Below are 133,719 nucleotides of genomic sequence, written 5' to 3' on the forward strand. Positions count from 1 at the left end.
GTGGCCTCCAAGACTCTTCCTAGAGCTGGCCGCCCGGTCAAACTGAGAAACCGGGGGAGAAGGTCCTTGGTCAGGAAGGTGACCAAGAACCCGATGGTTACTTTGACAGAGCTCCAGAGTTTCTCTGTTTCTCTGTGGAGATGGGAGAAAGGAAAGGAAAACCATCTCTGCAGCACTCCAACAATCAGGCCTTTATGGTAGAGTGGCCAGATGGAAGCCACTCCTCAGTAAAAGGCATGACAGCCCACTTGGAGTTTGCCAAAAGGCACCTAAAGACTCTCAGACTATGAGAAACAAGATTCTCTGGTCTCATGAAACCAAGATTGAACTCTTTGGACTGAATGCCAAGTGTCACGTCTGGAGGAAACTTGCCACCTTTCCTACGGTGAAGCATGGTGGTGGCAGCATCATGCTGTGGGGATGTTGTTCAATGGCAGGGACTGGTAGACTGGTAAGGTTCGAGGGAAAGATGAACGGAGCAAAATACAGGGAAATCCTTGATGAAAACCTGCTCTAGAGCGCCCAGGACCTGACCTGTCTCTGAATGTCCGTGAGTGGCCCAGCCAGAGCCTGGACTTGAACATGAAAATAGTTGTGCAGCGAGACTCCCTATCCAACCTGACAGAGCTTGAGAGGATCTGCAGAGAAGAATGGGAGAAACTCCCCAAATACAGGTGTGCCAAGCTTGTACCCAATACCCAATAAGACTCGAGGCTGTAATCGCATGCAAAGGTGCTTCAACAAAGTACTGAGTAAAGGGTCTGAATACTTATGTAAATGTGATATTTCAGTTTTCTATTTTTAATAAATATGCCAACATTTCTAAAAACGTGTTTTTGCTTCGTCATCATAGGGTATCATGTGTAGATTGATGAGGAAAATAATGCTCTAACGTAATAAAATGTGGAAAAAGTGAAGGGGTCTGAATACTTTCTGAATGCACTGTAATATCTCACATAAAAGGATGTGTCACACACAGTTGCACGATCCAGCCATCCACACCATTCCACACACACACACACACACACACACACACACACACACACACACACACACACACACACACACACACACACCTTCACCTTCACCTTCACATCCACATAGACAGACAAACACAGACAGAGACATGCCACGCACATGCTGACATCCACAGACACACAGACAGGCTTGTGTCGAGAGATCGCAGAGGAGAAGAGCAGAGGAGTGAGAGACGGCTGTGTAGAGCCAGCGAGTGTATGCTTCCAAACCCAGCTCCATATAGACCCATAGCTCAAACAGGCATAACGCCCTTCACTCCTCCACCTGAAACATCCTGCTCTCTCACAAGAAAGCACACACACACACACACACACACACCACACGCAACGCAGTAGGACCCCAATCCTTATCACGCACTACATGTGGAACAGAGCAAAGTGGAAGGAGACGTGACATTCACTGTCAAGACATTCCTCAAAACACACAGTCACCTTGCGCCCCTCTAACAAAGCCACAGACCCCCACTATCAATACATAGCAGTAGCTCCATCTCAGAGCCTTATTAGTTAACCTTGTCCACGCACAGTCCAGGGTCCACCCTCCCAGCCCCAAGCTCTTCCCTCCCTCCGTGGCTCAGTTGGTAGAGCATGGCGCTTGCAACACCATGGATTGTGGGCTCATTCCCCACCCATACAAAAATGTTAGTTGCATTGGATCAAAGCATTTGCTAAATCGCATATATTATTTATTTTAGGATTTATCCTTCCCCATCTCCCCTGTCAGTCCTCCTTACCAGGTGTGAGCGACGGTGAAGCGCCGACGGTGGCGGATTCCCCCCTTGTTGACCATGAGCCTGCGGAAGAGGCGCGGGGAGCTGCGGGGGGATAGTTTGGGCGAGGTGGCGCCCCGCTTCCCCACCTGGCCAGTGTTCAGCTTGGGGGGCTCCAGCTCCAGGTGCATGTGTTCTTTAAAGGTCCTGATGCATCCGGAATCAGCGTCCGGAGCACTCAGCTCGTTGGATGACATGCTGATGGACAGACGAGGAAAACAGTGGAATCTTTCGGATGGACACCGGCGCTCAATTCCGATTTTTTTCTGTCCTTTCTTTCGTTTGCTCTCTGGCAGAGGCTATGGCATGCACAGGCAGGCAGAGCCGAGGGCTGGAGGGAAGCAAAGGGATTGAGGCTAATACACTAACACATGCACACAAATGCCTGCTTTCACACAGTGTGTGTGGCTTTGCCTCCACTCTCTCGCTCTTTCTCTCTCTGTGTTCACTCCTTCTTCTCAGCTTCAGGGATTAGCAACCAGAGTCCTCTCTCGCTCTCTCTGTATCTTCTCTCTCTTTTGCGAGTCTTCCTCAAAGCTCAGAGGGCAATGATTTCAGTCTTTTCTTCTTCTCTTCTCTCCTCTTCAACAGGTGCTAGTAGAGTCTTAGTCCTCCTTCCAAGGAAGAAGAAGAGAACTGCTCCCGTGTTCTCTTCTTTCTTCCCCACCTCTCAGTCTTCCTCTCTTTCTCTCTCTCTCTCTCTCTGTCACTCTCTCTCTCTCTCCTGCTGGGTCTGCCTGTCGTTGTGTGTCTGTAACGTGCACACCCGGCAGCGTTCCCTCCCTCCACTCTCTCAGTCCATTCAGTGTAGAGAATCTCCCTAATGAAAAATTCACCAGCAGGCCTGCAAGCTGCTCTGCTCTTTGCCCCTTATCAACGGCTACCCTCCTCAGGCAGACACACCTAGAGAGGCAGACTCCCTCCTCTCCTCTTTGACAGCTACTGTTGTCCAGGGTTAGGTCCCCCTCTACATAAAAACACACACACACACACACACACACACACACACACACACACACACACACACACACACACACACACACACACAGCAGGACAGTGGATTGAGAGGCTAGCTGAGCGATTGGGATGCGGAGAGTCACATGCTCCACTGTTCATTCAGAATAAACATGAGGGGCTCAGTGCTAGCACGCAGCTTCACCCCCCCCCCCCCCCCCCCCCCCCCCCCCCCCACCCCCGGCTCTGATTGGCTGCTGGTTGTTTTGACGACAGGCAGGCAGGGACAGGTTGCCATGTTTCTTGGTGATGTGGCTGAATCTGAATTGTAATGATAATAATATGACATTTTGCCGAACGCAAATAGACACACATACATGAGCGCACGCACAAACGCAGACACACACACCTGTTCCAAGAGAGTGCATAGTAACCCAATGCATTGTCAAACACTGCAAATACAGATAGGATTGCACAACCGAATTCAGCAACCCTTCATAGTAACAAATTGCCCAGCATAGTCTGCATAGTGACACACTGACAAAGTGCATGAAGGACACACACACACTCAGAGAACATTCCATCACAATCTATGTATGTCATTCACAATCAGACAGCCATGTAATTAAACCTCTTGTGCTGTGAAGGAGGAGGCTCATCTAACCGTGAGATTACCCCCCACAGAGACCAGGCAGACTACTGAAAAAGAAAGACGTATCTGCCAGTTTACTGTAAAAAAAATTATGTATTGTTAATTTCACTTTTGTTTAGAATCTATTTAACTTGCTTTAGCAATGTAAACATATGTTTCCCATGCCAAAAAAGCCCTGAAATTGAAATTGAATTGAAAGAGAGAACAATAGAGAGAGAGAGAGAGTGAGAGAGAGAGAGAGAGAGGGTGGAAATAAGATATTTTGGTATCACTTCATTGGAATCGATAGAATGATTGACAAAACAAGTGTTGCATTTCTCTTTCTGTGTTGGTGACCCCCGTATCATATCGATGAGGGTTTATTGGCACTTGACACAACAACAGGGTTTTTGGTGTGTGCAGTTTATAAGGTGCTTTATACGGAAAAAAATAAAGAATGACTATTGTTGCATATGTACAGTATGTGTAGATAGTACATTTTATGTTCATGTTTTCAATATATCTCAAAATACCTCTGCATATTGGTTACTGATTTGGACACTTTAAAACGGCGTTTGGACATTGGGCTATTTATGTACCAATACATCTTGTCAACAGGAAGCAATGACAGCATCATTTTCAACTTAAGTTTTAGGAACAGAAATTGAACATTCAACATACAACGGTGGTCTACTTAATCAGGTAAGAACTGCTGAATGAGTGCAGAAACATGCTGTTGTGACCGGTGTAGATTGCCTCTGAGCTGTGTTTTGATCGGCTTACATATGACCAAAGGATCAGGGTTGTTGTTGATCTTTATTCTGATAAAGAAACAAACAACATCCATAAATGGAATGTTCTGGTGCCCTTATGCACCAACTCCTCTCTTCCACAAGAGTACAGTAGCGAGGGCGAAAATAACAATGGTCTTGTTTGACAACGATACAATATATTGCAATGTACAGTATAAAATATACTGTAGCTAATGTACAGTATAGCCTATGGGCGTGGGCTAGCCAACATTCATAAAAAACAGCCAGGTGTTTTATACAGTTGGTACATTATGTGCACTTGCAAACTAACAGTAAAATATCATCAACATATCATAAAACAAAAACACCTGATAAAATAAATAAACAACGTCCATAAATGAAGTGCTTGATGCACCAACTCCTCTGTAAAGTACAAATTAACAAAAGGGGACATGAATAGCCATGCTAGCCCAACGACGACATGTACAGAGAAAAGTACAGTAACTAGATAGCGTGTACAGCATTCACAAATCAATAAATAAAAAGTTCCTGAAATACATACATATCACAATATATTGGTGGGAGACCATTATAGTACAATGTCAGTGAACATAAAAACTCATTATATGTGTTTTAACACATAGGACCTCTTCCACATGGGTATAGTAGACAGGGGATGTTCATGAGGGGGAGTACAGAAGGAGAAGGAAGCGTGCAACATTAAAAAGGGCACTTACAACCACAAAAGGAATGTACACTAATATCAGGCATGTGAACTATTCAGATTTTGTGTAATTATACAACATGGAATTCAACACTTGTTATACTGTAACTGATTTATGTTGATGATATACCAGAAATCAGGGTCAACACCAATTGTGGGCACGTTCGAGGTCGTAGTTTTTTCGAGTGCAGATGGGAAGACCTTGACGTGGTACCTTAATTCCTGGGATAAATAAATAAGTGCAGCAACGCATCCCATCCAAACGTGAGAATGTTCTTCAACTGTGAAACCCTTGCAAGGTTATACGATGGAGTAAGAGGTTGTCTTATGACCATTTTTGGTGCATGTATAAGCCATTGATCAACCAGGCTTAATAGCAGTTGTGTCAATGAGGTGGCTTGTTTTCATTTGGCTAACAATTATAATGTGGTGTCATGACGCTGGCCTGGGGGGTAGGTTTATGACAGTCATAAATACTTCTCCCCCCCCCCCCCCCTTTTTCCTCTCTCTACCCTACTGATGTTACATTTGCAAACCCCTTGGTTAACATAGAGATTCTGGGAACATCAGAAGGTGGGGGGAAACTCTATCCTGGTAATCCGACCAATTGAACATATGCAGTGGTACTTAATGAATATGATGTCAGTTCGGTTGTCATCTGAGATATTCTCATCAATGATAAGATGACAAACTCTACAGTGTAAAGTCTACACATCAGAGTTATCGTATTCACATGGAATTGTTGTTCACATTAAATGTTTGAATATGAAATTATGTGAGAATCGGGTTTTCATGAGTGGATTAGGCCCGACTAAGTGGCCCGCCCACGTGAAGAGACATTGGTTGTAAACTATGAAACACACCCATTTTCTTCCTTCCTATATAAAGCCTTGATGACAATATCCTGTTCCGAGGATGTGAGGACGACGGTCCGATGTCAGAATGGTTCAGATAATAACTACAGAACGAAGCCAACGTCAGCGTGAGCTTTGGTTGCGAATGGTATGAACTTTGAACTCTTATTCACTACAGAAGTGATATCTCCTAGCCGTTGAGTTAGCAACAGCTGCTGCAAACGAGGGTTAGGAAGGAACAGACAGAGTATCCCATCTATCACACAATGACGTTACTACAACGTATCCAATTTACTACCAGAGACATTCTTCAAAGGACAAGGGACTCGGTTTGGCAACACGGCCTTCCATCTACCACTAACCTACTGATGCGCAGCTGAGAGTAAATATTTATTGCATTTTCCTTTTCCAAATGGGCTCCTCAGTCTTCCCGCTCCTTCACTAAAACCCAGCTCCTTTTCTTTTGTGTAACAAGCAGTCATATCTGTTCCGCCGCTAGGGGCGTTTTCCTTTATGATATAATTTGTAATCAAGTTATGATTAATTATGTGTATGTGTAATTCTGTGTGATTAGTTAGGTATTTAGTAAATAAATAATTAAACCCAATTTTGAATTGCTGATTCAACTTGTTAGCCAGGGTTCGTGAAAATAACCAAGAATTTACAACTTTCAGATGAGATTGAATTAAGGTGACGATTAACATTGACTGCTATTGATGTAAAATATTACTAGGTCTTTAAGAGTTTATTCGGAAGATAACAGCTCTATAAATATTATTTTGTGGTTCCCCGACTCTCTAGTTAATTACATTTACATGATTAGCTCAATCAGGTAATATTAATTACGGAGAAATTATTTTATAGAATAGCATGTCATATCACTTAATGACGCACTGGGCTGTGAAGGCGCACTGGAGACACAGTGCGTAGAACCGGCGCAGGATATCCTGGTCCGAGGAGGCGCACTGGAGACCAGGAGAGCTGAGCCGGCACAACCCGTCCTGGCTGGATGCTCATTTTTGCACGGCAAGTGCGGAGACCTGCCACCGAGCGCACCGAGCTGTGAATGTGTACTTGAGACACAGTGCGCATCATTGCATAACATGGTGCCTGAACGGTCACAAGCTTCTCAAAGCGAGTGCGGGGAGTTGGCTCTGGTCTGAAACCTGGCTCCGCCATCCACCCCGTGTGCCCCCACCAAAAACATTTTTGGGGCTGCCTCTCGTGCTTGCGTCGTGGTTGCGAACCCCGGAGTCGTCGTTGATGCTCCCTTGTTGCTTCCGTCTGCTTCCATGGAAGGCGATCCTTTCCGGCCATGATTTCTTCCCACGTCCAGGATCCTTTACCGTCCAAAATATCCTCCCATGTCCATGATGTCTGCTCCTCCTGGCCACGGTGCTTGGTCCATTTGTGGTGGGATATTCTGTCATGATCGTCGTAATGAGTGGACCAAGGTGCAGCGTGGTAGGCGTACATTTTACTTTATTAAATGAACACCGAACAAACACAACAAAATAACAAACGAAACGTGAAGCTAATAATAGTGCTAACATGCAACTATCCATAGACAAGATCCCACAAACTAAAAGTGGAAAAAAGGCTGCTTAACTATGATCCCGAATCAGAGACAACGATAAACAGCTGACTCTGATTGGGAACCATACCCGGCCAACAAAGAAATAGAAAAACTAGAATGCACATAGAAATAATTAAACTAGAACACCCCCCAGTCATGCCCTGACCTACTCCACCATAGAAAATGAAGTCTTTCTATGGTCAGGACGTGACAATAACTCACAATGTAAATGGCTCTAAGATAATAATAATAACAAATAATATTACTACAGAGATCATACAAGTAACGTTAGGTAGTGAGCCAGCCAGCTAATGTTAGCTAGCTAGCTAACAGTTCGTTTTAACTTTAAATGAAAATTAGAAATGTACAATATCTGAAGATGTAGCTATCTAGACTCTCTTACCTGCATACATAATGACTGCTTCTCTCTCTCTGTCACGGATGCCATTGTAGCCCTTAGTTTGAAGATGTAATCCAGAGACAAGTGTTTTATACAATACAACAGCCTTCTGTGTTCTCTTTTCGACTCCTTCCGCATTTACAGTGCCTTGCGAAAGTATTCGGGGGGCCGAATACTTTCGCAAGGCACTGTACAATCAAACGCCTGAATTTTCTCTATCTCCTTAGCTATCATACTCTGCTTTCACCGGGCATTCCACAGATTTCAAAACTCAGTCTCCTTAGCAACACATTTGCAGTTCTTAGTGATATCTTTCAAAAATGCTGCATTAGATATTAACACACTGCTGGGTATTATTCTAATTACTGATAATTTTGTAGTTAAGCAGGCTACTTACAAACAAGGGCAAATTTGATCAAAATACAAATAGTTTGAGGATGGAGCTCATTAGAACAATACCCAACAGTGTGCCTTGCACTTTAACATTTTGGTCATTAGGCTACAGACGCTCTTGTCCAGAGCGACTTACAGTCACTGCATTTATTTAAAGCTGATTAAAAAAACACATATCACAGTCATAGCAAGTAAAACAATTCTGTAACCATTACTGAGAATGTTGCTGCAGTTAAGGTTACATTGGTCTTCAAAATATCCTGTATTTGTAACGAGATACCTTTTCCATGTATCTTTGTCCTTCTCTGGCTAGTGCAACGTCGGTTACTGTAATATTCACAGTAACTTGCCACCAGCTTCCTGTAAACTACTGTAAAATGAAGAGGAATGACATAGTACAGTACTGTAATTAGCCTACTATACTGTATCGAAGTAAATGCTACTGTAATAATGTTGGTATCTTACATTAATTACATGGGATTAGCGCAAGCAGGTTGGCTGATAGGTATTTATACATTACAGCACATTTATTAAAATGTTCCGTTTTATTTCACTTGGACTTCATTTCAAGTGGTCTATCAAAGGCTTCCAAACTGGCCATGATTACAAGGCAAACCAGCTCAAAAGGACACGGTTTAATATTCAATCATTAGAGGTTAAAGAACCGCTGTCACTCTGATCTCTCCCTTATAAACATTAAAATGTTAGGGCACTACTTCCACATATCAGTTCAATTAGTACAGCGTTCTCACTAACAGTTGCAGCAAATAAAGCCAGTTTCAAGGGACGCCTCAAAATATGTTAATGAGCCAGCGATTCTTTGCCCTCCCACAAACTTTTTCCACAATGCACCACCTATTACAGAATGCCGCAGTAAATATACAACAAAATGGTAATACAGTAAATTATTGTTGAATTGTATTGCAATAAAATTACAGCAATTTCGAACAGTGAAAATGTAATTATACATCACAGCATTCCAAATCGCAGTTGCAAATAAGGACTTGTTCTCAACTAGCCTACCTGGTTAAATAAAGGTGAAATAAAAATCACTTGCACCTGTAGAGGGTTTAACAAAGGCTTCTAAACTAGCAGTGACAACAGGGCAAAACTGATGAATAGGACATGGCTAAACACTCAACCATTAATGAGCCTCTGAACACACCGATCGGCATGTGTTTTTTTGTTGCTCATAAGAAAAACAACATTTCAATCTTGGAGGTGTGTTTCCTGACCGATTCCGCATTTGGTTAATGGTTGTGTCTTATGTAAACGGTTGAAGCTGCTGGGCAAGTCTGTCTCACTGTCTATGCTTTTGGATAGAGAGCAATCTGTTCACCCCATGTAAGGAAGCAAATGCTCATCGTCAATTCATTTACCCGGTATGACGCACAGATGTTCCAAACTCTGTTTAAGACGAGACCAACTTTATGACAACATTTTTCCAATTTACACTTGTTAGTCAATTTTGACACGAGAATAACTGTTTCTGACTCATATCGCCACATAGGCTGTTTTAAAAGCGATTTGTTGATTTTTAAAAGAAGTTGCTATTTAAAGGTTTGAGAATTGCTGCCACCCTGATCTGTTCCCTGTATACATTTAATTGTTAAAGAACTACTACCCCTTACACATTCGGGAAGCATTCAGACCCTTTTCAGACTCTTTCCACATTTTGTTACGTTATAGCCTTATTCTAATACGGATGTAATCATTTTTCCCTCATCAATCTACACACAGTACCCCATAATGACAAAGCAAAAACAGGTTTTTAGTTTAAAAAAATGAAATATAAAATTTACATTACTATTCAGACCCTTTACTCAGTACTTTGTTGAAGCACCTTTGGCAGCGATTAGCCTCAAGTCTTCTTGGGTATGATGCTACAAGCTTGGCACACCTGTATTTGGGGAGTTTCCCCTCTTTTTCTCTGCAGATCCTCTCAAGCTCTGTCAGGTTGGATGGGGAGCCTTGCTGCACAGCTATTTTCAGGTCTCTCCAGAGATGTTCGATCGGGTTCAAGTCCGGACTCTGGCTGTACCACACAAGGACAGTCAGAGACTTTTCCTGAAGCCACTCCTGCATTGTCTTGGCTGTGTGCTTAGGGTCGTTGTCCTGTTGGAAGGTGAACCTTTGCCCCAGTCTGAGGTCCTGTGTGCTCTGGAGCAGGTTTTCATCAATGATCTCTCTGTACTTTGCTCCATTCATCTTTCCCTCGATCCTGATTACTCTCCCAGTCGCTGCCGCTGAAAAACATCCCACATTATGATACTGCCACCACCATGCCTCACCGTAGGGATGGTGCCAGGTTACCTCCAGACGTAACGCTTGGCATTCAGGGCAAAGAGTTGGCATTCAGACCAGAGAATCTCGGCCAGGCAGCCAGCTCTAGGAAGAGTCATGGTGGTTCTAAACTTCTTCCATTTAAGAATGATGGAGGCCACTGTGTTCTTGGGGACCTTCAATGCTGCAGACATTTTTTGGTGCCCTTCCCCAGATCTGTGCCTCGTCAAAATCCTGTCTCGGAGCTCTAATGACAATTCCTTCGACCTCATGGCTTCATTTTTGCTCTGACATGGACTGTCAACTGTGGGACCTTATATCGACAGGTGTGTGCCTTTCCAAATCATGCCCAGTCAATTGAATTTACCACAGTTGGGCTTCAATCAAGTTATAGAAACATCTCAAGGATGATCAATGCAATCAGAATGCAATGAGTCTCATAGCAATGGGTCTGAATACTTATGTAAATAAGGAATTTATGGTTTTTATTTTTTAATAATTTTATAAAAAGTTCTAAAAACCTGTTTTCGCTTTGTCATTATGGGGTCTTATATGTAGATTGACGAGGACATTTTAGAATTCTAAAATCTATTTTAGGATAAGACTGTAACATAACAAAATGTGGAAAAAGGGAAGGGGTCTGAATACTTTCTGAATGCCTACAGGGAGGAGGTGAGGGCCCTCGGATTGTGGTGTCAGGAGAATAACCTCACGCTCAACGTCAACAAAACAAAGGAGATGATCGTGGACTTCAGGAAACAGCAGAGGGAGCACCCCCCTATCCACATCGACGGGACAGTGGTGGAGAGGGTAGTAAGTTTTAAGTTCCTCGGCGCAGCAGCCCCTCTTCAACCTCAGGAGGCTGAAGAAATTTGGCTTGTGACCAAAAGCACTCACAAACTTTTACAGATGCACAATCGAGCGCATCCTGTCGGGCTGTATCACCGCCTGGTACGGCAACTGCTCCGCCCACAACTGTAAGGCTCTCCAGAGGGTAGTGAGGTCTGCACAACACATCACTGGGGGCAAACTATCTGCCCTCAAGGACATCTATACCACCCGATGTCACAGAAAGGCCATAAAGATCATCAAGGACAACAACCACCTGAGCCACTGCCTGTTCACCCCGCTATCATCCAGAAGGTGAGGTCAGTATAGGTGCATCAAAGTAGGGACAGAGAGACTGAAAAACAGCTTCTATCTCAAGGCCATCAGACTGTTAAACAGCCTCCACTAACATTGAGTGACTGCTGCCAACATACTGACTCAACTACAGCTACTTTAATAATGTAAAAATGTATGTAAAAAATGTATCACTAGCCACTTTAAACAATGCCACTTCATATAATGTTCACATACCCTACATTACTTATCTCATATGTATATACTGTACTCTATACCATCTACTGCATCTTGCCATCTTGATGTAATACATTGTCATGACGTTGGCCAGGGGGTAGGTTTATGACAGTCATAAATACCTCTTCCCCCCTTTTTCCTCTCTCTACCCTACGGATGTAAAATGTGAAAACCCCTTGGTTAACATAGAGGTTCTGGGAACATCAGAAGGTGGGGGGAAATGAACTATATTCTGGTAATCCGACCAATTGAACATATGTGGTGGTACTTAATGAATATGATGTCAGTTCGGTTGTCATCTGAGACATTCTCATCAATGATAAGATGACATAAACTCTACAGTGGAAAGTCTGCATATTGCAGTTATCGGATTCACATGGAATTGTTGTTAAATTTAAATGTTTGAATATAAAACTATTGGTGAAGCGATGAAATTTAATTTTAGCCTCTAAATGAGAGATTTGGGTTTTCATAAGGCTAGGGCTCTGCTCAATCAGTGGCCCGCACCTGTGAAGGAACATGGGTTATAAAATCTTTCAAACCCGCCCTCCTCTCCCTTCCTATATAAAGCCTTGATGAAAATGTAACCTCCTGTTCCAAGTACGTGAGGTCTGCAGCCTCTGCGTTAAAAGGACTAACATGTCAACTACAGAACTAAGCCAACCTCAGCGTGAGATTTGGTTGTGAATGGTATGAACTTTGAACTCTTATTCACTACAGAAGTAATACCTCCTAGCCGTTGAGTTAGCCACAGCATTTGCAAATGCGGGATAGGAAAGAACAGAGTATCCCGTCTATCACACAACGACGTTACTACAACGTATCAAATTGACCCCCAGAGTCCTTCTTCAAAGGACAAGGGACTCGGTTTGGCAACACGGCCTTCCATCTACCACCAACCTACCGAAGCACAGCTGAGAGTAAATAATTTTGTCATTTTCCTTTTCCAAATGGGCGGTAATTTAGAATGCATAAGATACTGTATTTACGATAGCACAGCGTCTCCCTTTGTCCCTCAGTCTTCCCGCTCTTTCACTCAAACCCAGCCCCCTTTCTTTTGTGTATCTGTTCCACCCACTAGGGACGTTTTCCTTTATGACGTAATTTGTAATCAAGGTATGATTCATTCTTTGTATATGTAATTCTGTGTGATTAGTTAGGTATTTAGTAAATAAATAATTAAACCCAATTTTTTATTGCTGATTCAACATGTTAGCCAGGGAAGATGACCAAGAATGAGACTGAATTAAGGTGACGATTAGTATTGACTGCTATTGATGTAAAATATTACTAGGTCTTTAAGAGTTTATTCGGAAGATAAAAGCTCTATAAATATTATTTCGTGTTGCCCCGACTCTCTAGTTAATTACATTTACATGATTAGCTAAATCAGGTAATATTAATTACGGAGAAATTATTTTATATAATAGCATGTCATATCACTTAATCCGGCATAGACAAAGACATGACAACATGTATCACTAGCCACTTTAAACAATGCCACTTTTATATGTTTACATACCCTACATTACTCATCTCATATGTATATAATGTACTCGATACCATCTACTGCATCTTGCCTATGCCGTTCTGTACCATCACTCATTCATATATTTTTATGTACATATTCTTTCATTCCTTTACACTGTGTGTATAAGGTAGTTGTTGTGGAATTGTTAGTTTTAGATTGCTCGTTGGATATTACTGCATTGTCGGAACTAGAAGCACAAGCATTTCGCTACACTCGCATTAACATCTGCTAACCATGTGTATGTGACAAATAACATTTTATTTGATTTAATCAGAGGTGTGAACGGTAGTGCTAGTTTGTTCACAGATTCATAGTATGGAACCACCAGAAAGATATATACAGTTGTTGTATCTGTCCACAGAAAGAGAGATGGATTGCGGGACTTTATCTTCAATGTTAAAATCAGTCTCAAACACCTATAGCTGTGTCCTTCCCCTAATGAGTGAAAGCCATTGGAGACCATAAACCCTACTGTTCCTGTACATTGTTCATTTACATCTATCTCACTTTACTGCACTGCAGCCTCATCCTGTTGTTTGAAAGCTATGGGAGACCAAACACCATAACCCCTAGTGTTGCTGTACCTCTGTGTTTGTTAATCCACAGCTATGTCACCACCTGCAGTGTGAGAAACCCTATGTGACAGCATACCTGGCAAGCGTTAGTTAGTTCATGCTTCCTTGGCCTTTATGCTGTAGAGTGAACCGCCGGGTGTCAGTGAGTGTACTGAGGAGGGTTACCAGGCAGAGTGTTTGGGGAGGCAGGGGGCTGATGAGCTGAAGTACGGGAGGCTCAGTGAGAGGTCTGGAGAGTAGGGATGTAGTGGGAAGGAGGCAAGAGAGGCATTCATAAGAGGCTGGTGGCCTGAGGGCTAGTGAGGCAGGGGAATGAAGAAAGCTCAGTGAGAGGTAGTGGGCGAGATGCAAGGGGTTAGGGGTTCTGGGAGCGAGACCTAGAGATGAGGTCTTATGTAACTCAGGGTCTTACATAAATTGTCCCTCGCAGATGAGTGAACACAGTGATCGAAGACACCCTGCTCCCCGGTACAGATACAGCTCTCTCTGCAGAGACGCCTGGCTGTCTGTCCACTCATAGAGGAGAGAGAGACAGAAAGAAAGAAAGAAAGAAAGAAAGAAAGAAAGAACGAAAGAAAGAAAGAAAGAAAGAAAGAAAGAAAGAGAAAGCCCTGTACTTCAGTGTGTTGCTGAGGGTTGGAGAGTGATATGGAAATAAATGGAGAGGGAAGAGGGAGAGGGGAGATAACGATGGATGGGGAGAGAGAGAGCAAATCCTGGGGCTTTTCAAGTTTTCTCTGCACACTTTCCAGCACATTTTGTAGATTTATATTTGGAATGTGTGAGAGTGAGAGAGAGAGAGTGAGAGAGAGAGAGAGAGAGAGAGAGAGAGAGAGAGAGAGAGAGAGAAAAGGGAGAGCGGAGTGGAGCCCAGGCTCAGAATAATCCCTCTCTCTCTCTGACATTTTCAGGGAGCTCAGAGATTTCTCACTGGGTGCTTAGGAAAGCAGACAGTAATTCCATTAAAATAACAATTCTGTAGTCTCAACTTTAAAGCTTTAAACTGCACCAGACAGATGCTCACTTAGCTTCATAAACTATCTTTATTAGACTCCTAGGCACACAGTAACACACCCTACAGAATAACCTGTCACTCAACAAAATGGCTGCTGTAAGTGAACGAGATCTCACAGGAAGGTAGAGTAACATCTCTGTAAGTACAGTGTGATACAGTACAATTACAATACTGGCACTGTTAAAGGTACAATCAGCAAGACCACGTCATCATACACAACAGGGCCACTTCCTGTGCTCAAACAGTTCAAGTCAAGAATTGGCTCTTCACATCACATTTTGTGTCCTGCCTTGTGGCACACTTACATTGGGAAGCGCCACTAAACCACTGTTGTCCGAATGTTGAAAGTCACCTTGTCGTGTGTGATGTCATCTTGTCATCTTAGTGTCATCAAAGTGTTCGTCTAAGGCAGTGTTTCCACAGGCATCTCAATTCTGATATTTTTTTCAGGAATTGGTCTCTTTGAAAAAAATCTGATATGAAAAGATTGAAAAAAAAAATCTGATTTGAAAAGTGATTGCTCAAAAGACCAATTAGTGGAAAAAAATATCATAATTGGGCTGCCTATGTTAACAGAGCATATGTGTCATCAAAGTGTAATTTTAGTGTAATCTTGATTAGAGCTTCATCGGCATCATTTGCATTACCACCATCCTCTTTCTCCTCATCCTCGCCATTATTATCATCTCAGTGACACTCCATCCTGTCTCTAACATGCCTAACAGGCATCCTCCTGAGAGGAAGTCTGTCTGACTTCCATAGCTCTCCTCCTCCTTTCCATCACCCTCCTCTCCTATCTAAGCACTTCCAGGTTAGAGGTCAGGTGGAAGGAGTCTGTCAACAGCTTTATTAAACATCAGATCAGAGAGGACACTCGCGCACGCACGCACACACACACACACACACACACACACACACACACACATACACAGGCAGGCTGACACGCACACAGGAAATTAAGAGGAGAAACAATCTTAGAAACAACCTCAGATGACGTTGCTAGATGACTAAACAGACAGACACAAACACGCACAGGGTCGCACACACACACACACATTCAAAAGGAGGGCAAAGTCCAATTTTCTTTGCCATGGATTACAGGCACCCACCTAGACCAAAGCGGATTAAATGGTATTGGAATGGGCAGTGGTATGTGACATTATACTGCTGCAGCACAAACAAAGGTAATCCAGTACAGACATATATTCATGTCATTGGTGTCACATTGGTGCCAAAACCCAATCAAATGGTGAATGGCATCAGGGGAGGCAGTACTTACAAGGAGACAAAACACAAAGAAAACTGCTCCTCAGAGGGATTGCACTGGAGTTGGACTGACACGCACGAACATGCACACGCACACACACACAGTACTCCTTAGTGAGCCACAAACACACCAGTCATCCACTAACAGTTGACCTATTAAGGCCTGCTTGAATCCAACCTGAGAATACACTCTCCCCTACACACACACACACACACACACACACACACACACACACACACACTCTCTCTCTCTTTCTCTCGATCGAGCACTCGCGTCCTCTAACAGTCCAAAAATCAATGCTAGATGGACCCTGTTCTCCAATGCAATTGTGTCACGACAGCAAGAAAAATAATTGTTTCCCAAAATAACTGCCTCCCAGCCTTTCTCCTCCCTCCCCGCCTCTCCCCTCACCTACCAGCCTCTCTCCCCCCTCCCCGCCTCTCCCCTCACCTACCAGCCTCTCTCCCCCCTCCCCGCCTCTCCCCTCACCTACCAGCCTCTCTCCTCCTGGGAAAAAAAGTGATAAAAGGTGCAATACAAGAACAACACCATGAGAGGGTAGAACGGGGAGGGGCTGGGGAATATTCATGTAAGAATGACGTCACACCCAACCCCATCACCCCATATTGAACAATTAATGGCGGTCCTGGGTCGGGGGGGGGGGGTGCGTAAAAGCAGAAAAGAGGACACAGGTGTTAAATGCCATGGTTCAGAATGTCACCGCGGTAAGGGATCCCAGTACAGAGCACTTTCAAACACACACAGCAGTGGGTCTCTCCACAAGAACACTTACTCACACACAATTAGACACACAACATGCACACACAGCATCTTAGTAGAGAAAACACACCCCCCCCCCCCCCCCCCCAACGCCCTTGCACACATTGGGTATATGGGTAGAGGCTACAGTAACACGGCATCTCTTAGTTAAACCAGGTCAACAGAATCTAGGCACAGCATCTTTCTAAGATAACAGCCTTCAGCAAAGTACTAGTCCTACTCGCAGTCAACCACTCACAGGCTCACAAACACACCAGCTATACTGGTTAAAGATTTTCCAGAGGAAGCTTTGAAACCAATAGCAGTAGGTTCAGACATATTGGCAGATAACAAACATATTGTGGGATTACCTAATGAGCACACCCAATCCAAATGGGGCAGAAATGTCAGCGTGCCGTCTAGTTAATATTAAACAGATTTGCCCTTTGAATGTTTTTAATATGTTGCTTTGGTTTGAACAAACTACGCAAGTCAATGATGTAAGAAGCCCTCATGAGCAACGGTATTGCACAGGAAGGTGCTTTCTTACCCGTTTGACTTTGTTCAATAGAAATTAACAGCATATTTGAACGCAGGAGACAATGGAGAGAAAAATTGAATGTGACATCGCCCTCTTCTGTCAGAACATGGAAACACAAGCTTTCGCCAATTCACCCTTTCAACATGTATGTTGATTGGCTAGATGTCCTTCCCGGCGGTGACAGGCTGATGATGCTGACAGTTCCTGCTTCGATCCAGTCTCTCACCCCCTGGTGGGCCTGTGTTTCTCCCACACACACAGACACACAGCGTTCACAGGAAGGTTGTTATGGTAAAGAGAGTCTGAGCTGACAGTCAGTCCTCCCAGGCAGTGATAACCCTGTGACTCTGCGGGCTCTCTACGTCAGACAGCCACTCCAGTGGTCCGTTAGGCCAAAGGTCAACAACACTACCCCCGTTCTATGCACCCAAGGGGCTGTCACATACACACTGTCTATACAGACATAGCACACAACGCAGAGGAAACCTATAGATTATAATAAAGCACATCCATTTAACACAAGTAGACCGTATTGATCCTCCCTCTTTCTTGCAGGCAAACACACAGGCATGCACAAACACACAGACTCAGACACAGATACACAGGCATACAGGCATAACAGACACACACTTAATTTGAGCCAGATCCGGCCAGCACAGGTTCTGGCACCTCTCAGTTTTGGACTGTTTCGTTCTGGAACCCATTTGCCAGGATCCGGGTACCTCTCGTGTCATGATAAATCATTTTTTACTGTTTGCAATGTCTGAATTCTAATAAAAGCAATCAGAGTTAATTCAAGTTGAATCCTCTGTAATTCTCCTGGCTTCCCCACTTTGAAAAAAAGTTGTGTGAAAACGTGCCTGATATTCTAAGAATATATTTGTGTTGGGGCGGCCCGGGTTTATGGTTTCCGCAACATTACAGCCTATATAGACCAACGCTTGGACATTGCTGTGGTGAGAGAGAGAAGAGCGTCTGTATCTCTCTGAGATACACTTTCTATGATCTTTCTCTCGCTCTGCTCTGATAGACATGAGCCTGCAACTCCAGCGATGCACTTCAACACTTATTTCATTATAGAATCATAGCCACCGGAAGGGCGCTGGAGGTGCTGCAGCACCTCTGATGAATTGAAATACATTTGTCAAAGTTATAGAATCACTGCTGTCTGTTCAGAATGAAACGAAATATACTGAACAAAAATATAAGCATGGCAATTGCACGCTCCCTTGAAACTTGAGACATCTGTGGCATCGTGTTGTGTGACAAAACTGCACATTTTAGAGTGGCCTTTCCTTGTCCCCAGCACAAGGTGCACCTGTGTAATGATCATGCTGTGTAATCAGCTTCTTGATATGTCACACCTGTCAGGTGGACTATCTTGGCAAAGGAGAAAAGCTCACTAACAGGAATGTAAACAAATTTGTGCCCAGAATTCGAGCGAAATAAGCTTTTTGTGCGTATGGGACCAGGACCTCACATCTTTATATTTTTGTTCAGTACAATTCCGAATACTACACCAGGAGAAGGCCTATAATATGGAGGATCAATAGCTTATAACAAAAATAGCATATAGTTATGAACGTGCTGCAAATCTGTCAGCAAACAGCATGTAGCCAAAACAGGCCTTTTGCTATATTTCAAATACAATCACGAGAAAACACAGGTTGGAAAACAAATAAACCCTGCTGACAATAGAAGACCAATCTGCCTATAGGCTAACAAGTGAATTAACTTCCAAATAGGCCTATTGACCGAACAGCATTGTTTTACAAGAGAGAGATAAGCTTTTGACACGAGCGCATCGGCCATCGCCAGTGAGTGAGTTGCTCGTCCTTGTCGGAGTCAGCGAAACTCATATTGTACAAAATGTGTGTCTCCACACACCTAGGCCTAAGCTATTGACCGATTCAACACCAGGCCATTTTTGTTGATCTCAAGATTCTCAGTTTGTCAAAGTAGCCTATCATTTCCATCATTTATGAAATATCAAAACAACGACTCTGCTGAAGTCTCCAGTCATTTAAAATGATGTATAATTGTATGAAATGGGTTTATAAAGGCCACATTCTTCCCAGAAGATAGACTACAAAAATAATTATCCCTCGTGTGTAACGTCAGCAAGTGCCTCTACTCTACTGCTCTACGCCAGAATGCAAAAGCGCCGATAATGCACACAATGCTTTATTATAAAGTTCCGGTATCTCAAGAGCCCCTCAGGTCACCCCTCTATCGGGCTCACTTCTTGTTCCGGCACCTCCCATTTACAAATTAAGCACTGCACACACGCACACACACCGACCAACTTCCATTAGCACAGCCTGTGCAGCTATTTGAAGTCTAAAGAGCCTCTCCTAGGGACTACAGTGGGAACAAATCTCAGCAGGATCCCATAGAGAATAGTCCATCCAGCCTTCACTTCCGTGGTCTCAATGGGGTTCACACTTCAATAGCTTTCACAGCAGATAGCCCACAGTTATGGTAATTCTCTAAGGGCTGGAGACTGGCAGCAAAAGTACAGTAATCCTCAGAGGCTCCATCCACTTATTATATAAGTAGATACGTAACGTAATTGGGCCAGAAGGAGCCATAATAGGTATATCAGTGGGCAATTCCAGTGTAAGAAATGGTGATGATGGGAGTTATTATATGAAATGGTACAGTCAGTCTTTTTGGGGTTCTAATCGATCTATATTATCAGCAGAGGAGTTAAGTCTGGAATATAATGGAGAAAAGTTGAGTGTGTATGTGCCTGCATATGTGTGTGTGTACTCACCACTCCGGGTCAACCGGCGTAATGTCGATGCGGGGTGGGATGCAGAAGGGGAGGGAGGTGGGCCGGACCACCCAGTCATTGTCAGGGGTTCGCGACCTCTCGGCCTGTCGCCACGACAACGGGGGCAGCTGCAGGTTCCCGGAGAAACGCCTGCATCCCCGGCGTAGGTCGACGCCCAGCGTGCAGGAATACTCACTGAAAACACAGTCTGTGGGCTTTTTATTGTCCTACAGAGAGAGAGAGGGGGGTAGAGGAGTGGAGAGAGAGAGAGATATGAGAGAAAGATGAAGAAGAGAGAGAAATAAATAAATAGCTGGATTATAAGAAAAACAAATACTTTTGATAAATACAAGATGAGCATGGAATGACATCATATTGATGATACTGTCTGTCCTGCACACTCAGAGCATCTTTCAACCTGACTACTTTGGCCACTAAGTGGCACCAAAGTCGTTGTTTTCAATGGCAGCTGATTTCAGCTTGAACAACAGAGAGATGCAGCCTGATGTTATTGGACAGAATTACTCTCTTCTTTTTGAGTTCATGATGGATCAGACCACAGCAGCACCCCCCCCCCCCCCCCCCCCTCATCACTTCACTTGCTCCAAAACTTGCTCCGTCTGGCATGTACCACTGAGTGTGTCTAATGTAGAGATTCCACTGAGTCCCTTAGTTCCTCCAAGCGAATGGCCTCACAGTTTTTCTCAATTGGCTTGGCAAAATATGGGAAACAACGTTCCATACTCTCAAAACCATTAACACATCTGATAAGATACATAGCTCAAATCAACATTTATATAGTGTTAGGTACTGAAAATATGAATTATACTTATTCATGTCACTGAGGGAGAGAGGGGAATGTATAACGTGTACATTCTGTCCGGATATGTTATTGTTAGCCATCAGGGATCCTGTGGGAGGGAAAAAGACACAGTCTGGTACGAGTCAACATGACAGCCGTGAGTTGGGGAGGAGTGAGCACTGGGGCAGAGGTCAGGTCAGATGAAGTGAGGAAGAACTTGGTTGGAGCTTTCATAGTGTCCGTCAATTTCTTACTCTGATATTTAGAACCTAACGCCGGCACCAGAAACAAGTTAAGCACAGTTCTTACACATGTTATCACTCATTCTGACATCTTGGGTAGATGAGTCGTAGGCTGAACCAATAATAGGATACAGACCTAGAAAGCCTGAGCTTATTCAGTAGTCCCATTGTGTTACGACCGGTCATAGCTTTAAAGAGGGAGTCCCGAGCAGTATAGTTCCTGTGGAGGGTAGGTCTTGGAGGTAAAGGGTAAGTCCCGAGCAGTATAGTTCCTGTGGAGGGTAGGTCTTGGAGGTAAAGGGTAAGTCCCAAGCAGGATAGTTCCAGATGGAGGGTAAATCTCTTAGAGAGAGGGTAAATCCTGAACAGGGTGGTCCTGTGGAGGGTAAATCCATGGCGTACTGGTTTATCAGCCAGACCTGTAAGGGGGGTGAAAGTCTCAGCTGCAGTGGCCATGAGGCAGCATAGTGTGTGTGTGTGGATGGATAAAGTGTCATGCTTGTGCACTAGGATAAATGGTCGCCTGTAAATTCTGAAGGAGAGCCATATTCAGGGTTAAAAGAAAATCAATAAGATATTCGAAACACTGTTTGATTTGGGCGTAATAGCAGTAGCAATAAAGAGAGGTTGGTTTTATACCCTGTTGGGGCGGGGAACCATGACAGATTATGTGGAAATAGGAAAACAAGTGTGAATCATTTTGGTAATGTGTGTTATCAACAACTGTGATATTCGAAGCATAACACTGGAATAAGACATTAGGTCCGTATTCTCCAGTAATACATTTGCAGACGCTATAATATTGGTTCTAAAACAAGGTATTAAGTGCCGTGACCAATTTAATAGGCACAAATACCACAAAACTATTCTCCGGGGAAGTGTGTAGCGCTCCCTTTGGGAAATAGTTAATAAAAGCTGTGTATTAAGAGTCGGGAGTAAAGAAGATCTAAACACCCTGGACACTGTCGGGAGAGGTTTCAGAATAATAACTATTGAAATGGCGACAGAAGGCCCAGATTCTTCCTGTAAAGCGGGGCTAGAGGAAGAGAAGATTAATAAAGCTATGGAGGCGCTGAAAGAGGCGCACAAGCGTTCTACCAATTCACCTCGGATATGGGAAAAATTGAGCAAACTGGATCAAATAGGGCAGCATTTCCCTGCTGATGGATAATTCCAATCAAATAAAAACTCAGAGATGCTGTTGTGGTCTGGCACCATGACATCAATGAGAAATGGCAAGCTCAACATACACGCGTTTTGGTGTCGGCAGTTTATCAACAGAAGAGTATAACCGACAAAAAAACTAAATGCAGATGTAGATGTACTCAGCTGCAAAAAGACTGGGTATGTGAGCACATTGATAGAATGTGTTAATACGGTTAACACGGCCACAGTGAAAGTCACTAACAGTGGTTTCAATGGCCAAGGTAAGACAAAGAAATGTAGTGGGAAAAAACGTCAAAGAGTAGGGCGATCTCTGTTTAAGATGTGGGGCCGTTGGTCATTGGAAGAATGAGTGTGGGGTGGGAATGGAGCCTGCTGCATTCGGAGGAAATGCTGCCATACAAGCGATTGCAAGTTTTTCAGAAGAGCAGCAACAAAATCCTCTTGAATGCAGCGGGACAGGAAAATGTTACATAGCAGTGTATGGCCTTGGTCCGATCGATAGTGGTTCATAGAGATTACAGTGTTTATGTGAAGTGAGACGTAGGAGCACACGTCTCAAGCAACTTTTTAATACAGTAGATGACAGGGATCAAATATCGCAGGTTCCTTATGATGAGAAAGTGGCTGAATTTGCCACAGGAAAATGTATTTTGGATTGAAGAATCCAAGCGAAATGCCAGGGGGTTGGGTTCTAAAGAGGTAAGAAATTAAAAATGATATGGCCATACATTCTTGGCAAACTCAGAAAACCTTGGGGGGTTTTAATCTCGTGAGACATTTGATGTCGTGTTATTATGATATAGATTTATAGAATGGACAAAAGGGAGGAGGGGTCACGAGAAATTAGCATTGGGGTTACCAAACTTAAAATTAACTTTCCATATTTTTTTTCATGAACATAAAAATAATTGTGGTGTGGTGGTTATGGAGAATCATGGGGAAAAGAGACCAGTGAATCGTTAGACTCGGTGGCGAGATAATGTTGCCGTGTCTAAGGGTAGTACATGCCAAATAAAGGACACCTACACGATGGTGTGGATTAAAACAAACGGTTAATGATTGGAGTGAGGACAGTGGATTTACCATTATCATGTTTGGTTTATAATTACATATTTTGGATGGCTGATTAAGATGTAGCATAGTTCATGCTAACGAAATGTATACTTTCTTTTCCAGAAGAGGAAGGGTTTCATTAACTCCCTTTGGAATGTTTCCCAAGACTGTGGTTTTGGGGAGAGCAGTTAGTGATAGGGTTGCAAAGGGTTGGAAACTTTCTGGGAAATTTCCTGAATTTTTCCCAAAAGTTTCCATTGGATGTTAAGCCCGGGAATTTGGGGATTTTTACTTAAATTCATCAAAAACGTTAGCTTATAACAGTGAACCTTTTTTTGTGGGATACACATAAGGCAATTCTAGGTCTTGTGGCATATTTTGGCTAAACTATCCCCAATTCAATGTAATTGCAACCCTCTGCATGCACAGTGCATTCTTCCATCACATGTACAGCTGATTCTCAAGATCTTGCACACTAATGCAATGTTATTGAGCCCACACTACAACACGGTCTGAGCCAAGGACTACAAGCTTTCTGGTAAGTTTTGATTACAATACGGAGTGGGGTGAATACATTCTATATGACATACATTATTTTGTTGTTAACTAGTAAATAGTAGCCTAAAGCAAAGTGTGTTTAAATCATTTCTAACTTATTAAACATTTCTACTAGTTAGTTTTTGCTACCATGTGGGTTATAGCTTGCTTGACCCTGCTAACTGAGGAGTGTTAATTCACCTGTTTCCATACATGTTTAATTTTAAAACATGTATCTTACAAAGGAGTTGTTAAATCTAACTGCTTAACTATTCATCTGAACATGGAATTGTATTTGTTGCTTTATTTACAATTTTTTTCCTAATCTTTACAGGAAAATGCCACAGGCCCTATCTGATGTGTGGAGACATTTCACTGCAGCTAATGTAGAAGGAAAAGCAGTGTACATTTGCAAATACTGTACCAAATCATATGTGAAGAATGCAACAAAGATGCAGAATTATCTGGCCAAGTGCATAAAGTTCCCTCAGCGCTAACAACAAGCAACCTCAAAAAACAAAAATCCCTCTACTTATATTCGAGGTGAAATTATGAATAAGACACCTTATCAATTGCAACAGCTCATGGTCCTCCTGGAATAAGATTTTCTTTGACTCAGAGGAGGAATGTAGTCAGAGAAATACTGATGAATGTCTTGCTTGAGCTGTGTATGCAACTTGTTCACCTCCGATGCTCACAGGCAATATGTATTGGAAGAGATTTCTGAATGTTCTTCTCCCAGCATACACCCCTCCAACCAGACACGCTTTATCTACTCATTTGCTGGATGCAGAGTTAAACAGAGTTCAAGTGAAGTTCAAGCAAATCATAGAGAAAGCAGACTATTGCAATAATCTCTGATGTGTGGTCGAATGTTTGTGGAAAAGGAATAATTAACTACATAATCTCCACCCCTCAACCAGTAGTCTACAACAGCACAGCCACACCGGTCTCTACATTGCAGATGAACTGAAGGCAGTCATCAATGACCTTGGACCACAGAAGGTATTTGCACTGGTGACATACAAAAATGAAGGCTGCTTGGTCTAAAGTGGAGGAGTCATGCATTGAATCTACTCCTCAAGGACATCATGGCACTGATGTCCTTGGATACAATCTACAAGAGAGCCAAGGAAATGGTTAGGTATGTGAAGGGTCATCAAGTTATAGCAGCAATCTTCCTCACCAAGAAAAGTGAGAAGAATAAGAGCACCACATTGCAGCTGCCCAGCAACACCCGTTGGGGTAGTGTTGTCATCATGTTTGACAGTCTCCTGGAGGGGAAGGAGTCTCTCCAAGAAATGGCCATATCACGGTCTGACGATATGGGCAGCCCCATCAACAGGATCCTCCCAGATTATGTATTTTGGGAGAGAGCGGTAAAGCAGCCTGAAACCTATAGCAATAGCCATTGCACGGATTGAGGGAGACAATGTCATTATGTCTGATGTTCAGAGGTAAGAGAAGAAATCCGTACTGCCCTGCCCACTTCACTGTTGCTCCAAGCAGAAGAATCTGCAGTTCTGAAATACATCAAAAAGCGTGAAGACTTCTGCCAGAAACTCATACACGTCGCAGTATACATGTTGGACCCCAAGTATGCTGGCAAGAGCATCTTGTATGGTGTAGAGATCAACAAGGCCTATGGTGTCATCACTACCGTGTCTCGCCACCTTGGCCTGGATGAGGGCAAGGTTCTTGTCAGTCTGGCAAAGTACACTTCCAAGCAAGGGCTTTGGGATGTAGATGCAATATAGCAGTCGTGCCAATATATCTCATCAGCCACCTGGTGGAAGGTACTTGGTGGATCTGAGGATCTTTCCCCTCTTGCCTCCATCATCCGCCAAATCCCACCAACATCAGCCGCCTCAGAGCGCAACTGGTCCTTGTTTGGGAACACACACACTAAAGCACGCAACAGCCAGACCAATACAAGGGTTGAACAATTGGTGGTCATCATGGCAAATTTGAGGCTTTTTTAGCATGACAACTAGCCATACTCAGCAAGGTTGGAAAGTGACAGTGAAGATGAGGCCTCAGAGTCTGATGTTCAAGAGGTGGACATTGAGGAAGTCAAGGGAGAAGACATGAGAGGAAGACAACCAAAGCTTTAGTTTCTAGAATCATTTTGTTGTATGTTGAAAACATTTTTGGGAGATGCGATGGATCATTGGGGATCATTCAATATTCCCTTTCTTTTGTGGTTCAGTGTAATCATCCCATGTGGAGAGTCTTAAAACTTCTTCAGGATAGGGTCTATTTTTCTCCATTTCCGCCTGCCCAAAGTAAACTGCCTGTTGCTCAGGCGCTGATTATGGATATGCATATAATTGGTACCATTGGAAAGAAAACACCCTGAAGTTTGTAGAACTGTTAAAGTAATGTAGGAGACTATAACACCATAGATATGGTACGAGGAAATCCAAAGAAAACCAACCGGAATTGTTTTTTTGAAAGAGCCCATGCTCTTACAATGGAATGTATAGGTAAAAAAAATAATCTAGCTCCCAGTATGCAATTCCTATGGCTTCCACTGGATGTCAGTAGTCTTTGTTCAAGGTTTCAGGCTTGTTTCTTCCCAAACGAGGAAGAATAATGAGTTTTGATACAGGGACACAGACTTAGAAATCAGTGTAAGTGCGCGATGAAGAGGACACGCACCTGCTATTATCGTTTTCCTATTGAACATACTTCTTTCCGTATGTAATATTATAGTTTAATTTCATTTTAGGGTATCTGAGGATGGAATAAAAACATATTTTGGCTTGTTTTAACAAAGTTTAGCGGTAGCTTTTTGGAATCCTTTCTTTGCATGTTGAACGAGTGGATTACTCAAATCGATGGCGCTAACTAAACTGACTTTTGGGGATATAAAGAATGATTTTATCTAACAAAACATGTTGTAGCTGGGACCCTTTGGATGACAAATCAGAGGTAGATTTTTAAAAGTAAGTCAATACTTTGGGACATTATCAAGGGCTATCAAATGTGACAGGCAAGAGTTACATATGTGTCGTTGGGAAGATGAACTGTAACGCTATCTGAAGAAGAACCAATGAAGGCACGCTAGAAGGATAAGTGCCAGGATCAGGGGGGGTGGGGGGTGGGGTCAACAGTGCCCGTAATTGTTTATTTGGGTTGTCAGGTTTATTGACGAGGTTTGCACACTGAGAAATGTATAGTAATTAGACTAAGAATGCATTGGGATACCGATCTGTCACTACCATGCCACTCGCGACAGGAAAACAGGGACAAATGGGGGTTGTAATGATGAAGAGTTATTACCGGTAATACCTGGTACCGTTTATAAATGTACATTCTAACCGCGAGGGGCTTGAATTGGACTGATAGACTCAAAGTAAAGCACTAAGAACCGTCCTTCTAAATTTGGGTAAGATCATTTAAAAAATGTTTTAATTATGAGAGCGCTACTCTCAAACTGTGAGGGTGGGTGCACTGTTCCAATTTATTGGGTCTAGGGAGAGTTTTTCTCCCATGAAACCTTATCTTGAAGTGTCCTCCGAGAGGGAGGTTATTAGAGAACTCACTAGATGATAGCTTGAGTCAACCATGAAGGTTTTTTTTGTGTTACCATGTCATCAGGATTTTTATGTTAAATCGCATCACTACATATAGATTGCTGGATTATACGGTACACTTAATTGCATTCAAGGCTCATAGTCTGTGACTTGCGTTAACACCCAAGGATGAAAATTAAGGAGACGGGCATGGAGAATAGCATCACATGGGCATAGAACGGAACGGATGGACTGTTCTTCCCCCAGTCTTAGTCGCATCAAGGGTGGTGTGAAATTATTAAACATGTTTTTTTTCTCTTCCCTGTTCAAGTCAATCTGTTTTTAGGTGTAGTGGAACATAAGGGTAATCATTGTTCCAGAGGAGAGATTGATGTATATTGACTAATTGATTTGAATATGTTTTAGTATGTTTATAACTGTAGAAGTGCATTAGGAGCACTGACTATTGTGTTATGGGTTAGATGGAATGAAATATGTGTAAATGTATTTGTAGCAGGAGGCGAGGCACACACGAGGCCTGTGTTTGAGACAGAATGTTTACATAAGGGTGTAAGCAGAAGGCAATGTGAATTGGGGGAGATCTGTGGGGCTCATAAATTAAGGTCGGGGTGATAGTCTCTGGGGATTATACCACTCTATGTATATTGTTACAGGAGATAGCTCATAGGAGAGGGAGGCCATCTAACTGTGCACAATATAGAGACTATTATGAAGTTAAATAGAACGTTACAAATACCCAGATCGTGGTGAGAGTAGCAGAGACAGTGTTAGCATTTCAGACACTATTGTCAAATTTCAAGGAACCCTTAACTCAGAGTTTTGTTAGGTTGGATATTTTTCCAACACCATTAATCTCTTCCCCATTTCTAACAGCCAGCAAACACTTGAATGATTCCATGCAGTAGTTATTCTCACAGCAGTTGCTGTAGGGACAGTAACTGGAGGCTATAGAAACAGCATGGAATTGGACTACGGTGCAAATGGGGGATTTTGAGGTATGCGTCATGGGCAGTGTCAATAGTAGCAGGGGTTACTTTAGGACAGTGTTTCCCAAACTTTTTATTGTCCCGTAACCCTTCAAACATGGTCATGTTTCGTTTTTTAAAATGTCTGCGCAAGAGTGAAAGTTTCTGCGAGAGAGTAACGGTTAATGTGATTGGATGTTAATTATTTGACTAGGCTACCTGTATTTGACATTGTGTTGTTATTTCGCTGAACACTAGATGGTTTAATTTGATTTTTGGCAGTGAAATGAGGCTACTCAGGTGAGAGAGAAAAATCTCACCCAAATGTATAGCCCCGTTGGAAAATATAAATGGACTGTTTTAAAATGTGAAGAATATTTATTTAATTTTTTAAAATGTGAATCACATTTTTATTTGGCGTACCCCCAACGGCATTGCGCATATGTACCCCAGTTTGGGAATACCTGCTTTAGTAGCATTGTTGGGATATCATTTTATGAGGACTCATACCCCATGAAGTGGTAAGACTGATGGGAGTATCGGGTGCTGTTATTCACAGGTCACAAATTAGTGATCTGGCCATAATGGGAGAGTCTATGTTGTCCTGTTGTCAGGAAAGGACCCATGCGTTGCAGTGTGTATATTCCCAGGTGAAATGAGCAGAAGATAACCAAAAGCACAGGGTGAATTCTGGAGATTGAGTGTACATCAAGATACACCAGGCTCGGGTGTTGGGACAGAATGGTCTGGTCCACACACAGTACTCCTTGCAGCACCTGCAGTGGTAAAGATCGTCATGTCTTTCCTCGGTAGGTTCACAATTCTCACGTGAAGTGAGATCCAGCTGCATAATGGGTGAGCTTGAAGACGCCATGACAGAGGAAGTGGAGCTAAAGAGAGAGAGAAAGACTAGATTCCACTGTAGACATGCAGATGGGTTGGGTCTGGGAGCTACTTTGGACGTCATAGTTGGATTGGGTTAGTTCCTTTATTGGTTAATGCATCATATAAAAGGATAGATGTTGGGGTAATTGCACTGTAGACTGGACAACATTCTGAAGGCATTGATGTGAAACGTGCATACAGTGCTGAGTTACCTCGAAGAGGATGTAGCGTTGATTAGGGCTACGCACTTGCCTATCAGGTGACGTGCCTATCAGGTGACGTGCCTACCAGGTGGCAATGGAAGAAGAAGGAGACGGGGAACAAAGTGAAAAGACAATGTAAACGGTTACTAAACATTTTTTTGGTATTGATTTTTTGTGTAAACTAGGTCTTCTTAAGTGATATATGTAAATCAACAGAAAAAACAAGATTCACGAACTTTACATATGTAAATGGACTTACTATACGCATAACATCAGCTATGATGTAGCATTAAGATTTCCTTTCACTGGAACTAAGGGGCCTAGCCCGAACCATTAAAAATAGCCCCAGACCATTATTCTTCCTACACCAAACTTTACAGTTGGCACTATGCACTGGTGCACCCAAATTAATCTGTTGGACTGACAGATGGTAAAGTGTGATTCATGGCAGCCTTCTTCAGTGTGAAGGAATGGATTTGGTGGAGGAGGAATAATGGTACGGGGCTGTCGGGTGAGACGCATAAAGTTCAGACTATTTTAGTAAATATCTTCTTGGAAAAGATGGTGGTGGAACAATATTTTCAGCACCTGCTGACTTCTCTCTCCTGTCCAAACTGTCCCGTTGTGTGTTTCACCACCTCTGAACCCGCTTACCCAAATAGATTTGCCCCTGATAATTGATCTAGGATTGTCCCCAATCCCAATTTTAACTCCATCAAACCTGGTTGAGTATTTGCCATGTCCTTGGTCTTTTTTTGCCCCAGTAGTCACTTCAAGTTTGGAAGCCTTTGAAGTGCAAGTGATATTAAAGACCAATGGTGTAAAGTACTTAAGTAAAAATACTTTAAAGTACTACTTAAGTAGTGTTTGGGGGGTATTTGTACTTTACTATTTATATTTTTGACAACTTTTACTTTTACTCCACTGCATTCCTAAAATAAATATGTACTTTTTACTTCCATACATTTTCCCTGATACTCAAAAGTTACATTTCAAATTACACGTTGAATGCTCAGACAGGACAACAATAGGGTCCAATTCACGCACATATCAATATAACGTGTTGTCATCCCTACTGCCTCTGATCTGGCGGACTAACTGAACAAAAATACTGCATTTTTAAATGATTGCTGAGCGTGCCCCTGGCTGTTGATAAAAAAATATATAATAAATGTTTTGCTTAATGTAAAGAATTGAATGTATAGCATTTACTTTTACTTTTTACATTAAAATGGAGCTCTTTGCCCATGCTAGGGTTGAATCTGAGTTTCCCGCCCAAATGGAACAATTACATTACATACAATGTCTAAATCTGTCTTCTATAGGTCTTCTCAATGCTATCTGATCAATCATCAACGACAAACAGCATGCATTGTGAATTGGGGTGCAGTTCACAATGCATCATGGTAACTTTTTTCTTTTGACAGGTAGGCCTACACTTGCAGATGAAACTGACACTAATGAGGACCTCCACAGGAAAGGAAGACCCAGAGTTACCTCTGCTGCAGATGATCAGTTCATTAGAATGAACTGCACCTCAGATTGCTGCCCAAATAAATGCTTCACAGAGTACAAGTAACGGACACATCATTCCATCATCAACTGTTCAGAATGGACTGCGCGAATCAGGCCTTCATAGTCGAATTGCTGCAAAGAAATCACTACTAAAGGACACCAATAATAAGAAGAGACTTGCTTGGGCCAAGAAACACGAACAATGGATATTAGACCGGTGGAAATCTGTCCTTTGGTCTGATTAGTGCAAATTTGAGATTATTGGTTCCAACCGCCATGTCTTTGTAAGATGCAGAGTAGGTGAACGGATGATCTCCGCATGTGTGGTTCCCACCGTGAAGCATGGAGGAAGAGGTGTGATGGTGTGGGGTTGCTTTGCTGGTGACACAGTCTGTGATTTATTTAGAATTCAAGGCACACTTAACCAGCATGGCTACCAAAGCATTCTGCAGCGATGCGCCATCCCATCTGATTTGTGCTTAATGGGACTATTATTTGTTTTTCAACAGGACAATGACCCAAAACAAACCTACAGGCTATTTGATCAAGGAGAGTGATGGAGTGCTGCATCAGATGACCTGGCCTCCATAATCACCCAATTGAGATGGTTTGGGATGAGTTGAACCGTGAAGGAAAAGCAGCCAATAAGTGCTCAGCATACGTGGGAACTCCTTCAAGACTGTTGGAAAAGCATTCCTCGTGAAGCTTGTTGAGAGAATACCAAGAGTGTGCAAAGCTGTCATCAAGGCAAAGGGTGGCTGCTTGGAAGAATCAAAAATCAAAACAAATATTTTGATTTGTTTAACACTTATTTGGCTCCTACATGATTCCATATGTGTTATTTCATAGTTTGATGTCTTCACTATTATTATACAATGTATAAAATAGTCAAAATAAAGAAAAACCCTTGAATGAGTAGGTGTATCCAAATTTTTGACTGGTACTGTATATGATATGCTGTCATATGAAAATATGACCTTGCAGCCAACCTGCTTGCACGAATCCCATGCAATTTCAAACTCCGCCTCCCGTCCCTCAATTAATTTAATTATTTCATTCATTACAATTACTCTAAAAATATAACAATAGGAGTATTGGTACTGTAAACATGTTATGGTAACATGCTCTACTGTACATTTACACCATTATACACTGGCAGCAGAGTTGCCAACAAATTACTGTAATTATATAATACAGCTGTGCTAATGTAATGAATACAGTAGGTTCATTTACAGTATAATTCTTCTTACTGTAAAACATTTTACAGCAACCCTGCTGCAAAGAAAAATTACAGTATTTAGTTGGCAACTCTGCTGCCAATATAATACTGTAAATGTACAGGAAAAAAGTTTTACAGTGCAGCTCTAGGAAACAGAGTGGAGAAGCATCTCTGACCTTGCTACAGGCTTGCAAATAAATTAGATTATTCCCCAGTCTGTGGAAACTGGAAAGGAATTAGAGAGAGAGAGAGAGAGAGAGAGAGAGAAAGAACAGATTGCCTCTAGTTTTATCTCAGTAGATGTGAGGCTTATGCAGTGGCAGCAGGTAGGAGGGAGGGAACGAAGCCACAGTACTGTATGTGGGCAGCTGTGCTAGTTCACCCACTCTGCCCATCACTCTGTCTACAGCAACCACAGGAAGCTGCTGAGGGGAGAACGGCTCATAATAATGGCCGGAACATAGAAAATGGAATTTCATCAAACACATACAAACCATGTGTTTGATGTATTTGATACCATTCCACCTATTCCGCTCCAGTAAAAAACAAACACATCCCAGCTAGCACATTTGGTTTCCTGGAAGTTGTGGGAATGGGAAAGTACGTTTTTGGTTTCCTGGAAGTTGTGGGAATGGGAAAGTACGTTTTTGGTTTCCAATTGGTTCTGGGAACGAAGCCATAAGTTTCCTGACTGGTAAACCGAAAGGTTTTTAAAAACTTCTGAGAACCGAAGTGCATATTACGCCTGTTCTGGGAACGTTCATTTTTAGGTTGCAGGGAGATTCTGAGAACAGTTTACTATGGTTCCCTGAAAGTTTTCTTGGGAGGTTTTATTAACCTTCCGAGAACAGAAATGAACTTGCTTAGGCATTAATCATGCAAGCACATTCCTTATCTATTGTGGAAGGGCATCTGTGAGATTCAAACCTATGATCTTCTGTTCTCTATCCATGGAACTAATCCACCAGGATGGAGCTAGCGTGCCATGTATTTTTAACTCATACAAAGCAGTTCATTTTTGTCTATTTACAGATCCCAATCCAAAGGAAACAAGCACTCATTAAGATCAGCTGCACACACCTGCACACACTTAACAAGATAGAGGATGAGAGAGGCTGCATTCCAAACACTTAAAAGATGCACTCCCTCCCCTTTGCTGTCAAAGTAAGTGGACAGTTCAAATGACGTATCATGATGTCTGACGAGTTGACACTTGCAGGGCAAGGGAAGAATGAATACATTTGAAATGGACCGCTCATGTCTGGAAATTTGTCACGCGTTCATCCCACAATTGTGTTTTCACTCATCATGGAACTGTTGTGTGTGAGCCTTATATGCGCTACAGTCAATTATGATTGCATTTCATATCTTGGCTAGAACGCATCTGCAGACATCGAATGTTAGCCATCCTAATATATCAGGTAAATCAAAAATTACAATGTATAAGGGAAACGTTTCCAAAAGCTAACCAAACAAAAACATCATTACTTTTATGATAAGTGTTTAAGCCGTCATGTGCATTAGTAGCACAATTTCTAACTTATTTACTTTTTTTTTCTTACACTTGTATGTTGATCTCCATATTAATGTTGGTTTTGGCTGACTTTTCTTAGAGGATGTACAATCATTGTGATTTGAATTCTGCAGCGTTTCAAGCCTGGAGTGAACATAATTGTACGCTCGCAAACTCAATCAAATACGAGGGCTTACGTTGCCAACTTCCCTTGCTTGGATAATCATTTGGACCCATGACAAAGATGGCCGCGCGGATTCCCCCAAGGGCATAAGGCAAGGATAAGTGGAGGCAGATTTGTTTTATGAGTCTGAAACACAGACAGTTGTATTTATGCTGAGAGTATGTTTTTAAATAACTTTCTTAGAACGTTCTCTGAACCTTACTAAAATATTCTTGTGTTTTTTTACGGAATGTTTTAACGTTCTCTGAACTGTAATATTTGTGTTGTGGAGAAATGACCAGGCAGGAGACGGGAGCACAGTTAGTTTAGTCCAAACCTCTCGTGCTCTACAGCCCCCGGCACAATAGTGCGCATGTGCATTTCCTATTAGGTGTAGTAACGTAACACTGCCGCAATACATTACTGCTTAGTAACAGTGAGCAGTGGCCTACATGCTGTTGAATGTCATGATCAGGTCCAGGCCACCACAGAACTGCGGGCGAGTTCTTTCATTCGAGTGATCCCTGGATGTCCCTCATGCAGGTCAGATAGCAGTCTCCTCTGGAATTTGTGAGGTACCACCACCCTTGATCCCGACAGAACACATCCTTGATCAGTGGACAACTGGTCTTTCTTGTCGATGAATGGACGAAGGTTATCATCATTTACGAAGGTTGAAAAACCGCCTAATGTTAAGTCCAAGACTTTGGAAAGCACTGGGTCTTTCCTCGTTTCCTCTGCTATGTCTGAAGCAGATATGGGCTGTTTGTCGATGAGCGAGATCTGGAAGTCTACTCTCTCTCAATCATCACTGTCGGAGTCACCATTGCATGGTAGTCTTGATAATGCATCTGCATTTGCGTGATTGTCTGTATTCGATCTTGTAGTCGCAGGCTAGCAATATCAGAGCCCAACGTTGCATTCGAACTGCAACAAGGGTTAGTGGCATGGCTGATTTTGGTCCAAGGATGGCCAACAGAGGCTTGTGATCTGTCAGCAGTTGGAACTTCCTTTCGTAGAGGTATTTGTGAAACTTCTTCACTCATATTATGCTCAGGGCTTCCTTCTCAATTTGAGCATAATTTTTCTCACTTGTTGACAGTCCATGATGCAAATGCAATAGGGTGTTTTCACCTGACGGTAGAACATGTGAGATCACGGCTCCTACTCCGTATGGAGATGCATCACACGCTAGTATCAGCTTAATCTCTGTCGTAGTGGGCAAGCCACTTGCGCTTTAGCAGACGCTGTTTGCAAGTCTTGAATGCTTCTTCGCATTGTGGGGACCAATTACACTTTGTATCGGCCTGCAGTAGTTGGTGAAGTGGATGCAACAATGTGGACAAGTTTGCCACAAACCTTCCGTAATAGTTCAGGAGCAAGGTGCTCTCCAATGGTTGGTGCTGACACGAGGATGTCGTCCATGAAGCATACAACATTGTCTATACCGTCCAAGATCTGATCCATTGTGTGTTGGAATATTGCTGGAGCTGTCGAGATTCCTTAGGCCAAGCGATTGAATCTGAATAGCCCCTTGTGCATATTGATGGTCAGATACTGTTCTGACTCTGGATCCAGCTTCAGTTGCTGATAAGCGAATGCCAGGTCCAGCTCACTAAACCTTCCCACCAGCTAGAGTGGCAAACCGATCTTCAGCGTTTGGTAGTGGATATGCCTCTGGTAGTATGCAGCGATTTACTGTGACCTTGTAGTCTCCGCACATTCTGACGGTCTTGTCTGTCTTTAGCACTATAATGATCGGAGTGCCCCAGTCGCTCCTCGCTACTTTCGTGATGTTATTCTTCTGTAGGCGGTCCAGTTCCTTCTCTACTGCTTCCTTAAGAGCATAGGGAACTGGATGTGGTTTGTGAAAGATAGGCTTCTTGCACTCTGACTTTTGCTGTGAAGGCTACGGCGAAATACAAGACATCTTAGAAAAGTTATTTGTGCTTCTTCAGCATGTTAGTGTAGCCTGACAGTTCCAATACTGTTTCAGTGTGCACTCTTGCCGAGCGTTTTGGAGCTTTATGCACTCTCTGTAGATGTCCAAACGTTCCACAATTGTGGCACTTTTCATTTTCAAATTGATATTCACTGTGCTGATTATCTCCCCCACATTTGTAGCAACTTGGCTTAGACCTTTGATGTGAGCTGCTATATTCTTGTGTAACCTTGAGGACGGGACTGAGAAAAGTGTGACTTTTGAGCATTTTTCACCACGTGCATCACTGACCTTGTGATCACCTTTCTGACGTTCTGCATGTCCCGATAGCTCATTAGTATCTCTGTGGGCTCGAGTCCAAGTGCGATATCACAGGCTTTCATAAAGGTCAGGTCTTTCAATGACAGAAGCCTTCTGTTATCTGCTTCACCTGTGAGACTACATACAAACTTGTCTCGAAGAGCATCATCACGAAATCGCGCAAACTCACATGTACATGCCAGCCCTTTCAAAGCAAGGATGTAGTCGGCTACAGTTTCCCCTTGACTCTGGTGATGTTGGTAAAATCTGAAACGTTCAGCTGTGAGTTGGCTTGGGCTTGAAATGCCTTGAAAGAGTTTCAGTTTCTGCATAGGTTAACTCCACTGCTTTTATTGGTTCAATGAGACCTTTCAGCAATCTATACTCAGTTGGACCCAAAACACTGAGAAATACTGTCTGCTTTCTTTTCATCTTTGATTTCATTTGCAGTCAGCCAATGCTCTAAATAGGACTCAATCTTCTGTTGTAGCCTCAAACTCTGGTACTCGACCAATGGTTGCCATTTTCACATTTTCAGTTTCCTCATTCCTTGTTTTCCTTAATCTTCTGAATTTACATCTAATTCTTCGCTTCATTTCAGAGGTTTCTGCACTTACTTCATTCACTGCACTCATTGGTAATAATGTGCACACTTACGTTTCTTTTCTTTTTTTTAAAACAATATTTCTCCATTGAGATCACCTATTTTCAATTCGTTTTTTTATTTAAACACCAGAGGGCAGTGTCACAATTCTGGACTCCAATAGACTTGCTACTTGGCAGCTCCTGAACACTGTACCTGCTAGCCATGCTTAGCCTTTTCTACTGGCAAAAAAAAAAGAACTGACAATTTACATAACTATTTTGAGTTTCATTACTCACGCAACATTCTTCCCTTCAAGCAATGTCCGTTTAAGAAGCTTATTCACCTCGTCACCACTAATATTTGTGTGGAGAAATGACCAGGCAGGAGACTGGAGTACAGTTAGTTTCGTTTAGTTCAAACCTCTCGTGCTCTACAGCCCCCGGCACAATAGTGCGCATGTGCATTTCCTATTAGGTATAGTGCCGTAATACATTACTGCTTAGTAACAGCATGGTAACTAATATAAACAGATGTAGATCACAGATACTACATGAACAATTTCCGAACATGACTAAATAGAACCATAAGGAAACCTGTCGGTAACGTTATGCTGAAGTACTAAAACTCCCACAGAAGAACGTTGTTTCTTAAAGTTCTCGGAACAATGTGAGAACATTCCTAATGTCAAAGCAGTTGGAGTTCCTAGAAATGTGCCTTTTGAATGTGGGTATGTTAGTAGGTTCCAGGTGCACCCGTATGAGTGTGGCAAGAACTGCAATGCTGCTGCGCCATGCCCCAACAAATTGAGGCTGTTCTGAATGCGAAAGGGGGTGCACCTCAATATTAGGAAGGTGTTCCTAATGTTTGATACAGTCAGTGTATAACAAAGGACTGGACAGGCACATGAGAATAACCCTAAAGGCAATATGACCTACCCTTATGTATGTCAGACACACTGCACTCAAGGAAATTGACTTCCAGTTCATTTATATTTTTTACATATAATGTGTAATTGTAGACGGCCATATCAGTACATCCAATTGGCAAAAACCACTGGTTCACTGCAGCTCAAGGGCTCAATTCTTTACAAGGTCTGTCTAGGGACTGTGATTCTTAGTAAGGCTCTACTAAACTTGTCTAGAACAGGAGCAAGGGCAAACTAGCCTGTGAATCAACATTAAATTATCTCTTATTATTAATTAAATAATGACAGTTTGGCGTGAAAGGCAAAGTCCACCAAGCTGTGGGCCTTTATCTCCGCTTGAAAAAGGTAAATTAATCAGACTGAAGACTCAAGTCATTGCAAAGTAGCTCAAAGTTGATGACTCATCAGGAAATGGAGTTCATTAGGTTCATTTTTTGGGGTTTAATATAAACATTCAGCATTAATATATAGTTTTAAGGTTATCCCAAATCTAGGAAGGTCTTGCACCTGACTTCTAAGATGACACTAGTTTTAGTAATATAACCTTTTAAAGTAACTGTCTGTTTCCAAATTTCTATGAAATATAACTTTAATTACAATATGAGTGAAATAGTTTTCCTTCCCAAAAATTGAAATGAAGTATGTTTAAAAAACAGCTTTGTGTTGAATGGTGTGGGCATATAGTCAACAACATTTGGGTATGAGTTAACAGAATATTAACTTCGAAAGTGATTTCCCCCCACCCCCACTGGACAGTTATTTTAACCTTAAATTACTTTTTCTCTCTTGGGGGAGGAGAGCCATGTCAATGCATGTCCTCTCTCCCTTCTCTCCTCCCTCCCGTCTCTGGCCTTAGATGACCAGAGGTCTCCACAGCACAGTAGAGTCAATTAGTCTTTGTCCTCCAGAGAAAGGGAGCTTTGACAATGTAAACATATGTCTCCCATGCAAATAAAGAATTGAAATTGAGAGAGCGAGAGAGGAATGGTAGTGAGACAGAGGGAAGAGCAGACCTACTGAGACACTCATTAGTCACACACACTGTCAGTCTGCACACAGCTGCTCTACCCTGCCAACACTCATCTGTCTTGGTAATTAACACACCAGTGGAGGCTGCTGAGGGGAGGACGGCTCAGAATAATGGCTTGAATAGAGCAAATTAAATGGCATCAAACGCATGGAAACCATGTATTTGACACCATTCCTCCAATCCAGCACTTACAAATATCACAAAAACAAGCAACACCCAAACATGACAGAGTAAACAAGGAGAACCAATCTCCGAAAAGAAAGCGTGACTCCTCGACGGACACAGACGACTTAAGCTTTTCACCACCGGGAATGGTATGAGTGGAAACCGAGCTGTTAAAATAGATGAATGACACACTGAGCATACTTGAATTAGTCCGTAAAGATTATAAAGGAGCTCAAGGCGAGTGATGGAAAAAGCTGCAACCAATAGAGAAACAAGCTAAAAGGGACAGTCAATAAGATTGAAACGGCCGTTAATGAACTTAAAAAGGAGAACATCTTTCTGAGAGAAGCCTTGACATTCAGACTAGATCTATGAGAGTACTGGTACTTACTGGTTTCCAAGAAAGAAAGTTCCTGAGGGTTCCTCCTTACAGCGCGAAGCTGTCACCCAAATCCTACTCGAACGTGTACACATCGTTTCCAGCAGAGATGAGCACCCAATCGTTGCCAAATTTGCTTTCTTTAAAGATAAAATAATGGTTAAAAGCCTGGGTAAAAGACTACTCCATGGCTATTCTAAATATTAGTTACCATAGAGGAGACGAGTAATGGAACACTCAATACTAGCCATGGTAGGGATTGTAGTTTATTTCTTTAACAATTGTATTTTATTGCTTTTCTATATCTTTTTTTACTACACTATACCATTCTAGATTGGGAAAATCTGTTGGAAAATAATTAGTATTAGACTTTCCATGTATAGTATTAGAAGAGAGGATAATTGGCTAAATAATACATCAAATTTAAGGAACTGGAACACAAGTACTCAATCAACATGGTAGAGATAAAACACAGAACATAGAAAGCACAGTATGTGCAGATATATTGTGATGGCAGGTGGGGTATGTTTACATGTGTTTGGAAAAGTGTGGATTTAAGTGAGTGAAAAAGGATAATGTGGCTAATCCCAGAGCCCATGTGTGTTTGTGAGCAGGGGTTTTGAGAGCTTTCAATTTTGTGCAGATATTTGATATCATTTAAAGTAAATTATTTATTTATTGTCCAATCATGATGGAATGGTCCCTAAACCCTAGACACCAAACTGAGCGACCCATACAGTAAGGAGAAGTCCATATCTGTTTTATGGGTCTACTGTGAGTAGCCTATATGCAGCCAAATCAGAAAGATGAATGTGGTCAGAGACCTATTAAAGCAGCACTGTCCCCTCAAGATTCAAAGCCTGCCCGGCAGGGTTGGTCCTACACAGATAAAGCCCCCTGACAGAGGATAATAAACAAGGAAATTCTCAAAGCTGCTAATGAGGACTTTGACGACCTTGTACCTAGCTGATGGGGATGCCGGTGGGGTGCCCCCACCCAGGTAGTGGCAGTGCTGGCAACACTAGCTGCAGTAACCCATGGTGAGGGTCACACACCGACATTCAGCGAGGGGGCCTATTATTGTGACCCTGGTGGCTCAAAATAATCAAAGGTGACACTGCACTGAGATGCTTGGGAAAAATGGTAACAACGGGACGTGTGTGTATTTCAGGGGAAGGGGGTATATCTGATCTCCATCGCCTAGGACTTGACAATGGTTAATCAAAGCTCCATATTTTTGACCATTTTTGTGGAGGAAAGGGGTTGAGTTTGTGTATGCATCCCACAACTGTTGCCAGGAAGCAAAGATATTAGGGACAATATAGGCTGAATAACAATTGTTAGCTAAAATAATTGCTTGCCAAAAATGTAATTTTGTAATGGTAATCCTAGTTAGAGGTATCAATCCTTTGCATGATCTGCCTACATCATTATGAATATTGTTTGTTAATTATGGAAATTAAGATAAGCAGGATTTTTTTTAAATATATTTTTAATAGCTATATATACAGTATATAAATGCAAATCGGGGTGAGGGCTTTGAAAATGCTTTTGGCGGTTGATCTGCTTCTGTTCTGCGGGTGGCACAGTGCTCTTTTCGAAGGACGAGTCCCGGGCCATGGGAGGAATGGGGGTGGTCTGCCAGTCACTGGGATGACAACCCAACTTGGGATGGGGAGGGGTTTTAGGAGGTGGAATAGTGGGGAACAAATGGCAATTGCAAATATCATGGTACAGCTATATGGACACTCAATCACTATATTACTTCTCGACTGTATGTAATGAAACCTAAGATGACCTGGGGTACCAATGTAAGAAATAACACGTAAATTTTTTTTTTTTTAAATGCATAGTTTCCTAGGAACGCGAAGCGAGGCGGCAATCTCTGTCGGCGCCATCTCTCACCAAAAGAGAGCATCCTGTCGGGCTGTATCACCGCCTGGTAGGGCAACTGCTCCGCCCACAACCGTAAGGCTCTCCAGAGGGTAGTGAGGTCTGCACAACACATCACCGGGGGCAAACTACCTGCCCTCCAGGACACCTACACCACCCGATGTCACAGGAAGGCCATAAAGATCATCAAGGACAACAACCACCCGAGCCACTGCCTGTTCACCCCGCTATCATCCAGAAGGCGAGGTCAGTACAGGTGCATCAAAGCAGGGACCGAGATACTGAAAAACAGCTTCTATCTCAAGGCCATCAGACTGTTAAAAAGCCACCACTAACATTGAGTGGCTGCTGCCAACACACTGACTCACCTCCAGCCACTTTAATAATGGGAATTGATGGGAATTGATGTAAAATATATCACTAGCCACCTTAAACAATGATACTTAATATAATGTTTACATACCCTACATTATTCATCTCATATGTATACGTATATACTGCACTCTATATCATCTACTGCATCTTTATGTAATACATGTATCATTAGCCACTTTAAACTATGCTACTTTGTTTACATACCCTACATTACTCATCTCATATGTATATACTGTACTCGATACCATCTACTGCATCTTGCCTATGCCGCTCTGTACCATCACTCATTCATATATCTTTATGTACATATTCTTTATCCCTTTACACTTGTGTGTATAAGGTAGTAGTTTTGGTATTGTTAGATTACTCGTTGGTTATTACTGCATTGTCGGAACTAGAAGCACAAGCATTTCGCTACACTCGCATTAACATCTGCTAACCATGTGTATGTGACAAATAAAATTTGATTTGATTACTTTTAAATGGTGAGTTTACAAACAAATATTAAGACAAATAGATTTGAAACTTGTATCTCATTATGGTGAAATAAGTATAGCCAGTTATATTTAACGGCTTAGCAGAAAATAAGACAATCATATTACTCTTTTTAAAGAATTTCCATGTGCGCAAGGATATTGGAAATGTAATCAAAGACTATTGGATGATAACTTGTTTTTAACTAGGACAGAAGCATTTAGAATTTTTATTTTGTATTTTTTACATAACATGGGTAGAGCAGATGCCCGTTATTGTATAGGACAGTTTTAAATGTGCCTTTTAGAGGCCATGCAATTCAGCACCCATCTCTAAAACAAAAGCAATTTAGGTCAAAAGAGTTCATATGGAAGGACTAACAGTACAGACAGCAATAACTGTGCCATAGAGGCTCAGAATAAGTCAGAGAAAAAATAAATGGAGGAACTGATTTAATGGAAGATCAAGTGTAATATGCAGTTGAAGTCGGAAGTTTACATACTTTAGCCAAATACATTTTCACTCAGTTTTTCACAATTCCTGACATTTAATCCTAGTAAAAATGCCCTGTCTTAGGTCAGTTAGGATCACCACTTTATTTTAAGAATGTGAAATATCAGAATAATAGTAGTAGATTTATTTCAGCTTTTATTTCTTTCATCACATTCCCAGGGGGTTAGTTTACAAACTCAATTAGTATTTGGTAGCATAGCCTTTAAAATGTTTAACTTGGGTCAAACATTTCGGGTAGCCTTCCACAAGCTTCCCACAAGTTGGGTGTATTTTGGCCCATTCCTCCTGACAGAGCTGGTGTAACTGAGTCAGGTTTGTAGGCCTCCTTGCTTGCACACACTTTTTCAGTTCTGCCCACACAATTTCTATAGGTTTGAGGTCAAGGCTTTGTGATGGCCACTCCAATACCTTGACTTTGTTGTCCTTAAGCCATTTTGACACAAGTTTGGAGGTATGCTTGGGGTCATTGTCCATTTGGAAGACCCATTTGCCACCAAGCTTCAACTTCAACTGATGTCTTGAGATGTTGCTTCAATATATCTACATACTTTTCCTCCATGATGCCATCTATTTTGTGAAGTGCACCAGTCCCTCCTGCAGCAAAGCACCCCCACCACATGGTCCTGTCACCCCCGTGCTTTACGGTTGGGATGGTGATCTTCGGCTTGCAAGCCTCCCCCTTTTTCCTCCAAACATAACGATGGTCATTATGGCCAAACTAGTTCTATTTTTGTTTCATCAGACCAGAGGACATTTCTCCAAAAAGTACAATTTGTCCTTATGTGCAGTTGCAAACCGTAGCCTGGTTTTTTTATGGTGGTCTTGGAGCAGTGTCTTCATTCTTGCTGAGCGGCCTTTCAGATTGTCGAAATAGGGTAGAGGAAGGACAGGACTAAAAACAAAACATATTTAAAGTCTGAATATATTTAAATATTCAGACCACTTGACTTTTTCCACATTTTTGTTACTTTAATGCCTTATTCTAAAATGGTTTAAATAGTTTTATATATATATATATATATAAAAAGAATGACATATCACATTTACATAAGCCTTTAGACCTTTAACTCAGTACTGTGTTAACATCTTTGGCAGCGATAACAGCCTAGAGTCTTCGGTATAACAGCCTAAAGCTTGTTTTTGAAGAGATTCTCCCATTGTTACCTGCAGATCCTCTCAAGCTCTGTCATGTTGAATGGGGAGCGTCGCTGGACAGCTATTTTCAGGTCTATCCAGAGATATTTGATAGGGTTAAAATCCGGGCTCTGGCTGGGCCACTCAAGGACATTGAGACTTGTCCCGAAGCCACTCCTGAGTTGTCTTGGCTTGTGTGCTTAGGGTCATTGTCCTGTTGGAAGGTGAACCTTTGCCCAAGTATGAGGTCCAAAGCGCTCTTCATCAAAGATCTCTCTGTACTTTTCTACGTTCATCTTTCCCTCGATCTTGACATGTCTCCCAGTCTCTGCCGCTGAAAAACATCCCCACAGCATGATGCTGCCACCCCATACTTTACCTTAGGGATGGTGCCAGGTTTCCTCCAGATGTGACGCTTGGCTTTCAGGCGACGAGTTCAATCTTGGTTTCATCAGACCAGAGAATCTTGTATGTCATAGTTCTGAGTTTTTATGTGCCTTTTGGCAATCTCCAAGCAGGCTGCCATGTGCCTTTTTAACTGAGGACTGACTTCCTTCTGCCCACTCTACCATAAAGGCCTGATTGGTGGAGTGCTGCAGAGATGGTTGTCCTTCTGGACGTTTCTCCCATCTCCACAGAGGAACTCTGGAGCTCTGTCAGAGTGAGCAGTGGGTTCTTGGTCACCTCCCTGACCAAGGCCCTTCTCCCCAGATTGCTCAGTTTGGCCGGTCGGCCAGCTCTAAGAAGAGTCTTGTTGGTTCCAAACTTCTTCCATTTAAGAATGATGGAGGCCGCTGTGTTCTTGGGGACCTTCAATGCTGCTGAAATGTTTTGGTACCCTTCCCCAGATCTGTGCCTCGATACAATCCTGTCTCAGAGCTCTACTGGCAATTCCATTGACCTCATGGTTTGGTTTTTGCTCTGACAATACACTGTGGAACCTTACATGGACAGGTGGACAGTCAAAAGTTTGGATACACCTTCTCATTCCAGGGTTTCTTTATTTTTACTATTTTCTATATTATAGAATAATAGTGATGACAACACTATGAAATAACAACACATGGAATCATGTATTAACCAAAAAAAAGTGTTAAACAAATCATTGTATTTTAGATTCTTCAAAGTAGCCACATTTGCCTCGACAGATTTGCACACTCCGGCCATTCTCTCAGACAGGTTCACCTGAAATGGTTTTCCAACAGTCTTGAAGGAGTTCCCACATATGCTGAGCACTTTTTGGCTGCTTTTTCTTCACTCTGCGGTCCAACTCATCCCAAACCATCTCAATTGGGTTGAGGTCGGGTTATTGTGGAGGCCAGGTCATCTGATGCAGCACTCCATCACTTTCCATCTTGGTCAAATAGCCCTTACACAGCCTGGAGGTGTGTTGGATCATTGTCCTGTTGAAAAACAAATGATACTTCACGCAGTCTCCTCTGAACAGTTGCTGTTAAGATGTGTCTGCTACTTATCCTCTGCAGCAGAGGTAACTCTAGGTCTTTCTTTCCTCTGGTGGTCCTCATGAGAGCCAGTTTCTTCAGCAGTGCTTGATAGTTCTTAATGTTCCGGATTGACTGACTGTCTTAAAGTAATGATGGACTTCTCTTTTGCTTTTTTGAGCTGTACTTGCCATAATATGGACTTGGTCTTTTACCAAATAGGGCTATCTTCTGTTTACCAGCCATACCTTGTCACAACACAACTGATTAGCTCAAACGCATTAAGAAGGAAATACATTCCACAAATTAACTTTTTAACAAAGCACACCTGTTAATTGAAATGTATTCCAGGTGACTACCTCATGAAGCTGGTTGAGAATGCCAAGAGTGTGCAAAGCTGTGATCAGGGCAAAGGGTGGCTACTTTGAAGAATCTCAAATATAAAATATTTTTACTACAAGCCCACTCAAGTTTAAAAACACCACACAGAGGCCTCCAATTATTTTCAATACAGCTTTATTTGGCTGTTGCTGTTTCTTTTTGTAAACAAATGTTATTTTGTACACTACCATTCAGAGGTTTGGGGTCACTTAGAAATATCCTTGTTTTTGAAAGAAAAGCAAAAAAAAAGTGTAAATTTAAAATAACACAATTGATCAGAAATACAGTGTAGATATTGTTAATGTTGTAAATTACTTTTTTTTCATAAATCAGCCGTTTCAATCTACAATAGTCATTTACAACATTAACAATGTCTACACTGTATTTCTGATCAATTTGATGTTATTTTAAATTGACACTGGTTTGCTTTTCTTTCAAAAACAAGGACATTTCTAAGTGACCCTAAACTTTTGAACAGTAATGTATGTCCAAAAATAAAAAACATAACAAAAAATGCATTATCATGGACACTGTACAATTTACTATAGCCTATTCACATCCCTGCTTTAATAGGCTACATTATTGTAAATACAGCTTTATTCGCCTGTTGCTGTGTCTTTTGGCAAACACATCCACAAAATCAAGATTTATGGCCCTAGCCCTCTACTCGACACTTAACACCCACAAATTGCTCAATCGCTCAATGTATTTCTCAAGACAGTCTTAACTTTAGCACAGAAACTGTGCTCACATGCTGCAGTGCTCACAGGTAATGCAAAGTGCAATTTTGCAAAGTTTAAACATCTCGTGGAACACCTCCCTATAAGGAAGGTGGAAGACTGAGCTATATTTCCAAGCCACTAGTTTGTTTCCTATCAAGAATTCGCTTCAGCTGATGGCTCTCATACTCTAGATCCTCAGTGCTGCAGTTGTATTGTGAGGCAAGATGGAAACACTACATTTTTCTCACAAACTGTGGGACTGCATGGTTTCAAGGCTTGTATCCCTTGCATTATGCCACACTTTTCTTTTAGAAAATGTTCTCTTCACCTCAGAAGCACATCAACAATTGGAATGAATGAATAAACCTACCTGAAATGACTCCTTAGCTGTGTTGACCTGTCTTTGACCTATTGCGAGTGGAAATGTAATACCCTTCAAAGCCTAGAGCTTGGTGTGACCTGACGGGTGTGACCAAGCTTGGTGTGACCTGACGGGTGTGACCAAGCTTGGTGTGACCTGACGGGTGTGACCAAGCTTGGTGTGACCTGACGGGTGTGACCTGACGGGTGTGACCAAGCTTGGTGTGACCAACACCGATGTTGCATTGCTCAGCAAGGGTCACAGTATTGTCCCAAATCTTATTAAAGAGAGCCCTCTCTAACTGTTGAATACATCAACGGTAACAGCCATGCCCAAATTGAGTTGTGGGGACTGTAAAATATCTGACCGAGGCCAACGAACTTTAGATCTATTTGGGCTAATAGACCTCTTGCCTCTACAGCTCTGTCACCATTTCTCTCTTCAGATATTTCTTTCAGTAGACATAGGATTTCCTGGCAGTCTGTCCCTCACTGTCTTGCAAGCATTGCACCTACATGCCCACCGTGTCTGTCATCCTTTGTAACTCTCTCTGGGGCCCCTGAAACATCTCCCTCTGTACCTCTAGCCACCTTTGGTGCACATATGACCCTGACACAAAGACGTACAGTTTCTGCAAAAGAGAAAAGAAACAATGGGCTTCAGGGATGCATTTCATACTGTCAACTAATACTAAATGTAAGCAATGTGCATTGCAGTGAACATAAAACGCTAATGGGGCCTCTGATATAATGCATGCTTGCACACCTGTGTTCTTTCCACTCATGAAAGAGGCACCATTTCTTGCCCTACTAGGTGGTTTCTGTAGTCAAGGCCATACTTTGGCAGTATTTGTACACTTGTCTGTGAAAGTGCTGCAGCATCCAGCCATATTGACCCATTGTAATAGTATCAAAGTACAAAGGACATCTGTTCCTTCTCGCTAAAGTCTTTTGTCTCGTAGACCATAAATGCTGGAAGCCTCACTTTGTGCAACTTCACTAATTATTGAGGTGCGGACCATTTCAGCCAGGCAATCAATCATTTTGGTTTGTGTACTATGCCCATGCCTTTCTTTGACTTGTCATTTTTCTTTTGACTGTGTGATCATGCTTGGCTAGCAGTTCCATAATAGAGAATTTCCTTTTATTCTGACCTTCCGTTTCTTTGTGTGATCTCTGTGCAACGTTTTGCGTAGTTGTGAGGAGCAGGGTTTCTCCAACAGTTTTAATGTACTCTCTATTTCCTCTCTCAAATATTTATATTCTGCATTTTAAGGAGGCTGAGAGGGAGCATTTCCGTGGAGAAGTGACAGTGGAGAACAAGGATTTGACATGGAAAATGTATGACTTTTCCACCTTCAAGGAAAGTCACTTTTCCATATGTCATAAGATAATATTTATCTTCTGCAATGTCTATAGCTCATTTCATTATGTTGTGGTTGGACTTTTTAAATGATCACATTACCCAAGTAAATCTTGTGGCCTGGCAGTTAAATCCCAAAATGTAGCTAATTGTTATTACCAACACTCATTATCACACTGAAATATGTTGGTAATGACGATTTCCAGGTTATTACCATCAAAGTAGTGACCGTTGTATAACTTTTGCATAAAAGTAGCAAACCCTGCTTAATACTGCTTATCAAATGATATTTTAATGTTTTTATAGCAATCAATGATATTGTATTTATCCCATTCTACCCACTTATTTTTAACATCCAATGCAATTTACCATAAACCTGTCATCACCACCAAACTGTCATTACCACCACAATGTACATATATTTATTAAACATTTTTTACACATTAAATATCACACTTCGTCTTCAAGTGTAAAAGACCTGTGTCCAACCACTAATTTCAACAAGAAATTTCATTGTTGACGGTAGGCTCCATGCAGGTATACAAGGACAGCCAGTGTAGGCTCATATTTATTGAATTAAGGAATTCAAATAAAGATTGTTAAATGTGGTAGTACCAATCCTATAGACGGAGAAACCAAATAATCCAAAACCACATTTTGTTTGTCATTCAGCTTTTTTTTTTTAAGTTGAATGTTTAATATGATGGTGATGACTTTGGCAGAAGGTGTTTTAGGAAAACTGGTATTGACTGTGACCAATATACTGTACGGTCAGTCAATACCAGTTTACTCAGTTTTCCTAAAACACCTTCTGCCAATGTCATCACCAGTTTATGGTTCACCAGTTTATGGTTCCTGACTAAATTAGACTTTCTGTTACATTTTTGTTGTTGTAAAAAAATATACTTATAAAGAAAATAAGAAACACCCATTAGGTAAACTTTTGTGATCAAATACTCAGAACAATGCTTTTATATTTATTATACTGTATATTGCTCTTCACTCCACCACCATTCAAAGCAGGCTATGAGGGAATATAATACAGTTAAGGTAGATGTAATGGCTGGTTTAGGTGTAAAGTTTCTACTGTAGACATTCTGGAGTGGATAGCAGAATTTCATTACCTTCAGGCTGGGATCCATTCAATTACGCTTCACATTTGTGATTGAATTCCATTTTACCTTCCTGAAAGCGTTCTGAGCTCGCAATTTGTATAAATGGGAGATGAGGTTGGCACTGAGGTGCGAGAACTAGATGTGAGAGCTAGATGTGTTTGTCTGTCTTTTATGCCTGTCTGCTAGCAGAACTAGATCTACATGTCTGTCACTGTTAGCCCAGCCACAATTGATTATGGAGTGTCTTGATTTTTCACCATGCATGAATGTTTTCGAGAGCCAATGGGAGGAGACTGGCAGCAAAATATACTATGAAGTCACACTTGAGACTGATGACATGATACAGTCACCAAGGTCTAAAACAAGACTTGATATCACAGATTGGAATATTTATTTGAAGACGTTACACACTCACTCACAGGATGCAGGTGGTCAGAGGGGAAATCAGGCTTCTCCAAATGTAGAAGAAAATCATTTGATATCAGATTTAATGTGATCAAAGGAGAACTACTCCTGTAGCATATCCTGTTTTAAAGATCACTACACTGTTATCCCATAACACCTCTGATGAATGCTAAGGATGAGAGGAGCCAGTCTGTAGTGCTACAGCAGGGCCTGAAGAGCTGGTATGTAATACTACAGCAGAGCCTAAAGAGCTGGGGCCGAATTCACAAAACCTTAAGACCGATCCTGTAGAGATTAAGAAGAGATTTCTTAACTGCCATTTTTTTCCCTTAACTATTGACTTTTGAAGAAAGTTAAGCAAAGTTGCTATTCCTCAAAGTTATTGGAAATGTTCTTAATTTAATGATGTTCTTAATTTCCCTATGTTCCTTCCAAAGAAAAAAGGTAAGAAATGGGATTCTTGAAAATGATGTTAAGTACATTTCCAAGAAGAAATCCTAACTTTAGGACAGCTAAACCCTTGTCTTGAGACGAACGAATACTGTTGTAACCATGAACGTTTTCTTGCGCCCCAGACACAGTTGGCTACCGAATATTTAAATGCAGGAAGAAAACAAATTAAACATGCATTATCTAGCTAGCTAGTATTTAACAATATTATAGAAGTGTTAAATAGCTAGTGATATCTCGTTACGTTACGTACGTTTGCTATAATGTCGTTACGCGTTAGCTAGCTAACGTAGCTACCTAACTTACCGGCCGTGCAGTCCCTCTACCACCGTCTCTCCTATCCTTCAGCTGGTCCACATGAATGGTCTCTCAGCTCCCTTAGCAGCCAATTTATTTTTTACAGTGTCACTGTCCATTGTCATACCCCCGACGGCAGAGACAGACTTGGCCATTCTCACCCATCCTCTCTTTTTGGTCTGCAGTGACCCTGCAGTAATCAAGTCTCCTCAATATTAACCTTTTCCTGGCTGCTATTTCCTCTATCACTTCAAGCTGTTCGCTGAAGTTTTTATTGCGCTTTCCTTGGTTATCCATGTTTGGTTTTGATATAGCTAGTCTGATGGCTATAATGTGTGAAAAATAACAAAATCCTATCATCCCTGTTACAGGCTTACTTATTGGTTTCAAGCACGTCACTAATGTCAAGATTTACGAAGTTCTTAAAGAAGTTCTTAAAGATATTTATGAAGTTACTAAGAACATTTTGAGGAATTGTGAACTATCTTATGAACTTCTATTTGTTTTTCCTTAAGCAGTTTAAGTTTATTCGTAAGTAATGTTTTGTAAATCCGGCCCCTGGTCTGTAATACTACAGCAGAGCCTGAAGAGCTGGCCTGTAATACTACAGCAGTGTCTGACAAGAGGAGAGGTGTTGTCAGGGAACAGTCATAATCCCCCTGTAATGGAACCCAAAGATGGAGCTGTTGGCGTTGATGCCAAGTCAAATGAAAAAGAGCAGAGCTGTATCAGGGAATACAATTTAATAATGTCAAATGGCAGTCTCAAAAGCATGCAGTATGTGTTTCCATCATACCTCCAGACCAGGAACATTGCTGTCCAATATGATGGATATAGTTTCAAGGTAACAGCAAGGAGTGAACCGCTACATATCAGGTCAATTGAATACAGGACACCTGTTGCAATACCCTACAAAATGTATCCCATCCCCTATGTGATAAATGTCATGCTGCGCAGGGTACCTTACTCCACTGCTTTGCCCTATGCTCTAACTTGTATGGTTATTGGTGTGTAATTTGTGTGACGTGACATCGTCCCTCCTTCTGCTTACTTGTTCTGTGTGTCTTAATTTGTATTATTTACTTTCTACCTAGAACTCTGGGTATTTTTGTTTCTGCCTGTTTTATGTTTAGATACGAATTGCATACTTGTCTTTTCTACAAAATACCTATACACCATTCTTGTGTGTGTGTATTCAATAAATGTATTTGAACAGAAAGAAAAGAAAAACCTATCCCAACATTGATCAGCACAGCACAACTGTTGGGGTTGCTATAGCAACGGACATCAGATCACATCCTCTGACCCTTTTACAGTGCAATCGAAAAGTATTCAGACCCCTTGACTTTTTTTTACAGCTAGGGCTGTGGTGGTCACAATTTTGTCAGCTGGTGGTTGTCAAGCAAATAACTGTCTCACGGTACTTAACACATTTAGCATCTCTTGGCTTCCACACAGCCTACAAGCCACTGATGCAGACCTTTGGAACATCTACATTGTAAGGCTGCATGATGCGTCTCCAATGACTTGAAAAAAAATAGCTTGAAAGGCAAGAGCTCTGCTTTGTTTTTTTTGCGCAGGCAGTACACACTTCATCAGTCTCGCATTCACAATTTGACAAGCACTTGATAATGCCTCGAATTTCACGGAGGCATCCCCTTCGTGGGATCCTAATGCACCCTAAAAAATCCAGGAATTTTGTGGCCATTGTGCCCTTGAATAAGGTTGTAACGTAACGCCCTGTGATGGCTGGCTGGTCTGGCACTGGGGAGTTTCTCTCTCGGCTTCCAAATCTGCTAATTGGAGACTGAACATCTGTGTTTGACCTGCTGCTCTAACAGACTACAGTTATATGGGTTATACAGCTGGGTGATGGGAGGGTGGGGGGACCTACAGAGACTTAAAACAGAAGCAGTAGCACACTTACAGCAAACTATCCCCAGATAGCACCGGATAGGATAATAGGACATCTTTACTTCTCAAAAAGGCTAGGGAGTCATTCAAGGACAGCGAGAGGCAGTGTATCTGGCTACAGAGAGCGAGATATTGCAACAACTGCGTATGCCTGGTAGGAATAGATGAGGTAGGTTAGTAGCTTGAAGAAGGCTGTGTGCAGTGAGCTACCTCACTGTTTTCCATCCTGACTATTAGATTGAAATTGATAGTGTTCCTTCCCAGTGACGCCTCCGACACACACGGAGCAATCTAAGCCCACTTCCACAACCATCGCCAGGCACACTCATGCCAACACACCCACACACATTACGCATGCAATCACTATATACTCATTTACATTGAAACACAGACACACTACTAAGCTCACTGGCTGATGGGTCATCAGTGGGCCTGGCTGTAACAGTTTGTTATTTAATCAGGCTATCTCTCGCTAGCCTGCAGCTGTGGTTCTGCACCTCCACTCAATTTAATTCAAAGAGGCTTTATTTGGCATGGGAAACATATCTACAGTGCCAAAGCAAGTGAAATAAACAAACAAAAATGAGAAGACACAAAACATCAACAAAAACCTATTCGAATTTAAGAGTGAATATTGCACTCAGAGGACTCGTCTCTAGGTTAATCTCTAAGTGAGGGCTTCGTGGTGGAATGTGTGGGCATCGCTTCCTTTCAGGTTATAGAATTGAACATCTCTTTTCTGGATTTTGATAACTAGCAGGTATATTCCTAATTCTGCTCTGCATGCATTGTTTGAAAAGTATATTTTTGCAGAATTCTGCAATTGGGTTTAGTCTGAGGTAGGTATAGCTCTTTGTGTGCTCTAGGGCAGGTATTCCCAAACTGGGGTACGCCAAATAAAGTAAGCAATGCCGTCGGAGGTACGCCAAATATAAATGTGATTCGCATTAAAAATAAGTTACAAAATTCATCACGTTTTCAAACAGTACATTTTCTACTTTCCAACAGGTGAGGGTTTTTTTCTCGCTTAAGTAGCCTCGTTGCACTGCCAAAAATAACATTTAAACCATCTAGTGTTCAGCGAAATAACAGCACAATGTCAAATACAGGTAGCCTAGTCAAATAATTAACATCCAATCACATTAACCATTACTCTCTCATGGGAAAACTTCTCTCTTGCGCAGACATTTAGAAACAAAACATGACAATTTGAAAAATGCGTTTTTTGAGCGAGAATAAAGATTACTTTCGAGTAGTAAGACATGTATAAAAGCAACAGATACCATTTAATAAGAAGGGGTTAGAAGTGTCTTAGGACAGGCAAGCCCCAATTACTTAAATCATACAATGTGATTTTCTAGATTTTTGTTTTAGATTCCGTCTCTTACAGTTGAAGTGTACCTATGATAAAAAATTACAGACCTCTACATGCATTGTAAGCAGGAAAACCTGCAAAATTGTCAGTGTATCAAATACTTGTTCTCCCCACTGTATATATTTAACATTATTAGGTCAGAATTTTTGGGTGTTATTACATACAGCCGGAAATAACTTTGGGATATCAGGGCAGGGGCTACTCACCATTCACAAATTGGTTCCTTTGTTCGTACCCCCCAGGGAATTGAACTTATTCCAGAGGCTGCGGCTAAACACAGCCGGTGGAGAACAGGAAATTCGGAGAGGACTTCTAATCCAACATGAGGCGTGCACACCATCCACTGCTTCTGAGTATATTACTCGCTAATGTTCAGTCTCTAGACAATAAAGTAGATGAGTTCAGGGCGAGGATCTCCTTCCAGAGAGACGTACTCTGTTTCACGGAAACATGACTCTCTCGGGATATACTGTCCCCGTTCATACAGCCGGTTGGGTTCTCAGTACATCGCGCAGACAGGAATAAAGAACTCTCTGGGAAGAAGAAAGGTAGGGGTGTATGTTTCATGATTAACTACTCATGGTGTGATTATGATAACATGCAGAAACTCGTCCTTTTGTTCACCTGACCTAGAATACCTCACAATCAAATGCTGACAGTATTACCTCCCAATAGAATTCTATTCGGTTATAGTCACAGCCGTGTATATTCCCCCTCAAGTCGATACCACGACAGCCCTCGAACTACACTGGACTTTATGCAAACTGTAAACCACATATCCTGAGTCCACATTCATTGTAGATGGGACATTTTAACAAAGCAAATTTGAGGAAAACGGGAAACGCTAGTGAAGTTCTACCAACACATCGACTATAGTACCCGCTCTGGAAAAACATTGGACCACTGTTACTCAACTTTTCAAAATGCATACAATGTCCTCCCTCTGGCAAATCTGATCACGACTCAATTTTGGTCCTCCTTTCCTATAGGCAGAATCTCAACCAGGAAGTACCCGTGCTGAGGTCTATTCAACGCTGGACTGACCAATCAGAAAGGTTGTTTTGATCACGTGGACTGGGATATGTTCCGGGTAGCCTCTGAGAATAACATCGATGAATACACAGATACGGTGACTGAGTTCATCAGGAAGTGTATAGGAGATGTTCTACCCAATGTGACATAAAACCTACCCAAACCAGAAACCGTGGATAAATGGCAGCATTTGTGCAAAACTGAAAGAGCGAACCACCACATTAAATCATGGCAAGGTTGGGGTGGCAGGTAGCCTAGTTCTCAGAGCACGCGCAGACCAGCTGTCTGGGGTGTTTATGGACATGTTCAATCTCTCTCTATCCCAGTCTGTTGTCTCCACTTGCTTCAAGATGTCCACCGTTGTTCCTGTACCCAAGAAGGCAAAGGTAACTGAACTAATGACTATCGCCCCATAGCACCCACTTCTGTCATGAAGTGCTTTGAGAAGCTAGTTAAGGATCATAACACCCTTACCTGACACCCTAAACCGATTTAATTTAGCTTACCTCCCCAATAGATCCACAGACGATGCAATCATTATCACACTGCCCACTGCCCTATCCCATCTAGACAAGAGGAATACCAACGTCAGAATGCAGTTCATTGACTATAGCTCAGCATTCAACAACATAGTACCCTTGAAGCTCATCATTAAGCTCGGGCCCTGGGTCAAAACCCCACCCTCTGCAAATAAGTCCTGGACTTCCTTACGGGTCGCCCCAAGCTAGTGAAGGTAGGAAACAACACCTCCACTTCGCTGATCCTCAACACGGGCCCCACAAGTGTGCATACTCAGCCCCCTCCTGTACTCCCTGTTCACCCATGACTGCGTGGTCATGCATGCCTCCAACTCAATCATCAAGTTTGCAGATGACACAACAGTAGTAGGCTTGATTACTAACAATCACGAGAGAGCCTACAGGGAGGCGGTGAGGGCCCTGGGAGAGCGGTGCCAGGAAAATAACCTCTCATTCAACATCAACAAAGGTGCTGATCGTGGACATCACCTGGTACGGCAACTGCACCGCCTGCAACCGCAGGGCTCCAGAGGGTGGTGCGGTCTGCACAACGCATCACCGAGGGCAAACTACCTGCCCTCCAGGACACCTACAGCCCTTGATGTCACAGGAAGGCCAAAAAGATAAACAAGGACAACAACCACCTGAGCCACTGCCTGTTCACCACACTATCATCCAGAAGGCGAGGTCAGTACAGGTGCATCAAAGCTGGGACCGAGAGACTGAAACCGAGAGACTGAAACAGCTATCTCAAGGCCATCAGACTTAAATAGCCATCACTAGCCGGCTTCCACCCTGTTACACAACCCTGCACCTTAGAGGATGCTGCTCTATATACATAGACTTGGAATCACTAGCCACGTTTAATAATGTAACACTAGTCACTTTAATAATGTTTACATAATTTTTTGTTCATCTAATATGTATATACTGTATTCTATTATACTGTAGTCAATGCCACTCCGACACTGTTTGATCTAATATGTATATATTTCTCAATGCTATTCTTTTACTTTAGATTTGTGTGTACTATTGTGAATTGTTAGATACTACTGCTCTGTTGGAGCCAGGAACCAACATTTCACTACACCCGTAATGACATCTGCTAAATATGTGTATGTGACCAATACAATTTGATTTGGGATTTGATACTGCAGATGATTTTACTGAGCTTGCTGTTGATGCAGATTCCACAGTAATTATTGGGGTCAAATTTGTCTCCACTTTTGTGGATTGGGGGGGGGGATCAGTCCTTGGTTCCAAATATTGAGTAAGATGTTTTTAAGTTAAGTATAGCCAATCGGAATTTGTGGTCTGTACGTTTGATTATTTCATTCAGGATACCATCAACACCACAGGCCTTTTTGAGCTGGAATCCAATAACAAGCCACACACCCAAACATTGTTATTTCCACCCCACTGTGTGTGTGTGTGTGTGTGTGTTTAAGTAATCTGACAGTGGAGAGGATCTATCCCTGCCAGTAAGCCTGAGTGGCCTAACATAACAGTCCTGATAAAGGCGTCAGCATGCTTCAGTTCGGCTGGTGCCTAGCGTGCGTGCCTGCATACTCCCCTAAAAGACATTTGCTTGAAAACAAAGAAAATAAAGCAGCAATAGTACTTTTTGTCCACATTTAGACACCATAGCCAGTATACACTTCCTCAAAATAGAAAGAATTAACCTAACAACTCAAATCTGTCATTAAGTTTGACGTTGTCACCTCTACTCCTGCACCATCCCTCCGGCGTTCGTCGGCGCCGGTTTGCTAACCACCGCACCTGGCATTCATCATTACGTGCACCTGCGCTTCATCATTAAACACACCTGGACTCCATGACCTCACTCATTACCTCCCCTTTATCTGGCACTCCCTTGGGTTCTTTCCCCAGGCACTATTGTTTCTGTTGTTCATGTCTAGACGCTACTCATACGGTGTATTGTTCCATGTTACTTGTTATATTAAACTTACCACCTGCTTCCTGACTCCCAGCATCTACTTTACAGATGTTTTTTTGACGCAGAGATCTTAGTGCAATTTTACATCTAAGATGTTTGGTGCAGTATATTTCAATGAAAGAATTTGTATGAAAACAAGTTGTCTCTCGTTGAATGACGAGACTTTATTGAATCCCTACTGTTGACCAATCACTGACAAGTGTGTAGAACAAAAACATAAAAAATATATGCACAAACTCCACCGAACGGTTTAGACTGGGAAGCATGTGGATGCCTTAACCCATAGAAATTGCCTTTACCCCCTATCAAGCCTCATGGTGACAGCTTATGTTTTAAGAAGTTTACACGTATTTCATATTACTGGTTAATATAAGCTAGCTAGCTAACTTGTTCCAGTAAGTTTTCTCATCAGGAATGAAGCCGGTAAAGTACCTACCTTGCAAAATCGACCATTTTCATGAAGAATTTATGCATTGACAGTTTGGAGTGGATCACAGACCAACACTACCACCACGTTGGGTCTGGAATGCGAGGGACTGCCGCTGACGACCCAATCTGCACTCACCGCATCTATCATCCATAACAAACAGGGCTGGCAAGCTATGTGCAACTTTCTTTTTCTGTTAAATAAAATACATTTTTTGCAAAGACTGGCCTACATTTGTATCTTTACAGAAAACATGTGCTTTGACTGGAGCTCTGGATTTGCTAGGCTGCACTAAAACATTTTTTTTTAGCAGAGATGTGTTTTGTAAATAGCATCCTTAGTGATGTGGACACCAAGGAACTTGAAGCTCTTGACCCGCTTCACTGAGCTATTTGTAGGTTTGATCAGAGGCCTGATTTTTACCACTCACTCACTGGGGACTACTGAAGTGGTATTATTCTTCTCTAAAACATTCCTTTCCCTTTCTCCCCCCACTGTCTCCTCTGTGCTTTAGATTTTTGAATTATGTGAGGAACTTATCCTTAGCTAATCTGGGAAGGGGGGGGGGGGGGGGGTCTTGGAACACTACTTCAACGCTGTATAAACGTTACTTACATCATTGGGAGACACTGTCAGCACACTTCTGCTTTTCCTCATCTTCCGTGGTGTATTCCTTACTCAGTTCCACAGCAGCCAGCTTCACATGCACACCTGGAACAACACACACACACACACACACACACACGTGTTACTGTTGTAGATTGCAAAGAGGAACACGAGCATACATGCGACACGTAGGTGTTTAGTGTCCGATATAAAATATACAGTCAAATGAAAGACAAGACGGTTTCCATTATTGAGATGTTTTATTTAACATTTTATTTTGACAGGAAGTCATACTGAGAACAAGGTCTCTGTCTCAGATGAGATCTGCATACACATCAATAACACACCAATATACACATCCATAACACACATCCATACATTTTAAAAACAAAACCCAATCATAGAAAACAAACATTCACATTCTTCCGTAAAAAGGGTACCCAATCAGCCTTTTGAATTGCACTAGAGGTGCCAATTCATTCAATTTTAGAGGCTTGGAAATGTATTCCACAAGTAAGGTGCAAAAAAAATAAAAAATAAAAGCGGATTTGACTAACTCTGTGGAGATCAAAGGGCTCTCGAGAGTTCGCCATTCTTGAGACCGGGTATTGGTACGTCTCTAAGTTAACAATGAAGTAAAGTACTGCGGAAGTTAATGCAGGAGGGCTTTATAAACAGAGTGCAATGCATCAATCAATGGAATTGCAAAGGGGGCCAGCCTACTTTCTGATATAGAATGCAGTGACGTGCGCTGATCTTGTCGCCCATAATAAAGCCCAGTGTGCTATGATGAACTGCGTCTATTGGCTTCAATACAAAGACAACTGCATTCATATCTGTCACGTATACTCCCTCTCCGGCGCTCGAAGTCACCAGGCTGCTCCTGATTACGCACACGTCACCATCCATTACGTGCCTCATCAGACTCACCTGGACTCCATCACCTGCCTGATTACATTCCCTATATATGTCACTCCCTTTGGTTCTTTCCCTAGGCCTTATTGTTTTCTGTTTCATGTCTGTACGCTACCAGTGTTTCTTGTTTTGTTCCCTGTATTATTATTAGTCACTCCCTGTACTTGCTTCGCGTCTAATGATTTTGTTTTCTGCTGTTTTAATGAATACAATTAGCCCAATTTAAATTCTTAGCCCGTGTGTGGTGTTCATGTTTTTGTTATTCATCCAATGTTCACAGGTCTGATGGACCCACAACAACATTATTGGGTTTTTTAAAACAAAGCCATAACAATTTACATAAAGATACTTAGATGTTGACTAATATCAATTACAAGCCATATAGACATACTGTATATATAGACATACATGGTTAATATTTGCCATTTACCTCTGCTGGATCACATTTATCAATAAAACCTCTTTGTTTTTTAAATAAAATGTATAAACATGATTTATTCCACCCATGTCTTGATTATCTTAAACAAATAAATATAAAAGGTTCACTATTGATGTTTATTGCTTTGAAATGAACAAATTGGAAGGATAAATTTGACACACTATTTTATGGAAATGATAAATGAGCCTCATTGAACACAAATTAAGGCCGGTCAATACACCACATGAGGGACAGAGTTTTACTGTGTGTGGTTGAAAATGCATTTCTTGCACTTGATGCATGTGTACTGTGTCTTCCTGTCCTTCTTGGGTCCACATACATCGCAGCGCTTATTCTTGTTGCAACCGGCTGCAGTCTAGAATGATAAACACTTAGTTGAGGAATTTTACTAACATCTCACTCACTCACATATATAGTTACAGCAGGCCAAGGTACTAGAGTCTCTCACTCACACACGCAACATCACTCGCACTTACTTCTGGTATTGGAGTTGTTAGTTCTATGGGTCGGGCGGATGGGGCACCAGCATCCTCCTCACAATGGCTGCAGCAGCTGGGGTCCTTGGGATATGTTGTGTCCTCTGGATTTGAGGTTTTACCAATGACTTGCCCAGCTCCTCGAGAAAGAGCCGGCTCCTCTGGAGCTTCCCTCTGTTCCAATCTGGGTTCAACGCCATCTAAATGACAAAGGCGTTGTACGCCGAGATGTCCATGATGTTGAAGAATATCACAAGTGGCCAGCGTATGGTTCTTCTTTTGCATCTCTACCCAGTTACAGGCTTCTCTAAATTGTCCCTCCTTTTGTGGCATTGTAATCCATTATGATTTCTGTTTTTTGACATGAGTACCACATGTTTGCCTTTCTCTGCTGATGAGCTGGTTGCTGACTGTCTGGTCCTGGGGTTGGCTGCTGACGGGCTGGTCCTGGGGCTGGTTGAGTCTCAATCTCACCCTCCTTTCAAATCACTGTCAGGCTCTGAATTGACAGTGGCATGATCCTCATATTTGGAAAATTCTTTATCTTCCAAAGTGGAAGATGCTCCTTCCATATTAGCTTCTCTCTCTGCAAAGATTATTTCTAAGGCCCTCTGAGCAGAGATTATTTTTGCCATACTGATTGATTGTGGTAAGAAGCCACACATGCAAAGCTATTTGTGTCCCTCCCCCAATTTTCACCTGGCTGGGGTAGAGTGTGGGAAAATACAGATTTTTTTACAATGTATCGAAATAATGTATTGTAATAACATTGTGCAGGTTCTCGTAAGAAATTGTGTAGTTTCACACACTACAAAGGGTAAAGAGTGTGAGAAAAGCGGGAGAAAGGCAGATGGACAGTGGACCCGAACACCACATATAGTGTGCACTCAATGAAAAATGTGTTATTTTAGAAAATAATTGTGTCATTTTTCTTTTAGCAAATATTGAAAATGGGTCCCACAGACCCGAACACCACACAAGGGTTAACTAACTCATCAACATGCTTTTTGAAAGATAGCTTTTTGCAAATCCTGATGCCCAGATATTTATAAGCGGGGACATCATCAATGAGGGCACCTTCCAAAGCACATATGCATAAATCATCAGATACATTTTTGCGTGATTTGGAGAATAACACATACTTGGTTTTTACCTGCATTTAAGTACCATTTCAGTTCAACAAAGGCCTTCTGTAAAGCAATGAAGGTTGATTGAAGCTCAGAAAGAGCCTGGTCAACTGTGGGGGCAATAGCATACACAACAGTGTCTTCTGCATATAGGTGTATGTAAAAAATGCCACTAGATCAACATTTTCTTTTATAGACAGACAAAAGTACATCACCTAAAAGCAATCACTATGGGACACCTTTCGTAATATCAAGGAAACCTGACATAGCACCATCCCAAAAGCACGTGTCCTGTCAGTCAAGTAATTTTCAAACCAATTACATGACGCCTGATCCATACCGATGGCAGACAATCTTTGAATCAATACATGGTGGTCAACAGCATCGAAAGCCTTCAAAACTAAAACAGGTCAGCACAGTGCTTCTTCCTATCCATACCCTTAATCACATAATTGAACACCAAGGGTGCTGCAGATGACCAGAGTGGTGAACACTTAGAATACAGCTCATAGCTAGAAAGGATCTTAAGCATACAGTTGATTAATGATTCTAAAATGTTTGCTTGGCAAAGATACATTTGAGATATGGCAATAATTATTTAGTTATACCGCCTTGGTGGAGAAGGTAGCACATGGGCTGCCTTTCCAGCCCTGGGGATAGCAACCGAGATGATAATCAGATAAAAAATGGGTCAATGACTCCGTAACCAGCAGAGCAGAAAGCTGCAGGAAGAAAGGGTCAAGCAAATCAGCCCCAGTGGATATATATATATTTTTTTACATAAATCTTAAGGCATCTAGCATATCACAAGAACAACATTGTAGAAATTTTTAAAAATTCACTAGAAGTTGACTGATCTTCTAATGAGCTAACTGGAGTCTGTGAGACGGAAGAGCAGTTGACTGACTGACCAGGGTCAATTAAACCACAATTTCTTTCAAATAAAAAGCCACCCAAGATAAAAGCATCACTTATCACATTTTTCCTCAGTAATGATGCCAGAGTGCCTTAATTGCCTTAACAAAGTAACGTGCAAAGACGTTAACAAAGAGTGGACCATCAGTTATATGAAAGATAAAACACTAGACAGCATACTGTAGTGATGCGCGGGTTGACTTATAACCCGCAGTCTCCGCGGTTATATCCTCGGGGCAGATGGGTTTCGGGTCATTAAATATTGTGTAGCTGAAGGGCGGGCGGGTTGAATAAAGATACAAAAATACTTTAAAAACCCATATGTGGAATTATTGTGAAATTTATATAGGCTTAATTGAGGTTCTTTATTTTAGGCTGAATTAACTGAACATCGCTAAATGCATAAGTAAAAGAAAATTGCACCTATTTGATGCAACCCTTGCTGTTAATAACTTCTTATGTCTGCATGGGCAGTATTGAGTAGCTTGGATGAAAAGGTGCCCAGAGTAAACTGCCTGCTCCTCAGTCCCAGTTGCTAATATATGCATATTATTAGTATATTTGGATAGAAAACACTCGGAAGTTTCTAAAACTGTTTGAATGATGTCTGTGAGTATAACAGAACTCACATGGCAGGCAAAAACCTGAAAGAATCTCCAAACAGGAAGTGGGAAATCTGAGGTTGGTCGATTTTCAACTCAGCTTCTATTGAAGTTACAGTGGGATATTGGTCATCTTGCACTTTCTACGGCTTCCACTAGATGTCAACCGTCTTTAGTAACTTGTTTGAGGCTTCTACTGTGAAGTGGGGCCGAATGACAGAGGATTGAGTCAGAGGTCTGGCAGCAGTCACGCGCTGGTCATGCGCATTTCACATGAGAGGTATCTCCCATTCCTTTGCTTTTCTGAAGACAAAGGAATTCTCCGGTTGGAATATTATTGAAGATTTATGTTAAAAACATCCTAAAGAAGTTTCAGTAAACCAAGTTTCTACGGTCTGTAACGGAACTTTTTGACATTTCGTTGGCAACTAGTGACCGAACACGCCTCGTAAGATTTGATTTGTTTACCAAAATCATCAAAGGTAAGTGAATATTTATAATGTTATTTCTGACTTTTGACTCCAACATGGTGATATATGTATTTGTTCTCTGAGCACTGTTCTCAGATTATAGCATGGTTTGCTTTTTCCATAAAGCTTTTTTGAAATCTGACACAGCGGTTGCATTAAGGAGAAGTATATCTTTAATTCCATGTATAACACTTGTATTTTCATCAACATTTATGATGAGTATTTCTGTAAATTGATGTGGCTCTCTGCAAATGTTTTTGGGACTACTGAACATAACGCGCCCAATGTATACTGAGATTTTTTAAATATAAATATGAATTTTCCCGAACAAAACATACATGTATTATGTAACATGAAGTCGTATGAGTGTCATCTATGAAGATCATCAAAGGTTAGTGATTAATGTATCTCTATTTGTGCTTTTTGTGACTCCTCTCTTTGGCTGGAAAAATGGCTGTGTTTTTCTGTGGCTTGGCTCTGACCTAACATAATCGTTTGTGGTGCATTCGCTGTAAAGCCTATTTGAAATCGGACACTGGTGGGATTAACAACAAGATTACCTTTCAAATGGTATAAGATACTTGTATGCTTGAGGAATTTTAATTATGAGATTTCTGTTGTTTTGAATTTGGCGCCCTGCACTTTCACTGGCTGTTGTCATATCAATCCCGTTAACGGGATTTCAGCCCTAAGAATTTTTATAGATCGCAAAGCGGTATACAACTGAGCTAAACGTTTGGAACAAGTTCACTTTCTCATCCATAGCCTAAAAACGCACAAGTTAGCTGTTTAGCTCACATCTGAAGGCTAGGGGCATTTAGGACGTCTTCTACTGCAGATCACTAAGTTATCCTAATGATTATGATCGCACTTCCTCAATTCAAATATTATGGCGACACTATACCAAAGTTAGTTTCATTTGGTTTACAAATTTGGGAACCAAGCTCAAGTTATATCAGTGTAGCCTTAAAAAAAACTCCAGGCTTCAGTCATATCTGTCAATTTATAGAACAAAAAATAAAGAATTACAGGGGGCAGTTTTGAGAATTTATCCCGTCCAAATCGTCCTCTGGAATAAAGGACATTCTGGGGTAATACATAACCAACGTTCTCTAGTAATATTTGTCCAGTAGCCTTAATAATAACTCCTGCAGAATTAAGCATTTCTTGCAGTAAAAGTATACACCAAATGTCGCCAAAATTTGGACTTAGGAACAGGTGTGGAGAAATGTCTTTCTTTCATCTTGAGAGAATGCAATGCTCAGTTACATACCATCTATAAAGGTGTTGTCTTCATCATAATAGCATCATAAAAACTGATAGTATTTCAACCACATAAAATATTCATCGAAGCCAAACTAAAATCTTATCAGAAACACGTTGGGTCATTTCCGCAACTCTATTTTCCTTACAACCGATTTAAAGTGGTGTCATTTGGACACTGCACATAAAATCTTTCCTGTTTAGTTTTTTTGTCATCTTTGATGACAGAACTTTACCAATGTCAACTAGATTTGAAGCATTCATTCTATCGATTTATTACATTGTTCTGTTGAGCAAGGGTTTATTCAGTCTTCTAGGGCAAAATATAATGACAAAAGAGAAGTATATGTATTTAATTTATAGACAAGTTGACTAACAAATAGCCTACCAAAGAGATGTAAATTATAAGCAGAAACATATCTAAATCTTTGACTCAGCCTATAGTACATTTTCTATATTTGCGGGTTAGGGTTGGGTGCGAGCCTTATATTTTCACTTTATCAAATATAATCGGGTTGCTGCGGATGGGCTATTAGCAATTGCGGGTAGGGGTGAACAAACAGCTGGCTTGCATTTAGCCACACATCCCTTGTTCCAGTGATAACTTCAGCAGATTTTCAGTTCCATAGTCATTAAAACGTGCAGGCTGGCATTTAAGAATATCCTCTCTGGGCTAGGGGGCAGTATTCTGAATTTTGGCAATCTGACGTTCCCCTAAGTAAACTGCATGTTACTCAGGCCCAGAAGCTAGGATATGCATATAATTGGTAGAATTGGATAGAAAACACTCAGAAATTTCTAAAATTCTTAAAATAATGTCTGTGAGTATAACAGAACTGATATGGTAGGCGAAGACACGAGGAAAATCCATCCAGATTATGTATATTTTTTCCCTATGTTGGCCTATTGAATTTACAACTAGAAATCGACCAGATTGCAGTACCTATGGCTTCCGCTGGATGTCAAGTCTTTAGAAAAGGTTTCAGGCTTGTTTTTTGAAAAATGAACAAGTAGTTGTACTTTTTCCTCATTAGGACTCTAGTTTTGTGGCAAGCGTGAATGAGGGTGCACACTTCGTTATTTATCTCCGGTATTGAACATACTACATTCCGTCTTAAAGTTTAGCATTTATTTACATATTAGGGTACCTGAGGATTGATTAGAAATGTTGTTTGACTTGTTTGGACGAAGTTCACCGGTAACTATTGTGATTCCTTTGTCTGCATGTTGAACGAGTTGAACGAGTGTATTACTGAATCAAACGCGCCAACTAAACTTACTTTTTTGGGATATAAAGAAGGACTTTACCGAATGAAACGTCCATTTGTTGTGTAGCTGGGACCCTTTGTAATGCCTAACGCTTACCGTACATTTTTATTTTCATAAATTTTACCGATATAGCTAATTTTGACTGCTTTGACTGCAGCTGGTCCATCTGGCGGAAATCGCTCAGTTCTGCCTCTAGGACAAGATTCATGACAATAAATGTCAACCTACTAAAAAAGCATCACAAAAACACTGCTGCCACCAATGCAATGCTCCGTTTGGAGGATTCGAAGCTTGGACCATCAGCTATGTGAAAGAAGAGACTTGGACATGAGACAGCATATGGCGCTCAACAGGACAGGACTTTTTTTAAGGACATGTGACCACCGTCTCAATTAGTTCACGTGACACAGGTTCATTTATAGACACAAGTCAGGCATCAGTTCTCAATGATGAACATCCAATTCTCATCCTTACAACTGTTTTCCAAAATTGTGACGGATCACCAGCAGAGTCTGATATAGATCTTAGAAAGTAGCTTGATTTAGCTTTCTTAAATTAAGGAAGTACTGTACATCTATTGTACAGTATTCAGTAGGGGTTGTGTCTAGATTAGTAGTATGCAAATTGTGTTACACACAACCTCAGGGTGAACCCTGCCATGTAACATTGATAAGAATCTACAGGATGTAGAGGAAATGAATAACACTTACTTATGTGGTTATTGAATTGAGCAAACAGTGATGTGAGATGCTAGAGACGAAAACAATTATTTTCACTGTACAACGTCAATGCCATTCACATAGTGGTCTATTAAAAACTACTGCAGTGTCTGGGACAGAGCGCTCTTTGACTGGGCTAGATCTGACCTGGGCTAGAGGGGGAAAAAGGGAAAGAAGTAGAGAGGGTGTGTTCAAACCCAGGACTTCTCTCTCCCATGACACTCCTTTCCAACACTACATCAGATGGTGTGTGAATGAATAGAGTCAGGGTCAGAAAAAGCAAGCACGCAACAATAAGTAGACCCACAGTGAGTTAGACTGAATGATCTAATCAACCTGGGAAAACCAGGTATTTGCACTGTGTTTTGGTGTGGAGTAAATCTGTTCTCCTCAATGGCTGTGTTCGCTCTCTGTCTCCTTTCAGGCCTCATTGTACAAACGCAATATTAGACTGTTGACTCACCTTCCAACCCCCATATCAGTTCCATAGTGCACAGCTACTCAAAGGAGGGATGTTTTCTGTCAAACCTGAGGTAACTGATCAGATTTGAGAGTTCCACAAAAAACATGGCGTCCACTTTCAAAAACAGTATGTACTAAAGCTGCAATATGTAACTTATTGTATTTATTTTAATGCTCAAAAGCTCCAACAGATCGCTCGCTAGTGGTCATCCAATGTGATTCAACAGGAACAATATTGCGCCTCTAGCCTGCCTGAGAACCGTTGTATTCATAGGTTGTTGTTTTCCATCGGGTGGGATTCCCCTTCCAGATTTTGTGGGGCTCATAATGAGTAACGTGTTTTCCGTCAGTGAGGAGGCGGTGTCATACTGTAGCTAGCTAGCTAGCTAGCTGAGCCTATGGCTAACACTTGGCTAATGGCTAGCGTCGATAACTAGCTTACAGACATGGGAGACGTGAGGCGCTGACGACCTGAACCAGCAGCAACTACTCCTCCATCTAAATTTGGAGAGCAGACAGGCAAAAAGGGAAAGCGATAGAACCCAGATGAGAGTAAACCTCAGATTTGCGTTCACACGGTGGAGAGAACTGGGGGAGTTGAAGGGTTTCAAAACCGACCCTGTACATAGCTAAGCTGGCTTGCTGACATTTCTGACAAGTCAAAAACTGTACCCTGTTTCTGGTGCATGTATTTCACAACACTCGTTTGCTACAACAAGTGGAAACTTTGTTTAAAAATGTAATCACAGAATTGTAAAGCTACACCGTTAGCGAGGAAATGTTCTCAACTGCACATCTCGTGTTCTTGATCTGAATGCCCCATCTTTAGTCAGCTGTTGTACAACACAACGTTCAAAAACTAGCTTGTTTTGATATCTGATCTAGGTCAGGGACGGTTATCTCCATTCCTCTGGGGCTTGATTGGTGACACACTTTTTCCACAGATAACACAAGACTCCAATAAACTGAGGTCAAACAGTTTTAGTTATTTTGATTGGTTTTCAGATTAGAATGGAATTAGTTTAAAGTGTGATAATCAGGCATGATAGTTAATTCTACAGACAAAATAATCACCAAATATTAATCTATTTTTCAGCTAAAGAAGACTGTAATAACAAGTCTCAAAGGTGAAGTGCCTACACATTGAAAACTGCAAAGGACTACACCGACGTCCCAGATCTTCAGAGAGCAGGGTTGTGAAGACTGAGCTCTCAACTGGGGCTACAAAGGAGAATGATCCTGAGACTCTCTGAAGTGCCACCACCAACAGCGTCTGAGCTGCTACAACTTTGAGGAGACATCGCCGCGCAACACAGGGTGCAGTCAGCACACCTCAGGTCAAACAGCTTTATTAGAGCGATAAACAAGAACGCAAGGTAATTTCCTCAAATTAACCAAAGCACAGTGTAACGGGATACATTCTGATAAAGTACTGAACTGATCACTCAGACCAAAAAGATTTACAAAGATATCTCAAAATTGAGTATTTTTCCTAATAGTGATCCAAATGAAGAATAAAGTATAATGTAGTCGTGGAAAGTGTAACCTCTTATGTAAATATAGTTGGTAATAAATACATGAAATATTGAAGTGGTGAAATGGCAGCAGTTGTGTGTTGTAAGGTGCAGGAGTCTCCCTGCATTTGATCCATGTGCAACCGTGACGTTGTCCGGAGGTACTCCATAATGTCAAAAATCATGGATGGTCTGCGTGTCTTCAAAAATGTAATCCTACAGAACAAAATGTACACAACACTTATTAGGATTGTATTGTAATGTTCACCACATGGTATTTTATGTATAACCAAATCAGGATGTTCATGCAGAAGAGTTGAGTATAGAGGTCGACCGATTTAATCGGATTGGCCGATTAATTAGGGCAGATTTCAAGTTTTCATTACAATCGGAAATCGGTATTTTTGGGCGCCGATTTGCCCCAAAAAATGTACACCTTTATTTAACTAGGCAAGTCAGTTAAGAACACAATGACGGCCTAGGAACGGTGGGTTAACTGCCTCATTCAGGGACAGAAAGACAGATTTTCACATTGTCAGCTCGGGGGATCCAATCCTGCAACTTTACATTTAACTAGCCCAACGCAATAACGACCTGCCTTCTCTCTCGTTGCACTCCACATGGAGACTGACTGCCTGTTACGCAAATGCAGTAAGCCAAGGTAAATTGCTAGCTAGCATTAAACTTATCTAATAAAAAAACATCAATCATAATCACTAGTTAACTACAGATGGTTGATGATATTACTATATATTATCTAGCGTGTCCTGTGTTGCATATAATCTGACTGAGCATACAAGTATCTGACTGAGCGGTGGTAAGCAGAAGCAGGCGCGTAAACATTCATTCAAACAGCACTTTCGTGCGTTTTGCCAGCAGCTCTTCGTTGTGCATCAAGCTGGCTGGTGTGACCGAAGTGAAATGGCTGGCTAGTTAGCGCGCGCTAATAGCGTTTCAGACTTCACTCGCTCTGAGCCTTGGGGTGGTTGTTTCCCTTGCTCTGCATGGGTAACGCTGCTTCGATGTGGTCGTTGTGTTGCTGGTTCGAGCCCAGGGAGGAGCGAGGAGAGGGACGGAGGCTATACTGTTACACTGGCAATACTAAAGTGCCTATAAGAACATCCAATAGTCAAAGATTAATGAAATAAAAATGGTATAAAGGGAAATAGTCCTATAATTTTTATTTATTTATTTATTTTACCTTTATTTAACCAGGTAGGCAAGTTGAGAACAAGTTCTCATTTACAATTGCGACCTGGCCAAGATAAAGCAAAGCAGTTCGACAGATACAACAACACAGAGTTACACATGGAGTAAAACAAACATACAGTCAATAATAAAGTATAAACAAGTCTATATACAATGTGAGCAAATGAGGTGAGAAGGGAGGTAAAGGCAAAAAAAGGCCTTGGTGGCAAGGTAAATACAATATAGCAAGTAAAACACTGGAATGGTAGTTTTGCAATGGACGAATGTGCAAAGTAGAAATAAAAATAATGGGGTGCAAAGGAGCAAGATAAATAAATAAATTAAATACAGTTGGGAAAGAGGTAGTTGATAGGGCTAAATTATATGTGGGCTATGTACAGGTGCAGTAATCTGTGAGCTGCTCTGACAGTTGGTGCTTAAAGCTAGTGAGGGAGATAAGTGTTTCCAGTTTCAGAGATTTTTGTAGTTCGTTCCAGTCATTGGCAGCAGAGAACTGGAAAGAGAGACGGCCAAAGAAAGAATTGGTTTTGGGGGTGACTAGAGAGATATACCTGCTGGAGCGTGTGCTACAGGTGGGAGATGCTATGGTGACCAGCGAGCTGAGATAAGGGGGGACTTTACCTAGCAGGGTCTTGTAGATGACATGGAGCCAGTGGGTTTGGCGACGAGTATGAAGCGAGGGCCAGCCAACGAGAGCGTACAGGTCGCAATGGTGGGTAGTATATGGGGCTTTGGTGACAAAACGGATTGCACTGTGATAGACTGCATCCAGTTTGTTGAGTAGGGTATTGGAGGCTATTTTGTAAATTACATCGCCAAAGTCGAGGATTGGTAGGATGGTCAGTTTTACAAGGGTATGTTTGGCAGCATGAGTGAAGGATGCTTTGTTGCGAAATAGGAAGCCAATTCTAGATTTAACTTTGGATTGGAGATGTTTGATATGGGTCTGGAAGGAGAGTTTACAGTCTAACCAGACACCTAAGTATTTGTAGTTGTCCACGTATTCTAAGTCAGAGCCGTCCAGAGTAGTGATGTTGGACAGGCGGGTAGGTGCAGGTAGTGATCGGTTGAAGAGCATGCATTTAGTTTTACTTGTATTTAAGAGCAGTTGGAGGCCACGGAAGGAGAGTTGTATGGCATTGAAGCTTGCCTGGAGGGTTGTTAACACAGTGTCCAAAGAAGGGCCGGAAGTATACAGAATGGTGTCGTCTGCGTAGAGGTGGATCAGAGACTCACCAGCAGCAAGAGCGACCTCATTGATGTATACAGAGAAGAGAGTCGGTCCAAGAATTGAACCCTGTGGCACCCCCATAGAGACTGCCAGAGGTCCGGACAACAGACCCTCAGATTTGACACACTGAACTCTATCAGAGAAGTAGTTGGTGAACCAGGCGAGGCAATCATTTGAGAAACCAAGGCTGTTGAGTCTGCCGATGAGGATGTGGTGATTGACAGAGTCGAAAGCCTTGGCCAGATCAATGAATACGGCTGCACAGTAATGTTTCTTATCGATGGCGGTTAAGATATCGTTTAGGACCTTGAGCGTGGCTGAGGTGCACCCATGACCAGCTCTGAAACCAGATTGCATAGCAGAGAAGGTATGGTGAGATTCAAAATGGTCGGTAATCTGTTTGTTGACTTGGCTTTCGAAGACCTTAGAAAGGCATGGTAGGATAGATATAGGTCTGTAGCAGTTTGGGTCAAGAGTGTCCCCCCCTTTGAAGAGGGGGATGACCGCAGCTGCTTTCCAATCTTTGGGAATCTCAGACGACACGAAAGAGAGGTTGAACAGGCTAGTAATAGGGGTGGCAACAATTTCGGCAGATAATTTTAGAAAGAAAGGGTCCAGATTGTCTAGCCCGGCTGATTTGTAGGGGTCCAGATTTTGCAGCTCTTTCAGAACATCAGCTGAATGGATTTGGGAGAAGGAGAAATGGGGAAGGCTTGGGCGAGTTGCTGTTGGGGGTGCAGTGCTGTTGACAGGGGTAGGAGTAGCCAGGTGGAAAGCATGGCCAGCTGTAGAAAAATGCTTATTGAAATTTTCAATTATGGTGGATTTATCAGTGGTGACAGTGTTTCCTATCTTCAGTGCAGTGGGCAGCTGGGAGGAGGTGTTCTTATTCTCCATGGACTTTACAGTGTCCCAGAACTTTTTTGAGTTAGTGTTGCAAGAAGCAAATTTCTGCTTGAAAAAGCTAGCCTTGGCTTTTCTAACTGCCTGTGTATAATGGTTTCTAGCTTCCCTGAACAGCTGCATATCACGGGGGCTGTTCGATGCTAATGCAGAACGCCATAGGACGTTTTTGTGTTGGTTAAGGGCAGTCAGGTCTGGGGAGAACCAAGGGCTATATCTGTTCCTGGTTCTAAATTTCTTGAATGGGGCATGTTTATTTAAGATGGTTAGGAAGGCATTTTTAAAAAATATCCAGGCATCCTCTACTGACGGGATGAGGTCAATATCCTTCCAGGATACCCCGGCCAGGTCGATTAGAAAGGCCTGCTCGCTGAAGTGTTTCAGGGAGCGTTTTACAGTGATGAGAGGAGGTCGTTTGACCGCTGACCCATTACGGATGCAGGCAATGAGGCAGTGATCGCTGAGATCTTGGTTGAAGACATAATAACTACAACCTAAAACTTCTTACCTGGGAATATTGAAGACTCATGTTAAAAGGAACCACCAGCTTTCATATGTTCTCATGTTCTGAGCAAGGAACTGAAATGTTAGCTTTTATAGCACATATTGCACTTTTACGTTCTTCTCCAACACTTTGTTTTTGCATTATTTAAACCAAATTGAACATGTTTCATTGTATACTTGAGGCTAAATTGATTTTGATGTATTATATTAAGTTAAAATAAGTGTTAATTCAGTATTGTTGTAATTGTCATTATTACAAATAAAATAAAAAATCTTAATCGGTATCGGCTTTTTTAGTCCTCCAATAATCGGTATCGGCGTTGAAAAATCAAAATCGGTCGACCTCTAGTTGAGTATAACACTTCTACAATCCATAGACAACATCTTCATAGCTATAGCTCTCAGGAATCAAGGGGCCATCCCAGTAATGTTATTAGCTAGCTAAAGTAGTGTAGCTACTGGCACTAAGACCGCACTCAATGAGCTGTATCTTACCTTAAGCAAACAAGAAAACGCTCATCCGGAGATGGCGCTCCTAGTGGCCGGAAAATTTAATGCAGGGAATCTTAAATCAGTTTTACCAAATTTCCACCAGCATGTTAAATGTGCGATTAGAGGGAAAAAAACTCTAGACCACCTTTCCTCCACACACTGACATGTGTACCAAGCTCTCCTTCACCCTCCATTTGGCAAATCTGACCATAATTCTACCCTCCTGATTCCTGCTTACAAGCACAAATTAAAGCAGGAAGCACCAGTGACTCGGTTTATAAAAAAGTGGTTAGATGAAGCAGATGCTAAACTACAGGACTGTTTTCCTATCACAGACTGGAATATGCTCCGGGATTCGTCCGATGGCATTGAGGAATACACCACATCAGTCACTGGTGTCATCAATAAGTTCATTGATGACGTCGTGCACACAGTGACTGTACTTAAATACCCCAACCAGAAGCTATGGATTACAGGAAACATCCGCACTGAGCTAAAGGGTAGAGCTGCCACTTTCAAGGAGCGGGACTCTAACCTGGAAGTTTAGAAGAAATTCCTCTATGCCCGCCAACGAACCATCAAACAGGCAAAGCGTCAATACAGGACTAAGATCGAATCCTACTACATTGGCTCCGATGCTCGTCGGATGTGGCAGGGCTTGCAAACTATTACAGACTACAAAGGGAAGCACAGCAGAGAGCTGCCCAGTGATACGAGCCTACCAGACGAGCTAAATTACTTCAACGCTCGCTTCGAGGCAAGTAACACTGAAACATGCATGAGAGCATCAGCAGTTCCGGACGACTGTGTGATCACGCTCTCCGCAGCCAATGTGAGTTAGACCTTTAAACAGGTCAACATTCACAAGGCAGCAGGGCCAGACGGATTACCTGGCTACTCAGAGCATGTGCTGACAAACTGGCAAGTGTCTTCACTGACATTTTCAACCTCTCTCTGTCTGAGTCTGTAATACCAACATGTTTCAAACAGACCACCAATGTCCTTGTGCCCAAGAACACTAAAGTAACCTGCCTAAATGACTACCGGTCCGTAGCACTCACGTCTGTAGCTAGCTTTGAAAGGCTGGTCATGGCTCACATCAACACCATTATCCCAGAAATCCTAGACCCACTCCAATTTGCATACCGACCTAACAGATCCACAAATGATGCAATCTCTATTGCACTCCACAGTACCCTTTCCCACCTGGACAAAAGGAACACTTATGTGAGGTTGCATCACTGCCTGGTATGGCAACTGCTCGGCCTCCGACCGCAAGGAACTACAAAGGGTACGGCCCAGTACATCACTGGGGCCAAGCTTCCAGCCATCCAGGACCTCTATAACAGGTGGTGTCAAAGGAAGGCCCTCACCCTAGTCATAGACTGTTCTCTCTGCTACCGCATGGCAAGCGGTACAGGAGCACCAAGTCTAGGTCCAAGAGACTTCTAAACAGCTTCTTCCCCCAAGCCATAAGACTCCTGAACATCTAATCAAATGGCTACCCATACTATTTGTATTGCCCCCCCCCCCCCCCCCACCCAATTTTACACTGCTGCTACTCTATTATCTATGCATAGTCACTTTAATAACTCTACCTACATGTACATATTACCTCAATTACCTCGACTAACTGGTGCCACGGCACATTGACTCTGTACCGGTACCCCCTGTATATAGCCTCGCTATTGATATTTTAATGCTGCTCTTTAATTATTTATTATTCATATTTTTTTAAGGTATTTTTTTAACTGCATTGTTGATTAGGGCTTGTAAATAAGCATTTCACTGTAACGTTGTATTGTTGTATTCAGCGTATGTGACAAATAACATTTGATTTGATACTGTAGGAGTCAAAAGGGCAAAGGATTGAATGCATGCCAAAGCCAAGGTTATTTGCCATGAATACAGAGCTATGATAGTCAAAATTACACTTCTACAATCGATACACATCTTCATAGCATAGCCCTCAAGAATCAAGGGGCCATCCCGGTAATGTTATTAGCTAGCTAGAAAGCTAGTATAGGAGTCAGAGAATGGCAAAGGACTTTTTATTTATTTATTTCACCTTTACAAGTTCTCATTTGCAACTGCAACCTGGCCAAGATAAAGCCAAGACTTGCTTTTCATGTATGCTGAGCTATGATAGTCCCAAAAAAATGTTTTACCCAAGTATGATAACTACTATACTAAAGCTATCCTTATATTGCTATCTTGTACCAGTCAGGGAAATTCACAGTAACTATTATCAATGATGTAGCTAACAAAGTTAGCTAGCTAGCTACCTTGACATTGCTAACGTTAGCTAACAATGTGAATATTATAATATGTATAACATTTTTAGTACCTGTTCTAAAGACATTGTTGCTCAAATGGAATCTTCAATGTTGTCTGTAACTGTTATCACATTGACATACACAGTTAGGGTTGCCTACGTCTCTTATATTGGGCTAAATTGTTTTGTCCCATATGGGGCCTCCCATGTCCCGTATATTCATCCAATCACAGTATAGCGCCAATTCCTGCAAAGTAATTTCTGTTGTTTGGTCGGTTTAGCATATCAAGAAAATATGGATGAACCTGCAAAAAAGAAAAGACTGTGCAGATACAACAAACAATGGGAAGCAAAAAAAGATGTGGGATAAGACCCGTCAGTGGTGACTGGATGAAAGCTTTCTGTACTTTATGCCATCGGGAATTCTCAATTGGCCATGGAGGGGAGAATGACCTAACTCGGCATGCATCCACAGAAATGCACAAGAAGGCCACGCTAGCTAAAGGTGCTAGCAATATCGGTGCATTCTTCGTGACATCTACTGCGGAAAATGACAAAATTGCGTCAAGTGAAGCCTCGTATGTGTACCATACAGTTGAACATGGACTCAGCTACAACAGCACCGACTGCCTTGTTAAGCTCAACGGTGCTTTGTTCCATGACTCAAATGTTGTTTAGAAGATGCACTTGGCAAGAACGAAAGCTGAGGTGATTACAATGAATGTTTTAGGGCCAAAGATATGCCGGATATTTTGGATGAGCCCGTGTATTTCTGTTACCAGTGATGTCTCAAACAAGGGAAATAGAAAAATGTTTCCAGTGTGCATGAGATTTCAGTGTCTGATGTCTGGAGTTATATTTCTGTGTCTGGAGTGCAGTGCAAGTTACTTGACTTTCATGAAGACAGTGGTGAAACTGCAAATGGCATACATCAAGCTCTGATGAGCTGTCTGGAAAAGTATGAACTGGATATTAGACACAGCACAGCCTATGCAGCAGACAATGCCAATGTCGGAAAACGCCACTCCGTTTACCAGTTATTGAGCAGTGCTAACAATCACATTCTGAAAGCTAATTGCCCAGCTCACATAGCTCATAATGCCAGCAAGCACGCCTGCTGTCAGTGGATATTGAGACAATAGTTTTAAAGCTCTACAGCCACTTCTCAGTATCTGCTTCACGAAGAGAGGAACTGCGTGCATTTTTTTTGCCTTTGTTGACTTTGAGTGACATGAAATTTTGCGATATGTTTGCACACGATGGCTCTCTTCATCCAGCTGTTGATTGTCTCCTGCAAAGCTGGCCAGCTCTTACTTCATACTTCAGGTCCCTTGGAGACCTGTCCTGTGGTACTGAAGAGTATTTGTGTGAAGAAAAAAACAGAAGCTGCTGAGATTAATCTGTGCTTTTTCCACAACGTTGGGTGTGTTTTTGACCAAAGCTGGAGGAAACAACGCTCTGCATCAGATGTTTATGTAACAGTATAGCTTCCGTCCCTCTCCTCGCCCCAACCTGGGCTCGAACCAGGGACCCTCTGCACACATCGACAACAGCCACCCTCAAAGCATCGTTACCCATCGCGCCACAAAAGCCACGGCCCTTGCAGAGCAAGGGGAACAACTACTTCAAGGTCTCAGAGCGAGTGACGTCACTGATTGAAACGCTATTAGCGCGCACTCCGCAAACTAGCTTGCCATTTCACATCGGTTACATTTACGAGGAAGTCTAAAAGTTCAAAATGAAGATGCTTCAGCGGAAACAGGACCGATTTGTTTTTGATACCAGACCAAGCAGCTGATGGACAAACAATTGTCAGCACAAAGGTCCAAGCAGCAACAGGAAGTTCTATGACACTGTCATTACAGACAAGTGGTTTGATTTCTCACCAGAAAATGTAATGGAAAACTGAAACTGACCGGCCTCTACGAGGAGCTCTCCTTCACTGACCTGGAGCAGGTGGTGGTTGCTCTCAAAATGACCGAGACAGTCAGTATGGACCAACTCTACGTAGAGTTTTGTGCTAGCCGGGAGGAAATACAGAAAGCCTGACAGGATACCACAAAATCCACCTGTGAAAAGTGGGTGGCAGTTTTCCAAAACCTAGGGAAAGCCAACTTGATCAACATGTTCAGGATTGTCAAATAAGAGTTGGGGTTTCAGGGATATTGTGTTCAAATCTAGAAAGAAATCAAGCATTTTTGCCAAAGGGGTCTCTAAAAACACCTGTACACACATAGTTACACAGTACAGATTTAACTGTCACCTTAAAAAATATATATATTACATCAATCATGAAGAGGAATAGTAAACTACAGTCAATTTTAAAAAGACAAACAACACATTTTTCACTGTTCTCCACACATTTTATACTTCTTCTAATGTGGTGCTGTGGCCACTGAGACGCATTGAACCTCAACCACCAAGTTGTATCTCTGTCACCAGAACCCTTTGTTTCTCTCTATAGGAATGTAGGGTCAATATGGAACTTACATCTCACATAATTCTGTGTTGAAGGTGCCCTTCCCTCCGTGCCAAGGTGAATCATACTCCACCAGAAACAATATGTTTAACATAGCCTGTAATGTGACCGCCACAGCAGTCCCATATCCAACCAGATCTAAATCTAAAAGGTTCCCTTCTAAATTGTACATATTATGGATGAACATCCATTTTTGACGCATTAGTTCCGCATGGTTACAGAGTTCATTCTGTGTGGTTACAGGGTTAAAATAGAAACAACCCAAATGTTAACCGTTTAGGTATTAATTCAGAGTGGTTAAGGTTAGGACTGGTTTGGGGAAATGCTTAAAACAAAATAATTAAAAACAACACACTGTCTTCCTCAACTATCATCAATAGCATTGTGAACTGTGGCGGCGCAGTGATCTAACCAGCGCGCGCTGACTCTGAGCATCACGAGTTCGCACACAGAGCTGGGTATTTAAAAAATATATTTTCATGTGAACGCCTTTGTATGTATGTGTGTGTGTTCAGGCTGCCAATATCAGCCAGCCACACCAGATTAGAGCTAACTGGGGACCACTTGGACAGGCCTAATTACTATATAACTGCCTAAATGACTATCACCCCGTAGCACTCACTTCTATAGCCATGAAATGCTTTGAAAGGCTGATCATGGCTCACATCAACACTATCTTCCCAGACACCCTGGACCCACTCCAATTTGCATATTGACCAACAGAGCCGCAGATAATGCAATCTCTATTGCACTCCACACTGCCCTCACCCACCTGGACAAAGAGAATACCTATCTATGTAAGAATGCTGTTCATTGACTACAGCTCAGCATTCAACACCGTAGTCCCCTCCAAGCTCATCACCAAGCTATGGACACTGGGACTGAGCACCTCTCTCTGCACCTTGATCCTGGATTTCCTGACGGGCTGCTCCCAGGTGGTGACGGTAGGCAACAAAAGGTCTACCGTTTTTTTTTTTACGTCACACATTTTGTCTCGTGGTTTTCTATGGAACGTTTTCTTAAAGTTCTGAGAACATGACTTTAAATACTGTACAACCATGAGGAAACCTGCAGAAAACGTTATGCTGAAGTACTGAAATGTCCACAGAAGAACGTTGTGTTACAACGTTCTCTGAAATATTTGACAACATTCCCAATGTCAAACTAGTTGGAGACCGTTCCTAGAACATTACCAAAAATGTAATTAAATGTAAACATGTTTCAACTTTTAGGAAACTTTCTGTTAAAGTATACCAAGAAAATAACATTATTTTTGTGAAAGTTCCTACAATATGCTGAAAATGTTCCAAAGCCAAGCAACTATTGTGCACCATTCCCAGAACAATGTGGTGAGGTTATATGTAAAATAACATAGCTCTCACCAAGCTCTAAGAAACATATGGTTCTCAGAACGTTATGTGCTAGCTGGGTAAGCATTTCCCTGTTAGTCTGCACATTTTGTTTACAAAGCATGTGACATACTGTTTTGATTTGATTTAGACCAGACTAATGAACTACTGTCTGGAACTACAACCCGTTATGACGTTGAATCATATTGAATTACCCATAATCATAGGAATGAAGAACTGTGTGCATTTTCGATAGCTCCATTGATCACGCTGTGTTTGATCAATGCTTGTCATCTGGTCTGTCTGTGTAGTGTAGCCAGATCCATTCAAATGACTGTGTTTGTTTGAACAACCTTGGTGTTTCACAAAAGAGCTGCTCATGTTCTCCATGTAGATTAAGTAGGATGTTTGTGTGTGCATGTGTGTACAGTAAATACCACAGTAGATCTGAAGAGTAGACATAACCTTATCATAACCTTATAATGGCTACGGTCAGGCTGTGATGGAAGTGCTAACTCCAGGCCAGAGCCTCACTAAATCACATGGGTGACTAGAAGGATGGACGCTTAAATAAATGTCAGCTTTCTGAGGGGATTATAGTATGATTTTGGTGGGGATGGCTAAATGTTGACGTACTGGGGAGGCAGAGGTGGTGGGTGGTGAACAGAGATGATCAATGAGGTATAGGACCGGGAGGTTACCCAAATCACCTGCGATAATGGAGACATTGGGGATAAACCCGAGGTGGCATTGGGGAGAATCTTGAGAAACAGATGACAAAATCAAGTGTTGAATGCTAATGTAATTTGTTTTATCTAGCTTTGCAGAGTAGACACCAGCACATCAACAGGGAACTGTAAAATTGTGTTTGAGGAAAAATAGAAAGCCTTTATGGTTCATTTAAAATATGAAGTCATCCTCCCTGAACCAAGAGGGAAATATCTCTCTGTGATGAGTATTGAATTACATACATTGGTTGGAGGACATTTATTAGCAATAGGACCAATTATCTCATTACTTTGCCCGTCCCGGAGATTAAATGGTATTTGAAGTGTAACTCTTCAAATGCGTCATTTAAATTACGTGTCTCTGTCTTCCAATAGTGCTGTTAGAACAGAAGGCGACAGAGCAGAGACGGGACTTAGTGAGCTAATACATACAAACACACATTATTAAATGTGTAGAAGAGGGACTCTATTGCTGGATCAGAGAGGAAGACAAAGATGACTAATAATGCTGTATTTTTTTGCTGCTTTGGGACATACTGTACAAGTCAGGAGCTCTCAGATTCCATACAATAATCATATGGAGCCTACGGATGTACAATGAAGACATATGGATACTGACATTAGCCAAGGCAAATGGGGGACAAGATGCTAGCAGAAGTTAGCCCAACAGCCAATCATTGATCAAGATCGTGGGTGTTTGATTGGCTGAGGAGTGGCCTGTGGGAGAGGAACAGCAGCCAACCTCTCAAACACACTGAATGTAATGATTGGGTATGTGACATTAGTGTTACTGTATAATATGGTAGCCTGTGTGTTTGTTTTTTGTTTTTAATACATGATACTATGTGAGAAGTTCCCATTGGTCTGAAACGGAAAAAGGAAATTCACATGAGCATCACAATGCCTATTCCACCCATGCTCTACCAAGGTTTTCCAGCACACAGCGTTTACCTACAACAGTCGCTATATTGGTATTGTACTTCAAACTATGTGTAGGCAGGTTGCTTAGAATTCAAACCTTCTCAAACAAAATAATATGTAGCTTAAAGTTATGTTTGTACTTGTATTTATTTTTGCAATAAAGATTGTGACAATACACATTTGCGATAGGCCTACATCTAAAAGTGCATACAGCCAAACAATATACAGTACTTGTCAAAAGTTTTTATTTTTACTATATTGTAGAATATTAGTGAAGACATCAAAACTATGAAATAACACATATGGAATCATGTAGTAACCAAAAAATGTGTTAAACAAATCAATACATATTTTATATTTGAGATTCTTCAAAGTAGCCACCCATTGCCTTGATGACAGCTTTGTACACTCTTGGCATTCTCTCAACCAGCTTCATGAGGTAGTCACCTGGAATACATTTCAATTAACAGGTGTGCCTTGTTAAAAGTTAATTTGTGGAATTTCGACAGTCCATTATTATTTTACAATGTAGAAAAAAGTAAAAATTATGAAAAACCCTTGAAAGAGTAGGTGTGTCCAAACTTTCGACTGGTACTGTGTGTAAATAAGGTATTTCTGTTTTCATTTTTTAAAACATTTACAAAAGTGTTAATTCAATAATAAAAAAGACAATACAAGTAAATGTTGTGTATAGTAAAAAATGTACGCCAGGGCCAGGACTCTCTCCATTCAGAGACATCAGTACCAAGCCCGTCGGTCAGTCTGTCAGTCGTCATATCATCTTGTAAGTCTCCGTGTGCTGGCTCAATACATGTTTCTGTGAACACAGTCAAAGTTATATTCCCAATGGCAGTTAGGATAGGTACTATCTGATACACAAACAGGTACTTCTTCCTTTAAAAGTTGTGTCATACTGCAGCACACCTTGTGGGCTGCCGCATAATTCAATGGCACATTATTTAAGTGTCAGCAATTGTTGCCATTAATGCTGGTTAGTGCTAGTTTGACCACCCGAGGGCATCTTTGAGCAGCTTTTCTCTTTTTAATATTGGCTGTGCTAGAGAATTTAAAACCTTTTTTGTAAGAACATAGTATATGGGATTGAGTTTAAGAAATGTAGCTTAATTAATTTGATTAATATTATGGTATTTCTATTCCAAGAAAAACAAAAAACAAAACCCTCAGGGTTTTCCGTCAGGAAAATATGGCACTGTACAACGTAACCGTTTCCACACCCTAATTGTAGGCTAACCAATACTCAAACGGGGATTCAGTGAAAATAAAAATTGATTTATCAAGACCAGTCCCCATGCTTGTCTCAGAGCAGTGTGAAACAGTCCTGAAATAGTTGACCACACGTGGGTAGGCTATTGCTTCAAATCCTATTATAACAATTGGATAACTGTGGGTGTTCCAGTAAGTATTCTTAAAAGAATTCCAGCACAGAGAAGAAAAAGAAGCCTTGAATAATTAAACATGTCGGTAAAATACTGTTGGACTTGGGGATTACGGTCACAGAAAGTGTTATTCGGCTGTGTTAAGCCGAACGCGAAAGCCCAGGAAAATGAACAGGTACAAAAGGCTACAATACTGTAAAGTAGGCCTAATAGTACTAAAAATAACGCTTAAATAAATTGACTGCTGGTCTTTACTGTATGCTGCACATTTTTACATTGTATTCCATTTCCAGCTAGACTATTCAAGCCATCGATTCACTGATGGTTGTGCTGGCGTCACTGCACAATATCGCTATCATCACAGAAGGCAGTTGAAGAAACTTGAGTGGACTTACGGAAAGGCTCTGTAAGACATATTATATAGATTGGATTTAACTATGCAAGTCAGTTAAGAACATATTCTTATTTACAATGACGGCTTACCCCGGCCAAACCCAGATGATTGTGCGCCGCCCTATGTGACTCCCAATCATGGCCAGATGTGATACAGCTTCCAAACGCATAATCAGTGCTCTAACTCCCCCTTGTGGTGGTCTGGAGCAATGACGCAGTGACACAGGGTAACGTACTAAACCACAAATGACCTCTAAATCCCGCGGCATAATCTCCAAACTTTTCAATGAGGAACCACTGTATGTTGAAGTTTGAACAGGTCAAATAAAACCTACCCAATTACGGTCTCCACATCAAACGACTGAGGCTGCCATCTGGCAAAAGCATCTCCAGTCCACCTGAAGAAATACGTAGTGGAGGCAGAGTTCATCAGTGACACATTGAATGAAAAGGGTGTTGCTATTACTGGACATTTGTGCGGTAATTTATTATTAGTCACCTCATTAGTCACCTCATTGTGGATGTGTTGAGTGCCAGGTCTGCATTTATCTGTAAACACACACACAGGTCATTATTCTATTACCAATGGTAGTTAGGGATAGGTAATATCTGACACACAAACATATACTATGTTGAAGGTCAGACTAAAAAGGTCAGACTAAGCCTACCTTGATCTGTTCTCCCCATCGATGACTGTTGGAGAACAGGCAAGAGGCTGGAGGTGAGTTCTTTGCCAGAGCCCCGTTGATGGGCATAGCCCTGTAGAGCTCCTGGCTCCTCATCAAAGATACTGGTCGTTCACACACAAACCTACACTGATGAGGGCCCCCTTGCTGGTGTTCTTTATGCTGCATGTTCAGCTGCAAACCGGACATCTCTTGAACAACTGCAGCAGGCAATTTTCTGAGGTGGTGTTGACTTGGGGAGACTTTGACAGGGTGATATAATAGACAGCCAAGTGGTAAATTGCATTTTGTTCTAAAGAAAGGACAAAGCTTTTTTGCTAATGCACTTCACAACCAAAATGACACTACTAGTATCGGGTTGGCTGTGGAATTAGCCTACTAGTTTAAGAAGCCGTGTATTTTTTTTAAATATACATAACCAGATAAATAACCAGCAGTCTATGGTTTAGCTACCAGTATACCCATCACCACTGCACTGGGGACCAACAAATTCCAACCAACTATTCTGCATGATAGGGTCCTTTTACAGGGCATATGCAACCCATAGCTGGTCAGTACGTACAGGGCTTTTCAGTCTCAAACGGCCGTGATCCTTTGAATGCTTTAGGGGCGATAAAACAACAAAGCCCCATTCAATGAAGGAAAGCAAAGGGGCACAATAAGAGCTAATATTTGTGTAAACTGTACACAGTTGTGTTCTGTGAGTGTAACTGATTAGACTGATACCCCATGTCATGGGTCCACAATCCATAGGTTAGGCTGTAGAGTGCAATATGCATGTCCAATACACACAATAGACTGACTGGAAAGGTAATTTCTCACAGTCAAAAGGCCTGCAATAAGAGCTAAGACACAAATATTTGTGTAAACTTTACACAGTTGTGTTTGCGGGTGTCACTGGGAAGGCTGATACCCCATTTCATGGATCCACAATCCATAGATTAAGCTGTATAGTTTAAGTAAAACATTTTTTTAAAACCTTTATTTAACCAGGAAGGGCTCATTGAGATTTGATATCTCTTTTTCAAGAGCATCCTCACCAGGATAGGCAGTACCAAGTCATTACACAATTACATACAGACATGAAAAACTACAGTTTAGTAAATTTAGTTTTAAAAAACATAGAATTCACAAGAGTATAACAAAATCATAAAACAGCTAATTAAAAACATTGACAGGTCAGGGAATCAGCCTCAAAATCCTTCATCGATCATTTAAAAACACCAATCGAGACAAGTTCTTCCAGTTTAAAAGTATTTTGTAAGGCGTTCCAAGCCGATGGCGCAGAGTACATAAAAGCCCTTTTACCAAATTCAGTTCGGACATATGGAACAGTTAGCAGGATAAAGTCCTGCTAACGAAGGCAGTACCCACCACATTTTTCAACAATAAAACTGCCCATATAAAATAGTAGTAAACCCAAAATGGCTTTGTAAATAAAAGTAAGCAAGCCTACAATTGACTAGGGAAGGCCAGCCAACCCTGGTATATAAAGTACAGTGGTGCATAAGGTTTAAACATTGTTTTACCTTTATTTAACTGGGCAAGTTAGTTAAGAACAAATTCTTATTTATAATGACAGCCTACCCCAGCCAAACCCGGACCAATTGCGCACTACCCTAAGGGACTCCCAATCACAGCCAGATGTGATACAGCCTGGATTCAAACCAGGCACTGTAGTGATGCCTCTTGCACTGAGTTGCAGTGCCTTAGACTGCTACGCCACTCTCGAGTTTTGAAAATACATCTCAATGCTCCATGGTAAAGGGTGTCAATTGATTTCAAACACTGAGCGGAAACATTCATATATAAAATATCCCCATAGTCTAGTATAGGCATTCATGTAGTTGAACTAGCCTCATTTTGGCTTCAAAAGAAAAACAGGCCATATTCCTAAAATAAAATCCCAACTTCAGCTTAATTTTTTTTGTAAATTGTTGAATATGCAATTTAAAAGAAAGGCGGTCATCAATTCAAATTCCAAGATATGAGGTTACAGTCTCAATGTCATTGCCCTGACAGGTAGTAATAGGTGAAAGGTTCAGAGGTCTATTTCTTGCTTTAGAAAACACCATTAGTTTAGTTTTGTCAGTATTGAGGATTAGCTTCAATTGACACAAGGTATGTTGAACAGTATAAAAAGCAGTGTGCAAGTTCTGGAAAGCTTTTGTGAGAGATGAGGCACAACAATAAATAACAGTATCATCAGCATAAAAGTGAAGTTGCACATTTAGCAAATTTGTCTAAATTATTTATATAAATAGTGAATAATAGGGGACCAAGTACAGAGCCCTGGAGCATAACATATATGACCCCATCAAATTGAGTTCTATCAGACAGATAGTTAGCAAACCATGCAACTGCATACTCCGAAAGACCTACACTCAACTATCTCTGCCTCAGAATAGCATGATCAAGTGTATCAAAAGTCTTAGAGAGATCAATAAAAGTGAGATACTGTGCTGTTTTATGTCAAGGGCTTCGGTGATATCATTTAAAACCTTCATGACTGCTGTAATTATGCTATGCTTCTTCCTGAAGCCCGATTGGTACATTGAAAAAAATAGAGTTAGTATATAAATACAGATTTTTAACTGTTCACTAACAAGGGTTTCAAGTATTTTCACCAGGGGTGACAGCTTTGAGAATGGCCTATAATTATTTAAGAGTTGGGTCTCTGCCTTTTAAAAGTGATAGGACAAGTGCTGATTTCCAGATCTTTGGAATTTCATTACATTCCATTCCAGGGTTAAACTGAACAGATATGTAAGTGATACAGCTGAAAAATCAGCTGGCAGTTTTAAAAAGCAGGGATTAAGAAGATCAGGACCTGCAGGCTTTCTCTGATCTAAGGATTTCGGGGATTTACTTACATCCTAGACTAAGAATGGCAAAAAACTAAATATTTGACCAGCTCTCACTGGTTCATTCACACAGGGTTGTACAGAGACAAAGGATACTGAATCAAAGCCTACCAGATGATACAAAGTGCACATTAGCACCGGCTTTAACCAACACCAGTAGTGATCACCAATCAAGATCATTACACTGTAAAGAAGTTTAGACATAAGGTGCATCGGAGAATAAAACGCATCACCGAGAGCAGAGGGGGGTCTATAACAGCCAAACACAGTTACAGAGAGACCCTTTGAAACCTCAAGATTCAAAGCAAGAAATTCCAACTGTTTACAAATAGTTTCAGACTTTGCCACACTTACAAGAAATGTAGTCATCTACTTTGTGCATGACACAAGTAATTTTTCCAACAATTGTTTACAGACAGATTATTTAATTTATAATTCACTGTTTCACAATTCCAGTGGGTCAGAAGATTACATAAACTAAGTTGACTGTATCATTAAACAGCTTGGAAAATTCCAGAAAATTATGTAATTGCTTTAGAAGCTTCTGATAGGCTATTGACATAATTTGGAGGTGTACGTGTGGATGTATTTCAAAGCCTACCTTCAAACTCAGTGCCTCTTTACTTGACATCATGGGAAAATCAAAAGAAATCAGCCAAGACCTCAGAAAAAAAATTGTAGACCTCCCAGAACAACAGCAAAGGACCTTGTGAAGATACTAGAGGAAACAGGTACAAAAGTATCTATATCCACAGTAGAACGAGTCCTATAATGGACATAACCTGAAAGGCCACTCAGCAAGGAAGAAGCCACTGCTCCACAACAGCCCAAAAAATGTAAAATAAAGTGGTGATCCTAACTGACCTAAGACAGGGATATTTTACTAGGATTAAATGTCAGGAATTGTGAAAAACTGAGTTGAAATGTATTTGGCTAAGGTGTATGTAAACTTCCGTCTTCAACTGTATGTATGTATGTATGTGTGTGTGTAGCCACACCCCCACCTTTCTTAACTAGATCAGTACGATACACAATTGTAACAATTTATTTAAATATCCTTATCAAGAACAGACTTGCTGAGCCAGGTTTCAGAAAACACAACAGGCTGCGTACATTTAAATGAAAAATACCAAAACTAGATCTAGATTTAAAATCAGAGGGGGGTTGGATACATTGCATATCAGGGCCAAGTTTAGGTTGCATGTTACCTGATATCAACAAAAGAATGATAACTAGGCACCTCTGTTTAATAACCTTGCACTGCTTCTCTTTTTTACAAGTGAGTTCTGGGGGCGAATTCTACAATTGAGTTTCCAGACAAAAAAACAGTAATTTAAAAACTTTGGTAGTGACACAAGTTCGTACTGTTCACGTCATACCACAAATGCATTGGCACTTGGACAAGAGGACCGAGTGCAAAATAACGAGTTCCCGCAGACGACATGTCTAATGGACGGAAGAGCACATTGTCAGATGTACTCGTAGTTCAGTAGTTCAGAGTTCAGTAAAGTCAGTTCACAAAGCAACACCACAAAAATTGTCATTTTCCTGAGAGATGTAAGAAATAGAGGCCAAGGAAAGTTGACGGGAGAGAGGGACATGGTGTATGTATGAGTGTGTGTGTGTGAGTAGATTGGGTGTGGGGGTCAACTTAGAGAACAGGTTGGGGATTGTTGAGCTGCCTCTGACAGCCAGGCGGAGAGTGAAGAGGAGCAGCTTGGACAAGACACTACGCGGAGGGACAGCTGAGGATAGAACACAGGCCAGCCAGAGCGAGGTTTACTTTGGTAAACTTCAATTATAGAAGTGCAAATAGTCTGAAAAAAATGATCTGAGTTAAGGGAGACCCGCGATCTTTACACCAGCAAAACAAAATAGTTTGCACTACAACAAGGAAATTGTAGATTTGCTCCACCATAAATGAATAGGTTATTAGTAGGTTAAAAACTACTAGTCACAGACAAATGACTTGACATGCTTCCATCTTGGATTGACGTTGTAGTCTCTCTACCTTGAGTATGACATTGACTGACCAGGTGAAAGCTACTGTATGATCCCTTATTGATGTCACTTAAATCCACTTAATTTTGTGTAGATGAAGGGGAAAAGACAGGTTAAAGAAGGATTTTGTAGCCATATGTATGTAAGCCAGTGTATGTATGACGTTCAGAGGGTGAATGGGCAAGACAAAATACTTAAGTGCCTTTGAAAGGAGTACGTTACTAGGTACCAGGCGCACCGGTTTGTGTCAAAAACTGCAACACTGCTGGGTTTTTCACACTCTACAGATTCCCGAGTGTATCAAGAACGGTCCACCACCCAAAGGACATCCAGCCAACTTGACAAAACTGTGGGAAGAATTGGAGTCAACATTGCCCTGGTGAATTGAGATTGTTCAGAGGGAAAAAAAGGGGGCTTCAACTCAATATTTGGAATGTGTTCCTAAAGTAATGTTTGGTATACTCACTGTATGATCAGGGGTGGCAAGTAGCCTAGTGGTTAGAGTGTTAGACTAGTAACCGAAAGGTTGCAAAATCGAATCCCAGAGCTGACAAGGTAAAAATCTGTTGTTCTGCTCCTGAACAAGGCAGTTAAACCACTGTTCCTAGGCCATCATTGAAAATAAGAATTTGTTCTTAACTGACTTGCCTAGTTAAATAAAGGTTTAAAAAAAGAGATGTATGCAATGATAAAGTACAGTATATTACATCCATAGTGCGATTACAACAGATTTGTATTGTCTTTTGTTTAATTTATATAACATCCTGACCTATTTAGTATTATCTAGTCCAAATATGGCATGATTCCACTATTTGTATCAGTTTGAATCACTTTCAACGGGGGACTTTTATTTTTGAAGGCGAACCTCAAATTGTGGCTAATCCTTATTGTGGCTAGCTTCAAAGGTGTGAACGGCAGAGTTGTTGTCAAATCTAACACGTTGATCAGTACACATAAAATGTCACAGGAGAAAGAACATACTGGAATGTAATATGGATGTTAAACTGGTGAGTTTTTCTGATGCTAGCAAGCATGCATTTGCACACGGATGTCAGTGGACAACAGAGCCAGAAGCGCTGTTAATGTTAACGTAAACTCACCCCATTCCGTACAAATGTGCGCAACCACAACATTCAAACGAGGCTACAAAGAAAACTAATGGGACTGTAGCGACTGTGTTGACTTCAACATCTGGGGTGTGAACTAGGTTTCTACTCAAGCGTTGATCGACATGGTAATGGCTCTATTGAAAAAACGGACCCTCCGTTACATCTAGACGTGTCATGTCGTAACGTACAGCACGCATAAAGCAACTATTTCTGTCTTACAATCTCTCTCCACCAGGTGTAGCACTTCTCTCATCGTTTAAAAACAAGAAATGGACAGTGACGGGGGTAAGGGGGGATACCTAGTCATTTTTTGCGTCATCATTGCATGCGATCATCATTCCTAGTCATTTTTTGCGTCATCATTGCATGCGATCATCATTCTCAAAGCCGCTGTTTACTTCTAAGATCACTTTAGCACCGCCCTAAAAACCCGATTCAAATTTGACACAAACCTTCAAATAGGTATGTAATGACACATTATATAAACTCTTTATAGTGTTTTATTTACATTTTAGAGGCAATAAGGTGATAAGTTGGACAGATCGAGTGAAAAAAAGCAATTGTCCCACACGACATCTCTCCTTCTCACTATCACGCATTAGTTTCGCTTCCCCACCCGCCATTTTTAAAAACACTCGACGGGGCTCATTGTCTTCTTGTATTATGCAGAAACGGGCAGCATTTAGGTCATGTCATTTGTTTTGTTGGAAAGGGAAGAAATTGTGCTTTACAGGCTAACGTAGGCTAACAGCATGCTGATATGCTGTTGCCGAGCAACCGAGTTACTGACCTGGTTAAATAGAACTCTGAGATTGTCAGAAATGCTACAAAAAGGTGCTACGAAAAATGCTACATCGCTGTTTCTTAAAAAACGAAAATGTGCACATGAGAGCGATTAAATTATATTTAAACATAACTGTTGCCCCTACAAACATCAGTCCAAAAGGTGGCAAGTCTAATGCTCACTTTATGGATGCTGTAGTCTCGTTCTTATCTGATGCATAGATATTGAGCTAGTTCTGGGCAAGACGTTTTATTTTTTTCCTAATGCTAACAAAATGCGGTATGTAGTTCTCGGTAACGGATGGACGGCTCATGACGAGAGGCAGGGAGTGTGTTGTATAACTCCAAACAAGGTGATTTGCGAATTTTTGATATTGGTGTCATATTGGCTTAGATATGATGGTAGGGAGATTGATTGAGCTTCAATCAATGCCTGTATATCGCCCCCAGAATAATAGTGTTAACCTACCTAGCCTCCCATCTTCATATAAATTCTCCCCTGCCTCCCCTTCAGAAATTACATTCCGATAGCCTTCATGACAGCTATTATATTGCAACCCATTTAGCATATCTGGCTAATGAAGAAAAAAACAGCGTGTGGCCTTAATGGCCCTGCACAGATTAATTTATCTCATACTAATCATTCAAAGCTATAGAGGGGCGTCTGTGTGTAAGAATGAATGGCTCAACAGTGATCAAGACAATTAAACCTTCCTTTATAACTTCAAATTAAAGGTCCAATGCAGCCGTTTATATCTTAATAACAAATCATTTCCGGCTAACAATTAAGTACCTTACTGTGATTTAAATTAAAATTGTAAAAAAAAGGAAACAAAAACAGCTTCTGAGAAGGTTTGGAACTCTTTCTTATTGGTCTATTACCTATACTGAACAAAAATATAAACACAACATGTAAAGTGTTGGTTCCATGTTTCATGAGCTGAAATAAAAGATCCCAGAAATGTTCCATACACACAGAAAGCTTATTTCTCAGTGAGCATTTCTCCTTTGCCAAGATTATCCATCCACCTGACAGGTGTAGCATATCAATAAGATAATTAAACAGCATGATCATTACACAGGTGCACCTTGTGCCGGGGACAATAAAAGGCCACTGTACAGTTGTCACACAACACAATTGCCACAGAGGGAGTGTGCAAGTTTTGAGGGTGCGACTGCAGGAATATCCACCAGAGCTGTTGACAGATCATTTAATGTTAATTTCTCTCCCATAAGCTGTCTCCAATGTCGTTTTAGAGAATTTGGCAGTATGTCCAATCCAACCAGCCTCACAACCGCAGACCAAGTGTAACCACGCCAGCCCAGGACCTCCTCATCGGCTGAGACCAACCACTCAGACAGTGATGAACTGGAGGAGTATTTCTGTCTGTAATAAAGCCCTTTTGTAGGGAAAAACGTATTCTCATTGGCTGCGCATGGCTCCCCAGTCGGCGGGCCTATGTCCTCCCAGGCCCAGCCATGGCTGCGCCCCTGCCCAGTCATGTGAAATCCATAGATTAGGACCTAATGCATTTATTTCAATTTACAGTTCATATAAGGAAATCAGTCACTCAGTAAAATCGTTGAAATTGTTGCATGCTGCATTTATATTTTTGCTCAGTATAATTTACCGCATGGTGATGTCACCATGTTAGGCCAAAACTCCATCCCACCAAAATGTATTTTCAAACATCTCTTACACCAAAAAGGGCATTATCAGCATGTTCACAATTTCACAGTGTTATTCCAACCTCATAGTGTGTAAATATACTCAGCAAAAAATAAATGTCCCTTTTTCAGGACCCTGTCTTTCGAAGATAATTCATAAAAATCCAAATAACTTCACAGAACTTCCTTCATCTTCCGGCGCAGACAGAGATGGCCGCCTCGCTTCCCGTTCCTAGGAAACTATGCAGTATTTCGTTTTTTAGGTGTTATTTCTTACATTGGTACCCCAGGTAATCTTAAATTGTATTACATACAGTCGGGAGGAACTACCGGATATAAGAGCAACGTCAACTCACCATCATTAAGACCAGGAATACGACTTTCCCGAAGCGGATCCTCTGTTTTGCCCACCACCCAGGACAATGGATCGGATCCCAGCCGGCGAACCAAAACAATGTTGCCATAAAAGGGGCAAACGAAGCGGTCTTCTGGTCAGGCTCCGGAGACGGGCACATCGCACACCGCTCCCGAGCATACTACTCACCAATGTCCAGTCTCTTGACAACAAAATTGATGAAATCTGAGCAAGGGTAGCATTCCAGAGAGACATCAGAGACTGTAACGTTCTTTGCTTCACGGAAACATGGCTCACACGAGACACGCTATCAGAGTCGGTACAGCCAGCTGGTTTCTTCACGCATCGCGCTGACAGAAACAAGCATCTTTCTGGTAAGAAGAGGGGCGGGGGGGGGGGGGGGGGGGGGGGGGTATGCCTTATGATTAACGAGACGTGGTGTGATCATAACAACATACAGGACCTCAAGTCCTTCTGTTCACCTGGCTTAGAATTCCTCACAATCAAATGTCGACCGCATTATCTACCAAGAGAATTCTCTTCGATTATAATCATAGCCGCATATATTCCCCCCCAAGCAGACACATCGACGGCCCTGAACGAACTTCATTTGACTCTAGGTAAACTGAGGCTGCATTCATTGTAGCTGGGGATTATAACAAGGCTAATTTGAAAACAAGACACCCTAAATTCTATCAGCATATCGATTGTTTAACCAGGGCTGGTAAAACCCTGGATCATTGTTATTCTAACTTCCGCGACGCATAGAAGGCCCTCCCCCGCCCTCCTTTTGGAAAAGCTGACCACAACTCCAATTTGTTGCTCCCTGCCTATAGACAGAGACTAAAACAGGAAGCTCCCTCACTCAGGCCTGTTCAACGCTGGTCCGACCAATCTGATTCCACGCTTCAAGACTGCTTCGATCACGTGGATTGGGATATGTTCCGCATTGCGTCAAACAACAACATTGATGAATACGCTGATTCGGTGTGCGAGTTTATTAGCAAGTACATCGGCGATGTTGTACCCACAGCAACTATTAAAACATTCCCAAACCAGAAACCATGGATTGATGGCAGCATTCGCGCAAAACTGAAACCACGAACCACTGCTTTTAACCAGGGCAAGGTGACCGGAAACATGACCGAATACAAACAGTGTAGCTATTCCCTCCACAAGGCAATCAAACAAGCTAAGTGTCAGTATAGAGACAAAGTAGAGTCGCAATTCAACGGCTCAGACACAAGAGGTATGTGGCAGGGTCTACAGTCAATCACGGATTACAAAAAGAAAACCAGCCCTGTCGCGGACCAGGATGTCTTGCTCCCAGACAGACTAAACAACTTCTTTGCTTGCTTTGAGGACAATACAGTGCCACTGACACGGCCTGCTACCAAAACCTGTGGACTCTCCTTCACTGCAGCCGACGTGAGTAAAACATTTAAACGTGTTAACCCTCGCAAGGCTGCAGGCCCCAAGAAAGCTAAGGTAACTGAGCTAAACGACTAGCACTCACTTCCGTCATCATGAAGTGCTTTGAGAGACTAGTCAAGGACCATATCACCTCCACCCTACCTGACACCCTAGACCCACTCCAACTGCTTACCGCCCCAATAGGTCCACACTGCACACTGCTCTAACCCATCTGGACAAGAGGAATACCTATGTCAGATTCCTGTTCATCTACTACAGCTCAGCATTTAACACCATAGTACCCTCCAAACTGTCATCAAGCTTGAGACCCTAGGTCTCGACCCCGCCCTGTGCAACTGGGTACTGGACCTCCTGACGGGCCGCCCCCAGCTGGTGAGGGTAGGTAACAACATCTCCACCCCGCTGATCCTCAACACTGGGGCCCCATAAGGGTGTGTTCTGAGCCCTCTCCTATACTCCCTGTTCACCCACGAATGCGTGGCCATGCACGCCTCCAACTCAATAATCAAGTTTGCAGACGACACTACAGTGGTAGGCTTGATTACCAACAACGAAGAGACGGCCTACAGGGAGGAGGTGAGGGCCCTGGGAGTGTGGTGTCAGGAAAATAACCTCACACTCAACGTCAACAAAACAAAGGAGATAATCGTGGACTTCAGGAAACAGCAGAGGGAGCACCCCCATATCCAAATCGACGGGACAGTAGTGGAGAGGGTAGTAAGTTTTAAGTTCCTCGGTGTACACATCACGGACAAACTGAATTGGTCCACCCACACAGACAGAGTGGTGAAGAAGGCGCAACAATGCCTCTTCAACCTCAGGAGGCTGAAGAAATTTGGCTTGTCACCAAAAGTACTCAAACTTCTACAGATGCACAATCGAGAGCATCCTGTCGGGTTCTATCACCGCTTGTTACGGCAACTGCTCCGTAAGGCTCTGCAGAGGGTAGTGAGGTCTGCACAACGCATCACTGGGGGCAAACTACCTGCCCTCCAGGACACCTACACCACCCGATGTCACAGGAAGGCCATAAAGATCATCAAGGACAACAACCACCCGAGCCACTGCCTGTTCACCCCGCTATCATCCAGAAGGCGAGGTCAGTACAGGTGCATTAAAGCAGGGACCGAGAGACTGAAAAACAGCTTCTATCTCAAGGCCATCAGACTGTTAAACAGCCACCACTAACATTGAGTGGCTGCTGCCAACATACTGTCTCAACTCCAGCCACTTGCTGCTCAGACTGTCCGCAATAGGCTAAGAGAGGCTGGACTGAGGGCTTGTAGGCCTGTTGTTGTTTGGTCCTCACCAGACACCACCGGCAATAAGGTGCAGGCTCATCCTGACATGACCCTCCAGCAAGACAATGCCACCAGCCATACTGCTCTGCTCGTTCTGTGTGAGATTTCCTGCAAGTGTTCTGCCATGGCCAGCGAAGAGCCTCTGGGACCTGTTGGATCGGAGGGTGAGGGCTAGGGCCATTCCCCCCAGAAATGTCCAGGAACTTGCAGGTGCCTTGGTGGAAGAGTGGGGTAAGGAGGAGATGCACTGCAGTACTTAATGCAGCTGGTGGCCACACCAGAAACTTGACTGTTACTTTGATTTGTACCCCCCCCCCCCCCCCATTTGTTCAGGGACACATTATTCAATTTCTGTTAGTCACATGTCTGTGGAACTTGTTCAGTTTATGTCTCAGTTGTTGAATCTTGTTATGTTCATACAAATATTTACACATTTTAGTGAGGCCGTTTCTTTTTTGCTGAGATTACATATAAAACAAATAAATTGTGTTTTTGACTGAACAGGGCCTTTAAAATGGAAGCATTTTCATTTTCTCTACTATGCTACAGCATAGACTGGAACAAACTACAAAAATCTCTGAAACTGGAAACACTTATCTCCCTCACTAGCTTTAAGCACCAACTGTCAGAGAAGCTCACAGATTACTGCACCTGTACATAGCCCACCTATAATTTAGCCCAAACAACTACCTCTTTCCCTACTGTATTTATTTTGCCCCTTTGCACCCCATTATATTTATTTCTACTTTGCACATTCTTCCACTGCAAATCTACCATTCCAGTGTTTTACTTGCTATATTGTATTTACTTTGCCACCATGGCCTTTTTTTGCCTTTACCTCCCTTATCTCACCTCATTTGCTCACATCATATATAGACTTGTTTATACTGTATTATTGACTGTATGTTTGTTTTACTCCATGTGTAACTCTGTGTCGTTGTATGTGTCGAACTGCTTTGCTTTATCTTGGCCAGGTCGCAATTGTAAATGAGAACTTGTTCTCAACTTGCCTACCTGGTTAAATAAAGGTGAAATAAATCAAATAAATAAATAAATATACCTTGAGGACTTAGTCTAATCATGCATATGGCTATGCTTGATATTGTGCTCCCGTACATACATACTATGGTAAACATGGCAAAAGGTTAAATGGATAACAATGACTTCATTTGCGATTCATCGATCGTTGAAATGTATATAAAAAATGGCTGTTTGTTAGCAGGTTGTTTTCAGTATATACCAAAACAAATACCAGTTGTGTTTGGACTGTAACGTAAAGTGTTAGCATGAAACGCCTACATCGATATTTCATAACAGCTGCCGGCAGACACCCCAACAACTTCACATGACCCCCAGAAAGGTTGTCTATTTGGTTAGGTCATGACAGCAGGTACATCGATCTAATAATTGTCAGAAATTCTGTGCACACTGTACTGTAATGTCCTCAGCACCGCTGGGTAGAGTACAGCCCATCTGGAGGGTAGACCAAAGCCCAAACTAAAGAACTACGGAGCCGCTGTTTTCAGAGCCGATTTAGACTGGGTCTTATGTGTACTTTTCAAACAAGGTTAACGTCACCGCTGTAATCCAATCTATGAAGGAATCTGTTAGAATACATCAACAAAGACATTATCATGGACCATCAACAGTAATGCCATCAGAAGCACCTCCTACTAGACTAGAAGAGGGCAGCTAGCCTACAGTAGCTCGAGCTGGCTGGGTGTAATATCCAACTGTAATCCAATCTCTGAAGGGATCTGTTATAATACATAATCCAGTAGTCATTAGTCAACCAACTATCATTATCATGGACCATCAACCGCTACACCAACAAAAGCCTCCTAAGAACAGAAGAAGCTGGCTCTCCCAGCTCTAGCTGGTTGTTTGTGTAATTTTACGGTTTCCATGTAATATAATACAATATTAGATTACGCTTTTGTCTATATTGGTTTGCAACAGAAGCAACAGATGTTCAATAAAAAAAGAATGATATGACATTGCAAAGAAATCCGAATTAGAGGCAGTGCAGTGCGTATGAAAGGCATAACATGCACCGATTGATCACCACAAATTATAGAGCACACAGACACAATGATTTTATCCTTTCAGGAATGGATGAGGAAAAAAACATGATTTCATTTATTTTTGATATATGATTTCATGCTATGAATTAATCCTACAGTACTTCTGCGTCAGAGTCCATACATGGCTAATCTACTTTCAACCACACAGATGTCTGAAGCACATAGGTGCTTTAAAAAACCTACATGATGGATGACGGCACATTTATATAACCCTGTGTGACGGTTTAAGACTAAATAAACATATTTTCTGGGTGTTGCCTGCCAAACCTCCAAATCGGTTTACATAAGACACACACCCACACCAGTGGGTGACACACACACACAGGAAATGACAATTTCTGAATTAATTATGTTGTTTTTTTGCATTGAAGGTGACGATCCCTGATTGGATTGAGATTGGATATATTTCCTGTTGGAATATGAAGTGAGCTCGGATGTGAGATGAAATATCCCTGTGACATCAAAACTCTATTTGATTGGTCCAGAATATTGCTTTTAAAATCTGCAATTTGTATTGTCAACTACTGTATTATTGTGGAGTGACACTTGAATTCTAAACCTAACTCTAAATAGTGTGCAGACAGAGAAGAGAATTCTCTATTACTACATGTGACATTTCATAAAGAGATCAAGTCGATATGGATCCAAAACATACTAATGCAATTCAAAACTGTACAATTGTGGTATAGATACTAAGGATGTAAAAAAATTCTGCACCACAGGAAATGCAGATGAGTTTTTTTATTTATAGAAATTCACTGAAAAGCCACACTAACACATGGTTATATTAACAGTATTTCACTTTTCATGTAGCCTGCTTTTGGCCAGCTAATAGACTAACCACCGATCAAGCAAGATGATGGCCTAAACATTCAAATCCTATTGCTGCAGGATTATTTTGCTGTGACAATATAGGTCAAGTTAAGATCCTACATCTGTAGCCTAAATGTCATGGTAAGCATTAATTTACTTTGAGCTGGCATGTAAATGTCACTTTCCAGGGTGATGTGACGTCAGTTTGGTGCATTGCCTGTTGATGTGGGAACCACAGAGCTGTGCAGTGTCAATATTTGACCCTTCCCTCTGGGCGTAAGTGGCAGAGATGTCTGGGGCTGCGATTGCAATACCTTGTCTCTGACATGTTGACAAATACTACACCTAGCAGGACACATCAGGGGCCAGGTAGCCTAGTGGGTAGAAGCATTAGGCCACTAACTGAAAGGGCGCTGGTTCGAATCTTTGAGCATACTAGGTGACAAATGTGTTGAAGTGCCATTGAGCAAGGCACTTAAACCTAATTGCTCCTGTAAGTCACTCTGGATCTGCTGGTTACACAGTCTGTCACAGCAGACTTGGCGTGTCTGTGTCCCAAATGGCACCCCCCTGAAGTGCCATTTGGGATGCACCCTGTGAGTGACACCTAGCAGGTGAAAGGGACAGAATGAGTGCCTAGTCTGGCATGGATGAGGCTTGAGAGAGAGTTTCTGAGATAACTACATCGGCAACCTTTTCCATTTGGAGTGCCAATTTATCTTACCATTTCTACTGATCTGCGTGCCAGTTATGATTAACATATGCAAATGTTTGTGGAACAGTTTAATTTCTTTTAAAACAAAGTCTTCGTATCTCAAAATCATTGTTGTGTGGTTAATAACAATTCAATCTAAATCTAAAGGAAAATTATACAAATCTCAAAGTAACTTAATTCCATTGCCAACTATGTAAAAATAGCCTACATAAAGCCAACAAATAAAAACATTGCAGCCTGAAGGTAGAAAATATCCTGATTAAAAATAAATCACATTGGGTACACATGGCCTGTCTACAAGGAACTTGAAACATTGTATCAACTATGAACTTGGTCCAGCCTGGAAGCTTGCTCTAACAAACTTGCAACATTGTATTTAAATATCCTCTACCCTCAGAGTTTCCCTAGCCCTGAGCTCCGGATAGACACAGCTGTAGGCTGAGTAATCAGGTAGGCCTATTTCATGATGTTTCCACCAAATCAGCGCATTACATTTTTTTCCCGAACACACAGAGTGGTTATCAAAACGGAGAGAACTGGAAAGATCTTTCAAATAGGTTACATTGAGGAACTATTGTCATTCTCAATGGATGTAAAAACCGTCTTTGTTTACTTGCTATTTGAGGTGAAGAAAAACTTTGAGAAGCTCATTAGTGGTGGTCTGTTAAGACAATCAGAAATAGTACCAAATCCTCAAATGTGCACATTAAAAAGCCTACATTTGCGCACAGGCTAGGTAGCCTAGGCCTACTTCTATGCGTGATCAGGTGCGCGTCCTTACTCAACATTGACAGGGGCGCTCCGAAAAACAACATAATGAAAGAATTGACAACCTGTAAATGGAATGAAATAAACAAAAACGTGTTTCTCACAAGTGTAGCCTAGGTTGTTCCCTCTTCAAACATGTCCACTCCAACAATTAGAACAGTAAAAGACTGTAAAAATAATATATTGAATGCATTAACAGAAATTATGGTAACCAAACAAACATTGTAGATGGTAAATGTACTACTGGTGATACTGGTGTGCCACCCCCGCTGCCTCCGCAATGGATTAGTCCACTGAGACAGATCAACCAAAACAATTATGTATTTTTACAACTGCTCGACTAAATGGGGTCAGCCCTAATCTCAATGTCCCTGCCCTTGGCTCGCTCTTAGTCTCTCCTTCTCTTTGTTGTTCTCTACCGCTTTTCTGTTTCTCTTTCTCTGACACCCTGTTACTTTCATTCAGACAGGCAGGAAGGAAGGCAGGCAGACAAGAGTCAGACAGGGCTAGGAGTAAGGTGCTCGGGGGAGCTTCACTAATGTGGTGGAAAACATAGTGAGAAAATTGCAGCGATTAAGTAGCTCTGAGTTAAAAACAGGAACAGTAGGAGGGCTAAAGAAAACAGATGTATTATTTTTCTCTGAATTTCCCAGAGGAAAGAAAGTTGCACCTGTTCTGTAAGACACCATGTCCCCTATAAGATCACACACTTACTAAATGGCTTTTCATTTCCACCTTCCCTCCCTCTTTTCTCTCTCTCATCTCTCCCCTTGACAACCGCAGACATTGGTGTGCTGTTGATTTGCTGCAGCAATTCCTCTAGGTCAGGGGTGTCAAAGTCAAATGGACGGATGGCCAAATAAAAAAATCAGCTACAAGACGAGGGCCGGACTGTTCGAATGTTCATTGAAAATTTTTTAAATGACGCATATAGTCTAGTGAACCTAATTGAACCTACTGAAAACCTAACAAATATATTACAATATGATCAGATAAATAAAGCAATATTTTCTTATGGCTCTGTCAGTAATCTTTAATTTTCAACAGACACAAAAGACAAATTTCCTTTATATAAATATCCCCATAACATGAACATTAAATGAAAGAAACCGGTATTCAAGGCACCATCAGTAGACTATATTTTCTATTTTAGCAAAAGTGGGCTAAATTTACTTCAAAGAAAAAACAATAATAGCAATTTTCTATCATCCACTCAACTGAAATATTTTTAAAATATAATTGGATTGAAATACAAAAAAATAAAGTGCAAAAATCTATTAATCAAAAACAACACTTTGTTTAAGGAGAAGTAACATGCAGTGAAAACAAATATTAAATTTTAACTTTTAAACTTGAACTGAGTAAAAACTCTAAATATGTGATTGCACAGTAATGTTCACTTGTTTGAGGTTGAGGGTGATACTTGGTGGTGTCCCATCTTTTCCACAAGTTCATCAATGTTCGGGGTAAGGCTCTGAGCTGAAGAAATCCTCAGAATTGAGTGGAGGTGTTCAGCAGTAAGTCGACTTCTGTGTGATGTTTTGTTCAGGTTCATCAAAGAAAACAGTTGTTCACACAGGTATGTGCTGCCAAACATAGACAACGTTTGAGCAGCCTGGATGCGCAGCTGGGGCATTGTGCCGGGGAGGAAACGGGCGAACTCCGCAGCACCCACTGCCGCATATTTTGCCCTCAGTGCATCATTGCATTGGAGGTCAATCAACTCCATTTGGAGGTTTGGTGGTGAGCTTTCCACGTCAACAGCAAATGGGTTACCGAGCAGTTCCAACCTGCTTTTTTGTGCTTCAAAGTCAGCAAATCGGCGTCGAAAGTCAGCGGCAAGCATACCTATTTTATCAGCCAACTGTGTGCTCGGGAACGCACTGGTAGAGAGCTTCTCTTTCATGGTCTGGCAGCTGGGAAAGTGGCTCAAATTTTCTTTCCGCATCTGCGTCTCCCACAGAGTCAGTTTGGTTTTAAATGCCTTCACTGTACTGTACATATCAGAGATGACACGATCCCGACCCTGCAGCTGCAAGTTTATTGCATTCAGATGACTCGTAATGTCACACAGAAAAGCCATTTCACACAGAAACATTTCGTCTCGGAGTTGTGTTGTGTCTTTCCCTTTGCTGTCCAAGAACAGACAAATCTCCTCACGAAGCTCGAAACATCTTTGAAGCACCTTTCCCTGGCTTAGCCATCGCACCTCTGTGTGATAAGGCAAATCACCATGCTCCGTTTCTAACTCCGTCAGAAATGCCTTGAACTGGCGGTGATTCAAACCTTTGGCTCTGATAAAGTTAACTGTGCGCGTGATGATGCTCATTACATGCTCCATTTTCAAGGCTTTACCGCACAACGCTTCCTGGTGTATGATACAATGATAAGCTGTCAGCTCACCTGTCGCGTTTTCCTCTTGCATCTTTTCCCGTATCTTCGCCACCAGTCCGCTCCTGTGTCCACACATCGCAGGTGCTCCGTCGGTTGTCAAACCCACGAGTTTTTCCCAAGGCAGCTCCATCTCATTTACACATCTTGACACCTCTTCATACAAATCATGCCCCGTAGTTGTGCCATGCATAGGACGTAAAGCCAAAAACTCCTCTGTCACGCTTAGGTTGGAGTCCACTCCGCGGATGAAAATTGACAACTGGGCAATGTCAGAAATGTCGGTGCTCTCATCCACAGCCAAGGAATATGCAATAAAATCTTTTCCCTTTTTCACAAGCTGCTCTTTTAGATTGATGGACAACTGGTCTACTCTCTCGGCAATGGTGTTTCTGCTCAGACTCACATTTAAAAAGAGTTGCCTTTTTTCTGGGCAAACTTCGTCACAAACTTTAATCATGCAGTTTTTGATGAAATCCCCCTCCGTAAATGGCCGGGCTGATTTAGCGATCTCTTCTGCCAAAATAAAACTGGCCTTGACAGCAGCCTGGCCTTGTGATTTGGCTTTTTTGAACAGAGCCTGTCGAGATTTGAGGCCTCATTTTAATTCCTCTGCCTTTTGTAGCCTTTGTTCCATGTCCATATTCTTGTTTTTGTCCGCGTGTTTCGTTTCATAATGTCGTCTCAGATTATACTCTTTCAGTACCGCCACACTTTCTCCACACAGAAGACACACAGGTTTTCCAGCTACCTTCGTGAACATATACTCCGACTCCCACCTTGTTTGAAACCCCCGGTTCTCAGTATCCACCTTCCGTTTTGCCATTTTTGATGGGTATCTGAAAGTTAATTTTACTGTGATGCTGATGACTGCTGTGCCAATAAATATTGAAATGAAGCAGCCTACTGCTCGGTGCGTCACCTTTGCATTGTGGGAAATGTAGTATTGGTGCGTGTAAAAGATCTGCGGGCTGCCGGCTTGCTGCGGGCCGGTTCTAATAATAAATCAAGATCATCCCAGGGGCCGTAAAAAACCTTCTTGCGGGCCGGATGTGGCCCGCGGGCCTTGACTCTGACATATGTGCTCTAGGTGTATCAGTGTGGATTTCTGATAACCTTGATTCGTGGTGCATTTTCCCCATGCATTCTCTTCTAAATGTGCAGGTGAGAATGACCCGTTGGCGATATCATGCAATCAGACAAATCTGAGTCAAATCTGAAACATAACACATTGATGAAGATTTTCTCCCACAAGAGAAAAGAAGAAGAAAAAACATGTCCAATGCTGCTTCAATATCTGGAAATGATTTATGGATCACAGTAGTGTACTTTGACACTGTACCCCCCCCCATTTGCTGTGTACATCCAGACTTATAAAACACATCCAGACTCATAAACAAACAAAGACTTTAAAAACAAAATGTGGCCATTAGAACAGTTGAAGTTTTAGACTAAGTTTAAACATCGCACAATTCAATGAATTGCTGTAGTTGCATGTGATAAAATGCTACATCTTAGCTGTGCCCATTAGATAACCTGAGATATTTAGCCCTATGCTAACCTCAACAGCCTATCTACAATTTTAAAAATTTTCTCCACAAACCAATGGCATTTCTTAAAATAAGTCAACTCGGCCACCAGAGGGATACATTTAAACCTCCAAATCCAAGGTTTAACTTTGTTCCCCTTCACTTGGTCTGTCTTAAGTTTATATATTGTTTTTAAACATTTATTTCATTGATTACTGTCTCAAGTGTAGAGTGCTAATATTGCATGATCACATCCTTTACTAGACTACTTGACTGCCTGGCTGCACAGGTGGATGTGTTAAGAGTGTGTTTCTTTTGACAATGAAGCACCGGACTACAGCCATAGAGTTTTGAACCTAGAAAGAGACCAAGAGACGGAACCAGGCAAAAAGGAGTCCACTGAGATTGGCAAGAGGAATGTTGAGTTGGTCATAAAGGCATGGCAAGCTATTGAGTGAGAGAATCTAGCTAGCTAGGCTTGATAAATGCTGAGCTAGTTGGTTAGCTAGCCCATTCGCAGGCTAATTACAGTGCCTTCAGAAAGTACTCACACCACTTGATTTTTGTACACATTTTGTTGGGTTACCACTTGCATTTAAAAACGATTAAATTTAGATTTTGTGTCACTGGCCTACACGCAATACCCCATAGTGTTTAAGTGGAATTATGTTTATAGAACGAAAAGCTGAAATGTCTTGAGTCAATAAGTACTCAAACCCTTTGTTATGGCAAGCCTAAATACAGTCCATTTGGAAAGTATTAAGACCCCTTGAGTTTTTCCACATTGTTACATTACAGCCTTATTCTAAAATGAATAAACACTTTCCTCATCAATCTACACACAGTACCCCATAATGTATCTGTACCAGACAGAATTGTTTCGGTTTAATTTAGTTCTCTTGTTGGTTTTGTATTTTAGTGTTCTGAGTTCTATTAAAGAATATGAACACTTACAGGACACCTACAGCACCCGATGTCACAGGAAGGCCAAAAAGATCATCAACCACCTGAGCCACTGCCTGTTCACACCACTATCATCCAGAAGGCGAGGTCACTACAGGTGCATCAAAGCTGGGACCGAGAGATTGAAAAGCAGCTTCTATCTCAAGGCCATCAGACTGGTAAACAGCCATCACTAGCACATTAGAGTCTGCTGCCTATAGACATAGACTAGAAATCACTGGCCACTTTAAGGAATGGAACACTAGTCACTAATAATCTTTACATATCTAGCATTACTCATCGCATATGTACAGTGTATATACTGTATTCTATACTACTGTATCTTAGTCCATTCCGCTCTGACATCGCTTGTCCATATGTATATAACTTAATTCATTCCTACTTAGATTTGTGTGTATATGTTGTGTAATGTGTTAGATATGACTTGTTAGATATTACGGCACCGTCGGAGCTAGAAGTACAAGCATTTCGCTACACCTACAATAACATCTGCTAATCACGTGTATGTGACCAATAAAATTTGATGTACTATTAACATGCTTCCTGTTGTTGCTGTCTGAAACTTTATATAGGAAGACGTGAAATGTACACAGTGATGTGTACACCGTACAAGCAGTAACAACTGCTATAGCCAATTCTCTGGGCCCCCTTATTTTTATTTTACCTTTATTTAACCAGGCAAGTCAGTTAAGAACAAATTCTTATTTTCAATAACTGCCTGTTCAGGGGCAGAACGACAGATTTGTACCTTGTCAGCTCGGGGGTTTGAACTCGCAACCTTCCGGTTACTAGTCCAACACTCTAACCACTAGGCTACCCTGCCGCCCCAGATGATGTGCAGTTGTATGTGCTCGGGTGTCTCTGAGTGGTACATGTCAAAAAGACTGTTTTCCCGTGTGTCCTCTACTCCTGCTCGATGCACAGAATTCTCCCCAAAGAAATGCTGAGAAACCTTGTTGTACAGCAAAGAACAGTCTTTACTTCTCTTACAGTATATGACAGTCCTTGGGGTCTCAGGCCCCTTTCAGGCCAACTCTTTGACCAACCATGAAAATGTCTCTACAGGTTCAGATGACACCTTCTTCATTGCCAGTCTGATGTTGTCCCTGTCAGGACTTTTTCCCACCTCGCCGAACACCCAGGTGCTTCATTATGCTCTTCCTTGTAGCCTTGAAAGCTGTAGCTGTGACTGCCAGGTCTGAAAATGGTAAGAGCGACCGCAGGTCGCCAACCATTCCACACCACTTCCAAAAAGCTGCCTTAGCATTTTATAGGAAATGTGATAAAAACAAGAAAATATACATTAGTTGTCATAATAAAGGACAAAATAATACTGGTTCAATGACAAATGTGTCATGTCGAAGGTAGCACATGGCCTTTGTGTTCATTTAAAGGAGTGTAATTTTAAGAGAAGGTCCAACAATTAAGTGATATATATTCAAACATACAGAAACACAACTGACCAAATAATTAGCATGTTTCAACCATCAGAAACTTGTTTTACTTGCCAAATAATACCAGGGCAACATACACACATGGCAATAATCACATGCAATGCCCCCACCTTCCCCCTCTCTCCCCACATAGCCACACCCCCACCCAATATCTCTCAGACAGTTTTAGTCAACTTAGCCCAAAAAATATGCTTTTACACACAAATAACTCACCATTGAACCACAGTAGGGATCTCATTGACAGGAACAATGACGTTTACAGTAGGCATCGCCGTTTCAGGAGTCTTAGCAATTTTCTCGTCCTCCAACTCAATTTGACCCACGTGAGCTTGTGCCGTCCCTCCCTGCTCTTCCATATGCCTGCGTGTGGGGCTCAATGTCTTGAAGTGGTCCATAGTTGACAACATAATGGACACCTTAAAAGTCCATGATGGAGATTCCCTGAGAGTTCAGAACATGAACCTGATCCTCGATCATTGACATCAGTGGGGAAACTACAATTACAATCGATTTCTCCACTTTCAATTTCAATAAATATGTCGGCCACCCTCAATACACTCAACTTTTACCATAGCCTGTAGGTAGACATGCCAAAATGTAAAAAAATATATATTTAGTAGAGAGTTCAAGCAGAGGAGTTGTAATGCCTTCATTGACTTGATTTTGTGTTTGGACCACACTTCAGGCAAAACCTGAATTCAGATTTTCCTCCAAGTCTTCTTCCATTTTCTACAATGTTGCAAACTAGCATACGGAACAACTCTCTACAAAATCTGTCCTACCTGGTCCAAAAACAGTGACGAACATAACACGTACCACCCCCATCGCATCAAAATCTTGCCACAGGGAGCCTGCGGACCATTCAAACCATTTTGACGAATACAATATTTTGGCTAATAAAAAATGAGCAAATGTTGATTTAATATTTGTAAATACTATGATTGCAGGACTATTGAGATGAATTGATTTCTCGAGCTTAGGTATTGAATATTAAACCTTTGCTCTCAGAGTCCACTTACAACACTGCTTATTGATCAATGTGTTTTTACTATACTTCACACATACACACAGAGAGAGAGCGAGAGAGAGAGAGAGAGAGAGAGAGAGACTGAGTTGTCTGATCGATGGACACACTCTAAAAGGGTTTGATTTTGGGATGAAATGAAAGCAAGACAAAGTGATGTGTTCTCAGAGAGGGATGGAAGAAAGAAGGGAGTGACAATGAAGAAAAGACGCAGAGGTATTTGAAGGTGAGGGGTGATAGAATGGATGTACTGTGATGGAAAGAGGGTGACCGAGAGGGCTGGGGGAATCAGGGAGAGAGATGAGTGAGATAAAAGTGAAGAAGAGGAGGCACCAGAGATATAACTGTCAAATGGCATCAGGACAGACAGGCTTGTTTGCCCAGGGAGGGTTCATTCACAAGCCTATGTCCCCTAATCATTCAGACCAGACCCACTCTCTCACTAACACTGTCAGCTCAGCACAAGGGTAAGGGAGATGCAAAACATGTCTTGCAACCTCTAATGGACATAGGAAGCTTCAGATCCCTGTATGACATGTAGTTGCTCTGTAAATATAGACATTAATTATTCATTCATAAAATATCAGTTTAATGGAAGGAAATTCAACAAATTCTGTGTTTAATTATTTACTAGTATATTACCACTTAACAATACATTTCATAAAGAAATGTATTTGGCTACATGGTATCTGTGCAACTTCATGTAAAGTGTGACCGTGTTTTTTTTTTTTTTTCAGTTTAGGAGGTTGGCCCTGGATTTAAAACTAATCTGGCTTCAGAAAGAAACAGAGAGAGACTCTTCTAGAGTCTAGGCTGAATATGCAGGCCACTGCGGGCTATTTCATATCAGTGTCACTCTCATTCTTGTCCTTATCCAGACAGACCTAGGAGAATATCAAAGTGTGTCAGAGGGACCCCTAAAATGAAAATACCCAGTCACTGATCGAGAGAGCGCACCTGTACAACTATTGTGATTTAATTATCACGTCAGTGGTGTCAGTTATCTGTCGGTTTTCGGCTTTGAGGGCATTACTTCATTCAGTTATTAACCCATTGGAAGTCAAATAGGTTAGTTACCCTGCCATGTATCCTGCCTAAGTCAAGTTGGCTAACATGAACTAAGACAGAAAAAAAATGTAACGTCTTGAAATGTAGCCTGCACAATGTAGCCTATAATTTAGTCTGGGTCACCCGTTACAAATGATGATTGCTTATTTCAAAATAAACAATGATGTCTTTTTTGTTGTTGTTTTTTATCAATCGAATCGTCACATACTTAAAAAATGATTACACGTAGCCAACCATACGTGTTACTCAATCCAAGTGCCTATCAGTAGGCTATAGCCTAGCCATTATAAATAACACATCAATTGGAATTTCGCTACAGGGAAATCCCACAACTCCCAGAAATATCAGAACCTAATGCATGTTGGTGTTGTTTAACATTATTATTAGTCTTATCCATCAATAGCATAACAACACAACACAAAAACTACAGCCTGCGCTCAGGTGCACCTTACCTAAAAAGCGAATCCACTATTTTCTCATGGATTGACAAAGGGGTCTTGCTGAATACTTGAATTTCTGTAAACCGCGAAAGTGTCAAAAACCAAGGCTGTTTTCTTTTGTTAGCCACGCGGTTAATTTCGCGGCGCGCTATTGTGTGTCCTCCTCCTTGAGCCAACCTCGTTCGGTTAGAATTGTCCAGCTAAAAACCGTTTTTAGGGAATCTCTTTCAGGGACAACCGTTACAGCACCTCCTTGATGGAGTGACTTGTCTGTCACCAGACAATCACGCGGGCGTAATTCTAAGGTTCTAACTATTTCAATAATTGTACAATTTACGACGGTCTTATTAAAAAAATGGAGGAAGATAGTTTCCGATGAGCTTCTCAAAAAATATCTCTCAAATCGGCATTCACTCCCTCACCGTACAGTAGAGTATTCTGGACCAATCGAGCGCGCAGAATAAACGAATGAATAGGCTACTCTACCGAGCGTGGTCATCATCTCATCTGGCTCTTCCTCATCTATGTCGCTCTCCAGCGTGACATGCGACTGATACGACTTGGTCTGTATCAGTCTTTCCTTGAATTCGAGCAGGAATGTATTTGAAAAGCCCATGGTCTTTGTCACATGGAAATGGAAAGGGATGTATAGATGGGCACTTTATGTATGCTGCCAGTGGCTAAATTTTAACTGGGGATGAGAGTCATGTCCCCACCACATTCTGAAATGTAAAAAAAAAATGTATATATAATTGCATTATGATACAATGGATTGATTTAGGACCAGGAAGACACCACAGAGGGGGCTGACATGTTGTGTGGAGGCAAAGCTTCTGGGAAGCTGGCTGAACCAGCAAAGGAGAGTTGAGCATAGTTCAGTGTGTATGTGTTGCACTCTTTCAGAGTTTTAATAGTAAGTAGAGCAGACACTAGCTACTCTTTAGTTGACTGATGTAGCTGGCAAAGTAACTTCTGTTTAACTTAACAGAAAAAATGAACTAGTGTTTATTCGCAGTGCTGAGCTAATATTGTGACTGACATGTACAGTAATGTTAGCTAATGTTTCATCCCCTCTCTACTGGGGTGAATGAATAAGCTATGCTAGCTAGTAGTAGCTACCACAGCCAGGTCAGCTCTAGTTATCTGTCAGATAGCGATATGAGGCAGTTAGTATTACTATCTAACAGCTGTTGTTTGTATGGAAATGTTTTGTAGCCTTTGTTTTGTCCCGTTTCAGAAGTAAATTAACTTGGCTAGCTTCCGCCAGTTGATGTACCGTTAGAGAGAGAGCTGGCCAAAAGTTGGCTAATGTTAGCTATTGTTTTTTCCTCAATCACACTAGACCTGAATCAAACGATGAAACGATGAAACCATCGGTTTGCCTAGCTAATTTCCTACTTTTCATACAGACACACTAATCAACAACTCTAACGTTATAGGCTTCACAGTCACATGCGCCGAATAGAACAGGTGAAGACACCGTGAAATGCTTACTTTCAAGCCCTTAACCAACAATGCAGTTCAAGTGGAACTATAGTTAAGAATATATTTAATAAATAAAATAAAGTAAAAAATAAATAAAAAGGTGTTGTCGTGCCCTCTTCACGACTGTCTTGGTGTGTTTGGACCATGATAGTTTCTTGGTGATGTGGACACCAAGGAACTTGAAACTCTCGACCCGCTCCACTACCTCCCCGTCAATGTTAATGGGGGCTTGTTCGGCCCTCCTTTTCCTGTAGTCCACGATCAGCTCCTTTGTCTTGCTCACATTTAGGGAGAGGTTGTTGTCCTGGCACCACACTGCCAGGTCTGTGACCTCCTCCTTATAGGCTGTCTCATCGCTGTCAGTGATCAGGCCTACCACTGTTGTGTCGTCAGCAATTGAACAATGGTGTTGGAGTCGTGCTTGGCCACACAGTCGTGGGTGAACAGGGAGTACAGGAGGGGACTAAGCACGCACCCCTGAAGGGCCCCAGTGTTGAGGATCAGCGTGGCAGATGTGTTGTTGCCAACCCTTACCACCTGGGAGCAGCCTGTCAGGAAGTCCAGGATCCAGTTGCAGGGGGAGGTATTTAGTCACAGGGTCCTTAGTTTAGTGATGAGCTTTGTGGGTACTATGGTGTTGAACGCTGTGCTGTAGTCAATGAAAAGTATAGGTGTTCCTTTTGTCCAGGTAGAAAGGTCAGCATGGAGTGCGATTGAGATTGCGTCATCTGTGGATCTGTTGGGGCGGTCTGCGAATTGGAGTGGGTCTAGGCTTTCCGGCATGATGGCGTTGATGTGAGTCATGACCAGCCTTTCAAAGCACTTCATGGCTACCGACGTGAGTACTATGGGGCAGTAGTCATTTAGGCAGGTTACCTTGGCTTTCTTGGGCACAGGGACTATGGTGGTCTGGTTGAAACATATATGTATTACAGACTCGGTCAGGGAGAGGTTGAAAATATCAGTGAAGATACTTGCCATGCTCTGAGTACACGTCCTGGTAATCCGTTTGGCCCTGCGGCCTTGTGAATGTTGACCTGTTTAAAGGTCTTGCTCACATCGGCTATGGAGGGTGTGATCACACAGTCGTCTGGAACAGCTGGTGCTCTCATGCATGCTTCATTGTTGCTTGCCTCGAAGTGAGCATAAAAGGCATTTAGCTCATCTCGTAGGCTCGCGTCATTGGCAGCTCGCGGCTGGGTTTCTCTTTGTAGTCCAAAATAGTTTGCAAGCGCTGCCACATCCAACGAGCATCATATTCAATCTTAGTCCTGTATTGAAGCTTTGCCTGTTTGATGGTTCTTCTGCCGATCATAGCGGGATTTCTTATAAGCATCCGGATTAGTGTCCTTCTCCTTGAAAGTGGCAGCTCTATATCAGTGCGGATGTTGACTGTAATTAATGGCTTCTGGTTGTGATATATACGTACGGTCACTGTGGGGACGATGTCGTCGATGCACTTATTGATGAAGCCGGTATACTCCTTAATGCCATTGGATGAATCCAGGAACATTTTCCAGTCTGTGCTAGCAAAACAGTCCTGTAGCGTAGCATCCGCGTCATCTGACCACATGTACACCTGATCTCACAGATATGGCTACTGAACTGGAAACAGCAAGAATTATGGCAGTGACACTTGCTACGTTTTGCATAGGCCTATAGGATATAGCCAAACAAATTTAGGAGGATGATTTGCAGGCAGAGACAAATAAATGGGTAATCAATAATTATTGTAAATTAATAGATGCAACACTCGCTCACCATAGTAGCCTAACCTATGCACATTGTGACTTTTCCTTTTCCATGATGATTACATCTTTTGATTGCACTTTGACTCATGTTGGTTGAGCGCCCTCCACTTCTTTCCATTATCAATATTTATTTACAGACACTGTTAATTTCATATTCAAGTTAACTACCATGTGATTCTCCGCCCATGTAGGCAGCCTACTCTATTTCAGTGAGACCACACACACTAGGCGCACTTGAGCTCTCTCGCCCATCTAGGAGAGGTAGGGTTCTGAAGTTGAAGCAGCGAATTCTAAATGTGTGAATAATGCGAAAAATATGTCATTTTAATACAATAAATAGGCTAACGCATACAAAGCAGAAAGAGGACCGTTTACAAATAATATGTGGGACAACAAAAATATTTTCATCCCAAAGTCGTCTGTCTGATTGCCCGCTACTGCACGCAGCAGAAAAAATTCCCGCAGGAAATAAAACAAAATACTATTTTATTTGTCACATACACATGGTTAGAAGATGTTAATGCGAGTGTAACAAAATGCTTGTGCTTCTAGTTCCAACAGTGCAGTAATATCTAATAAGTAATCTAACAATTCCCCAACAACTACCTAATACACACAAATCTAAAGGGGTGAATGAGAGTATGTACATGTTAGTATATGGATGAGCGATGGCCGAGCGGCATAGGCGAGGTGCAATAGATGGTATAAAATGATGTAAGATATTAAACATTATTAAAGTGGCATTGTATAAAGTGACTAGTGATCCATTTATTAAAGTGGCCAGTGATTGGGTCTCAATGTAGGCAGCAGCCTCTCTGAGTTTGTGATTGCTGGTTAGCAGTCTGATGGCCTTGAGATAGAAGCTGTTTTTCAGTCTCTCGGTCCCAGCTTTGATGCACCTTTACTGACCTCACGTTTTGGATGGTAGCGGTGTGAACAGGCAGTCACTCGGGTTGTTGATGTCCTTGATGATCTTTTTGGCTTTCCTGTGACATCGGGTGGTGTAGGTGTCATGGAGGGCAGGTAGTTGCCCCTGGTGATGCGTTGTGCAGACAGCACCACCCTCTGGAGAGCCTTGCAGTTGATGGGGGTGCAGTTGCCATACCAGGCTGTGATACAGCCCGACAGGATGCTATCGATTGTGCATCTTTTTCACCACACTGTGTGGGTGGACCATTTCAGTTTGTCTGTGATGTGTACGCCGAGGAACTTTCACATTCTCCACTGCTGTCCCTTCGATGTAGATAGGGGGCTGCTCCCTCTGCTGTTTCCTGAGGTCCACGATCATCTCCTTTGTGTTGTTAACGTTGAGTGTGAGATTATTTTCCTGACACCACACTCCGAGAGCCCTCACCTCCTCCCTGTAGGCCGTCTCGTCGTTGTTGGTAATCAAGCCTACCACTGTAGTGTCATCTGCAAACTTGATGATTGAGTTGGAGGCGTGCATGGCCACTATTGTGTTGAATGCTGAGCTATAGTCAATGAGCAGCATTCTTACATAGGTATTCATTTTGTCCAGATAGGATTGTGCAATGTGATGGTGATTGCGTTGTCTGTGGACCTGTTGGGGTGGTATGCAAACTGAAGTGAGTCTAGGGTGGCCAGTAAGTTGGTGACAGAAGTGAGTGCTGCGGGGTGGTAGTCATTTAGTTCAGTTACCGTTGCAAGGTTTAACACGTTTAAATGTTTTACTTACATCAGCCACGGAGAAGGAGAGAGAGGGGGGTGCAGTCCTTGTTAGAGGGCCGTGACGGTGGCACTGTATTATCCTCAAAGTGGTTAAAGGTGTTTAGTTTGTCTGGAAGCGTGACGTCGGTGTCCGTGACGTGGCTGGTTTTCTTTCTGTAGTCCGGGATTTCCTGTAGACCCTGCCAACTACAGTATGTCTCGTGTCTGAGCCGTTGAATTGCGACTCCAGCTTGTCCCTGTACTGGCATTTCACTTGTTTGATTGCCTTGTGGAGGGAATAACTACACTGTTTATATTCAGTCATATTCCCAGACCTCTTTCCATGGTTAAATGCAGTGGATCGCGCTTTCAGTTTTGCAAGGAATACCCGCAATTCATCCGACGGTTTCAACAATCTCTTTTTTTACCCCCTTTCATGGTATCCAATTGTTAGTAGTTACTGTCTTGTCTCATCGCTACAACTCCCGTACAGGCTCGGGAGAGACAAAGGTCGAGAGGCATGCGTACTCCGAAACACAGCCCAACCAAGCCGCACTGCTTCTTAACACAGCACACATCCAACCGGGAAGTCAGCAGCACCAATGTGTCGGAGAAAACACCTTACACCTAGCGACCTGGTTAGAGTGCACTGCACCCGGCCCGCCACAGGAGTCACTAGTGCGCGATGAGACAAGGATATCCCTACGGGCCAAACCCTCCCTAACCCGGACGACGCTAGGGCAATTGTGCATCGCCCTATGGACCTCCCGGTCGGGGCCAGCTGCGACACAGCCTAGGCTCAAACCAGAGTCTCTGGTGGCACAGCTAGCACTGCGATGCAGTGCCTTAGACCACTGCGCCACCTGGGAGGTCCTAGGTTTTAATCATCTCAGTGGGTACAACATCTCCAATGCACTTCTTTATAAACACACTCGCCGAGTCAGCATATAGGTCGAATTTGTTCTCTGAGGCTGACCCGGAACATATTCCAGTCTGCGTGGTCAAAACAATCTTGAAGCTTGGCTTCCGATTGGTCGGACCAGCGTTGAATGGTTCTCGTCATTATTGCATCCTGTTTGTGTTTCTGTCTGTAAGAAGATGGCGTCGTGGTCGAATTTGCCAAAGGGAGGGCGGAGGAGGGCTTTGTAAGCATTGCGGTAGTTAGAGTAGCAGTGGGCGAGCGTATTGCCCATGCGCGTAGTGCAATCAATATGCTGGTAGAATTTAGGTAGCCTTGTTCTCAAATTTGCTTTGTTGAAATCCCCAGCTACAATAAATGCAGCCTCAGGATATATGGTTTCCAGTTTGCATATAGTCCAGTGAAGTTCTTTGATGGCCGTCTTGGTGTCTGCTAGAGGGGAAATGTACACAGCTGTGACTATAACTGACGAGAATTCTCTTGGTAGGATCAAATGGCTGGCGTTTAATTGTAAGGAATTCTAGGTCGGTGAGCAGAAGGAGTTCCTGTATGTTGTTATGATTACACCATGAGTCGTTAATCATGAAGCATACACCCCGCCCTTCCTCTTCCCAGTGAGGTGTTTATGCAGCCTTCTAGTGCAGTCAGTGCACAACACTATGCTCATCATGTCTTAGCAGGATCAGATGGTGACACGAGTCCCAGCAGGGTCAGACAGCCAGGGAAGACCAGTCTACAGAGCTCATGGGGAATTTTGCAGTATATTAACAATATCAGTGAATGATACAACGTTCCATCTTGAATTGATGGGTGGACCTACAGTAGCTACAGGACATCAGTCTGGGATCTGGGAATAATTATAATTTAAATATTTTGAACCATTGATTCTATTCTTAGATAATATAATGTATAAATGTACACCAAGGTAATTCTTTGTCATGCCTCCTTTTAGGAGTCTAAGCAGGGTCAGGCAGTCAAGACCCGTTTGTGACGTAGGTGAGGTGAATTCTTGCAGATTCAAGACTTTATTCTTTCTGTGCAGCAAACACTGTACAAGCCAGATGCTATTTTAAGGCAGTCTGACAAACCTCCAAAGTTGATTTCCACACTGTATCAAGGGTTGATAGAGGCTTTTCCGATGACACAAAACATGTAAAGCATAAATGTGAGGAAGACCTGGTAGAAGCTATTGATGATGATGAACGGATACAGATGTGTTTGAATGCCCGGTCATGTTCATATTATCTCAGACATAAATTACTACAGTTTAGGGCCATCCATAGAACGTAATATATGGCAGTGAAACTGAATAACATGCACTCAGAAATGTTATTCCTCTGCTGGAGGAAAATAGGACATATGTTATGGTCTTTTGAAGGCTGGCTGAATTCTGCCAAAGAGTATGTTCTTTTATCTCAGCATGTCTACAGATTCTCCCTTCTCCCTGTTTTTGTTTGCTTGGAAATGATGATACTGGAGACTGTTATCTGAAGAAACTGTGTAACCTTATATGGAATACAGTACGACTAAAGGAGTCTGTATTGAAAACATGCCCATGCCCACAATACCTATTTAGGAAATCCCTAGCTGCCGGGCTGCTCAGTACTGGCCCTGGGGGTCTACCGTCCTGTGGGATGTCACTCTGGCCTTGGCTTAACAGACCCGAAACCAATAATTAATGTTTCACTAAGATCACAAATCTGAGTGGGGTGTGTTGGGTTTGGGGCTGCAGGGTGGTGGACCCCTAGGGACAGGACGGGGCGACCCATTTATATTGTGTGCAAGTAAAACGAGCTCTACAGTACTATTAGTACAATTAGATGAATTATATGTAGGATTTGCTGTTTCTGTGTGGTAATGTATATTTAAGGTGTATGTGTTTTTTTGTTGTTTTTTTTTTAAAACCTTTCCCTCAGGAATTAAAAAAAACTAAAGGTGTGAACAGGGAAGGAAATTGTGTTGGGAAATTGTTGAGTTAATGACTAGAACGGCTCAGGCTGGCTGTTTGGTCTGGCTGAAATTTGATATAGACAATCAAAAGTCTTAATAAAGCCAATCAAAGTCTTTGTATTTTTCAAGAGTTGTTTATTTGTTAGGCTATTGGTTGAAGGTGCAACACAATATTTATTATTTCATTATTGATCTAGTTCAGTGTTATTTATCACTTAAACATATTTAATAATGATCTCTTACCTAACTTGACGACTGTGGACATTTCTGCCTACTTTTTGTTCCCAATAGAGACGGCATATTGAATTGTGTAAAAATGCAGGAAATTAGGTTTAGATGCCCAAAATAATTCTGGGGAGGACCCCCAAACCCCCCACAAGGTTGCCGTTCCACTTCCACACACACTTCTAACACCAAAGTGGCGCCCCTGTATGCTGCTGATGCTGACAACTGATGGGGTTTTCCAGTTGCTTCTCTCCTCTAGGCTCCTTAGTTCAAATCGTAACGCTACAGCCTAGACCTAGACAATTTTGTGCTTTCAACTTTGTGGCAACAGTTTGGGGAAGGCCCTTTCCTGTTTCAACATGACAGAAATGGTTTGTCAAGATCGGTGTGGAAGAACTTGGCTGGCCTGCACAGAGCCCTGACCTCAACCCCATGAATTGGAACACCAACTACGAGCTAGGTCTAATCGCCCAACGTCACTAATGCTCTTGTGGCTGAATAGAATCAAGTCCCTTTAGCAATGTTCCAACACCTAGCAGAAAGCCTTCCCATGAGAGTGCAGGCTTTTATAGCAGCAAAAGGGGGACCAACTCCATATTAATGCCCATGGTTTTGGAATGAGATGTTCGAACAGCAGGTGTCCACATACTTTTGGTCATGTAGTGAAATGGTCTCGGATGTGTTGACTGGTAAACATCATGTCAGGGATACTCTCTTGATTATTCACTCATTAGCTTGGTGCTTGAGCCTTCATCCAAACCATGTTGAAGAGCATTTGCCCATTATATAACATTGCATGTAACAGTGTAGCCTTATGACCTAGCCAGGTTCTACAGTATGTGCTGAAGGCAAGTCTTCTATTTTTGTCACTTCATACAAAGCAAGGGATTGTATAGGATCTAGGATCTATATAAGACACAAAATTGCATTTGTAATTCTGTGTCAACTCTTACAAAAAACCTTGTGTGAAGAAAACTTGGTTTTCAGACACGTTTCACATGTACATTTTTCACTTTTTTCCCCTCTTGTGAATAATAAAAATAAAATAAAATGACACACAACAGGTTATTTTTCTCCACTTCCAGCTCAATCTGGTCTCCCATCCAGGGACAAGCCTGCTTAGCTTCAGAGGCAAATCAGCAGTGGGATGCAGCGTGCTATGTTGCTGGAATGAATGTGCCAAAATTTGCAACTGGAAAAAAGCAGCGACAGCAAAGGCCATGGCAACATAACCAAAGATGAGGGAAATTGCATTGTCGTTAAAAAAAAAAATCACCTAATTATTTATTTTTTTGCCTCACATTTTTGAGTAATTTCCTTACAATATTTTGTTTAGCTTTCAATACTTTTGGGTTTATGTTTTGTTTTCCATATCATTATTTTTGTTTACAATACTAATAATTTGGTTCTCGACTTTTCTCGACTCGGAAGTTTTTCTTGATTTTAATGGCACAAAAATAACTCACTCACTAGAGCAGGGGTATTCAGCTCTTACACTACAATGTCTGGAGTCTGCTGGTTTTCTGTTCTACCTGATAATACTTTGCACAGACCTGGTGTCCCAGGTCTAAGTCAGTCACTGATTAGAGAGGAACAACAACAAAAAATGCATTGAAACTGGCTTCGAGGTCCAGAGTTTAGTTTGAAGGCACATGAGGATTGCACCAGATTAAACACTATTACTCCAGTACACTATTACTCCAGTACACTATTACTCCAGTACACTATTACTCCAGTACACTATTACTCCAGTACACTATTACTCCAGTACACTATTACTCCAGTACACTATTACTCCAGTACACTATTACTCCAGTACACTATTACTCCAGTACACTATTACTCCAGTACACTATTACTCCAGTACACTATTACTCCAGTACACTATTACTCCAGTACACTATTACTCCAGTACACTATTACTCCAGTACACTATTACTCCAGTACACTATTACTCCAGTACACTATTACTCCAGTACACTATTACTCCAGTACACTATTACTCCAGTACACTATTACTCCAGTACACTATTACTCCAGTACACTATTACTCCAGTACACTATTACTCCCTGCCACAGTTTAATTTAAAAAAAACAAAGATAAAAAATAAACATTGCTACTGCAACCTGTTAACACCATCTTTTCACAAGTGAGGAGAATAATATTATTTCAACCACACATGTGAATCTGCAATTCCACATGTAAAAGTGAGATTTTCAAGTGATTTTGTTTTCACTGCAAGTAAGCTCTGTAATTTCTGGGAAATGTCATGAATCCATATATATTTTTAATTTGGATTTAGTGAATAATGTTACAGAACATGAATCGAGAATGAGCTAAATAATCATATTTTTTATTTTATTTAACCATGTAGGCAAGTTGAGAACAAGTTCTCATTTACAATTGCAACCTGGCCAAGATAAAGCAAAGCAGTTCGACACATACAACGACACAGAGTTACACATGGAGTAAAACAAACTTAGTCAATAATACAGTATAAACAAGTCTATATACGATGTGAGCAAATGAGGTGAGATAAGGGAGGTAAAGGCAAAAAAAAGGCCATGGTGGCAAAGTAAATACAATATAGCAAGTAAAACACTGGAAGAATGTGCAAAGTATAAATAAAAATGAGGTACAAAGGAGCTAAATAAATAAATAAATAAAATAAATACAGTAGGGAAAGAGGTAGTTGTTTGGGCTAAATTATAGGTGGGCTATGTACAGGTGCAGTAATCTGTGAGCTGCTCTGGCAGTTGGTGCTTAAAGCTAGTGAGGGAGATAAGTGTTTCCAGTTCCAGAGATTTTTGTAGTTTGTTCCAGTCATTGGCAGCAGAGAACTGGAAGGAGAGGCGGCCAAAAAAAAAATTGGTTTTGGGGGTGACCAGAGAGATATACCTGCTGGAGCGCGTGCTACAGGTGGATGATGCTATGGTGACCAGCGAGCTGAGATAAGGGGGGACTTTACCTAGCAGGGTCTTGTAGATGACATGTGGGTTTGGCGACGAGTATGAAGCGAGGGCCAGCCAACGAGGGCGTACAGGTCGCAATGGTGGGTAGTATATGGGGCTTTGGTGACAAAACGGATTGCACTGTGATAGACTGCATCCAATTTGTTGAGTAGGGTATTGGAGGCTATTTTGTAAATGACATCACCAAAGTCGAGGATTGGTAGGATGGTCAGTTTTACAAGGGTATGTTTGGCAGCATGAGTGAAGGATGCTTTGTTGTGAAATAGGAAGCCAATTCTAGATTTAACTTTGGATTGGAGATGTTTGATGTGGGTCTGGAAGGAGAGTTTACAGTCTAACCAGACACCTAGGTATTTGTAGTTGTCCACGTATTCTAAGTCAGAGCCGTCCAGAGTAGTGATGTTGGACAGGCGGGCAGGTGCAGGTAGCGATCGGTTGAAGAGCATGCATTTAGTTGTACTTGTATTTAAGAGCAATTGGAGGCCACGGAAGGAGAGTTTTATGGCATTGAAGCTTGCCTGGAGGGTTGTTAACACAGTGTCCAAAGAAGGGCCAGAAGTATACAGAATGGTGTCGCAAGCGCAAGAGCGACATCATTGATGTATACAGAGAAGAGAGTCGGTCCAAGAATTTAAATAGGCACCCCCATAGAGACTGCCAGAGGTCCGGACAGCAGACCCTCTGATTTGACACACTGAGCTCTATCAGAGAAGTAGTTGGTGAACCAGGCGAGGCAATCATTTGAGAAACCAAGGCTGTCGAGTCTGCCGATGAGGATGTGGTGATTGACAGAGTCGAAAGCCTTGGCCAGATCAATGAATACGGCTGCACAGTAATGTTTCTTATCGATGGCGGTTAAGATATCGTTTAGGACCTTGAGCGTGGCTGAGGTGCACCCATGACCAGCTCTGAAACCAGATTGCATAGCAGAGAAGGTATGGTGAGATTCGAAATGGTCGGTAATCTGTTTGTTGACTTGGCTTTCGAAGACCTTAGAAAGGCAGGGTAGGATAGATATAGGTCTGTAGCAGTTTGGGTCAAGAGTGTCCCCCCCTTTGAAGAGGGGGATGACCGCAGCTGCTTTCCAATCTTTGGGAATCTCAGACGATACGAAAGAGAGGTTGAACAGGCTAGTAATAGGGGTGGCAACAATTTCGGCAGATAATTTTAGAAAGAAAGGGTCCAGATTGTCTAGCCCGGCTGATTTGTAGGGGTCCAGATTTTGCAGCTCTTTCTTTTTTTTCATATTGATGTCGTTGTTTTATGGTTGGACATATTGTTTGGTCCGAGCAAGGTGCTGTCACATTTCACACGCACACACACACACTCTGCTCACATGACCGCTGACAGCCCTGTGAGAAGATAGAGACAGCCAGACCACTGTGACGCAGCCGGACAGAGGGCCTCTGTGTGTGTGTGTGATTGTCCTCAGGCCCAGTTAAGACACTACACACATCTGCTTGGAACAGCGGATGACAGCCATGGAATGAGAGAAGCAGAGAGAAGGAAGGAGAGATGGAAGATGGACAGAAAGAGAGGAAGACTTGGTAGAGGGAGGAAGGGGGATGGGTATCAAGTTTGTAACATCTCCTAAGATGAACAGGAAAGAGATGTCAGTGTTCTGTGTGCGTGCGTGTGACTGAGTGTCACAAGGGCATGTTGCAGTGATTACTCCTCATGACTCTGTTCCCATGATCACTAACCCATTTAAGACTTGTGTACTGTGAGCTTTCACTGGATTGGAGCAGAAGAGAACAGGGAAGGTTGTACTAGCCCATGCACACACACATACACGCACACAGTCTTGTACAGCTAAACTTATGGGGACACACAATTCAGTCCCATTCAAAATCCTATTTTCCCTAACCCTAAACCTAACCTTAACCCTAGCTCCTAACCCTTAATGTAATTCTAACCCTAACACTAATTCTAACCTTTTCGGACTTTTAGAATTTTCGGACTTTTAGAATTTTCGGACTTAACCCTAAACCCCCTAGAAATAGCTTTTGACCTCGTGGGTACTAACAAAATGTCCCTAGTTAGTTTGTTTGTTTACTATTCTTCTATACACACACACACACATACCGATAATGGGAGAAATAGCACTAGTACACTATAGCAGTGTGTGGTAGCCTGGTCTGAATGCAGATATTAATCTTAGTTCCATCACTAGAAATCCTCTGTAGTCTGTACTACAGGCTTTATTGATTAATATAAATAGATGAGTCAAGTGAAGTGAATTTGTATTATACTTCACTACACTTCCAAAGAAAATAATGTATTTTTTACTCCATACATTTTCCCTGACACTCAAAAGTACTTGTTGCATTTCGAATGCTTAGCAGGAGAGGAAAATTGTCAAATTCAAGCTCTTATCAAGATAACATCCCTGGTCATCCCTACTGCCTCTGATCTGGCGGACTCACAAAACATAAATGCTTCATTTGTAAACTAGGTCTGAGTGTTGGAGTATGCCCCTGGCTATCCGTAAAAATAAGAAAAACAAGAAAATTGTGCCGTCTGGTTTGCTTAATATAAGGACTCCTACTTTTACTTTTGATACGTATGTATATTTAAGACCAAATACTTTTAGACTTTTACTCAAATACTATTTTAATGGGAGACTTTCACTTTTACTTGAGTCATTTTCTATTTAGGTAACTACTTTTACTCAAGTATGACAATTCTGTACTTTTTCCACCACTGGACAGGACGGACATGCATGTTGATTCATATACTAACACAACACAGCAACACAACTTACCCCTCATTAGGCCAGCCGATTAGCCCTTGATGCTATGTCCCGGCATTGTGCACATGGGAATTCCCTCTAGCATCCGCTAGCATTGTTGCAGAGTCATGCACTTAAAGCATTAAAGGCTTAACGTTTTCTGAATGTGATGGCAAGATGTTAACGGAAGGGCTGGGAGACCCTTTCAAATCCCCTCTGTCTGTTGAGATGGTAGAAAGGACTCACCTCAGGCAATTACAGCAGGGCTCTGTGCGTGTGTGTGTGTGTGTGTTCGTGTATGTAAATGTACAGTCTGTGTGTCTATACATAGGGCAGAAATCATATTATCATTGCCAATCTCTCTGCTTTCCTTATTAAACTGGCACACACTGGGAAGGAAGGTGAGAACTCTTTTTTTTCACCTTTATTTAATTAGGCAAATCATATAGGGATTTGCAGGCCCTGTTGGACATGAAAACTGCCAAAGGCAGCATCCGTGCAAGCGCTGTCATATGCCCGCCCTGCAAGAAGTGACAGTCTTCTTCATCGGACACCACCGTTGAAGGACAGTCTTTCAGCATGGAGGCTGTGGACGGTGCTAGGGACGTGCTGGAGTCTATCGAAAAAGCTGGCGAAACTGGAGATGCTAGAGACAATCCAACAGAGTATCGCAGACAGCCAGCTTGGAGTTCAGCAAAAAGGAAATAGACAAACAGAACTAGAACAAATCGTTGAAAGGTGCCAGTAAATGGAGTCAGTAAACGGTGTCAGTAAATGGAGTCAGTAAACGTAGACAAAAAAGCGTAATTACATTTTTTCCAGCAGCACAGTTACAGTAACCAACGATTTGGATAATATGAAAATAGCCTAACCAGCTCTGCTAGGGTGAGTATAATGATCGGAGTTTGGGTGGGGGTGAAAGCTTAAGAGCTTTCTGAATGGGTGTAGACAAAGAAGAGCTCTCCAGTAGGTACCAAAACATTAAAAGGCAATTTTCACAAAATGTGACGTTACAAGTTTATCAACGTTCAAAGCAGAATTACTTTCCCATTGTTCCTCAAATGCAGTGTATGATATACCATTTTGTAGCTCTGAGTCTCTTTTATCCAATGTAAAAAAAACACCCTTTCAAATGTTCCTGCATGAGACAGAATCAAGGCGGTCGGTCACATATAGGGAGTCAGGCAGTCAGTCTATTGAGGGAAGTGGAAGGAAACAATTAACAGCATATGATGAATGGGCTGTTTCCGTTTGGCCTCTCTATCTACTGAGGCAATACTCTAAAAGCAATCCCAAATCAGTCTGGAATACTGTAAAAGGCCTCCTGGGCACATCCAGCACATCTTATCCATCTAGTGTGGAAGTAAAGGGGTAAATAAAAACTAAACCTATTGACATGGCTAGTCATTTTGCAGATTATTTAGAAAATAAGGTAAAAAAATCTCATGCAGAATATGAGTCATCCTGTCAATGAAAGGGACATTCTTTATTCTACTGAACAAATCGTGTCATCAACATCCTGCAGTTTCACATTACCACAGGTATCAACTGATGAAGTGCTCAAATCACAATTGTGCTTACCTGAGGACACGTCACCTGGGCTCGATCTAATTGACAACAAACAACTTTGACTAGCTGCACCATACCCCATTCATAGATGTTGACTTCTTCAGTGCCTAATGACAATAGTATCTTCTGACCGCGGGAGTTTTGTTTAGAGCCCCGACGCTTGCTGTACTGTTTTGGAAAAAGAAGGAACGCATCTTTCATATCAGCAAGATATGAAGATATATTATTTTCAAAAAACAAAAGGTCAATTACTCCACACCTTTATAGGTTAGGGTTAGTCTTCCCACACGGCAATATCTCCATGTTAGAGAGCTTGTTTACGGAAGACAGAAGCAACCACTTGTGCTAATTAGCAATGTGGCATGCTCTGAACACCTGTGTGTGTGTAAGCTAACTGGTGAGGAAGTGTAGTTTGTCAACTGGAAGCACACGCAGTCTGTGCAAACCTGCTTCAGTAAGTGTATATTTTTTAATTGAAAGATTATTTCTTGCTGACATGAAAGAAAAGGGGCATATCACATATATAATATAAACCATTTAGAAAGTGATGATTATTGACATTTCTAAGCATTAAAACACAGTGTTGGAATTGTAGTTTACACTTAGCCAAATGTGGGCAAATGTATTGGCTAAAAACCCTACATACAGAGAAGAAGGGGTTTCGAGAGCTAGCAGCACCCAATATTGTAGTTACAATTCTTTCTTTTTTTACCTGTCATTACTCCAAGGAAAGTTTCCTAATGAATGGAAGCATGTAACATTGTGTCCAATTCCAAAAGACAGAACATTACCTTTTATGGTATCAAACAGTCGACCAATTAGCCTACTGTCATCATTGAGTACAATTTTGAATCAATTAACCATATATGGGAGTATATAGAGCAAAATACAATTCTCACAGCCTCCCAGAATGCATACAGTAAGGATCACTCAACTGCAACAGCTCTGGTTGATTTAACAGATCAATGGCTCAGGTCACATGACCAAGGTTAACTTGTGGGTGTGCTGCTTCTTGATTTTAGTGCTGCTTTTGCCGTTGATGAAATTGTGTCACTATTGATTTGATCACACCTCATTTTTGATGGTTACAGTCCTATCTTGTCAGCATAAAGGGTTCCTATTCTGAACTTCATTCTGTAGACTGTGGTGTACCACAAGGCATCAACATAAGACCTCGTATGAACTTGCTGTAGACAACTGATCTCCCTCTGGTGCTCTCCAATTCTATGGCAACCATGTTTGCTGACAATACCACTGTCTATGTAACAGGCAACTCTGTAAGGCAGCTGAAAGAAGTTATTGTAGCTGACATGATACATATTAGTAATAAATACAAACAAAACCAAAGTGATGCTAAGATATATCAAAAGGAGAAGGAAGAAACTACACTCCTTACAGCTGACAGTTGGCGGGACACCCTTAGGGCTTCAGAGGCTGGTGCCTACTAAACAACAGTCTCTCTTGGTTATCACACATTACACAACTCACATGACACGACTCACATTACACAAAATCATCGACACCTCTATGCTCAGAAGGATTGGGATTTATACGGTGCATGTATTTTTCCAGATTATACGGTGCATGTATTTTTCCAGATTATGTTACGTTACAGCCTTATTCTAAAATAGATTCAGTTGTTTTTTTCCCCTCATCATTCAACACACAATAGCCCATAATGACAAACCAAAAACAAGTTTAGCAAATTTATATATTTTTTTAAATATCATAAGTATTCAGACCCTTTACTTGTTGAAGTACATTTGGCAGTACATACAGCATGCAAGTCTTCTTGGGTATGACACTACAAGCATGAAATACCTGTATTTGGGGAGTTTCTCAAATACAGAGAAGACTCTGTAGATCTTCTCAAGTTCTGTCAGGTTGGATGCACAGATATTTTCAGGTCTCTCCAGAGATGTTTGATCGGGTTCAAGCACGGGCTCTAGCTGGGCCACTCAAGGACATTGTCACGAAGCCACTCATGCATTGTCTTGGTTGTGTGCTTAGTTGTCCTGTTGGAAGTGATCCGTCATCCCAGTCTGAGGTCCTGAGCGGGCTGGAGCAGGTTTTCATCTCTCTCGATCTCTGTACTTTGCTCCGTTCATCTTTCCTGACTAGTCTCCCAGTCTTTGCCACTGAAAAATGTCCCCCCAGCATTTATTTTACCTTTATTTAACCAGGCAAGTCAGTTAAGAACAAATTCTTATTTTCAATGACAGCCTAGGAACAGTGGGTTAACTCCCTGTTCAGGGGCAGAACGACAGATTTGTACCTTGTCAGCTCGGGGGTTTGAACTTGCAACCTTCTGGTTACTAGTCCAACGCTCTAACCACTAGGCTACCCTGCCGCCCCGATGCTGCCACCACCATGCTTCACCGTAGGGATGGTGGCAAGTTTCCTCCAAACGTGACATTTGGCATTTAGCCCAAAGAGTTCAATATTGTTTTCATCAGGCCAGAGAATCTTGTTTCTCATGGTCTGGTGCCTTTTGGCAAACTACAAGCGGGCTGCCATGTGCCTTTTACAGAGGAGTGGCTTCTGTGTTGCAGAGATGGTTGTCCTTCTGGAAGGTTCTCCCATCTCCACAGAGGAACTCTGGAGCTCTGTCAGAGTGACCATCGGGTTCTTGGTCACCTCCCTGACTAAGGTCCTTCTCCTCCGATTGCTCAGTTTGGCCGGGTGGCCAGCTCTAGCAAGAGTCTTGGTGTTTCCATACTCCTTCCATTTAAGAATGATGGAGGCCACTGTGTTCTTGCGGACCTTCAATGCTGCAGAAATGTTTTGGTAACCTTCCCCAGATCTGTGCCTCAACATAATCCTGTTTCGGAGCTCTATGGACAATTCCTTAGACCTCATTGCTTGATTTTTGCTCTGACATGCACTGTCAACTGTGGGACCTTATACAGACAGGTGTGGGCCTATCCAAATCATTGAATTTGCCACCGGTGGAATCCAATGAAGTTGTAGAAACATCTCAAGGATGATTAATGGAAACAGGATGCATCTGAGCTCAATTTCGAGTCTCATAGCAAAGGGTCTGAATACTTATGTAAAAAAGTATTTCGTATTTCTGTAAGAATCTTTTTAATACATTTGCAAACATTTCTACAAACCTGTTTTCGCTTTGTCACTATGGCGTTTGGTGTGTAGATAGAGGACATTTTTTGATTTAATCCATTTTAGAATAAGGCTGTAACATAACAAAATGTGGAAAAGGGAAGGGGTCTGAATACTTTCTGAATGCACTGTCTCCCTGAGTAAATTCTAAAACAAATCTCACAAGCTCTCATTCATAGTTGCCTACTGCTCTGTTGTCTGGAGTAATGGAAGTGTTGGTGACCTAAAGAGACTACAGATAGCAAAAAATAAGGCAGCCAGAATGGTTCTACAATATGGCTACGAGTGGTCCTCCATAGAATTACATACTGCACTCAAATGTAGAAGGAAATGTAGAAAATAATCATCCCTTTTCATAAAAATCACCACTCTGAAACACCAACCGCTATATATCGTATGAATCATTGGATATGATCAAAGACAAAGACTCTCGTACCATACGGAGCAGAATCAAGGCCACGTACTGTATAGATCACCAAAACCCAAATTAGAGCTGGGAAAAACAGCTTCAGGGCACTGAAGTCCTGGAACTCCTTTACAGAAAGTTACAAAAAAAACTTCCCAAATAGTTATTTTGAGAAATGAATTCATAGAATGTATTGAACAACTAAGAATTTACTGTAATATCTTATTTTGTATTTCAATTCACATGGGGTATGTGGGTGGTGGGGTGTAAACTTGTTATATGTATATGTAGTAGGAATGTGGATCTTTGTTTGTGTTTTTGTGCTTTTACTTTGCTTTTGTTCTATTTTAACCCCCTAGAGTCGATGTCAAACCAGTAGCCTAACTACATACAGGAAGGGTGGAAAAATAAATGGTAATTGTGTTTAAGATCAAAGCAGAGCTTTTGTTTGGTTTAAGACCGGATAATTAAACCAAAATATGGATGCCAACGTATGTTTATTCTCCAGTATTCACTTGCATTTGTAGAGCGCTTTTCCTTTACAGAAATAAAACACAGAGCTGGAATATTATCTAATGTGTGTTTATTGGGGCAAGGGATTGCGGAAGGGTAGGGCCCTGCACTGTGTAATGTTTCTAATGTTTACTCTTTCTTTTTGATTGTCTATTTCACTTTTGTTCATTATCTATTTCACTTGCTTTGGCAATGTAAACATATGTTTCCTATGCCAATAAACCCCTTTTAATTGAATTGAATTAAGAGGGGAGAAATGGAGATAGGGGAGAGAGAGCAAGAACCATGTACTGTAGGTAGAGGACCTGATCAGAAGTGGGAGAGAGAGAGCGTGAAAGCGAAGGTGTTATGTCACACTGGCTAACTGTCAGGTTAAATGCACAGCATCCCTTAGGTCATAATTAAATGCCATGAGGCAGTAGAGCTCTAATCAGCAGGCTGCAGCCATTGGGCTTGTCTCTGCCTGTGTCTGGCTCTCTCAGTATGGCAGTCTGACTCTGAGACGCTCTGCTTTCCTTAAGCTAATACATCTCAATACATACTCACACTCTTGTCGGTAACACACACTTGTAGGCACAGGGATTAAAATACACACACGGTCAGCCTGCATATGGTTCTTAGCACACAAACCACATAAATGTATAATCACAGGCACAAATACACCGTCAGATCTGATATTACTCATCTTTGTGTTAGCGAGGCGTGCTGAGAGGCTACACGATCCAGCCGCTATCATTCCAGGGAGAACGTTCAAGATAGATGTCGAAATTGGATGTCTATCCATGTCCTGAGGGGAAATGTGTTCAAACCCCAATCGCAACATTGAGCGCTATTACCATCAAGTACCCGTGGGTTTACTAGGGCATTGTGGACGGGGTCTTGGATGGGCATAATCCCATGACAAGGTTATGTGTTCGACCCCAGTCATGGACATTGGTTTCTTTTTTTAATTTGTATCATATCCCAAACCTTAAACCTTACCATAACCATTTGGAATGAGTACCTAAACTTAACCCTACACTTAGAAAGTTGACGTTTGGAGCAACTTAGAAATTTGACGCTTGGAGATTGTGGATGAACGTCTAATTCTGCATGTTGATCATTCGCCGTAACAACCAGCCCAAGCAGCATGACCTCCAGACATGACTCATCAAGCTCACATTGTTCCCACTAGAGCTCTCTCTCTCTCTCTTATATTTATACAAAGGGTGGGTCTAATCCTGGATGCTGATTGGTTAAAACCGCATACTAACTGGTGTCAATTCAACAAGTTACCACCGGTTATAGCTATGAAGTTGAAATGCTTATTTACTCTGTTCCATCTCACTGCGCAATCCACTGTCTCACCAACCCAGCCAGATCTCCACTATAAAAAGCATCTAGACATTATCTCCCATTTCTTTTAGAGTAGCATTTGGTTTTCAACAATGGAGATTTGTATAAACCTTGCTGTCAGTCTCTCCGTCATTTTCAACATTGTTTCAATATTTAAATTCTATCTCCAGCTTTCCCGTAGTATTGAACGTGTCGGGACGAGATAGACAGGCAGACAGCTTTTCTCAGCCAGTCAAAATCATTAATCAGTTGGCATCATTTTATGGATATATAAAGAAATATCAATAGAAAATAGGTAAAAATATCAGGACTCAGGCTAAAACCCAGATGCAGACACAGGAGGCGGAGGGTACGAGTCTCAGAGTTTATTGTAGAACACGGGGCAGGCAAAAGGTAAGTTGAGGCAGGCAAAGAGTCATTCATCCAAATCAGAGAAAAACCAAAACTAGAGCACAGGAGACACGGGAACACACTGGTATGGCTTGACGACAAAAAAAGGCGAACTGGCAACAGAGAAACAGAAAACGCAGGTATAAATGCACAGGGGATAATGGGGAAGATGGGAGACACCTGGGGAGGGGGGTGGAGACAAGCACAGGACAGGTGAAACAGATCAGGGTGTGACAAAAAGAAAACAAAATGCAGCTGGTTTGCAGTCTTTCCAGCTTCAGTTTGAAGTGATTGTGTTAGCTGTGTTGTTGGCTAGCTCCTCTGAACAACAGTGTCCTGACGAGGGAGCACATGTTCTATGTCAGGCGAAATCGCGCAATGTTATTGATGTATCCAAATAAATGTCTGTAGAAAACAGCTTAAACAAATGCAAAACGCGGCTACGCTGCCGTAATTCTGGCTGCACTGTTTTATGAAAATATGTACATCATCATTTGAATACGTTGGTAACCTGTTGTATAAAATGACAATGCCCTTGACGCTGGTGTTCGGAGGATCTATTGGCACTGTTTGCGAGCCCTCAACTTCATCTCAGGCCTAACAACACCCATGCCAGTATATCCTCCAAACACCGGCTTCTCGGGCATTATCACTTAAATAATACAGGAAATTACACAATACACACACACACACACAAACACTTCAGCTCTCTATGGGAGATTTCCCCTCAGCTTTTCAGGAATCTGGATGTTTGGACTACCATTCTGGTCCCCATTGCATCAATATTACGATAGCATGCAGCGCAGTGTAGTGCACTAACACAACAGGTGTGCCTCATCCCCATTCTAGCAATCTTACTCTTCCTTCATTTGGAAGGATTCCTCTGCATCTCCGTCTCCATGTCTAAATATAGGGATGGAAATCAAGCGTCATGCGTATCCCTGCTCGGCTGCCAAAGCACCATAGCAGATCCACCATCACAAACAGAGGAATACATATTATTATTTGAACACAAACACATACAAAAACACATTTATATGATAAGGACTCAGATGAGCTTTCCTTCAAGTCTCTCCACTGAATCCCCAGTCTTATTCATCAAAAAACACTAAAGCTCCTGCATTCTACAGGCACAATTAAATCCGCCAAATGAAATGCAGAATATGTAGCTTAAATGAAGATGTCTGAAACAAACACACCTGCTGCTACTGGCTTCTCCATCCCATTTCAATCTGTATGACTATCCCTCTGAGCAGTAGGGACTGACCCTAGGTCAGAGTTTAGTCTGTGAGACAACCGAAACCTTACATGCACTAACCCTACAGGCTCTATTCAATCAGATCCGCTTTAGCCGACATTCGCATAGAGGTTGGTTGGGCAGTGTTTGCGTTAGAGCTATCAAATTCACAAGCACCTCCTGGCATTATATCTAAAGCAGATATTAACATTGGCACTGAGTCGCATTATGAGAAATACCATACAGCCTTTTTATACAAGTTCGAACACTGGAATGTGAGATGTAATTTATACCTCAATTAGGCTGGTAGAAATCCTCATTTTGTTTGAAGAATTTTTCCATTTGAGTGTAATTACTTCTATATAGCCTACACCTTCTTGTTCTGGACTTATAACTCGAGTGGGGCAGGTGTTGATTTGGTACAATGATCGCAAGAGCAGCTGCTCACCGAGTTGACGGCTCCAATGCAATTCCACCTCCAACACCGCCAGAACAGACGCTATGCTGTTGTCTGCTATCTGTGAGGACAGACGCTGGGAGACGAGAAGCAAATACAAGGAGTGAATATTTAATAAATAACGCACATGAAACAAAACAAGGACAGGGTCTGGACAAGGGGAATTAAACAAGTGACAGATATAGGGGAGGCAATCAAAGACGTGATGGAGTCCCGGTGAGTCCCATGAAGCGCTGACTCGCGTAACGATGGTGACAGGCGTGCGTAATGATGGGCCGCCTGATTCACTAACCCTACAGGCCAGAGAGTGCCAGAGAGGGGGAGCGGGAGTACCTCCCCCTCTAGGGGGCACTACCCGGCATCCCGCCTTGGCGAACCTGACGGGCCGGCCGAGGCGTGGGAGCCAGACGAGCCGGCTGAGGCGTGGGAGCCCGACAAGCCTGTCGAAGCGGGGAAGCCCGACAAGCCTGCCGAGGTGTGGGAGCCCGACGCGCCGGCTGAGGCATGATGTGGGATTGGAGTCTGATGAGCCGGCTGAGGGGTGGGGCCCGAAGAGCCGGCTGGGGCATGACGTGGGTTGGGAGCCTGCCGAGCCAACCGAGGCAAGAAAACCTCTCGAGCCAGCTGAGTCACCACCAGTTCCTTTGGCAGCGGCACCCGGACCCGGCATCACCAACCCCCCCCCCCCACCCTCTGCAGTCTGAGGACAGACGCTGGGAGACGAGAAGCAAGTACAGGGAGTGAATATTTAATAAATAACAGACAAACAAAACAAGGACAGCTTCTGAACAGGGGGAGCAAAACAACATAAATTCAGACACGGGGAAGAAAATGAGGAAGTGACAGATATAGGGGAGGCAATCAAAGATGTGATGGAGTCCAGGTGTATCCCATGAAGCTCTAATACATGTAACGATGGTGAAAGGTGTGCGATATGATGGGCCGACTGGCGCCCTTGAGCGCCAGGGAGGGGTAGCGGGAGCAGGCGTGACACTATCTCAGGTTAATGCTTGATCTGATTGAATCTAGAACTAAGAGTCAACTGATCCCGGGTCTATCTATACAGGGCGGCTGAGAGGCTGCTTTGATGCCTGGGTCCCTGGGTCTGTCTGAGTGACAGAGAGAGTGCTGGAGACACGGGGTGCATATCAATCCACTACTTTAACATTCTGCCAGAGAAAGTCAAGAACTAGGAAGAGGATAGGACAGAAGTCTCACACTGGAATGTTGACACTTTACCTCACCCATCACATTTCTGCGCATTAACACACACGCATAAACATATCAACCAGATTGGAGTGTATGAGGGGTGTGTATGAGGGGTGTGTGTGTATGTGAGTGGAGTGGAGTGGAGAGGGCGGGGGCGAGGGGGTCTTCACTCATCAACAGGCAATCTTGACACATCTCCATGGTGATGGGGGCATTCCCTCTGTGTGATGAGGTAGTTAGTCATGGTCACTCTGGCCCGCTAGAGCAGGAACACAGCCCTACTCATTTACTTACACACAGACAGCCTGTGTGTGTGTGTGTGTGTGTGCGCACTTGGTGGACCGTGACAACAGGACAGGGACTATGAGTCTAGGGTCACTGAGCCACAGGTAATCACAAAAGTCGTTCTAAAGCATTTATGACCTCTTTTCATCACTTCCTGTTGTTCTACTTCATTATTTCATTATTTCATTATATATATTATCATTACTTCATTATTACTATCACTTTCTCTCCCTATCACTCCCTTACTCTCCCCCTCTCTCTCTTTCTCATCACCCACACCCCCCTCCCAACATCCCACCCACCCGCCCACACACACACACACACAGCATCACCTCCTCTCTATTTTTCTCTCTATGTCCATTTCCTCTTCTCCCATTCCCTCCTTTTCTCACTCACCTTCTCCTGTCACTTTATCAATCAATCAAATGCATTCATGAGGCCTTTTGTACATCAGCAGTTGTCACAATGTGCTTATACAGAAATTGAGCATAAAACCCCAGAGAGGAAGCAATGCAGATGTAGAAGCACGGTGGCCAGGAAAAATCCTTAGAAAAGGCAGGAACCTAGGAAGAAACCTAAAGAAGAACCATGCTCTTTCTCCATCCTTCTCTCTCTCCCCCCTCTTTCCCCTCTTACCTCTATGCCTGTCCTATCTCCATCACTCCTCTCCCCATCTCCCTTTCCCTCTCAGCCCTACAGCCAGGTAATCGCCATCTCTGTGGGTGTCATTACTGAGCCGTTTAGCTGTCCCTGCCTGTTCATTCACTCTCACCCACTGCTGTTCAATATATATTAACTGCATCCAGCTCGACAGTCTTAATGAATGAACCGGTGATCCGCTTTAATGAAGCTAACCGTTAGCCAAACACGACCTGTCTTGCATTCGATCATCCCTCATGTATGTGAAGTACATACACACAGACATACACATAAGCGTGTATGCGCAAACACCAACGCGTGCGCACACACACACACACATGGAACCTCACATATGGAGGTTCAAGAGCAATCTACTGTACATTGTAAAACACAATGGCTGTCATTACTCAATACTTTTGAGGAAACCCGTTGCTCTTAATATATCTGAGTACAGTTACTGAAAGTGATTTTGAGGTCTTTACTCAAACTGATAAGAGTCACTGTGACCCTGTACGGGGTCCAGACTTGAGTGTCAGCTTGAATATGTTGACTAACGCCCCCACTAAGCCATGCCTCCAATGTAAATTGGTCTTATTGAGTGAAGTGTAGAGTTATACCACCTATGATTGTATTTGTTAGTGACATGGGACATGTTGAATTCATATATGTTTTGTCCTTTGGCCTTCCCCTAGTGAGTTCCTAGGTGAATGTTATCATTACAATTAAACTCTTTATGACAATACATTACATCATAAGGCCTTATTTCGAGGCCTAGCTTGATCCTAATACAGTGGCCTGAAACTCATGGTGTACAGGCCACATCAGGCCTGCAAGTAGGGCTGCAAAATTCCAGCAACTGTCCCCCCAAAAAAATATCCTGGTTGGAGGTTATTCAGGAATCTTCCAACTGAGATTTCTGGAAAACCTTGGAAATTTACCAGAATTTTGTAACCCTACCTTTAAGTCACATTATACTGGCTTGCAAAGTGATGTGTAATTCCTATTGGAATACAGCCAGCGTTAGGATATCCAACAGTTGGAATTGTTATTCACCCGCAACCTGCCTTCATAATGACTGCCAGGGTTAGTTAGGAACAGGGTGAGGAGATTACATAAGCCATTTAAACTGGAACAATCATTTCAGTAACGGATGCAAAAAAAGAAATTAATAATTGGATTAGTTTAGAAAAATGTATGTTATTTATCTTTGTGTAGCATAAGATTAATCAACCAATCACGCAATTCACATAAACCCACAGATATTAAAAACAATTC

At 42.0% G+C, this 133,719-nt stretch overlaps 1 long non-coding RNA gene across 1 annotated transcript; it reads right to left on the bottom strand.

The window, feature by feature from the left end:
* Positions 1–20,203: 20,203 nt before the first annotated feature.
* On the bottom strand, positions 20,204–108,189 carry LOC118945821. The gene is made up of 3 exons (XR_005040981.1): positions 107,595–108,189; positions 58,090–58,185; positions 20,204–20,424 (listed from the first exon to the last, which is right to left on the bottom strand). It is a non-coding gene; the product is annotated as an uncharacterized LOC118945821 (long non-coding RNA).
* Between the last annotated feature and the right edge of the window lie 25,530 nt (positions 108,190–133,719).

The sequence above is a fragment of the Oncorhynchus mykiss genome, chromosome 30 (genome assembly GCF_013265735.2).
Source record: "Oncorhynchus mykiss isolate Arlee chromosome 30, USDA_OmykA_1.1, whole genome shotgun sequence".
Lineage (NCBI taxonomy): Eukaryota > Metazoa > Chordata > Actinopteri > Salmoniformes > Salmonidae > Oncorhynchus > Oncorhynchus mykiss.